At 37.6% G+C, this 127,949-nt stretch overlaps 9 protein-coding genes, 2 long non-coding RNA genes, 1 other non-coding gene and 2 pseudogenes across 26 annotated transcripts; 10 read left to right on the top strand and 4 right to left on the bottom strand.

Moving 5' to 3' along the window:
• The first annotated feature begins 7,867 nt into the window (after positions 1–7,867).
• LOC143906636 (uncharacterized) lies at positions 7,868–12,118 on the top strand. Its single transcript, XR_013259587.1, has 3 exons — positions 7,868–8,377; positions 11,510–11,671; positions 11,895–12,118. It is a non-coding gene; the product is annotated as an uncharacterized LOC143906636 (long non-coding RNA).
• Positions 12,119–14,319: 2,201 nt separating this feature from the next.
• Positions 14,320–30,891, bottom strand: Rad51d (Rad51 recombinase D). 7 transcript variants are annotated; one of them, XM_077422857.1, is made up of 7 exons: positions 29,563–30,545; positions 28,834–28,996; positions 28,246–28,358; positions 27,478–27,688; positions 27,078–27,254; positions 26,092–26,415; positions 14,320–14,518 (listed from the first exon to the last, which is right to left on the bottom strand). In XM_077422857.1, the coding sequence occupies exons 1-6, from the start codon at positions 29,703–29,705 to the stop codon at positions 26,101–26,103; spliced, it is 1,122 nt and encodes a 373-aa protein (XP_077278983.1). In that variant the 5' UTR covers positions 29,706–30,545; the 3' UTR covers positions 14,320–14,518; positions 26,092–26,100. The 7 variants fall into 7 exon arrangements, with proteins under 7 accessions (XP_077278983.1, XP_077278989.1, XP_077278984.1 ...); XM_077422863.1 differs by lacking the exons at positions 14,320–14,518; positions 29,563–30,545 and adding an exon at positions 30,604–30,891 and having other exon boundaries at positions 25,971–26,415; XM_077422858.1 differs by lacking the exon at positions 14,320–14,518 and having other exon boundaries at positions 25,971–26,415; positions 28,861–28,996.
• LOC143906655 (uncharacterized) lies at positions 22,607–25,239 on the top strand. The gene is made up of 3 exons (XM_077422865.1): positions 22,607–23,014; positions 23,852–24,492; positions 24,908–25,239. Exons 1-3 carry the CDS (start codon positions 22,978–22,980, stop codon positions 25,103–25,105), a joined length of 876 nt encoding a protein of 291 aa, XP_077278991.1. The 5' UTR covers positions 22,607–22,977; the 3' UTR covers positions 25,106–25,239.
• On the top strand, positions 30,456–69,267 carry Dom (domino helicase). 7 transcript variants are annotated; one of them, XM_077422856.1, is made up of 34 exons: positions 31,586–32,121; positions 33,630–33,838; positions 34,254–35,205; positions 36,783–36,911; positions 39,964–40,202; positions 40,576–40,902; positions 41,458–41,668; positions 42,125–42,348; positions 42,572–42,709; positions 42,801–42,888; positions 43,326–43,516; positions 43,935–44,036; positions 44,596–44,911; positions 45,244–45,418; positions 45,711–45,897; positions 46,059–46,195; positions 46,322–46,508; positions 46,618–46,939; positions 47,882–47,962; positions 49,175–49,435; positions 49,551–49,867; positions 50,136–50,428; positions 50,698–51,070; positions 52,460–52,656; positions 52,877–52,991; positions 53,312–53,671; positions 53,833–54,054; positions 60,441–60,476; positions 60,907–61,066; positions 61,367–61,857; positions 62,848–63,132; positions 63,339–64,130; positions 64,298–64,660; positions 64,971–69,267. In XM_077422856.1, the coding sequence occupies exons 2-34, from the start codon at positions 33,641–33,643 to the stop codon at positions 65,379–65,381; spliced, it is 8,880 nt and encodes a 2,959-aa protein (XP_077278982.1). In that variant the 5' UTR covers positions 31,586–32,121; positions 33,630–33,640; the 3' UTR covers positions 65,382–69,267. The 7 variants fall into 7 exon arrangements, with proteins under 7 accessions (XP_077278977.1, XP_077278978.1, XP_077278976.1 ...); XM_077422855.1 differs by having other exon boundaries at positions 31,588–32,121; positions 63,312–64,130; XM_077422851.1 differs by lacking the exons at positions 31,586–32,121; positions 60,441–60,476; positions 60,907–61,066; ... (3 more) ...; positions 64,298–64,660; positions 64,971–69,267 and adding an exon at positions 30,456–30,595 and having other exon boundaries at positions 53,833–59,209.
• LOC143906686 (small nucleolar RNA snoR639/H1) lies at positions 41,044–41,181 on the top strand. The gene has a single exon (XR_013259611.1). It is a non-coding gene; the product is annotated as a small nucleolar RNA snoR639/H1 (small nucleolar RNA).
• A 4,405-nt stretch (positions 69,268–73,672) lies between the features above and the next one.
• Positions 73,673–78,246, top strand: LOC143906631 (uncharacterized; annotated as a pseudogene). The gene is made up of 3 exons (XR_013259583.1): positions 73,673–73,839; positions 74,413–76,101; positions 76,167–78,246. The product of XR_013259583.1 is annotated as an uncharacterized LOC143906631 (transcript).
• Positions 78,247–80,614: 2,368 nt separating this feature from the next.
• On the top strand, positions 80,615–90,387 carry LOC143906630 (uncharacterized). The gene is made up of 3 exons (XM_077422828.1): positions 80,615–80,651; positions 87,228–87,691; positions 90,138–90,387. The coding sequence occupies exons 1-3, from the start codon at positions 80,615–80,617 to the stop codon at positions 90,333–90,335; spliced, it is 699 nt and encodes a 232-aa protein (XP_077278954.1). The 3' UTR covers positions 90,336–90,387.
• An 8,108-nt stretch (positions 90,388–98,495) lies between these two features.
• LOC143906632 (uncharacterized) lies at positions 98,496–101,101 on the bottom strand. The gene is made up of 2 exons (XR_013259584.1): positions 100,295–101,101; positions 98,496–99,622 (listed from the first exon to the last, which is right to left on the bottom strand). It is a non-coding gene; the product is annotated as an uncharacterized LOC143906632 (long non-coding RNA).
• Positions 101,102–103,478: 2,377 nt separating this feature from the next.
• On the top strand, positions 103,479–109,071 carry LOC143906642 (uncharacterized). Its single transcript, XM_077422832.1, has 2 exons — positions 103,479–106,219; positions 106,307–109,071. The coding sequence occupies exon 2, from the start codon at positions 107,622–107,624 to the stop codon at positions 108,381–108,383; it is 762 nt and encodes a 253-aa protein (XP_077278958.1). The 5' UTR covers positions 103,479–106,219; positions 106,307–107,621; the 3' UTR covers positions 108,384–109,071.
• LOC143906629 (uncharacterized) lies at positions 105,084–107,580 on the top strand. Its single transcript, XM_077422826.1, has 6 exons — positions 105,084–105,279; positions 105,532–105,853; positions 105,926–106,204; positions 106,307–106,367; positions 106,488–106,978; positions 107,262–107,580. The coding sequence occupies exons 1-6, from the start codon at positions 105,084–105,086 to the stop codon at positions 107,578–107,580; spliced, it is 1,668 nt and encodes a 555-aa protein (XP_077278952.1).
• Positions 109,072–109,158: 87 nt separating the features above from the next.
• On the bottom strand, positions 109,159–109,892 carry LOC143906656 (sentrin-specific protease 2 pseudogene; annotated as a pseudogene). The gene is made up of 2 exons (XR_013259592.1): positions 109,849–109,892; positions 109,159–109,750 (listed from the first exon to the last, which is right to left on the bottom strand). The product of XR_013259592.1 is annotated as a sentrin-specific protease 2 pseudogene (transcript).
• A 575-nt stretch (positions 109,893–110,467) lies between these two features.
• Positions 110,468–111,456, bottom strand: LOC143906628 (THAP domain-containing protein 5-like). The gene is made up of 4 exons (XM_077422825.1): positions 111,374–111,456; positions 111,091–111,281; positions 110,567–110,985; positions 110,468–110,522 (listed from the first exon to the last, which is right to left on the bottom strand). The coding sequence occupies exons 2-4, from the start codon at positions 111,250–111,252 to the stop codon at positions 110,468–110,470; spliced, it is 636 nt and encodes a 211-aa protein (XP_077278951.1). The 5' UTR covers positions 111,253–111,281; positions 111,374–111,456.
• Positions 111,457–115,648: 4,192 nt separating this feature from the next.
• On the top strand, positions 115,649–116,824 carry LOC143906627 (uncharacterized). The gene has a single exon (XM_077422824.1). The coding sequence runs from the start codon at positions 115,649–115,651 to the stop codon at positions 116,822–116,824; it is 1,176 nt and encodes a 391-aa protein (XP_077278950.1).
• Positions 116,825–117,699: 875 nt separating this feature from the next.
• LOC143906626 (uncharacterized) lies at positions 117,700–118,674 on the top strand. The gene is made up of 2 exons (XM_077422823.1): positions 117,700–118,006; positions 118,116–118,674. Exons 1-2 carry the CDS (start codon positions 117,876–117,878, stop codon positions 118,672–118,674), a joined length of 690 nt encoding a protein of 229 aa, XP_077278949.1. The 5' UTR covers positions 117,700–117,875.
• Positions 118,675–127,949: the final 9,275 nt, after the last annotated feature.

Below are 127,949 nucleotides of genomic sequence, written 5' to 3'. Positions count from 1 at the left end.
AAATCGCGAAAACCTAAACGAGACGCAAGACGAAGTGTGGAGGTGCGTGGAATCGGCTAGCTTGACCTAATCACGGGCGGGGTTAATGAAGGGCGGCGCAATACCCGGCGGGGTGACACGTTAATTGCATACTCAGTCAGATAATAAAAAATATAACATTTATTGAGTACTGGTTGTCGGGAAAATAACAACGTTTGTCCATCCGGCTTCGATCAACACAAGATAATTTCGATAAATAAATTGAGAATAGCCGGTGGCGGGGTGTCGAGATTCATTTAACAGAACTAATTTTTCTGCGGACGCGAGACACCCACGGAGTATTAATTGGGTCTCTAATAAACCTGCTGAAGGTTCTATTCTCAAACAATTAATAATATGATATGAATAATATGAATAATAATAAGACGCTTAATATCACTCACGAGAGTGAGGTTCAACACAAAATGTCGCGAAATAAGGGTACGTCACGCTTGGATTGCGTGGAAACCACGTCCGGGACCGTACGAAAACTCTGTCGCAATAATATCTTAACGTAACGCGAGATATTCGGCTCGGGCGCAACGGGGAGGCGCCGAGTCATTTAACCAAGCAAGTCGCGATATCGCTAATAGTGTTGGGCGCCAGGTGTGGAGAAGGCCACACCACCTTTGACTCGAAGTGCGCTTCTAATATCCACGGAACGCTAGGAAGAACTACGCAATTAACATCTAAACGCACGAAGCGTGTGAACGCCGGTAATTTCTTAACGCGAGTATAGGACGCAACGCAAGTAATACCGGACGCAAAGTTTCTCAACGCGAGAGCACAATTATCAACCCGTAATAACGAAATTCGAACACCGATCGATACGCTAACACCGACGCTCGAACACCAGAATTTCCCGACGCGAAGAAACGGTAACGCAATTGACGAACCACCGGCCCGTATGCGGCCGTATACCAAGGTCGCGAGGACAACGCAATATACTCGCGATACCGAACTCACTAACGCCTATCGCGATCTCCAGGGATTCGCCACAACGCTTGTACCACGGTTCCGCGGCCACGATACCATCCCGAGGCCCTTCGCTCTCGTTATCGATCGCGAAATTACACTCAATCTTAACAGACGTTATCCCGAGCGAGAGCGTATACCGGAGGGCGGTGTCGTGGCTTTACATATCGCGATTTACGGGCAACCTCACCGGGAATACGCCTCCTCCTGGGCTCCTCGCCGTCGCCTTCCACCACGATCCTCGATCCTCCAGACGAATATCGAAATACCCGACTCGGGGTGGCTATCGCGTATCTTACAAAACGATTCTCGCCGACGGACGACCAGAGAGTGAAAACGCTAGACCCGCTCGATTGCGGAATCGATACGGTACCCCTTCCTGAGGGGCGCGCGAGCCAATCGGGCGCGAGCTTGCAAGCCCGCGGTGTCCCGGCGCAGTGCTGTCGATACGAGATCCTTCGGGGGCGTGCAGCGGTCCCTCGGCGGCGTGCGACTCCTCAGTTCTGTCCTTAGCAGCGGACGGAATTCGGTTCTCGCCGGTGTGTCTCCGGTTTGACCCTGGGGCGGTGATCAGTCACCCCGTAGGTCGATTTTTGTAGAGATCCTTTGCTGAAGCCGGGTGTTCACCCATGCGCTTGGGGCCCCGCTATCGGCGGCCTCGTCCGTCGCTGCCGTACGTGCCGCCCGCCTGCCGCGCTGCTCTCGCCAGCCCGCGATCTCTGCTGCTTCCGCGTTTGCCACCCCTCCCGGGTCATCGATCGTCCTTGATTTTCCTCGCCACGTACTCCCTCGAAGGTTTGCCGTGGTGTGGGTGAGGTGCCGCGCGTATTACATTGCAAAAAAAAAGGAACGTCATCAGAACGTGGAAACGCAATTAATTACGACCCCTGGAGATCTCGCCGTTGCCTCCCTGGTCCGTCCCTGGGCGCGAAATTCCGCGTCTTGTGACGGCGGCGGGGCGCCGCGACGATGCGGCGAGCCGCAACGTCACAATATATAAACACATGTATACAGAAACTAATATAAGGCTGTCAAAGACTTAAGCTTGGATCGCATGGCTTTTGATTCTAATTGTAAATATTTTTATTTTATAATGTTACCTCTTTAATTCTTTGTGATTAAAATGATTTTTTGTAATATTATAATTTTATCAAAGAGAATTAAAACTACTACCACTTGGGTTGATAGAAAGACCCTCAGGAATACAAAGATACATATCACTTGGGTTAAGTTAGGTAACACAATTTAGTTTTATTTTTTAAGAGTAGTTGCACTACAATTATTTTTCAAAGCAATATATATATTCTTTTTGTAGTTGGCGTAATTTAAAGATTTCATATATTTTTTTGAAATAACAGCACTTAGGTTGAGTTAGGTAACGCAATTTTGTGATATAATTTTGTTAAGGAGAAATAAGGCTACTATATACTACTTAGGTTGGTACGTATCACTTGGATTGAGTTTGGTAACGCAATTTTGTGATATACGTAGATACTTCACGAATTTTTTTTATCCAAAAAGGTCAATGATATATACATTTTCGACAAATTTTACGCGTGTAATACTCACGCTGTGGATAGCGCGGAACGCTGAACGAAAAGTAGCAATGGCCTTTGGCGGACCCGTAGGGGTCGAAATTCTGACGGGGCCAAATAGAGAACTCGTTATCAGGCGTCCGTGCGTCAGACGCACCCCCGTTATCGGATACTCATGCTCGGTGGAATAAGATTTTACTATAGCTCAAAATTGCTCTTTAGATTTAGCATGTTGCATTTCGTCATGCTGTCCCCGACGCAAACCCAATCCCGTCGCATACTCATGCACATGGGGGACCCTGAAATCTGAAATCTACACCAAAAGGTACACCTGCGACATTGTAATCGCGTCTCGTTTCTGTTGTTAAAACTACAGAATAACATTACTGAAATAGACTTCATGGTCCGTCCGGCTTTCTGATCCCAAACGGATATTAAATTGTCTTGTCATGGCTAGTGGACACAATGTATTCTGTGTTTATGGCTATAGCGCAATCGTAGAGTGTCGTGCGAGGTTTCTAGTGCGGGGTGTGTACGCTGTGTACGGATTATTACTACTCGATCTTGAATCGAACACGTATATTGTCCCGTCGACCGAGCCGGTCGCAAAGAGGGCCTGCTCCGGGAACGATGACATACTTCGCAACCCAGCAGATCTGTTGCACATCCTATGAAGATAGACCCGCATTTTTTGAATTTTATATTTTTAGTATTACATTAGATTGTTCTACATTTTTTGCTATTTTGTGGCAAACCTCATCTTGACAGCCAAGCACATATTTTAAATTACATTTAAAAACAAAAACATACAAAAATAAATTTAACCAAAAACAAGTTTAATAAACAATAAACGAAAATTTAATAAAAACTTCTAAAAGTTTAAAATAATAATTAATTATAAAATATTAATACAATTGACACACTATTAGGAAATATTATCTAACAAATATGATTAAAAATACATACAAATACTTGATTACTTACTACAAATTATTATTATTATTATTATTATTATTAGTATTATTATTATTATTATATTAGGCATTATAGACGCGCATTTTATGCGCGCTATTTAGCTTTAATATTATACTATTACTATTATACTATTAACTCTTTCATATACATAACTGTCAAAATATACAATGACAGCCGCTCACGAAGTAAGCGTAGCCAGAGAACCAATCGGCATCGTGGAAAAGCAACAACAATTAATAAATTTCGATATATTCAAATATTGATTTAACATGCCTTTTCAGAAATGAAACTAGAACATTAACGAAAAAGAAGTGAATTAAAGACTTAAATTTTATAATGAAAAATATTCTCTTATTTACGCTATAATTATTAATTGCATATTTTAAAAAAGCAGTCGAGAGACGCCACGCCAAATTTTATACTTAATATTTCAACATATTTTTGCTTCTCTTTTTTTGTACGCAGTTAAACAACTTAAATACAGAATTTTCTTTGACATCTAAAACGTGATTGAGAAACACTTGGCGTGGCGTCTCCCGACTGCTCTTTTAAAATATGCAATTAATAATTATATCTGTAATGCCTAATATAATAATAAGAAGAATAAATTGTAAAGTTATTAGATGAAGAAGGGGGAGGGGAGAAATGGATGATAGAGCTAGAGGAGGAAAGAAGGAGAAGGAAAGGGGAGGTGGAAGAGCTGGAAGAAGGATGAGGCAAGGAGGAAAGAGGAGAGAGGGGAGGAGAGAAGGAGCGGGGAAAGAGAGGAGGATAGAGGAAGGGAGAAGTAAGTAATAGGCTCACACTTTCAGATCCAGGATGGAGCAAGAGGGGAGAGTAATAGCAGAGGCGGTGGAAAGGATGGTGGAGGAGAAGGTAAGAAAGTTGGTGAAGGAAAAGAAGGAGGACGATAGAAAGAAGGACGAGAGGATGGAGGATATGGAGGAGAAATTAAGGAAATTGGAGAGAAAAGTTGAGAGATTGGAGCAAGGTGGAGGCAAAAGGAAGAGGGCGGACAGCGAGGAGAATGAGGAGGGAGAGAAGAAATGGTGGGCGGGGGTGGACGAAGGGAGCGAGGAGGAACTAAGAAGGAAGAACGTCATTATAAGGGTTGAGAAGGACAAGTGGGGAGGGAAGAAATCAAACTGGGACAAGGTGGAGGAGCTCTTCACAGAAGGACTGAAGGTGAAGGTGACGACAAGGGATGTGGTAGTTCTGGGGCAGAGAGGTGCGTGGTTGACGATCTTGGTCAAACTGGGAGACGAGGAGGAGAAGTGGCGGGTGTTGGAGGCGAAGAAAAAGGTGGGTAATAGGGTTGGGGTAAAGATCCACGAAGATAAGTCGGTGGAAAGAAGAGATAGAGAGAGAGTAGAGAGAGAGGAGAGAGTAGAAGGGAAGAGAGATGTGCGTAGGAAAGTAGGAAGGTCGGAGGAGAAAGAAATTTTAAAAGGGATGGAGGAGAAGCTGCTCATGGAATCCGACGAAGAGAAGGAGGGGAGGTACAGAAAATGGACCAAATAGGGAGGAGTAGGACGGGAGGAAGGAAGGCGGAAGGACGAGTCGCAGAAGAAGCGGAAGAAGAAGAAGAGGAAGAGGGGAGAAAGGGAATACGGGGAGGGGAGTAAAAGTGTTGTGAGATCGTAAATGATCAGGAGGGGATAAAATTATGTAAGAGTTTTGGGTACGTTCCTCAGTAAAAACGCCTTGTAAGCCCTGCGGGGAAACACAATAAACACTTACATACATATTTATTAAGTTTTTGTTTTTATATTTTTTTTATTGTTTTTGTTTTTAAATTTTTTTGTATAAATTTTTGTTTTTAAATTTTTTTAAATTTTTATTATAAGTTTTTGTTTTTAAATTTTTTTATAAGTTTTCAATTTTTTTTATTTTTTGTTTTTAATTTTGTTTTTAAATTTTATTTTAAATTTTAGTTATTAAATTTTTTTTTTTTATAAGTTTGTTTTTATTTATTAATTTTTATTCTCTGCATTTAATTTAACCTGGTTAGGCAGCAGTCAAGTCTCTTTTTTTTAAACAATTTTTGTTAATTTGTTTTCTGCCTTTTTATAAAATTTTTAAATTTTTAACTTTTAGTTTTTTAAATCTGTTTTTTACTAATTAATTTTTAAGTTTTTATTTATTTTATATTATTATAATTTTTGTTTAATTATCTTTTTGCTGTTGTTGCGAGATTTTAATTATTTATTTATTTTATACTTTTAAAAGCAATACATATATTTCTATGCTATGCAGAAACATATTTTATAATATACATATAAATAATTGAAAATATAGGTACTAGGCATAATCTAAATCTTATACACAATAGTATGAGATTAATTATGACTTAAGTAATTTTCTCTATTTTTTTAACATTTTTAATGATTTTTTTATTTATATATATAATAAATTTACAATTATATAACCATGTATATATAGGGTATTAGGTAATAATAAGCGGACCACTTCTCGTGGACAGGAAGAGCGATTTAAACTGAATCAAATTAAACGTCTTTTGTCGTACTGTAAGTTTCTCAATAATTAATGAGAAATTAATTAATAAAGATAAGAGAATTAATCAGTGTGCATCCACACGATTTGCCGAGAAGGAGCAGCCCAACGTTTACGCTACTATGTGCATAGCGAAATATTATGAAAGAGGAGTGCTTTATAAACAATAATGACAATGAGTGTCACTTATGTATAGTTAATAATTTGTGTTATAAACATTAGCGTTCCTCCCAATGTCTCGTCGCGGCCTAATAGCAACGTAAACATTTGACTGCTCCTTCTCGTCGAATCGCACAAACGCATCTTGATTCGCGTATCTTTATTAATTATTTTATTATTAATTATTGAAATACTTACAAAACAGTAAGACTTTTTGATTCAGTTTTACCCGCTCTAGCTGCCCATCACGAGCAGTGATCCGCTTAATTATTACTTGACACCCTGTATGTATACACACATATAAGATACCTGATATCACATGGTATTTCCGAGGAAATGATTCAATAAACAAACTTTTATTAGGCAGTGTATTACTGTTTATCACACTATTTATTATATTTTTATTTAATTTTGTAAAGATTAAACCTGTATAAACAAACTTAACCTCTAACTACCGGCCAAATATGACATGTGAGCAATAGAGCAGACCAGCGCGCGCGATAACATCGTGCACGCCGCGCGATATCCAATGAGCGTGCAGCGATGAATAGAAAAGCTATACGTTCTGCCGAAGCCCATAGAGGCAACTAGAATCTCACTAAAATTCCCCATGTGGATACATGTCATTGGTTAATCAATTTCTTCTGTAACTCAGTCGATAGCCAATAAGAGAACATATAAATGTAATATATCGTTTTTTCGCTTCTTTATTAACACAACGATTAATGATAATTATACGCTATAAACCCTGCTTGATCAATAAGAAACTTATATACGGAAGCACATATCAAAGTATGTTGTGTTGTAGTTATCGAGAACTAAGGTAACAAAGATTCGGCCTCCGTGAAACGCATACTCCCTTGTCTTCGCCAACCGAAGGTTGGCAGCAGTCGGGAGAAAAAGTTCCGGGCAATGAAAGACGAAAATAACGGTGCGATAATGACCGAATTCGTCGGGCTTAGAGCAAATACGCCTTGCGAGTGGACGGTAAGAAAGATACGAAAAAGGCTAAAGGTGTTATGAGTAACGTCGTAGTCAGGTTGATAACGTTCGACGATTACACGCGGTGTCTGCGCGACGAAATTGAAATGACGCGACAGCAAACCTGAATAAGATCTAAAAAACACGAGATATACACTGTGTCCGAAACGAAAATAGCTCTAAGTCCGTACGATGATAAGTGATACATTATACCCGGTTCTACCGAAACGCTGTCATGGGGACATTATAAAATACCATTGTAAATATATTGTAAATACCGCTGTAAATATATTGTAATTACATTTAGATATTTAGGAAAATAAATGACTCATATGTAAATATATAAATAAATAAATATATATATATATACATATATATATATATATATATACGTAAATAAATTTCATTATTAACACTTTGTCGAACGCTGTCACGTATGCGTCACATGTGATATGTGCGACTGTCGTTGCAAAGTGTTAACATTATTAATAATGATAAGAAATTATCCCATTATTTTAACACTTACGTTTAATACGATCGGCTGAGTCGCCGTCGGAGCCGTTGCTGTCGTCGACATCGTCGCCGTGGCCATGGGCGCCGTTACGACCGTCGGGGTCGTCGTTGACGTCGCGTCGTGGCTCTAGAGGCACCTCTATTAAGCTGGACCCCTCACCAGCGCAAATCAAGTTTGCACTAAGTCAAAAATTTAGTGCTATTTAGGTGCTAATTAAGTGCCCTAGTCCGAATTTTGGTGCTCGAACCGTGTTTAGATAGTTGTAAGATAAAGCGAGATAGAAGAAGTTAGCAACAGTGTAGCGACAAAGGCCAGGGGAGCGCGGCGAGAAAAGTTAGGCCGATTGTGTTTTGTTGATTCCGGTCCGTGCTTGCGTCGAAGGAAGCGCGCGAGGCTGTTCGTCTCAATATTCGGTAGCGAAAGTATCGTTTCGGGAATCATTGAATTCCTCGGTCTGCATAATCGTGTATTCCCGGTATATAAGGGATAAATTTCGGAACAATTGTACGCGAACTTTATACCATGCGTGCGTGCGTTATATACAGAAGTTAAGAGAAAGACGAATTACATTCCCGAGGAGATAAATCTAAGGAAGCAGCAAGACGTATTCACAGCGAAGGACGAGACGACGTTTTCCCTTGCGAGGATAGTGAGGTCACATCCCGGATTGTCTGCCCGGCGAATTGGCTGCTTACATCAATGCTAAGTACATCTGCTTCTTTCCGATCGCATATTCGGATAAGCGAGTCTTACGCCTCGTTCATGCCTTTCCGACGAGCTTCGGATAAGTCGGTCCTACGACTGCTATACGAATTATTTTTAATAGTGCGAATTATATTATTTGGTCGTGAATAAGTCCACGCGGTGTTCCCGTGTTAATGGCGTGCATTTACGTCATAGTTCTCGATGTATTCTTGTGAGCGGCACGTGTTGAATTTCATTTCATATATCTTTTGCGTTCATCACATATCTTCAGTTATAATCTTTGTCCTTCTGACTTTCGACGTACCAAAAACAGATATGTGAAGTAACCAGATATTCAGATTCGTTGCGTTTACTTTGTCAAGTGATACTTGTTCTTTCAGCGTTATTTACGAAAACATTCACGATATTGCGTTGATAAGAAGTTCTGAAATCCTTCGATTCTCGTGGCGTTTTATACTTTACAATTACTAATCAATAGCGTTCATTATTCGGCTACCTCATATTTTAGATTTACGTGTGTGATATATTACTAAGATATTTCGTGATACTATATATATGTTTGCTTTCAATATCAAGCGATCACGCTCGCTTAAAATGTATTATGCCCATTGCGACTGAACCTGCGGTTTGTTTACTATTCTTTTTATCAAATAACATTAATTTAAGAATATTTAAGCAATTTGTCTACAATTCTATTCGGCTGACGTTTCATCCTGCTGATCTACGTAATTTACTAAGAAATTTTCAGTGAAAAATAAATATTTTTTGTTTGAAGCTATTTACGTTTTTATTGTAATTAATACACATTTACGAAATATGCTTAAAACCGGGATTCGGATTCTTTACGCGAACTAGCATCGGTTGGCTGAAAAGTCATACCATTTCAAACAAACCGTTTAGCAGGAAATCGCGTAAAAAATGGGGGGGTCCAGCTTGCCGTAAAGCTGGACCCCCCATATCAGAAAATGGTCCTACAGAGAAGATAAGTACACTAGAATTTAGTGCTAATTAAGTGCTAATTAAGTGCTCTAAAATTTATTTAAATATACCACTATATATTGAACACAGTACCGTCGCGGTCGACACAATCACTTAAAAAGATTGCTGCATGAATATATTCGTTACTAAAATGATCGAAAACGTATATTTCCTAAATCTGAGTTCATTGCTAACAGTAAAACATTTACAATAATTAACTTAGATCAGCCGTTGGTGCTGAGCACTAAGTTCCGTCATCTGATCGTCTACGAATTATAGTTGCTCGCATGATAGTATTAAAATAATTCTCAGACATTGTACTTTAAAAGAATTGCACGATTTGAATTTAGTGTTAGCTGCTTTGTGTTGAAATTAATTAATTAATCAATGGAGCGCGCGCTTCGCGGATAAACTTATTAATTTCAACGCTATACAACTAGCACTAAATTCGAGTCGTGGTACTTTCTTAAAGTACAATGTCTCAGGATTATTTTAAGACCATAATCACGCGAGCACCTAATTCTTTGACGATTCTGTAACGAACTTTATTAGAGCGTGGCGCGCGCGTTCCATGAGTTAATTAATTGATTTCAACCCTTTGCAGCTAGCACTAAATTCAAATCGTGATATTTTCTTAAAGTACAATGTCTCAGAATTATTTTAAGACCATAATCACGCGAGCACCTAATTCTTTGACGATTCTGTAACGAACTTTAGAGCGCGGCGCGCGCGCTCCATGAACAATTAATTGATTTCAACCCTTTGAAGCTAGCACTAAATTCGAATCGTGATAATTTCTTAAAGTACAATGTATCACGATTATTTTGGCACCATAATCACGCGAGCACCTAATTCTTTGACGATTCTGTAACAAATTTTAGAGCGCGACGTGCACGCTTCGCGGATAAACTAATTAATTTCTACGCTATGCATCGTCAAAGAATTACGTGCTCGTGTGTTTTTGGTCCCAAAATAATCCTGAGACATTGTACTTTAAGAAAATATCACGATTCGAATTTAGTGCTAGCTGCTTAGTTTTGAAATTAATTAATTAATCAATGGAGCGCGCGCTTCGCGGATAAACTAATTAATTTCAACGCTATACAACTAGCACTAAATTTAAATCGTGGTACTTTCTTAAAGTACAATGTCTCAGGATTATTTTAAGACCATTATCACGCGAGCACCTAATTCTTTGACGATTCTGTAACGAACTTTAGAGCGCGGCGTGCACGCTTTGCGGATAAACTAATTAATATATACGCTATGCATCGTCAAAGAATTACGTGCTCGTGTGTTTTTGGTCCCAAAATAATCCTGAGACATTGTACTTTAAGAAAATATCACGATTTGAATTTAGTGCTAGCTGCAAAGGGTTGAAATCAATTAATTAACTCATGGAACGCGCGCGCCACGCTCTAATAAAGTTCGTTACAGAATCGTCAAAGAATTAGGTGCTCGCGTGATTATGGTTTTATAATAATCCTGAGACATTGTACTTTAAGAAAGTACCACGACTCGAATTTAGTGCTAGTTGTATAGCGTTGAAATTAATTATATAGTTTATCCGCGAAGCGCGCGCTCCATTGATTAATTAATTAATTTCAACACAAAGCAGCTAACACTAAATTTGAATCGTGTAATTCTTTTAAAGTACAATGTCTGAGAATTATTTTAATACTATCATGCGAGCAACTAATTCGTAGACGATCAGATGACGGAACTTAGTGCTCAGCACCAACGGCTGGTCTAAGTTAATTATTGTAAATGTTTTACTGTTAGCAATAAACTCAGATTTAGGAAATATACGTTTTCGATCATTTTAGTAACGAATATATTCATGCAGCAATCTTTTTAAGTGATTGTGTCGACACGACGGTACTGTGTTCAATATATAGTGGTATATTTAAATAAATGTTATAATCTGTCAATATTTTATCGTTTTTTTTAGAGCACTTAATTAGCACTTAATTAGCACTAAATTCTAATGTACTTATCTTCTCTGTAGGACCATTTTCTGATATGGGGGGGTCCAGCTTTACGGCAAGCTGAACCCCCCCATTTTTTACGCGATTTCCTGCTAAACGGTTCAAGCACCAAAATTCGGACTAGGGCACTTAATTAGCACCTAAATAGCACTAAATTTTTGACTTAGTGCAAACTTGATTTGCGCTGGTGAGGGGTCCAGCTTAATAAAGGTGCCTCTAGAGCCACGACGTCAACGACGACCCCGGCGGTCGTAACGGCGCCCATGGCCACGGCGACGATGTCGACGACAGCAACGGCTCCGACGGCGACTCAGCCGATCGTATTAAACGTAAGTGTTAAAATAATGGGGTAATTTCTTATCATTATTAATAATGTTAACACTTTGCAACGACAGTCGCACGTACATATCACATGTGACGCATACGTGACAGCGTTCGACAAAGTGTTAATAATGAAATTTATTTACGTATACATATATATATATATATATATATATATATATATATACACGAAAATGTCATTTTACTTAAAATATTTATTTTTTGTTACAGCCTGAAACGTTAAGCTCGTTGGTGCGGGCGGTATATAACGCAATGCGAGGGAGAGGCAGTGGCAGTGGCAGTGGCAGTGGCAGTGGCAGTGGCAGTGGCAGTGGCAGTGGCGAAGCTAGAGAAGAGAAAAAAATCACGGGAATTCAAATTCATTATTATGAGAAATAACTTTTATATCATACGTACTTTTTTTAATTTACTTTGAAATAAAATAACAATATTAATATACCTACATATAGATAATATATTTTATTTATGCGTAGCTGTTCCTCTGACTCCTAAAAATCCTTTCCTTCCTTAATTAATAAAAATATAATATTACGTTAACAAATAATGTTTATGTTAATAAATATTTATTTTGTTTTATTTACAATTTTTATATTTATAAATTATATATACAATATATATATACATACATACATATATATATATAATTTATAAATATTTATAAATGTAACGTAGCGCATCTCGTCGTTTTGCCAACTCGAGATTCGGCACTCGGCGAGACACCGTACGCGATACCCGAAATGCGTGGCAACGTCTCATAGCCGGCGAAGCAGCTACGTCATAGACGGAGACAACCGAGACAGTAAATCGTATGTCTGTCCTTCTCTCCTCGCTCGAAGCTTGCCGAGCGGCGAGCGCCGAGGCCGGCCGAGCGCGGCCGCCGCGGCCGCCGCGGCCGCCGCGGCCGCAGCATATCCCCTCTAACTGGCTAGTTCGGACACGAACCATTAGCACGGACGCAAACCATGTGCGGTTACCGAGCGAAACGACGTAGTTGATGCGCACTTTCTCAGGCGGCGCGTCGGAAAATGCGACACAGAAAAATTGACGAAAAATGCCGGGATGGCCTCTCTCTCTCAGGTTTCTCTCTGACCGAGTCTTGATTATATAAACCTGTTGCAAGTTCAAAGTTTTCAAATCGCCTTGTGAGTTCTTTATATACTTGAAGTATAGCTTGTACTGTTAAAATGAAGCCTTTGAAACATATTTTTGATATTTTGTCCCGCGATGTAGACCATGTTGAGCAACATTTCAGAAAATCTCTTAATAATAATTCAACGTCAGGATTTTTGGGAGACAATGGTCGTTTTCCGCCATGTGTAACTTTTAGACTGTCTGAATAAAGTAATAGATGCTTGCAATTCTTACACGTGTGTGTGTGCCCTGCTTTAACAAAAATCATTAAACAGTTAAATCGTGCAGAATAACCAAGCATCCCGATTCAAGCAGTTAGGTCTCACGCTGGGAGTTTTTTTTAGTTTAATTATGCGTGGGAAGCACACACACACGGGGGTGGGGTGCGAGGGGGGGCCTTCGGCCCCCCTCCCCCGCACCCACCCCACCGGTAGGTAGCGTTGACCTCGCTTTACAACTTAAGTACATGCTAAGTTGTAAAGCGAAATTATAAAACACATGCATGGAGGGGTGCAAGGGGGCTTACATGCGTGAGCGCACGTGAACAGGAAGGCTTTTCTCCCCTGCACCCCCCTCCATGCATGTACTTTATAATTTCGCTTTACAACTTAGCATGTACATACTTTATGTTGTAAAGCGAGGTCGACGCTGCCTACCGGCGGGGTGGGTGCGGGGAAAGGGGGCCGAAGGCCCCCCTTGCACTCCCCCCCCCGTGTGTGTGTGTGTGTGTGCTTCCCATGCATAATTAAACTAAAGAAACTCCCAGCGTGAGCCCCAACTGCTTGAATCGAGATGCTTTGTTATTCTGCACGATTGATTCATTTAAAATTGGCGCAGTTTTACATGCGCGTGCGACCACTGAGCATGCGCATATGGCCGCAGGGCTCGTTCAGTGTTGCTACATGTCGTCGGTATGACAGAAATCATAACCTGATTCCTGTCAACTTTAACGATTAATATCTCGCGTCGCGGGGCAGAGCGACACTTTTTTCTGCCAGATTCTTTCGTTTCGTGCAAAAACACGTCGATTGAGCCTAAGTTCATCAAAATCGGAGGTGAGGGGTGTAAACTGAATAATTACCCTGTTTTCTGTTGCTGAACTGGCCGCGCGCGCTCTCGTGTGATTTCTTTCTTTTCCCGATTGTAACTACGTATCATATATTATTTTTAAATAGCTTTTTGTTATATGTTTGATGAATCTTGATTCAGATTGTTGCGTCGGTGAAACAAATGTAGATCCTTTACCTGTCGGATAGCTTCCTCTTCGTAACGTTTTTTCGATGCTGCTGGAGCACTCGAACTTTTTTTACTTTCTCCACCACGTGTTTACTTTTTTACCGATCTACTTTTCAACGGGTAAACCCGCTAAACCGGCAAGCATTGACGCCAAGTTGAGGACGTGGCTCGCGGCTACCTTGCGCTGATTGTAACCACGTGACCGGCGTAGTTAATTACGCGCTAATGAGTTAAGGGCGGGGTATAGTTAATTCGGCGAAAAAAAGGCATGTTTTTAAGATTTTTTTGGCGTAACGGATAGTGTTCGTTTATTGAAAAATTTACATATAATAAAGTAACATTGGAACAACATTCTCCTAAATTTTCATTGCAAAATATTCAAAATTGAGCAAATGAAAATTAAACCCCGGAGGCGCCTCGAAAAAAAGTTGGTTTGCGGTGTGCACCATAACTCGCAACAGAATCATCTGAAACAAAAAAATCAAAATGCATTTGTTAAAGGAGATGTTTCTCGAGGTAATGTCGGGAGGATTTTTTTTCGATTTTTCGATTTTTCGTAGCACTTGGGAGCCAAAAACCCGATTTTCGCTTTAAAAAATCGGCTAATTTGTTGTTGAAAAATTAGTAGTTATTAAAAAAAACAAAAAAGCTCTCGACAATACCTGGTGAATTATGTGAAAAAGTACTGTGCAAAATTTCAAAGCGATTGGTCCAGTAGATTTTGAGTTATCGTGCACACGGACTTCAAATATGACAAGTCTCAGAAAAACGGTTTGAAAAACGCAGAAGAGTTTGGTCGCTTAGCGCTCATTGCACATAAGTTTGAGAACACTTCTCGACTGCATAAAAATCTGAGGAAATTCATGCATATTAAAGGTACTCAAAAGATTAATTTTGCATAATAATAATTCGAAAATGTTATTAACAAAATGATGAAAAAAAAAATTAGTCAACAAATTTCCCCGCAACCCAATTTTTTTTCGTGATTCGTTCATTTTTCTGAATACGTATGAATTTTTTCAGATTTTTCAATTATCTTTGAATTTTTAGAAATTCAAAATAAAACTCGATAATTTTCTTATACTCACTCTGTATAGGAATTGAGTATCGAATCTTTTATTCGAAGGGAAGGAAAGAACGATGCCTTTATTGTTTATGAAATAATTATATTTTATTTGGCAGAATTTCATAGAATACCAACATTTGTTGCACGGGTAAGGAAAACTGCCAAAAACCTTACCAGTATTCACAAAATAAGAGTACAATGTTTATATCACTTTATAACAAGATCAAGTAAATGCACAATATAATAAAAAGGCATAAACATATGCTAGAAACGTAAATCCTACAAGGATAATGCAGTAAGGATTACATTGAATTGTTGTCATTATTAATTGAAGTTTTGTTAATTCGGTCTTATCAGGTATATTCTCTTTTGGAATGGAATTCTTAGAAAAGATATTGACTCTTTTTTATTTGTCTGATTATTGAGTTGAATTACTATTTCAGCTAAACACATTTACTAAGTATATAATCTCTGAAAAGAAAGATCATGTTATAATAGTATGTCGTACTTCAATCATTATTGACCGAGATAAACTCACAAGTAAATGCTAAACGCACACTGAAAACTATTATTGAGTATACGCAGAAAAAACACGTAAGAAAGCAAGTATTCATAATTACTGATAATTGAATAAAGGGAATATAGTTTCTCGAACAGAGAATTTCGACAGTATTTACTATTCGTATCACTGATAATAATATCTATATTGATTTTAGTCAGGCTTAGTACTCGCTATGTATTATGTTTAGAATACGCAATGTCGTACTAATTTAACACGGTATATCATGCTCAAATCACGCGAAGTTTCACGCCTCAGGTATTACGTTGTCACGCGCCGAACACGCTATGTGTTATACGGATAGAAGCACGAATAGCTTAGTACTATTCGTCTTCTGGAAAGTTCACGAAGGAACTGAGCTTTCGTTTTCTGGAAGGTTCACGAAGTAACTGAGCTCTCGAGAAAAGTTCACGAAGGAACTGAGCTTTCGAGAAAAGTTCACGAAGGAACTGAGCTTTCGAGAAAAAGCCTTTAGATAGTATTAATTTATGCGCACCACAATTGTATTACTTTATGTGCGCCACGAAATGGAATCGTGATAATCTCACGATATTCTCTGTAACCAATATCCTCTGATTAGGCTTAATAGCCCGAATTTATTGTTAACCCAAGAACGGTTTTACCAAATAAAATGATAAGGTTACCTTACAATTAGCCAAAATTAGGCTTGTTCCAGAATAGGATAACTGGAATTCTCTCATCAGAGTGTACTTATTGAGTATAAAGTCGACGTAAGAGATTCTCGTCCTTCCAAACATATATCTCGGGATTAATGGCTGCCCTCGTCTTTACTATCGGAATTCCCTCGTTCTCTCCTTCAGCAATCAGAAAGTCCAGAGACAAGGTTTCGTCTTCGTAAATCGGCACTGTAGCTGTATATAACAGCTCTGCTTCCTCAGAAGCCGGGATAATACGGATTTTACAAGTATAGAAATAGCGTATCTACGCAATATCAAAGCAAACTGATATATGCTCACTCGTTGAGCGTCCGGGAAGAAGTGACGACGAGAACGTCGTTGTTTGCGCGGTAAAGTTCGGGAACGCCTGCGCGTAGGCGTTGTGCACGAATATAGAAAGAAACACGACACATGCATTGAATTAGACGGATGTCTCGCAGCGCGACAACATAAGAATCGCTGCTCGATACATAGCGCGCTTACGGGAGGTCGATAACAAATAGATTAAACTATGGATAGCTCTCTGCTCATTGCTCTGTTTTACCCTAAGCAACTTTGCCCGTCATTACCCTCAATGCAGAAAAATACTAGTTTCTGAACACCGGAAATAAGTTGGCGCTGCAAGTTCATATTTTTTAATTTACTATAGCTCAAACGATTGCTCCCTAATTGCTCCCTCAGAATCGACAATTGCTCCCCTTTTAAGATCATTATTTTTTGAGATATTTAATAAAAACGAAAAATTTCTAATTTTTATTGAAAAACATATTTATAATAACTCTATGCAACTTTATAGGGCATAGAACGATTGCTTCTTCATTGCTCCTTATTGCTCCATCATAATTTTAATGATTTATTGCATTTTTATTAAAAAAATAACAAATTAAACATTTCAGTATCGGCCGCCTATTGTAACTATGGCTTGGCAGCGCATGCGCATGCTACCATAACTATGCGCATGCGCGATGGTATCTGTTAGAGCTTTTACGGATACCATAGCGCATGCGCGTATGGCTTCTGCTTTCTGCTCATGGCTCCTGTAATTTTATGTGCTTCCATCTTAACTATTTCTCGCTTCGCTTTATTGGGATTTTTAATTGCTCCATTCGTATAATTAATTTTGTATGATATTTTAGCAGAGAACTGTTTATTTTCTTGGAAAAATACATTTCTCACAGTCTTCTGCAAGTATATCCAACATAAAACGATTGCTTCTTAATTGCCCACCTGTCAGCATTGTGCATGAGCCCTTATTGACGTTAGGCTTAGTTTCCACGCGTCGCGTCATCTGTCGTTAAAGCCTCTTGCACAATGCCAGGCAACAGGCAATAGGAACAGGGAATAGAAATCAGAAATCATGTATAAATGCAGAATAAACAGTGACACAGGCAATAGACACAGAGTTTCCGTCACGTTGGAAATTCTGTGCCTATTGCCTGTTGCCAACCAATCATAGCATTCGAATTTTTTAGGTTGTAATTAACGATTTTTTGGTTATTTCTTGTTTCTATTGCCTGTTGTCTGGCATTGTGCAAGGGGCTTAACCAATCTAAACATCCCATTACAAATAATGTAATAAAATAAGATGTTTTGATTGGTCGCGTTAGGCCCGGTCTACAATGGATGTCGGAAGTCGGAGTCGTAAGAAATTGATTAATCACAATCTATTATTCTCCTTGCGGTCGAAAAATAATGAATGGTCAATTGATTGGTCAATTTCTTACGACTCCGACTTCCGACATCCATTGTAGACCGGGCCTTATCCGTCGCGACCAATCAAAACATCCCATTTTGATCCCGTCACAAGTAATGTAATAAAATGGGATGTGTTGATTGGTTAACTTGTGATGACGCGACGCGTGACGCGCTCAGTGATAACTCGGCCTTAGTGCCCATCTACAATGACTACAATAGGTGTTTTAAGCCCTAAGGGTGCCTCCCCATGCAAGACGGAATCGCAGAAAACGGAATCTTGGAATCATTCTGATTGGTAAATCCCATAAGGCTATTGGTTAGCCTCCGTAAAAGCTCTAACAGATACCATCACGCATGCGCATAGTTATGGTAGCATGCGCATGCGCTGCCGAGCCATAGTTACAATAGGCGGCCGATACTGAAATGTTTAATTTGTTATTTTTTCAATAAAAATGCAATAAATCATTAAACTTATGATGGAGCAATAAGGAGCAATAAAGAAGCAATCATTCTATGCCCTATAAAGTTGCATAGAGTTATTATAAATATGTTTTTCAATAAAAATTAAAAATTTTTCGTTTTTATTAAATATCTCAAAAAATAATAATCTTAAAAGGGGAGCAATTGTCGATTCTGAGGGAGCAATTAGGGAGCAATCGTTTGAGCTATAGTAAATTAAAAAATATGAACTTGCAGCGCCAACGGAAATACCTGTATAGTACAACACGTCGGGTTGTTTATTCGTGCAAGCACGCAATGGTATGGTCATTGGTCATTCACCACGCATGTAGGCTTTGGCCATGGCGCATTATGCCCGTATCACACTAGGCGATTGGCGATTGCGTTTACGTTTACGTCTACGTATTTTAACCAATCAGAACGTAAATCGCAAATCGCAATCGCCAGCAGCTATTTTCTGATTGGTCAAGAGATAGTCCGAGAGCCCACCGCAAAAATTTGGGTCCATCGCTTTTATGGATAAATTTACTTGCAAAAGGTAGTTTATAAGTAGTATTATCATAAACGATTGTCAGCCAAACTCGTACCCCCTGCGTTATGAGCAATAAAAATTTATTAACAATTGGATTTCTAAGCGATTTGGGTCCATCGCTTTTATGGACGAAACTTGTTTCATTCGAAAGGGCATCAAATTCCCTTTCAGAAAATACCTGGTTGATTTGCCCTGGCCTCTGCAAAACCCAGGCTGATCATGATTTTTGACTCAACGCGCGAGTCAGATCGAGCGTGGCGTTTGAAATGCGCGCCGTAAACAAGAACAGAGCGTCACGCTTTTATTTATACTTTGGATACTATCTAATATTATACATTTTTAAAGATCATTATTGTTGTTATAGTTATTATTTAACGTTTATGATATTATAATATTGTGTAGGGATTATGAATATTTGTGATTTTTTTATCATTTATATTATTATATTTTATATGTTAATTATATACTTTTATCATTTATCATATATTATAGTTAAAAATATCATATTTCCAGATAAAAAGTATGGAACTGTCAGAGAACGTAATGTAAATTGGAATTTTGTCGAATATTTCCAAGTTTTTTACATTTTTTATAATTAATTGAATTTTAACAAAATCATAGCAAATACTACACGGAAAAAAATAAACTGTAAAAAATCGTCAGAAATCTGATGACTATTTACAGTTTATTATGTAACTCGGCCACGGGTAATGATAAACTCGTAATTTTTCAATGAAATAAATGAGATACTACTAACACGTCAAATGAATTTTTGATATGCACATCAATGCTTTTTACAGTGTATAATAATATTAATATTTATTCAAACAGTAAGATTAGGTTCATACATCAATTTGTAATAAAAATTCAGTAAAATGACTAAATTACAGTGCTAAACAGTATCTTTTATTGATAATTTTATTATTTTTTACATATCATTTTTTCCGTGTAGTATTTGCTATGATTTTGTTAAAATTCAATTAATTATAAAACAAGTAGAAACTTGCACATTGTTTCCTTGTAGTTTTTAATTGTGCAAGTAGAAACTTGCACATTGCTTCCTCATAGTTCTTAAGTGTGCAAGTTTTTATTTTATTCGAGGTATAATTATCGGTATTTATTTGTTTTGGCTTCCTCATAGAGGAAGCTTTGTTAGCAAAGGTTCTGATTTCACACTTAACTCTTTTGGGGACTGCGTAAATAATTATATACATTCACTAAAAAATACTAAAAATACTTGTCCACTTAAAAACTAAAACAATACTTTATCGATAAAAAAAATTAGCCCGATATTATAAATACTTGAGATAGCGATTTATTTTTAATTTTATTATATTTTCCAGTCTTTTTTTTTTCTACCCCTATTTCATATATAATTGGTTAAAATTTGGTTGATCAGATCACGTTTTATAAAGCTTCTATGTATGTACGAATTCTTCGAAATTTCAAATGTGTGTAATACGAGATCTGATCAATCATATATATGAAATAGGGGTAGAAAAAAAAAACTGGAAAATATAATAAAATTAAAAATAAATCGCTATCTCAAATATTGAGAAAGCGGCAGCGTAAAACACATTTTTCAAAAAAAGGAAAATCTGCATAAAATCTATACCGGTAGACCGATTTCAATAAAATTTGAGGAGGACATACTTTCTATGATACTCTATTTGTGTGCAAAAATTCAAACTGGTATCTAAAAAATTGTAGAAGTAGATGCGTGTACAAAAATCCGTACACACACACACACACACATACATACATACTTCCGGACATTTTTTACTAATATGATTTTTCGACATTTTAGAACATTCTAAACCTATTTCCATCAAAATCTCGAAAAAAAAAATTTTCACCATTACAAAGCTTCCTCTATGAGGAAGCAAAAATGTAAAAAACTTGGAAATATTCGACAAAATTCCAATTTACATTACGTTCTCTGACAGTTCCATACTTTTTATCTGGAAATATGATATTTTTAACTATGATAAATGATAAAAGTATATAATTAACATATAAAATATAATAATATAAATGATAAAAAAATCAAAAATATTCATAATCCCTACACAATATTATAATATCATAAACGTTAAATAATAACAATAACAACAATTATGATCTTTAAAAATTTATAATATTAGTAGTATCCAAAGTATAAATAAAAGCGTGACGCTCTGTCCTTGTTTACGGCGCGCATTTCAAACGCCACGCTCGATCTGATTCGCGCGTTGAGTCAAAAATCATGATCAGCCTGGGTTTTGCAGGGGCCAGGGCAAATCAGCCGGGTATTTTCTGAAAGGGAATTTGATGCCCTTTCGAATGAAACAAGTTTCGTCCATAAAAGCGATGGACCCAAATCGTTTAGAAATCCAATTGTTAATAAATTTTTATTGCTTATAACGCAGGGGGTACGAGTTTGGCTGACAATAGTTTATGATAATACTACTTATAAACTACTTTTTGCAAGTAAATTTATCCATAAAAGCGATGGACCCAAATTTTTGCGGTGGGCTCTCGCACTAAGACGTAAATGCAAACGTAGACGCAATCGCTAAAGGCCTTCACACATAAAATGCCGTAAGGACGTAAAACGTAAGCGTAAGAAAATCGATCAATCCCAATCGAGTATTTTCCCCTACTGGGATTACGGACGGTACAATACTTGATTGGGATTGGTCGATTTTCTTACGCTTACGTTTTACGTCCTTACGCGATTTTATGTGTGAAGGCCTTAATCGCTAGTGTGATACGGGCATTATATGGAATGAGTGATTTATAATGTGCCGAAGCCTACGCAGATGTGATCATGCGCGTCTGCACGAATGGACAACCCGCCATGCTGATCTGTATGTCGATGCAACTAATGCTGCATCAAAATATAAATTGATTTTTTACTGACCGAGTTGCCTATATATATATTCAGGGGCATATGACCGCGGCGCCTCCAAATAGCTTTTCCGGAATAAATATATGCTAGATAAATATTAATTAATAATAATTATATACATATGTATATTAATTAAATAATCAAACCATAATACACAATTAATTAAGTATTACTTAAAGGTTTTTTTTATTATTACTCGGGATATAATATTTATCTTTTGTAAAATGTTTAGTGATATCATATAATTAAATCTTTTAAGGTGTGAATTCATGGGACGCTCGTTTCAGCGTATCGCGAAATCACGTGATTTCGCGCTGACGCTAGCGTCAAGCAAAGAAAGCTGGATTTTCTCAGCTTTAGCGTCAAAGCCAAAGCAGCGCGAAGACGCCGAAATTTTGACGCTGTTTTCCTTTTCATGAATTTCAATTGACGCCGACGTCACGTGTGGTCATGCGACCTTCTTGCCGCTGAAAATGAGCGTCGAGCGTCAGCATGAAAAGGCACCTTTATGGTATGTACAAAAATATTTCTTCTTATAAGATAAGGTGCGAATTCATGGGACGCTCCGTTCCAGCGTATCGCGAGGTCACGTGATTTCGATCTGACGCTAATTTTGACGCTGTTTTCCTTTTCATGAATTTCAATTGACGCCGGCGTCAATTGTGGTCATGCGACCTTCTTGCCACTGAAAATGAGCGTCGAGCGTCAGCATGAAAAGGCACCAATAGGAATAAGTTTACGCGCCGAGGATTTCAAATGTGCCATGCTTTGGTGGAAAGGGAATGACACGCAGCATTCTTATAAGCTAGATGTAAACATCTTACATCATTGCCAGGATATTGTTTTTGTTATGAAGAAAAGAACCAACGAACGAATCGTATTAAATCGTACATCCATAACGACAAGCGGGTTAGACCGGTTAGACTGACATTCTTTACATGAACGTTAAATGATGAGCATCGATCATATTCTGATATAAAAAAGGAAGAGCTCACAAGAGAAAGAAGAGTTACATAAACGGACGTGTCAAGAAATACATTGTTTCACGATGCTGCTCAATTACACCTTGGTCCCGTTCTTGCTAGGTAAGTTAACAAGTACAGCATGATTCGAATCCAACTTCGCATGTATATTATTAATTATCATATCTATCAGCAACCGCAAGATCCAGTGATCGTTTAACCCAGTCCCGGCGTTTTCCTTGATTTAAATGTTTATCATTTGTTCGGTCGTATTTCACTTATTTATTGTTTTATTATCAGTTTGTGCATAAAATCTCTCAACAAATGCAGCCATTACTTTTATAACATTTAGATTTTAAAAATGAATTAAAGAGATATACATTATAAATCGAATTTAATAAAAGAAATTATCAAGTTCAAATACAGCATTCATTTGTGACTTTTCTCGAAGATTTTACCATTGCATCTTATTACTTCGCAAATATCTTCCTTTTAAGCACACGGATATCTAAACTAAAAGACAATGTTTATAACATATGATGCTATAAATATATAGTATTATATATTTATTATTAAATGTCTAATAATAAATATGTATAATTATCTATATATATATATATATATATATATATATATATATATATATATTGAATATATAATATTAAATATATATATATAATATAATGTATAATATATATATATATATATAATATATGATTATTAGTCGTAGAATTTTTTCTATAAAATATATATTTTATTTAGTAAAAGAAGTTGAAGTTCTACGGATAATTTAAAAGTGAATAAGATATAATCACAATTTTTAAGAAAATAATTACAAAGATTAATTTTTATAACTGTATATAATATTTTATATACTTATACTTATAAAATATATTATATATATAGATGACAATATTCTGATATTATATCTGACTATACGTTTTTTGTTTATTTATTTAGCACTCAAAGTCAACGTCCCAGAAGGAACAAGGGATTTTAATGCGGAATATTTGTTCGATTTTGACAGAACTGCTGTAGTATACAAAGAATACCCCGAAACTACAAAAATAACTGCAGCATTAATATGTCAGCCTTTTCAATTGTGGGGTCTCCGCTGTTTCTTACACGACGTCATGACCTTGAAAACCGTATTAATGTACAAAAATCGAGATACAGAAGAGATCGCGAGAGAGCATATCAAATACGAAAAGTGGTTTATAATTAATTTCAATGAGCATGGTGTACAGGATGTACTCGTGCATACAAAATCTGAGGGCACGATCAGAAAAATTATTGCAGATATTGCTAAACATTTCAACATAAGTGGTGGTCTGATAACTAAAATATTAAATTTTACAACCGGTTTGACCGTCAGGGAAACGACACCATTAGGCAATTGCAGAATCAAGTACAATATGACTGTGCTATATGGAGACTACGAGAAGAACGAGAAACAGGATCCCAAGTTCCAAATTATACCGTTTGCGATGGCAAAGCAATTTGCTGAACTAAGAGATGCACATATACGTATTGAGAAAAACAGACTAAAATGCAAATTACCCTCAGCACGAGTTAGCGTTTTGATGAACAGGATAGAAATGGTACGTACATGTATTTTTTGTGCTTTACACTTTCATCATTCCTGTTTTATTCTTACTAACAAAGAAACAAAAATTAGTTATTGCACGTCGGCTTTGGGGTGACTTTCTGTAATTAATTTTTTAATTGGTTCAACCAATTACTGTCATATTAAATCCTTGACTGCAAATTCTGTATATATGGCTGTAGCTAGGAACGAGAACCTTATATTTACGAAAAGGCACAGCATTGCGCAATGACAGATTCATAAAATATAAATATTTACCATGTTTCAATAGTCTAATAATTCTTTTATTGGAAAATTAGTATATCGTTATATTTACTTCATTATTTCAACTTCTCTGCTCAAAAAAAATAATAAATTAATTTAATTTAATAATAATTTAAAAATAATAATTAATTTAATAAATCTTGTAGGACAAGTATAACTATACAATGGAAATAGTTAATGATAAATTAAATATATCATCTGCAACGCGTATGCTAGATGATCTATGCGAGCTGGATGTTTGTTTTATAATGACGGAAACAGTACTACTTAATCTAACTAACATCAGATCTCCACAAACTGTAGCACAGAACGAGTTTTATAAATGGACCACTTTCAACATTTAATCAAATTTTATAAATATACATTCTGTAATGTCTGTACATAAATTCTTTAGCTATTTTAGCTATTTATGCCAAATCTTTTTTGTATTTACAGAATTTGTTGCTGATAGATATTATTAAATAACATTTGATAAAAATATGACTTGCTTATTCTTGTCCTTGATATAACAACTTATGATATTTCTCATGATATCTCATATAAGTAATAACATTGACTCCTCTTATAAAGTTTGCATCATATATTGAGGATGCATCATATTTGCTCACTTGTAGTGCAGAAGGTAGTGCAATTTGGTGGAGTTGTAGCATTCAGTATTGAAATAATTCTACTAAATGATGATTTATTATAATGACAAAAAAGTTCATTATAATAGCAAATATATAACATCTATTACTTCACTAAAAAAATCTATATATATTTTACGAAGTCCATTTTGCTTTAATGTGATTGATTACAATAGTTATATCATCGTTAAATTAATTACTGTTTATACGTCAATTAATATATATTAAGGAGTAATATTTTGAGTTAATTTTCGAGATTTTATTTGTACTTGAAAACAAAAAGATTAAAAGTTAATAATTTTACGCGACAAATATAAGATATAGTCGGAAAAGTGATACCTATAAATGATAAAATTAATATATATATATATATATATATATATATATATATATATATATCAGACAATTAATATTAAATAAAAAATGACTGTAAACACAATATTCATCTACTATTGCTAGCATATTATACTTCGTCAAGATTATCGTCCAGATGATCAATCACCGACTAACGTTCATCCTGTATATGTATATATATATATATATATATATATATATATATATATGGAAGGAATAGATATATATATAAGATTAAAAAAATATTTATTATAAAAAATAAAATCGAAAGAAACATCGAATATCACAATTTAAGAAATAATGTTTTGTAACTTAATAACAATCAATCATATATGTAAATATTGATTTACTATAGCTTATTATGAAGTGACTCCGATATCGTTTATAGTTACAGTGCAGAACGAGTTCTCGATTAATCTCAGATCCTTCCAAATGTTAATCCTCCGAGTTTCACCATGTCGCCTTGCTATCAGCAATCTCGTGGCTGGTATCCTCGCCCAATATTTTCCTAACGCCGGTGTTATGTTGGCGGGGTCCGTTTGCTCCCATCGAGTAACTGAATTCACAGTAATTACGACTGCCTGGCATTCCTTTGTGAGGAATCGACATACCTCGGCTAAATCGCCGAGCTCATAAGTCGTCTCGAAATCACTTTGTTGTGCGTATCGCGTTACCTTAACAAAGAAATAATCAATTATTAAAAAAAAAACGACCATTCATATAATTTTAATGTCACGAAATTAATATTGACCCTTGGTTATCACATAAGGTCAAAGTGACCCCATTTTTTCAAGTAATATATCTTAAGTGTACTATACAAAATTTTGAGCAAAAAATATTGAAAAATAAGTTATTATTTTTTTTCGCAAAATGTTTTTTTTTTCCGAAACTTACATTTTTTAAGAATTTGTTTGAACATGATGAACCACTCAAAAAGGTAATTTTTTATAATGAGAATATATTCAACTATGTTTAAACTTAATTCTAGAATTTTTTGCGATCAACTTAAACTGTTAATTTTTTAACAAGAGCTGCATAAAAATTGGGGTCAAATTGACCCCATGGAACAAATATGTCCGAAAAAAGAGGTGTAACAGCCAAGGGTTAACACATCATAGTTTTGGGATTTACATTATTTAACTTAATATTACAAGTCACTTATTAACAGATTGACAAAAAATGTTATTTCTTAATAATGTTAATTGTAATATTATTAACGTGACACATTAATAGTGTATATTTTATATTACTAATAGTAATATATAAAATATAATTGACGATACTTGAGAAGAGTTATATTAATGACTAATAATTAGAGATTTATCTATAAAGATACCTTGAAGATAACTGCTGGTAAGGAATCGATTATCACAAGAAGAGCCTTTTTCCCTTCGAAAGACGCACCATTCCGCTCCTGTTTGCAAAGAGTTACCAATTGTTGCAGGGCTCGTATCAATTCACGGGAAGAACGCACTCGACAAATCTTTGTCCTGCGCAATGCGTCTTCTATAATCTGCAAAGAAAACGGGGTCATTTCTCAGAATTCAGCAACATTTTAAAGATAATGAATAATCACATGAAAAGTTTATTTAAGAAATCTTGTTTTTGTTCTTTAATTATTTCTTTCTTTTTTTAAGAGGATACCTTTTGTGATTATACTGATGTGATTGTAATAAAACAACATGCACTAATACTTTTATGAACATCTAATCGTTATTTATAGCTAACATTATCACTTTTTGTGTAAAATTCCTCGCCCTCATGATCTCCTCGTATCGCAACCTGGAGAAATCTTTTTTTGTGTCGATATACCATACAACGACGTCCGACCGGCCAGCGACGTTAGCTGCTACCGTCAAACATAATTGAGTTTTCCCGGAGGATGAGGGTCCGCACAACTCGCACAACTGTCCTGGGTACAGGCCACCCTTCAGCAATTCGTCCAAACTATCCTACCGAGAATAAGACGTTAGATACTAAAAAACCAACAATGTTTTTTCTTCTTCATTTGTGAAAGCAATTGAAGGGTACAGGGTGAAAATAATCAATATCCATACGGAGTAATTTCTAGAAAAACGCAATTTTAAGTTTCAAGACATCAGATAGTTTACGTTATTATAGATTTACGTACATTATAGATTTTCCATACTAGCAGTAAATATCGGAACGCAGCCTTATAGTATTTAATTGTATGTTGGACTTTAATGGCTCATCTTCATAAGCGCGTGGACTATGATCGTTTTCCACAGCATAGTACAATTCTTTCGGCCTTATTTCCAATAAATTGTAACTGTTCTTGATCAAAACAGGTAAGAATACTGAAAGTTCTTTAAAAATGTCACAAGATAGCACGATCAAATCAATTTCGACAAAAAATCAACTTTGATCATTTTCCCCTATACCTTTTAATTGTACACTATATGAAAATTTTCATATCGGATAGTTTTTACTAGTCACGATAGTCAGTTCGATTGGAAGATGACATGTCGCAAACCTCGTCGTACCTCGTTACATTGGTCGGAATTACGTGGCTACGTTCCATCGTGAGGAGGTGCATTGCGTTCCTCTTTGCGCCACCGAACTTCCTCAGTATGTGCTGCTTCATTAGCAATACATCCTACAAATGCTTAATATTGTACTAAATTTGCAAACATTGAACGAGCCACATAACTATCTTCTCTATCAGTCTCTAATTCATTTTATTATCTACATATGTACGTGGGTAGTCTGAAAAGTTTTGAGCTTCAAACATTATTTTTTCGGTAAAATTCGGTCAAATTTTTCAACATAGTCTCCTTTTTAGTCGATGTTAGGCTCAAAACTTTTCAGACTACCCTCGTATATTCCTTCTATTCTTTTCAAAGAGGAAAAGTTAAGTGGATTAATATCGATTAAAAGAAATTAAATTTATAAATCAAATGTCTTATCGGTAGAATTATCATCCAATTTAATTTCAGCGTTCTGAAATTGTTCTAACTCCTGACGTTCAACTCCTAATGTCTAAACAACGGTGCACTTATTCTCGCGCACGACAGGTACGAATTTCAAATGTCTTTACTTCGTTTACCATCCTTCTTTCGCAAGATACACACCGTGTGCGTAAGATTAGTAAAACTCGCCAGTTTAATCGGATCCGTCGAGACGAAATCTACGATTGTGACCACGTTTCTCCGTCGCAAATTTTCCGTCACCATCTCCGACAGATTCGGATGAACATCCGCGTTCAGTTTAACCATCCTTGAACTTCCGTTCAACCTGTAAAATGAATAAACAGAGTATAGAAATTTTTTCTTTAAAAAAGAAACCTAGGAAAAGAGAGAGAGAGAGAGAGAGAGAGAGAAATTTCGAAATAAATTAAATAGATAAATGTAGATAAGCATCTCCTATTACGCTCTCTTTTTCCTTGAAAACTACGCGAAATATCACAGATCTTCCCAATAAACACCGAGCATCAGTTACCTAGCTTATATCTATATTAATATAACTTCTCACTCAACAATGTAAATGCAGTATGTGTGTGCTTGGTGTTTATATACAATTGCAATTCTTCATTAGACGTTACAAAATACATTCACACGGATAAATATTATATTTATGCAGTACACGAATGAACGCTGTATATTATTGCAATTAGTAAATGTATAATAATTGCTTTTGATAAAATCACATTCTATTGGTTTTACAATTTTCTACCGCGAGAATAAAAGCTGACAAATATGTAAACATTCTCGTAAAAATGTGCGTTTTTTTGTGAGATTACATAATTTTGAAACGTTCGGCACTTAGAAAAAGATAAAAAAAGATATTTAAAAATTACGAACATCATTTGTAATAAAAAAAAATAGTTTCTTCGTGGGAAATCGACGGGGCACAATAAGTAAATGGATGCGACGCGACTGGTATGGAAATGAAAGTGGTTATCTTCACAACGCAGAAGCGTATGTAATAGTACAGAAGGCGTCATTAATGCCTTCCACCTTAAGCATAGTACATGTAACGTGCACTATAGAAATCCCAAGAACACAGCTAGGAAGGCATTAATGACGCCTTCTGTACAATATAACAAAGCGGAGTAACGATACATATATGCGATTTATAGTGTTACTCTAATAAATTTAGGCGCTTATCAGGGAAATGTAAGATTTTTTATAGCTGAACTAGCTAGTGTACACTCGCTATACTTAAAATGAAATAATGCCATGCTTTAAAATTTGGCGAAAAGCGAGAGAAGTTCTAGCGTAATCATCAGAGCGCAAAAATTTAAGGAAAAAAAAAACACAAATCTTTATATTCCGACACGCGCAGAAATTCACATCGGATTCCATTCGATTCGACTGTGAACTTTCGTCGCGCATAATTTTTGAAAAGCGTTATCTCGCGCGCGCGCTTTAGCTCTCTTCCGGCGGTATCGAACGGGCCCCGAGCCGAGAGCCGAGCCGCCAATCAAGACCGGAGTACCGGGGCCACAGTGCGCGCACAGTGGTGTCAAGTGTTTCACTTCCATGGCACGTCCCGGCGCCGCGGCGATCGGGATCTGAGATCTGAGTCCGAGTCCACCGTCGCGTGGACCGTTCCGCGGAGAGGACGCGCCCCGAGCCGAGAGGTCGGAGGATCCCCCCGGAATATGGCGATCAAGATTTCCGCGCGAGGAAACGCCGTCCGCCGTCAGCGGCAGCGGCAGCGGCAGCGGCAGCGGCAGCGGCAGCGGCAGCGGCAGCGACAGCGACAGCGGCACGCGTCCGCCCGCGAGGCACGCACGTGCGCGCACGAAGCGACGACGATCGAACGGCGCACCGCCTGCACTCGTCGGTACCGACGACGATGGAGTGACTCGGAAAGAAAATCGATGCACGGGTACGTACCACACACACGACGATACGCCGATCGGAGTACTCGGAGTATCGCAGCGAGAGACGGGAAACGGAGCCGCCGTGCCACGTGGCGTGTACTTCAGGTCGGTGCATGATCTCGCGTCCCTCGCTTCCCTCTGTGACAGTCCGTGATTTCCTTCTTTATTTCGAACCTTTACTGCTTACTTTCTGCACTCTCCTCGCCAGAGACTGCTCTTTTCTCTTTTTTTCTTCTTAAATGAGAACAGTATATCGCTTTGTTTCGAGCGCGGAAAATATAACGGCTGCTCTTCTTGCGTTTTCCGTACTTTCTTTGTTTAAATAAGACAAATTCGAACTTGGAAGAGAAAGGAGGCAGGAGAACGAAGTGTAAAAGGTGTAGCAGAAACAAGATTTTATCCGAATTTCTTTAAAATATTACTTTAAGATAAAGATAAAATGTAGTGAAGCCAGGAGATGGAAGATTAATCACATGAAAGTTAATTTTAATGGAACCAGCACTAGCACTGCGAAGTAAGTTCAGTCAAAGATGTGTCGGAAAAAATTTTACCGTGAATGTGTATATATAACGTACGGATTAAGTATAGAGCTTTTGAAAGCGTGATCAGATTAGCTATCGAATAAATTTTTCAAATTTTTTAATAAATTTTTTTAGGCTCTGAAAAAGAAGAAAACTCAAATCATGCGAAAATCACATTTATAGAGTCGATTGTGTATCTTGAAATAAGATAAAAATCACAAAAGTGAGGTAATTCACTTTTGTTTCCTTTAGTAAATTTCATCTTGTTTCGAAATGCAATGCATTAATCGATCCCCACGTGGCCGTTTGATTTTACTTTTTCAGCCATCCAGTAGATAATAAGATAATTACATGATCGTAGAGACGTAGATAATTGAAATAATAAATAAATTAAAGTAAAATATATAGATGACCGTATAAGTAGAGTATTGTCGAGGATAATTGCGGGGTACGCTTAATTTTCATCGTCAGGCGAGAGAACTCGAAATTGAATGGCCAAATTTATAGCGTTGCGCGTAGCGCGGGGCGTAGAGAGTGGCGATGAGGAAAAAAAAACGAACAGACCCGGGGATGTGAGTTAGCAGAATTCCAGCCGCCGCGCGTACGAACGTATTGTGCGGGTCGACCAATCGCGCGCACCTTCACGTGCCACGTTGCCGCACGCGACGATTGCGACCGGCCAATCGGCGCGCGGCGCGCGGCGCCGGCGCGGCGCGACCGCGCCATCTGCTGCGCGACTGTTGCAAACGCTGACCAAGACTGGGGCCGCTTCTGACCGCCTCTGGTCTGGCCCTGGCCGAAACTCGTCTCGCAGCCGTCGCCATGTTTAGAAGTGTGTACGCGTCCTTGGGCGTGCGGTGTGACGATGCATTGTAAAATATTAGATATAGCTCATGCGCCGTATGTTACGTGAGGTACCCAATTGCGAGTCGACCCACGCGGGACACGGGCGTGACGTTCATTCCCGTGGATGGCGCACCTACGTCGCGGTAATTTGTGATTACATTATGGTAAGTCCTGGCCGTCTCGGAGCCAACGCCAACATGGCGGACGGAAGATTTCCTTTGTATCACGCTGCGCCGCGCCGCGCTGTGTCGCGCGGTCTTTCCCACCCACGTCGGTGGCCGAGCGTCGTCCGCGAGGCCGTTTCCTCGCGTTCCCTACGTCGTCGCGACGCCGACGCGCGACCGGACGTCTCGCTCTCCCGACATGTTTCGTCACCGGCGCTCGCCTCGATATAGTATGTCGCTCCCTTCGACGCACGCATGAACGTACGACGCTCTTGAGTAGCCCCCCGGATCTTCTCGGGCCGTTTCTTCGGCTCGCCGGCTCGGGATCACGCGACAGTCGCGTTGACATATCTCCCTGTCTGGCGCTCCGATCCCCCCTCGCGACATTCCGTCGTCGTGCACATTTCAAATTTCGCGTATATTGTACGTCGCACGGGGTATCTGCTCCCTCCCCCCCTTTTTTAACGCGAATCGACGGAACCGTAAATCGTGCATCGCCTCCTTTGAATTCGCCGCTTTTCCCTCGCTTTCCCTCTTGATTCATGTTTATAAACGATCGATTCTGCTTCCATCGAACTAACGAGCTTGTCTAGCGAGCCATTGTTACTATCACTTTTTTTTTTGTGTCGTCCGAAACATTTCTTTATCTGTCCTCCTTCTGTTGTTTTCCTTCGACAATTTGCAATTAAATTACGCGGCTGTTTAAATCGATATTGAATTTATTTATTAAAATATGTTTATTAAATCTGTCTTAGAATTTCTCCTTTTTAATATGCTTACTCGGTCAGAATATATTATACTGTCAAGATATTTTTACATTTATTTGCATTTTTTTGCCAGTTTATAATTAAATAAGGGGATTGTGTGTATTTTATATATTAAAAATATATCAAAGTTTGTGTGTGTTGAACTGTGAATCTACCAATTGATCGCATAAATTTTCAGTTTTTTACGTTTATTTATGTAGCTTAATAAGCACATTAAGCTCAATATTGTATACATTATATATATCATTTTTTTCTGTGATATTTTATATTCAAATAGGGGATCAGGGAACACTTTATGTATTCTTTAAATGACACTTTACAAATGTCTTATTTTTAAATACTTTGTTTTTTTTATTTTATTTTATTAAAGTAGTAATTGATAATCCTTCAGTTTACTCGATATAATCTTTTTTATTTTTAAACTCTAAATTTCAAAATGCACTTAAACATTTCATATATACAAGAAATTGAAGTATAGGTAGCTTGTTTTTTCATTAAAATTGAAACGTGCTTCTGCATTCACAAATTAAAACCACAATTTTGAAGTATTTATAATATATTTATAAAAAGAATCAAAATATAAAAACGTATTGTATACTGAATTATATTTATTTTCCATTATTAAAGAGTAATCTCTTCAAAGAGTTAATGTTCGCTCTTCGCATGAGAAATAAATTTATTATGTGGTACAAGAGTACATTGTGAGTCACCGTATAATACAGCGCTGCTTTGTCTTTTCAGTGTAACGTGCAATGAGTGATAAACAGGGTGCACCTATTTTACCACCCCTTAATCGGGGTGCAGCTAATAATGGCGGAAATAACGGAAGTTCAGCTCAACAGACTGTCAGTCTGCAGCAGGTTCTTGCTACCGCTCAAGGCCTCAACATGCTTGCTACTACTAGTGGGCAACAGTTTGTTATTACGACTCAGGTTCCTGGTCTCACACAGGTATCTACGTTTGTACAAATAACCAGAATTTGCATATTATGTTTCATGAAACAGATATATGTAACAGTCTTTTAAATAACGAAGAATGATAAATATATTCCTTTCATAAAGTATGATATGTTTTACCTAGCTTCATTATTTGAAATATCTTGATTAGCAATTAATAATTTAATCACAATCGAGTATTTTAATTTTTATTTTTATTATTTGTTGGTCATTATAATAGTGTTCGGTAATTGTGATGGCCGATCGTTAATTTAATTAGCCAATAATCGTACTTGGTAACAATTGCTGAAGATAGTTTTAATCTCTATTATCTTTTTATTCTGTAACTAGCAATTTGCATAAATTTGACGTAATTTTGTAATAAAATTTTCTCCACTTGTGATTAGCACTTACGTGTCTTTACTCGCAGGTCATACCGAACAATGCCACATCTAACGCGAGCGGAACGCAACAAGTTGGTGTCACAAGAATCGTCAACATCGCGGGCACACCACCGCGCAACGTTGTCGGCATTGCCGGCACGTCGCCTCATTCGTCACCGGCGGTGTCGCGGCCACAGAACTCTACCAAGCTTATGCTGACAACGTCGCCGAAACTCGTACGCACCTCCATAAGCAACGTGTTTGTGGCGCCAATGTCGTCATCATCATCGTCGTCGTCGTCGTTGTCGTTGTCGTCGTCGTCGTCGTCGTCGTCGTCGTCGTCGTCGTCGTCGTCGTCGTTGTCGTCGTCGTCGTCGTCGTCGTCGTCGTCGTCGTCGTCGTCGTCGTCGTCGGCGTCGTCGGCGTCGTCGTCGTCGTCACAGGTATCGTCGCCGCAGGTACGGGTGCAATCGCCGCCGCCACCAGCGAGGAAACGACTGAAACTGTCGGAAACGATGGAGAAACCGATTTCATTCGACGCCAGCGGCTGCCGTAGGCGGATAATGGAGCACAAGATGCGGCGGATGCGTAGCGTACGTGAGAAGTATGCCGAGAACGCGTCAGAACTGTTTTTTCTGCACGCCGGTGGCAACATCATGGACTACCATACCTGGCGGAAGCGATCTCCGACACCGCAGTTTGTACACTTTCTGCGTCAGCATCGACTTGATTCGGATGACGATGACGAGGATCTGACCGCGCCATTGTTGTCGATACCGGAATTCTCGCAGCTGTCTGCTGTTACCACTACTATTGCTACTACCACGACAGTTACTAGCGCTATTGTCACCTCTACGACCACTGTCACAACCGTCACGTCTGGCTCCACGGTAGTCCCGAATCAAAGAGCGGAGGTTAAAATCGCTGGGGCGGGCGTCACGCCGGTAGCGGTATCCACCACCCTGCCTGCTGCGGCTCTAGCCCAACTCAGTCATCAAGGTAATTATAAATTGTGGCACAAAGGGTCTAATTTTTTGCCGTTACTTCGAGCAACGATGATCTGATGTTTTCATCTGATGTTTTCGATTCGTAACATGGTCAGAGGGCTTGATATTACATTCTCTTATTATTTTGAACGGAAAATACTATCATTAAAAACGTGTGTAAACATCATATATATTACACTTCCTGAACAAATCGATTTGCTCTCTAATTGAACTCCGATGAATGTTCCGTAAGCATCACACATATTCCTCGAATTTTAATAGCGAAAAATCGTGTTGTTTACTGTTCATTCAGTGCATTTTTAATTTTAAGTGTTTAGTCGAATTTGAATATATAGTCACCTTTCTCTATTTTAAGATGGGCCGAAGAATTTTTTTTCTATCCTAACATTTTTTCTTTAATCTTTTTCAAGTTGCGCAAAATAAGGATGTTGTACGCTCTGTCTTCCAGTCACTTGCTCATTCTCACGTAAAGGAAAACTTAGAATACGAGTTCTTAGAATAGAGAAAATCAACTGAATATTGTCATAGCTTTATTGGATTATGACGTCATAAGCGAAAATAATAATCCTTTTCTCTCCCTATATGTTAAAATAGATTACTCTTTCTCCTGCGTATCACAACTAGTGTACGACAGATGTCATATTTACGATATATGAAGAAATTTTGCAAAATTGTATTTTTATATAATTATATAAAAGAAAGATACAGTTTACAGATATAATTTAAGCAATCGATTTCAAATTTGTTTTAATATGTATTCTTCGTAATTAATGTCTAATATTTCTTGGATTCTCACCATTATTCTATCTATATTTCTATTTGTGTTTTATATATATATATGTTATTTAATCCTCTATTGCCCTCGTGTTAGGTAATCGCTAACATTACATCTTATTTCTTTAATTTTTTTATTTGCATATATATATAGATATAAAAGTTGACTCTGAAACTTTTGACTTTTTATTTACAACTTTTTAGATTATATTTATATAGTTGTTTTCCAAAATTTCGTTAGTACAATTTATTTAGTACAAGTGCTATTTACAAGACTATGCTTGGAGCCACTATTTCAGCATCTGTTAACCTTTAACCAACCGTTGACTTTTCAAAATAACCAACTTTTATTGGACTATTCTGAAAAGTTAACGATCGGTTAGAGTTTAACAGACGTTGGGAAATAGTGGCCCTTGATCTAAGAAAACTATGTGGCAATGCTATATACTATGCTAATACAATGACATACAGGCGTGACATGATGCTAACACTAACATTTGTTTGCTAAACGAGGGAAGTGGAGGGTTAAATATTCTTTTTGTAAATAACAACGATCATCTCGAGTTCTCACCATTATTTTATCAGTATCTATTGTGCAATCAGCAAGAAAAAAATAACGAGAAAGACATTAGATATAGAGCCTTGGATTGGGAGAATTCTCATATCATATAGGAAAATAATTTGTCATTTATTGTTTGCTGAAGATAGGCGGTTTTTCTTATTCGTGTTATATTTTAACTGTCATAATGAATTGAAATTCGGCTTGTATAAATAAATGATCATTTGCGCACTTAGGACAAATACCAGGTAGGCCTCAAGGGGGCCGCCATGGCATGGTGTTTGCCTTCCGAGCGGCAATCCAGTCTTCACCAGTCACCATTCACCCTCCATCCGCTTCTACCGTAACACCTACGCTCATTATAGGTGATTACCGCAGATCGCCTGCCATTCGTCTCTTCGTATCTTTGAGCCGATCCATATTGGTTTCGCTTTTGAGCAGTTAGATGCTGCAAGTCCTTATAAACGATTATTTTCACGCATTATGTACTTTCGTGTTATATATTGTACTCTTGACTTAAACTATTGGAACGATGATCAGGAAATGCTCGCCAAAGAACAGTCTGCTGCTACTAAAACTATAAATTAAAGTTCATGCAAAAATTTGTACTGCCATTTTGAGCTATATAACATCTAATGTTTTCATACTATACGTTCACTATACGTTCAATGTATGCCAACTGTATAGAATAAGTCAGACAAGTGTAGCATGTTGCGTATAAATCTACAATAATACTGTGGTGATTGACCTGATCATTATTAAGTGCAAACGCATGTTTTTATTTGAAGCTTGGTAAGAACATTGTATGTCTCTCGCTACGTCATGCATATGTATGTTATAGTCAAAGCCCGAAACGCGGGCATTCCTAGGATTGACTAGTCAATCCTGGGGCACGACCAAACGTCTTGGTCAAAGCCCGAAATAAGTTTTGCGTTTCGGCTTTTGACTAGTCAATCCTAGGAATAACTAATACGGCTGGTCAAAGTTAGAAACTAAGAAAAATCACTTCGGACTTTGACTAGTCAATTCTAGGTGTGGCTTAAGGAGGTTCGATGGCTACAACAAAATGCAGAGAGTTTCATGAAATTTTAATATGTTGTTCTGGAATGCAAAATAAAATTATGTGAATTTTTTGGGAATTTTTTACCGTCCCGTTTTGAAAAAAATCTACTCCAAAAATTTAAAAAGTACAATTTTTGGATTAGATTTTTTTTAAAACGGACGGTGAAAAATTCCCCAAAAATTCACATAATTCTATTTTGCATTCCAGAACAACATATTAAAATGTCATGAAACTGGGTGCATTTTTAACATAGGTTTTTATGGGAAATGTTATATTGCATATACTTTCAGAATGAAATAAGTGCAAGAAAAAATGCAAATGATAAGGAAAAAAAAATATGCACATGTAACTTAATAATTTAAAAATAAATGAGCGAAAGAAAGGGAAAGGTTACTGCACATTTCGTAGAAAAATTAATTATTAAAGCATAAATTGCTTGATTTTTCGTCTGCTAGACTGCCACGGTCGTGAACGATGTGAACAGCAGCACGCATTATACGCACGCGGCGACCAATCAGAGCAATCCCCTTCATTCCCACTACTTCAAACGCTAGTGCGCTGTTTCCAGAACCCCCGCGTCCCACTACTCCCTCCGATGAAGCCATCGAACCTCCTTAATTCGGACTTTGTGACTGTTAACAAATAAAATCAAGATTTTTTTCACTAAATTAAGTTCTTATTGTTAACATAATGTAGCTTTTTATTTACGTTGGAAAGCGAAATTATAAAGTACATGCATGAAGGAGGGGGAATGCAGGGGAGAAAAGCCTTCCTGTTCACGTGCGCTCACGCATGTAAGCCCCCTTGCACCCCTTCATGCATGTGCTTTATAATTTCGCTTTACAACTTAGCATGTACTTTAAGTTGTAAAGCGAGGTCAACGCTGCCTACCGGCGGGGTGGGTGCAGGGGAAGGGGGGCCAAAGGCTCCCCCCTTGCACCCTCCCCGTGTGTGTGTGTGTGTGTGTGTGTGTGTGTGTGTGTGTGTGTGTGTGTGTGTGTGTGTGTGTGTGTGTGTGTGTGTGTGTCTCTGTGTGTGTGTGTGTGTGTGTGTGTGTGTGTGTGTGTGTGTGTGTGTGTGTGTGTGTGTGTGTGTGTGTGTGTGTGTGTGTGTGTGTGTGTGTGTGTGTGTGTGTGTGTGTGTGTGTGTGTGCGTGTGTGTGTGTGTGTGTGTGTGTGTGTGTGTGTGTGTGTGTGTGTGTGTGTGTGTGTGTGTGTGTGTGTGTGTGTGTGCTTCCCACGCATAATTAAACTAAAGAAACTTCCAGCGTGAGACCTAACTGCTTGAATCGAGATGCTTGGTTATTCTGTACGATTTAAATGTTTAATGATTTTCGTTAAAGCAGGGCATACACACGTGTGTATGTGCCCTGCTTTAACAAAAATCATTAAACAGTTAAATCGTGCAGAATAACCAAGCATCTCGATTCAAGCAGTTAGGGCTCACGCTGGGAGTTTCTTTAGTTTAATTATGCGTAGAAAGCACACGCACACGCACACATACACACACGCACACACACACACGGGGAGGGTGCAAGGGAGGGGGCCTTCGCCCCTCCCCCTCCCCCGTACCCACCCCGCCGGTAGACAGCGTTGACCTCGCTTTACAACTTAAAGTACATGCTAAGTTGTAAAGCGAAATTATAAAGCACATGCATGGAGGAGTGCAAGGGGGCTTACATGCGTGAGCGCACGTGAACAGGAAGGCTTTTCTCTCCTGCATTCCCCCCCCCCTCATGCATGTACTTTATAATTTCGCTTTACAACGTAAATAAAAAGCTACATTATGAACAATAAGAACTTAATTTAGTAAAAAAAAATCTTGATTTTATTTGTTAACAGTCACAAAGTCCGAATTAAGCCACACCTAGGATTGACTAGTCAAAGTCCGAAACGCAAAACTTATTTCGGGCTTTGACCAAGACGTTTGGTCGTTCCCCAGGATTGACTAGTCAATCCTAGGAATGCCCGCGTTTCGGGCTTTGACTATAACATGTATACACATGTATATCGTCTCATGCACAAAAGCGATTTATTTTAATTGACGTATTTGAAAGTGTTTTTGTTTCTCGCGTTTAGTTGTTGTTGTTTTTGACCGTGTGGATGTGTATATTATCTCGTTTCTTGCCTGTCTCCTGTGGAGTTACGCCGTCAAAGTATTATCATTTGCCTATCTATTGAACCGTTATTCGCGTGAAGTATATAATACTTGTCTACGTTTGCTAATTTAATACAGAAGTATCTTTGAATAGCATACGCTGTTATTGCATCTGGCTCTTCGATTTACATTTTGATTTATGTATTATAATACACGTGATTTATTATAGCGATCTGAAGGCGATGTTATCGTTTCAGGTGGAACGTCAATGGTTGCAGACTCGTCGAAACCGACGACCTCGGCCGCGAGTCAGGTGGTGGAAAAATCGTCGCCGTCGATCACCACCGTCGCAACCCCGAAAACGCCTATAACAACAGTTGCGCTCAATAGTCCCCAACCTATCGTTAAGCTCGTTAAGTTGTCTACACCCACTACTATAACTACTTCCTGTGATATCACGAACAATCCGGAGCATATTGCGGAAAAACTGCGGCAGGTAATTGCCATGACTATCTCTTTCAATCTTTGTGCGGTGTAAAAAAACAGTTTACGTGTCTCATTTAAATGTAAGCTCATATCATCTGGATATAATTTCCTAGTTTTTTTGTTTTTATTATTATTATTATTATTATTATTATTATTTTATTTATATATATAAAAACGAGTCAATTATTACTTAATGGATTTTACTTTTTCTTCTATTTTTATCGAACATGTTTTAAAAAAATTTTATTTTATTTAATTATTTTGTTAATATGTATATTAATAATAACTTATATATGTATTGTATGTTTTTTTTTTTGCAAAGATTAAATGCATTTTTTATATATTTAAATTTTATGCTAATGGCTACGATTATTGGGATACAGGAGGCGTACGTAGTGCAGAGGATTAAGGAGTTGCAACGCGAGGGATTATGGTCGGAACGGCGATTGCCCAAGGTGCAAGAACCGACCCGAACCAAGGCCCATTGGGATTACTTGCTGGAGGAAATGGTCTGGTTGGCTGCTGATTTCGCCCAGGAGCGTAAATGGAAAAAGGCGGCAGCGAAAAAATGCGCGCGAATGGTGCAAAAGTACTTTCAGGAAAAGGCGATTCAGGCGCAGAAGGCTGAGAAGTCGCAGGAGCTACGGTTGAAGAAGATCGCCAGCTTGGTCGCCAAGGAGATCAAAACCTTCTGGACAAATGTCGAGAAAGTAAGCAAACAGCTGAAATTTACACATTTAGAAACTTGGATGAATCGAGCAATCAATCTTTTTATCAATTTAGTTCAATAAAACAATTTTTGTTTATATACATTATTTTTTATGAAAACTACATTGATTTAGCTTTATTCTACCCCACACTAATTAAGCCGACCTTCATGATGTATCTTTATCGGAAGCGTGTGCTCGTTGTGGGAACAGCAAAGTCTGCGCATTGTGTATGGTTGTTTTATTTTCCTCTAAATTCAACCAAAGTATTAGCGCAGGACATTCGCATTGAGAATTACACACATATATCAATTAGATAAACCCGAAATATCGTAAATGTCTTTGGATACGAATATATAACATTTCTTATTAACAATTAGTAACAACATTTAAACATAACATAACATTTACACGTTTTAAAAATAAATTTTATAAGTGCGAGATAAATAGGTATTGACAGAATTATTATAATAAAGAAAAACAAAGTAAAACTGTAGCCATGAACAATATTAGCAATTCCTCATTATTATAACTCTCGTAATTGCAATTTGCCAACAGTTGGTGGAGTATAAGCAGCAGACGAGGCTAGAAGAAAAACGAAAGAAGGCGTTGGATCAACATTTAAATTTCATTGTGGGTCAAACGGAGAAATATTCCACGTGGCTGACAGAGGGTCTCAACAAGACCGACGGTCCACAGAGTATTCCAGCTTCCATAAATAGTTCACGTATCTCTTCGCCGGTTCCATTGGGAAAATGTCATTCTGACGGTACGTTTAATTTACATAATAAAATATAATTAACTTTTATTTATGATAAAATAAATGTGCATTGATTAATGCATGTAATTATTAACACACATTAACATGTTCATTCACTTCAATGCCGTTATTATTGAAAATGCAAAATTATTGTGCATGACAAAATTTAAGATCTCTTAAATATATAATTATTGCATAGTTGATAATTACATGACATATAACATTGTCATTTTTAATATGCAATGACTTTAATTATTATAATTTATAATAAAACACATGTGCTTCACAGTTTAAGCAGAACTTCTAAGCTTTACGTAGTGCATAAATTAATACTTGAGGCTTATTGTATACATAGATTGATTTAAATTACATACATTAAATATTATATAAATTAATTAATTAATTTAAATTTACCATTATATTTGTATAAATAATCTAATTTTATTGTATAACATTCTATTACAGAGGAATTCCAGCCAAATCAGAGTTCAGATGACGACGAAGAGACCATAGCTAAGGCCGAAGAGGAAATGAAATTAACGACTAATCACAAGGAGGAAGTGGAGTTGTTAAAAAGAGAATCGGAAATACCTTTGGAAGATCTTCTAAAGGACTTACCATCAAACTATTTGGAAGATCGTAACAGAAGTCTATCGCCGCAAAGCGCGACGAATGAAGAGGAGCAAAATGTATGTTTTTTTCTCCAAAGTAAAATAAATATTTGAATATACGTCATCTTTCTTGTATAATATTTATATATAATATAAATTGATAAAAACTTAACGTATTTTATATATTAAAATTATTATTGAAATTAGAGTGACAATTCCAATTTTAAAGAACTATAAACTTATCGCTTATTTAAAGATTTACCTATTAAAAAATAAAATGAGGTTATGATTTTTGTTACAGGAAAATGAGGAAGCAGTTGATGCAGATGCGGACTTTATCGCGGCATCCGGTGAATCCTCGGACGAAGAAGATACTATCATGGAAGAGGAAAGGCTCGAGGGAGAAATCAATCATAAGCGGGAGCTCGATGAACTTAAGGTACATGATTCTCTATTTTGAGAAATTATCATGTGATTATCGCAAATTGTTCTTGTCAGACTTAAATAAAACTATGCTCGTACTTATTTAGGCTGATAATGAAATGTCTATCGACGAACTCACGGCCAAATATACAAATATGTCGGACATGTTGATGGACGTGGATGAAGAGGCCGAAGGTGAGTTTTTTAATAGATCTTTTAAAGTTTTTTTTTATAAATATCTATTTTTGTATAAAGTTAGATCAAGCACGCTTTTTTTATCTTTTTTATTTTATGCGCTACTTGAATGTCTGAATTGTTTTAGTCTACAAAAACAATATATAAATCAATAGTTTTTGAGTTATAAGCGGCTTAAAGAAAACAACTTTCGTATTATCTTTGATCATTTATATAAATGTTTTTATTATATGGAAATTTTTTTATTTGTATAAATTATTACAGTGATGATACTTTTTACCATCTACTGACAGTATGAGATGTTTGGTATTCATTTATCTCGATTACTATCCGTGCTGTGAAATGAGGCATTTGTCTGAGAAAATTTCGGAGATTATACATTATTGTTAAAGGAATAGAGCTAGTTGATTTAATCAATGTCATTGCCTTTTATTTAGATACGGATAAAGAAAACAAGGAAATAGTACAGGAAATCGAAGACCAAATAACTAGCAGCGAAAGTGAGAGCGAAGAGAGCGATTGCGATAGTGATGAGGAAGAGACTAGGACTCAAAGTGATACCGAGGCAGATGTGGGACTTCAATCTCTTCTCGAAGATCTCTCTACGGAAAAACAATCGGATAGTAGAGTGAGTCTTCTTTTATTTTATATAACAATATAATGAAGACCATTTACTTTAAATTGAATGTTATTATAAACATATAGTTTACTTAATCATCGTTACAAATTAATTTTTCTGTTGAGATCTGATTGGGTTATTTTTTGTTCTTGAATTAATTTTTTTCATTACCATTATGTATATGTACAGATATTTTCAATTTGTAAAAGACGTTTTTATTATATGAAAATTTTTTTATTTATATAAATTATTACAGTGATGATACTTTTACCATCTACTGACAGTATGAGATATTTGGTTTTTATTTATCTCAATTGCTATCCGTGCTGTGAAATGAGGCATTTGTCTGAAAAAATTATTCTCTGTGAAAAATTTTTTTTATGAAAATTATTCTTTGAAAATTATTTTGATTATTCTTTGTTACCAGATCACAGAAAACGATCATTCGGACGCTCATAACGAAATGGATAACGTTGCCGCATTGGCTGAGAGCATACAGCCTAAGGGAAATACATTGCTCACTACTAGTGTAAGTTTACTTGCGTTTTATTTTATTAAATCTTATATAAGTATTATATATATATATATATATATTTTTTTATTTATTTATTTATTTATGTATTTATATGTATGTTATATGTAAAGAAAAACATATAGAAAGAAATACTTTTCTTATCAAGTATTGCTTTTAGTGAAAATTTGTATTTACAAATTTTTGCTTCTTTTAATCATTTCCTTCAGGTATCAAGAAATTCAAATGTTCGGTAAAGAATCCTTTCAATCCAAGGTGATGAAGCAGCAATTTTGCTCACCATCATTTACGAAAGGAAAACTAACAGTGATAAATTTTTCCATGAATAAACATTTATTTTTTATTCTTGAAAATAATCACTACAAATTTATTAATTACAAAATTCATACATTATGCAGAATATTTTACCATTATCAATTTTTATTATGTTTTATTATTGTTTTGAATTACAAATCTTTAAACGAGAAAAATTTTCCGTAAATTATGTTTGTTTAAGACCACTTTTTCTATACCTGTATTTTTTAAATACATTTAATAACATTATATTTATTTTTAGGTTGTCACTAAAATACCTTTTCTTCTGAAACACTCTCTTCGGGAATATCAGCACATAGGATTGGACTGGCTTGTCACGATGTACGACAGAAAGTTAAACGGCATTTTGGCTGATGAGATGGGTCTAGGTAAAACTATACAAACCATTGCGCTGTTGGCGCATTTAGCCTGCGAGAAGGGAAACTGGGGACCGCATCTTATAATCGTGCCGACTTCTGTAATGCTCAATTGGGAAATGGAATGCAAAAAATGGTGTCCCGGCTTTAAAATACTGACATATTACGGCACACAGAAGGAGAGAAAACAAAAGCGAACGGGTAATTTACATACAACTTTTTAAAACATGTATCTCTCTCTCTCTCTCTCTCTCTCTCTCTTTTCCAAGATTTTACTGCGATTATTTAGCTATCTAATTATCTTACTCGCTGCCGACAACGGGCGTTAGTTCGAAATGACAATGTCTGTATTATTAATCAGCGAGATAGTAAAATTCTTTTCTCCATTAAAACTCGCGTGTCAAAAATCGATCATTATCTGACATACGAATCCTGTCTGGAGAAACAATTAATATTTATTGTTTTATTTATTATAATCGTATGGTAATTGTCCAATTGTCATAAAATTTAACATTTTTTTTCTATTTTTGTAGGCTGGACAAAACCAAACGCCTTCCATATATGCATTACGTCTTACAAGTTAGTAATACAGGATCACCAAAGCTTTAGACGGAAAAAATGGAAATATCTTATCTTAGACGAGGCGCAGAATATCAAGAATTTTAAATCTCAGAGATGGCAGTTGCTTTTAAACTTCCAGACACAACGGTAATTAATTTATTACAACATTGTCGCATTGAAATTCCGTTAAATATGACAGTTTAATTCACGCTTTAAAACAAGTTTTAAAGTAAAGAAACATTAAGGCACGTTAAAATATATTAATTTTACGAAATTTCTTGAACTTTTAATCGTAAAAAATATATATTAATTTTTTTTTAAATTTTAAAGGAATGAATTTAGACTATTATACTGATTGTGTTTCATCACTTTAATTAAAATTGATAGAAATTGTTTTATATTGAAACATCACTATATTTTTTCGGTTTATCTGTTGCAGGAGATTACTTCTCACCGGCACACCTCTTCAAAATAATTTGATGGAACTGTGGTCGCTCATGCACTTTCTTATGCCTAACGTTTTCCAGTCTCATCGCGAGTTTAAAGAGTGGTTTAGCAATCCTGTCACAGGCATGATTGAAGGGAACAGCGAATACAATGAGAATATAATCCGTCGTCTGCATAAGGTCTGTACGTAATTTTTTTACCTTCTCATTTTTTTCTTTTTTCCTTATTTAATTTAATTTATAATATTACTGAAGGACTTTGAATTTTATTAGTAGCTTAGATGTACCACATACATTTAATTGTTTTATGTAATATATTTAATAAATTACAATCTCCGTAGGTGTTGCGGCCATTTCTCTTGAGACGATTAAAAACTGAAGTGGAAAAGCAATTGCCGAAGAAATATGAGCACGTGGTTATGTGCCGTTTGTCGAAGCGTCAGAGATTTCTGTATGATGACTTTATGTCGAGAGCCAAGTAAGTGAACTCTTTAATGATAGATTGGAAATTGAAAGCTTTTTACATTTGAATACAAAGTATTCTTCTCTTATTTTTTACGGATATTACCTGCATTTAACACTGATTTATCTTATATTGTTAAAGGACGAAAGAAACGCTCGCCAGCGGGAATCTGTTGAGTGTGATTAATGTATTAATGCAACTACGAAAAGTGTGTAATCATCCGAACTTGTTCGAGGTGCGACCGACTGTATCGCCATTCCAAATGGAAGCAATCGAGTTTGTGACCGCTTCGTTAGTTTGGAGCGCGCTTGATTACGATCCCTTTAAGGTAAAAACAACAGAACGCAAATTCACGGCGTTTCTGATTTATTGACTGCATACTGAAAACTGAAGTAACCAACTTATTTATCTCTGCAAATTGTGATTTGCCTTTGCAGCACATCCAACTGTCTAGCCTGAATCTTTTGCTGTTAAATCTGGAGATGACGCTCAGTGCATTCGGTGCGCACAGAGTGAATCGTCTGCGGACGCCTAGGAAGCTTATCGAGGAGATAGATAGCCAACCAGAACCGGCGCCAAGGTGTCCATCCGGCAGGATCAAGATCAATGTTAGATTATCAAATCAAGCGAAGCCGCAACAGCAACAACAGCAAACGCAGACCAGGCTAAAGAATCTGGCTGGCGTACTACCCACGCCAAGAGTGGGTACGTCCCCCTTGATAAAGTCATTAAATACCAGCCAGAGTGGTCCGGGACAAGGTAGGTCCAGATTATTATATCTTATCGCGTTAGTCGTTAACATTTTTATGGCCAATTTATCATTAGTAATTAAATTACATTTTGCAAGTCTCAAAATAGGTACCGATATTAAAGAATTCAAAGTTAGCGATAATAATTGTACCAGTATTATTTAAAAAATAAAATATATTGATTGTGTATGTACGTAAAACATATGTATGTGTTAGTATTGTTACAAGATAACAAATGCACTGATATAAGTAAAATAATGATAGAATTGCAACATTTTTTAAATTGTGAATTATGTTAAAGTTGTGAGATTTTATACTTTTTTATTTGGAGTTTAGTTGCCAAATCTATGGTAATAAAGAGAGGAAATAACCGAAATGAAATATTTCTATTGGTCATGAAAAGATTAACGCACTCGAGAAAACCTCGCACATGAGAAAACCCTTATCCCGGGCTACGAGGGAAGCATTTTAACAGGATTATCTATGTATAATGCAATACAAATTGTAATTTTATGTTTAGAAGATATTTTTATTAGTTATAATTAAAGAAGAAAGAATCCGTTAAAATTTATGTGAATAATCAAATTAATGAAAGACTAATTAGATGCATTGACATTAGATGCGTATTTATATATTTAATTAAATGTTTTTATATATAATTTATATATTTAAGAAGTGACTCTACATTTACATGATTAATTGTATTGTTCAACTACTTCATATTCACAAAGAACAAAAAAATATTGAATTTATTGAATTGTTGAAAATTTCCTTGTGAATGTGGACATGAGACACCGTTAATGCATCCGATTATATTAAGTAAATTTTTCATTAATTTTAAGTTATTTTGTTTCTTATAATTTTTCAGCGATTTAATTGATATATTTAAAGTCAATGTGTGTACATTCATATTATTACTCAAACACGAAATTCAACAACTTTTTATTCTTAGGTGTTACATTGAGAGTCGCGGGTGGTCAACAATTGCAAGGTTATTCCCTGCAACTGGTGCCGCATCAGGGTAGCGTGAAAGGTAAGCGACTTTTGTTTTGTTTTTAACTCATTTTTTACTAGTACGATATGTTACTTTATAACAAATTTTACAGTCTGTACTCAATCGTTTTTCATTACGTTTTTTTTTTTACTCTTACATAAAAAAATATTCGAATTTCTTTAATTAATACTTTTTATTTAGTTTTCCGTGTAAAACATGTTAAATAAATGTAATGTGAATTAATTCGCGAAAAATTGTTCTCCTTTGATTGCTTGTAACTCATAAAGATAGACTCTTTTGATTGATATAGACTTTTTTTTAACCCACAATAGGCGTAATACATTCTTAATGTTCCTATATCTATATCTATAATTTTGTGATATATCCGAATATATCGTTAATTTAATTTCTTTGTATTATATTTTGGGTGATTATACACATATAAACATAAAATTAATACGAATTTATTATGCATCATAGATCAGTGACTGTCGCTGTGAATTTCTCGCTAGGCAATTACTCTTGCAGTGATGCTAGAATAATTATTCCTTGGGCCAGCTTGTTTATAATCTTACCGTTTATAAGCATTCTAGAACTAAGGACACATTCTTAAAATATTTAATCTTTTTAATAACTAAAAGAACGGTCGGAAGTGTCCCTCACTGATTTTGATGGGCTTTGGATATGTAGACTATAAAGCATAAAAAAATATTAGACCCATATTTTTTTTAGCTACTTATCTCAACGTTTAGGGAGTAAAACACCCCTTAAAAAAAAAAAATTTTTTTATTAAAAAATAAAAATTAAAAAAAATGTTTTGTCATTGTTTTAAGGTACTCTTTAAGCCATTCAATTTCTTTTTGGAAAATTTTTCTATTTTTTATAGTTTCGGGGATAGTCGGTTCGAAAGAGAAAAACCGATTTTTTTTTTAAAGGGATGTTTTACCTTTCAAACGTTGAGCTAAGCAGTTAAAAGAAATATGGATCTAATGTTTTTTGATGCTCTACGATATATCCAAAGTCTATCAAAGTGAATTGCGTAATATATTTGGATATATTTTTTATTATATTTATATTCGTATTATTTACATTTTGCTGAAAATACAATAACGTCTGAATATTTTCGAAAAAATTTAATTATAATTAGTTTTTATATAAGTGATAACAAATCTATTAGCAACAATATATATAATAAAATATATCAAAACTGTATCTAATAAAAAGTATAACATATAAATGTTCATAAAATAGCTATTCCTGTGGCAACATTGGGGCACAATCCGCAAAGTACCACTGTGACGTCGACCACAGCAGCGACGAACGCGCAAAGGATTACAGTAGGAAACGCTAGCATCAGAGATGGCATTCAACGACTAACGACACAGACCGTCACGGTCAAGCAAGGCGATTCCGTCCAAAGAATAGCAGTGCCTAGCGGTTTCGCGCAACTCGTTCAAACTTCTACCGGCAGACACTTCATTCTGACGCCGAGTCAACAGAACACTAACACAGGTTTGTTTCCGCGATTTGCTTACAATTTTCATCATTATTTTCGTAAACTCTGTAAGCTTGTTAGCAGTAACCAACGGATTAAAAAAAAAAGAAGTAACACATTTTGTATCGACAGTTTCGTTTCCAGTCATGACATCGAGCGGACCGCGTTTAACGGTGCTGTCTAAATCGCTGATGGGTTTGTCTACGTCGGGTGCCACGACAGTAAACAAGGTCGTCAGTGGAATAGTGACAACTCCGAGCGGCCGACCCGTCATGAGGGTACCTCCTCTGAACGTAACCGCTTCGCAATCGTCACCAAGCGGAAATAACGGCCAGCAGACAGTCAGCCAGCAACAACCACAGTCGATACGTGGTATTGTCCACAGACAGGCTCAAAAAGAGGTCGCGAAGGCACAGAGTAAAGAACAGCCGAAATCCGAGTTTTATTTGGTAATTAAACATAGATATTAATAATTTAATCTTTTCTAAGAATAATTGAGGAATTTGATAGCATAGTTAACTCTCAAAGAACTCGCGTTAAGGCTCGTGGGTACTCGCCGCTTCTATCATGTTCTTCTTTATAGTTTATTCTTTCTTTTTATTTTTAACAAAAAAATAAACAAAATTACAATTTTATCTAATGGATTTTACATCTAAATGTTAATTATTTTATTAGGTGCACTCAATTAACAGAAAATTTTAATTTATTATTTTGTAGCCGCAATTGGAAGAGGATAGGAGGCAGAGGAGACAGGCTAAATTGCATCTCTTGGCAAATATCAACGAACGAAGATGCGCGGCTTGTCCGCTTTACGGTGAAGATCTGTTTATGGCTTTGAGAATCGGCAAACCCACGACAGCATGTCGTTGGCACAATGGTTGGGTACATTGCGCGACAAGTAAGGAGAAGATTCGTACTCGGAAAGAGTTCTTTTCGCACACGGAAGCGCTCGCGGAAGCTATCAAAAGTACGGAGCAGATTGTTGAAGAACTTAAAGAGGTTTTTGAAAGGTTAATATCTGACATAATTTATAAGTGTAATCAATATCCAGAATAATTTCACACTAAGCCTTCTTTGTTAACAAACATTTAATTAGATATTATTTTTCCTTAATTTTCAATATTAAATATTCTGGTATTTAAACTTCAAAAATTACAATTCTATCAAAGTAGTGTTTATTTGAAATTAAGCTTTTGAAGATTCTGCAGTCTTTGCCATTTAGATCGCTATCTTTTCTGGAATTGAATAAAGTTTTCCTTGTTTTTCGATATACTTGCAGATATGTAGTCTACGTGCCAGCTGTACGCGCGCCAGTACCTCGGTTCCATGTGTCTCATCCACCGCCGCACAAGCTGTGGGGCGAGCAGCGTCTGTGGACCGAATTGCAGCGGCAACTGTCGCCGAAATTATCTTTATTCCATCCGATTTCGGGCCTTATGCTCACACAGTTTCCTGATCCCAGACTGATCCAGTATGATTGCGGCAAACTTCAGTCGCTGGATCGTCTGTTGAGGAAGCTAAAATCTGGAAATCATCGGGTCCTCATATTCACACAGATGACCAGAATGTTGGACGTATTAGAAGCCTTTTTGAATTTCCATGGACACATATATCTGAGATTGGACGGCACCACTAGGGTGGATCAACGTCAGGTAGTTTGATGTGCCATTAACAAAATACTATAATATTGCAGTTTATTGCACGAACATTTAAACTCTTAAGGGCCGTCTACAATAGCCGTAAGAGTATTGGGATTGGCGGTCGTGACGTCATAAGGCAAAATGGCCGGAGAGAGTACGTCACTTGTCACTCTACAATATGACGTATCGTATATGCTTATTCCCTAAACCAAATTTTTACCAAAAGTATATGAAATAGGGGTAAAATTTTCCGGGGAGTGCCACTATGTGTATAGTTTTTTGTTACCGATTTTCTGGAAACCGGTTTTTCCAATTTTTTTAATTGAAAAATTGGAAAAATTAAAAAAATCGGCTTTCAGAAAATTGGTAACAAAAAACTATACACATAGTGGCACTCCCCAGAAAATTCTACCCTTATTTCATATACTTTTGATAAAAATTCGATTCAGGGGTTTGGGCTGGGCGTTGATGAGTCAGTCAGTCAGTCAGGACATTTTTCTATATATATATATATATATATATATATATATATATATATATATATATATAGCGTTCAGTACGTAAAATGAGACTGCCCATAAGTGAAATATGCACGTTTACCACGTCGGCGCCTTCATGCCGCACGTCGATTTATTTATGTGGCAGCCGGCGACCTACTCTTCTATACTATTATATAAAATTTTTACAGGTGGTGTATGTTCGGCCGTTTTTAACTTAAAAACTACTGGACCGAATTTTTATCAAAAGTATATAAAATAGGGGTAGAATTTTCCAGAAAGTGTTATAGAGTGTGTAATTTTTTGTTACCGATGTTCTGGAAACCGATTTTTTTAATTTTTCTAATTCTTACGAGTAAAAAACGTAAAAAACGCGGTTTCCAGAAACAAGCGAACGAAAAACTATACCGTCTGTAGTACTCCCCGGAAACGTCTACCCCTATTTTATATGGTTTTAATACAAGTTTGGTCCAATAGTTTTTAAGTCGATTTATTTATGTGGCAGCCGGCGACCTACTCTTTTTAGTTCTGTTTTCGCCACCAGATAGCGTATCGCAGTTTAACCATTCCCAATGCGGTAAGACATAAGCAGTAAGCTATTGACCAACAATAGTCGATTATTCTTGAATTGTAAAAATCCCATTAGTCAAATAGCTTACTGCTTACGTCTTACTTTTACGGCTATTGTAGACGGTCCTTTAAACTGTTGATCTTGTTTGAAATTTTAATAATTATTGAGAGCATATTAATATTTTGCTGAAGTTTTGGAAAAGTATACATATAACGATTAATTTTTTGAGCGTAACAAGAAATACAGAAAATTTTATACCTGCAAGACACATTTTTATTGCAAAATTAAATGGAAGATATTAATGGGTTCAATAGATCACGATTCTATGTGCAGGTTTTGATGGAAAGGTTCAACGGCGATAAACGAATATTTTGTTTTATCCTATCGACGAGATCTGGTGGTGTCGGCGTGAATCTGACGGGGGCGGACACAGTAATATTTTATGACAGCGATTGGAATCCCACAATGGATGCCCAAGCGCAAGATAGATGCCACAGAATAGGACAAACGCGGGATGTACATATCTACAGGTACACAGCGTGAATTAATAATATAAATGATAGAAAAAATTAACTTAATAATTTTTAAAACGTAGGATAGTTTATTGATAAAAAAATATCTAATTGTATTTATATTAAAAATAAATATTTAGAATAATTTCTGTTACATGTTGTAAAAATAGGCAGTTTGAATTAGTGTATGTAACGACAAGAGGATAATAATGAAGGACTATAATGATTTACATTTCAGATTAGTTAGTGAGAAGACTGTTGAAGAGAACATTTTGAAAAAGGCTAATCAGAAACGATTGCTAGGAGACCTCGCTATTGAAGGCGGCAATTTCACCACTGCGTACTTCAAAAGTGTAAGTGCTCGATAAGAATTTGACCTAAACGAATTATATTACTGTTTATTTTTATTTATTAGCCAGAAATAATTATCTTTTGTCACTTTCACAAGAAATATGAAAGTTTTTAAGGAAAGTTCTTTTATTTGTTTTATAATTAGTTTAAAATATTTTTTTAATTACGATACTACTTTAAGCTTAACAAAATTTATGGTATTTACTGAAAAATAATGTTTTGATTTGCGAAGTATTGTTATCAGTGTCTTTGGCAATATATTAAGTTTCTTGAAAACGAGATATTTAGTTTACTTTTTGTGTAACAATGAGGTTATTTACAGTCCACCATTCAAGACTTGTTTAACATCGATCAAACGGAGAACGATGCATCAGCGCGTATGGCTGAAGTGCTCGAGCAAAATCGTGATCGAGAGAAGGCCTGGAGCAAGGACGTGGCAGGAGGAACGTTTCAGAGTAGTCTTTCAGGACAGCATACGGAGGAAAAGGCAGCGATGGGCGCTCTTGAGAGCGCTCTCGCCGCTGCTGAGGAAGATCTTGATGTTCAGGCTGCGAAGACCGCGAAAGCAGAAGCTGTCGCTGATCTTGCCGAGTTTGATGAGAACATTCCGCTGGAAGAAGCTGATAAAGACGATACGCAGGTCAGCAAGGCGGAACAGGAAGTTCAGAATCTGATTTCTCAGGTAGGTTAAACGTTTTTCGAAATCTCGTCGATTCGCTGGGCCAGTTACATTGCCTTCGTTTTCCGTTTTACTTTGTCTATTGTATTATTTATCTCTCATGCCGTTTGTCACGTAATATTTAATGTTAACTTTGATTGATGGTTCTATAATCTTCTATCTAGCTGACTCCGATCGAACGGTACGCCATGAGGTTTGTCGAGGAGTCCGAAGGTGCGTTCTCCGCAGCACAATTGGCCGCAGCCGAACGGGAGCTCGAGGAGCAGAAAAAGGAGTGGGAGCTGGACCGGTTGCGGGCACTGCGCGAGGAGGAGGAGCGACGCATGCGGCTTGCTGACGACGACGAGAAGCCGCTGACATTTGGCCGCGAGGATGCGCAGAATCAGGTTAATAGCACTGCCGCTAAAGGCGGTTCTAAGCGATTAGTTAGTAAGAGGCTAATGGTACCGAGTAGAAGAAGTTTGCGTAGACGTGGCAGTAGTAGAAAGAGACGCGCGCGCGAATTGTCGTCGGAGAGCGAAAACGAAACTACTAGTACTGAATCGGACTCGGATTCGGAGTCACAGGAGGAAGACGTGGTCGAGGATAGTCTTGATGAAGAATCGAGTCACACGGAGAGTCAGAGTCAAGGAGATGAGGGCGAGGAGGAGGAAGGAGAGGGTGACGAAGGAGGAGACGGAGAAAGAGAAGAGAGCGATGAGGAGGAGGAGGCCGACGAAGGGAACGAGGACAGGAGAGCGAACAATCGCGACGATTCCGAACGAGGAGGAGGTTTCTCGAGACGGAAATGCCGCTTGGCGGGTTCTGGGTCGTGCAGCCGGAATCATTTCGATCTAAACAGTCCACGCACTAGATCTCGTGGGAATGTTCAGATCAATCTCTGGACTCTGGATGTAAGCCCGATCCTGCCCGGAGTAAAGCCGAATTTTCGACGGCAGCGCAAGAAATTTCATCGCGCAAAGTCCGAGGAAACCTTCTCCTCGTCAGTTGACTTGTGTCGTAAGAGAAGCGTTCGGGTCAACGCGAATGCTAAGGTATCCACCAATTCCGACCAGAATCCCAAAACCGAGATCACCGAGACGAGAGCGACGGAGACTGACAAAAATTCGTCGAAGGACAAGAAAGATCCAAAGAAGGACGACCGCAATCTCGTGTCCTCGATCGATTCGAACGGAGTGGAGCAACATGTTACTGATTCTGACGCAGAGCAATCTGTCGATGATCAGGTAGATTCAACAACACCAGTTGCCAAAACGCAATTAAATCAAACGAAAACAGCGGAATCAACCTCTGATAATGTAATGGACGGTCAAAATGTTCAAAAAGAGAAAGAAAAAAATGACGAGAAGATCACGAACGGTACTAATTTAATCACAGTATGCTCCGTTCAGGTGACGCGGTGTTCACATAAAATACTATCTACGACCTACAAGAAGCTTGAGCCTGACGTAAATCGTAATGAGGACGCGGAGAATCTCGACGTGAATGTCAGTGCGAGGGATTCTCGGTCTCCTCCGAGCACGGTACAGCCGGATGCATCCTTGAAGTGTCCGAAAGAGACGATGGTCAAGTCTAAGTCGGAATTCGGTGCGTCAGCCAATTCTTTGTGTAACAACGTGCGAGGGAAATTGACCGCTGCCGCGCCAAAAGAGTCAGACAGGAGCGTCGAATCACTCTCGAGTCGTTCGGTTCCTCTTTTGCGTTCTAAATCGTTGCGAAACGATAGTCCTGATGCGGTTGACGCGGCTTCTAAACCGGTTGCGATATCCCGCGTTTCTACTGTGCAGAAAAATTCTAAGACTAGTGTAAATACTGACGATGCTCATAGTAACGCGGTCGATAATAAAGACAAGAACAATTGCGATGAAGCTAATGACGACGCCGAATCAGCGATAGACTCGGTGCAAAAGTCTGATCAGAGACTCAATTCGAAAAACGAAAATTTAAACGCTTTACCGCAAGTAGCGGAAAAAGAAACAAGTGACATAGCATCGAATGCGCTCGACTTTTTAATGCCTTTGGCAAAAAACGAATATTTAAACGAACCCAATAAATGCAAGATACGAAAAGTAGATAGCACGGTTCAGCGAGGTGTAACGACTCGCAGCTCAAAAATTCCCTCAACTGTCAATCATTTAGAAGAAAGTAACGCGCGATTGATGAACGACAACATCGATTTAGTATCGGAAAATAAAAATAGTTCGCAGACGAAAACGGGCCAGGGAACGCGAAGAACCGACAACTCGCAGCATCCAGTTGCAGAACAGAGCAGGATCACGCGATCGGCAAGTCACTCGTGGACGCAGCCTTTACTTCCAGTTAGCGGTGACGAGACGACGACGCAAAGTTCATCGAAATTAACCCCGAGACGACGACCGGATACTCCTCTTCCGCGACCGATGACGAGGTCCGTAGCGACCGTGAATTTTTCTGCGAGAGCCGACGCGGTATTGCCTGGTCGAGTCGAGAAGTGCGCGACCCGGAACTCAAAGCAGTGCCAGGACAACGGCCTGCTGGGTCCTCCGATGCTATTCAGACGTAGTAGATCGATACCGCCGATGAAACCACCGGATTCGAAGGAGGGTCCGGCGAGACGCCGTCCGGACACACCCCGACCTAGCATATCGATCAGTCACAGCAATGAACAAGTATCCAGGGTAACGCGCTCGGGATTGCTCTTGAATTCCGCCCTTTCGGTGAAGTCAGTATCGTCATCATTGTCCTCTCCCGTTTCCGGGAACGGACTTAAAACGAGCGCTAAGCACATGCGGACCCCGTCGACGAGTAGCGAAAGCGAGAACACTGCGAACACATCGCTGTCCAACGAGAAGCCTCAAAGAACGGCCAAGGTCGTGGCCATTCTCAGTCTAGACACGAGGAATAACAGCAATAAAGCCTCATCGGGTCAGTCGAAATCCAACGTCAATTGCGAGACGAAGATCCAGGATAAAGAGCTTTCCACTCGATTGTCAGACTCGCTGAAAGAACAGGAGGCCGATCACGAGGGTTGCGACTCGTCCGACGTCAAGTCCAGGAGGCTGCGTAGGGAAGCAAAGCGCGCCAGAACTGTACTGAACTCGCTGGAAGACGAGGACGGCTCTAACGATGTTAGCGATGAGGATTCGTCGCAGAAGAGACCTCGCTCTTCGCAGATCTCCTCTTCGTCCTCCTCCTCCTCCTCTATCGCAACGACACGGTCCGAAAAGCTGAAGAGCATCACGATATCTTGAGCCACGTTGAAGTATCATTGTGGTAATCGACGACGCGAGTTATTCTATCGGGAATGCAATTGCTATTTGACCAGTCAGTCAAACATTACTGCTCTACTACTGCGTCTGCTATTCGCCTACTATACGCGTGATGCCGGGTTTATGCTTAGCATTTGTCGCGTGATACTCTTATCTCGATGTTTCTTTCATTAATATTCTTTCAGTATGAGATAAATAAAAGTGCGCACATTTTTTAATATTTGTGCATTATTTGCATAATAACATCGAGAAGGAAAAAAGTACAGAATTGAAAAGTAAAGAATTTATTTTTTTGTATATAGATCTAGATCGAGCCCGGTCAACTTGAAGCTCCGAAGTCACGACACTTTTACTTTTTCATTCACGGAGAATGGGGGAAAGGGGTTCCATTGTTGGATGAAGTTAGTCATGCCTGGTAAACTTTATCCAGCGAAGAAACCCCTTTCCCCCACTCTCCGTGGATGGAAAAGGAGAAGCATCGTGGAGCTCGAAGTTGTCCAGGCCTGATTGAGATGCATCTTAAATAAATTTCGTTTCTTGTATAAAGAAAAAAACTGATTATAATGTATTGTAGAAAATATAAAAAATTTTTGGAATAAGTAAAAATAAAATTAAAAAGTTAATTTAAAAAAAAGAAAATTATTCAGCAATTAATGAGAACTGCAAGAACAAAATATCCTGTTTTTCTTTTTCTTTTTTGTCTGAAAATTTATGATAGAACTGTAAAAGTTCCTCGCATATTTTAATTTAGATCAATTTACTGATTTTTTGTTATTATTTAGATTTTTTATTTAATTATTTATTAGCTTATTTCTCATAGAGAAATTGAAAGTAAATAAAAAGTAAGCGTGAGAAATTGTTATTTAATAATTAAGTTAATAATAAATGTTGAGAGAATTCTAATGAGGGATATATGAAATAAGAAGCTTCATGAGATGAGGACTAATCTATAAACCTGGTTTTTAGAAACGCCTGTAATTAATCGCGCGTTTGATAACGCGTCTTTTGCCCGTACTTATCTTACGTTTATCGCTCAGTGGCTATTTGATTCTCCTTTCAGAATAATCGTGTACAATTTCTATGGGAGGGAAATTTTATAAGAAACATATATGAGAAAAGTTTCAGATGAACTCTAGCATTACACGTGAGAAAAATTCCTTATGAAGAAAGTTACATTACAAATTTTAAATGTGACAGAAGGAAATTTTTGGAGGATAGTTTACGTGAAAACAATTAAAAGCGAAAAAAACGATGCTTTCCGCATGAGAAAAATGAGACAGAATAAAATAGACACGCTCGGCGTTAATGTGGGACACGAGTACGCATCCTCTTGTACATAATCAAGATATAATTACGATAATGTATTTCCTCCGGGTTATACCGGATAATACACGTGTAATATTTGTAGCGTTGTAAATTGTACTCTGGCTCGCTACCCCCTCATCTCATTTTTATTCGTTGTAAAGATATCAAGTGGATCCGTTTCTCTTGGCTGCACCTTCCACGATCTTGAATCTACCTTGTTCCCTTATTTTCTTATGCGAATATGTTTCGTTTAAATATTTAAAATGCATGGGAAGGTGCAGGCAGCAAGAGGCAGATTTTCAGTCACATATGCCTAGCGATTTATATAAACGGCGTGATGAGCGAAATGGACGAGTGTATTATATTAGAAATGAGAACCGAACTGATGTTGGTCAAGTGCGATTCTCTAGTGCGCCACACTAAATTATTCATACACATATATATCGACAGGAATTAAGAGCAAGAAACGTGATAAGAATAATATAAAGAGTATAGAACGAAGCGCATAGTTCGATCCCATTCTATTTTTCGCAATTTGAATTTTACTTGAGTCTGGAAAAGATTTGCTCTGATAATAATTTATTTGAAATAATGGACAGTTGCATGATTCAGTTAGTACTCGAAAAAGGTATCGAGGCAGCCAAAATGAGAAAAGGTTTTTAATCGTGCCGCTTCTTGAGCTACGTAATTCGCAGAACAATGACTTGATTGTTATATTATATATACATATTATAATTATGTATATATAATATATATTATATATATGTGTGTGTATATATAATATATATTATGCATATATATATTATATTAATATTATTGTGTATGCATAAGGATGTCCTCCCTTCGCCTTTTTCACTTGCCTCCTCCCGCCACATACACACACACACATACACACAGTAATAATTAAGTTGCGTGCCTGTATTTTGTATGATCGAGCGAGAGTTCGAAGAAAAAAAAAATAAACGAGATATTCCTTGCTATGTCGAAATGTGTACCCTTATTTCTTGATGCGTTTCCAAGTCTGTGTCGATCAAAGGTTCAGTTCCGTTTTGGTGTCAAATCATTCTCAGCTCAATGTGCTTGTTTATATTTAATCGCGATTTAACGTGAAGAAACGACTTTTTTCTTTCGATGTCAGTTTGGTGTGGCAAGGCTATCATGACCGCACATTTTTCGAGAAGATACATGTACCTTATAGTACGCGTAAAAAAAGAAAAGAGAGAAAAAGAGCTCCAATAAGATTGTTCCATTAAAATGGCACCAAAACACTGCCTTTGCCATTCCAAACTTGGAGTCCGCAACAAGATATGAGCAGGCACATGAGTGAGATATGTTATACGTTACTGCGTCTATTTGTGGCATTTATATGCGTTTTCTATGTGTATCTCTCATTCCGTATATGTACATAGCATACGTAAAAGTAAATGACGCAGTAATAGATGTAAAGGAATATATCGTGAAGAACTCTTTCTCAGGATATTATTTTTAGAATGAGAGGAACGAGAACCTTTGAGCGTCTACGGATGCCCTATCCTTTATTTTTATGATAAATCTTTTGGCAAATTTTACGTTTTTTTAGAATTTTGAGATTACCACAGCTTTTTAAGATTTAACATCAAATATATCCTAAAGATTAAAACTCGATTCAATCAATAATCTCAAAAAGTTAGATTATTTTGAGTAAATATATTTGAATTTATTTCGAAACAAAATTTATAATTTAAAATCTATTATAATTGAATAACGCGAAAAATTTCGTGTCTCGATATTATACAACTAAAAGTTTTTTGAATTTATATATTTCTCTATTATATATTTCTCCTATTATATATTTTTCTAATCTCTTTAGAAATGAACGAAAATACAGGAGAGATTAATATTGCCCTCCTTTCTCTCTTTCTTTATTTTTATTATTTGTTGGAAGCTTATTTGTCGAGTCCGTCTTTCTGTAGTCTCGAAATTATTTATTATTATATTTTTGTTATATATATCAATATTATCGTCATATTATTAATTAATGAAATTCAGTTTTTAATCTTATTCATGATTTAAAGGTAAAATTTTCAAGGTGTTGGTTACACGAAAGTTAAAGCTACTGTGTAAAAACGTGTCGATAGCACATCTTAAATTTAGCGAATACAGAGACGGACTTCATGATGGGATCAAGAATTCTCTCGTGAATTGCATGATATCTCACGTATAACTTTAACATCTTGCAGATTTGGTTGTCGGAACACACGATGGAGCAAATGCCAGTAAGTACAAAATAATACGATTTTTATCCTTTAAGTACTAAACAAATTTACGAAAAATGAAAAGTGTATATTGTGTTACTCATTTATTTTTTATTAATTACATTCTATAATTTGCGTTATAATAATTGATATATTTTATTGATCTTTTGCTTTATTATTTATGCCGTAAAAGAATAAAAAGCAATAATTTCATATGATTTTGTGACAGAGGAGGTCAGTTATTCGTTATAGAAGTGCTAAATAGATGCAGCATACATTTGAGATTGAAAAAGTATATATATATATATATATATATATATATATATATAATACTTCTGGAGATAGATAAAAATGCATCTTTTCAATTAATAATGAAATGTAGCAGAGTAGTAGAGAATTAAATTGTTGATCTTGTCCTCTGAAGAGTATGATTAATCAAACCTTCTTCCAGATGTGGTGCCCGCCGACTCCTCCTACAACGGATAATGATGTGTATATCGATTACTCTCTCGGATTTCTGTATGAGAATATCCCTATGACAGAGGCTCAGCTGCCACCGATTTACGTAAAGAAGGAACGAAACAGGAGCAGGATCGAAATCACTGATGATGGTGAGTCAGTTTGTAGATGATATAAATTATTTTTTTCTTTAATAAATTAATGGCGATCGATACACATATATTTTAAAGCCAACTAATTGTAAGTCAAAGTTGCTATCTTATAACTTGTTATGATAGTGATAATTGTGTAATTGTAATAAATATGAAGAAAATAAATCTTTAGGCAACCGAATTAGCTTATATTTTCAACGCTTTAATTGTAGTAATGACCAAATATTAACAACTTTTCGCTACGTATGTTTGTCTTCTTTGGCTCGAACTTCTTTAGCTTAAACGTTGCTCTTGTCGCAGGTTGTCGACCAGCGAAGATGATGCGGCACAAAGAGGAGTCCGTGTACGCACCAAGATCGCTCTTCGATCGTCCGTCACCAGCATTGATGAAGATGCGCCGTGACATGAAGCTGTACAAGTATCGCGCAATCGTGCGTCCACCGATGCCGGTCTTGAAGACTTCGTCACACGTCGTCAAGACCTCACCAGAACCGGATCAAGCGATGGACTGGTCAGTCCACGAGGAATGGGGTCTGTTGCATTCCATCCAGAATTACCAGAGCTTACCGCTGAACACGATGATCCTCTCGCCCGGTCACACACCCAATTGGGACATGGTTGCCGATACCATCAATAACGGCGCGCGTTTATTCAGATCACCCAAGCATTGCAGGGGAAGATACGAGTCTGTAATAATGCCTAGGGAGGAGGGCAAGCTTCTGTACGACACCACGCCGAAGAAGCAGAAGAAACAGAAGGGAAGTGTTTACAAAACGCTGCCGGTCTCCGAGGTATGTAGTTCTGGTATCGACGAGCACGCTAGCACTGAAATATCGGCAATATCGCATATACATTCATAATTTTTTGCAAAAATTACCTATACTGTATACTATACTACTACTATACTAAATTATCTTGTTCTGAACATTACTTGTTTATCTGTTGTAACAAAAAAAGAGTATTAAGGTAGTTGTATCGCGACAGTATTAGTCAAAAATAATGGTCACACTGCAATACGATAATGTACGGAAAACTCTACTTATCTGAGTAAAACTTTTGACTGAGCTTGTACTGTTTTTACTGTTTTCACTCGCGTCAGTAATGTCAGTATATACCATCGAGATTAACTCGCGACACTTGCGTTAGTATGTGCTATCGAGGTTATTTTGAATAAATAGAAGAAATAGAAGCGAAAATATGCGGCAATGTCTGAACTATATATATATATATATATCTAATCTTCATATGCACAGTGTTGCGAGATTTTTACAGGTTAGCTGTCGTATGCGTCCACCGCTATGAGAAATTGTGTACTTTGTGTAACAATTGCTTCAAAACTAAATAGATAAGGGTCTTGTACTTTTGTAAGAATATTTTTACAAGTCTCTTTTATCATCTCTTTGTTTTTCATTAAAATCCTATGAGTAGTTTGATCGCTACAATTACAAACGTGATATAAGAAGCCGTTTTCGTCCTACGATACATGTAAAAAGTGCTAAGTTTGATTTCCATTATTTCAACTTTGGTATAGTCAAGCTTTTTCTACTTGCACGTGTGTGTAGAGCGTGTTTACATTAATATGCTGTTCAAATTTTAAAAGATTCCTATGAAAATGGGTTTTGTGACACAACTACCTTAAGTAAACCCGTAATTTGTCATGGGTAGCAACTGTTGCGCGTCCCTAGCAGCCCCGAACAGAACCCTTCAAGTCGTGTATAAACACAGTCGCTACCCATGACGAATATGAACGTGTGATATTATCTTTGTTTTACTTTTTTCAGCAACAAAGTAAGAGCAGCAGATCGATGAGAACATCGCAATTACACAATCAGGACAGAAACGGCTCTTTTACGGCGATGGGCAGTCAGAGGTATGAAATCATGAAGTCTATATCCAACAAGCGAACGCCCACCGTGAAACCGCTTATCATGAATCCAGCGATGAAAAATCCCACGAACGTCGCTGTCCTAGCCGAATACAAAGTACAGATCGACAATGCAATAACGTCGATTGAAGTTGCTACACGACGCGCCGATAGAATCGCTAAGGAGAAGCTCAATAAGGCAGTTAGTATAAGAGACAAAATTAAAATTTATTTTTGTCTATTAGATCAAAATAAATTTGATAGAAAATAATTATATTTAACACAATATTTAATTTACATTGAATCTGACATTCGCATTCAAGAATATTTCACAGAATCAAAATTATAACCGTATTTATTCGTTGCTTTAATACATTCTAGGAGATGTTCGCTAACCGAGACTTACAGTCACAGGTTTTAACCCCGGAACAGCAACAACAGGTAGCGGCACGACTCCTGCAGCATCAGCAGCAGCAACAAGCCGCCCAACAGCAGCAACAGCTGAAGCTACATCAGCAACAGACTCAGCAACAAGCTGGACAGCAAGCGAGCGCAAATTCCGTTGCGTCCCAAATTCATCAGTTGTCCCAAGCGATGCCAACGGTAACCAACGCGAAAGTCGCTGCGACTAGCGTGAGTTTGAGCAACGTAGCAGCTACAACAGTAACAGCCACTACGGTGGTCAAGGCTCGACCTGGAGTTGGGCAAGTGGCAATGCAGGACGTGAGAACGACGTCGGCGAATATACAGCAGACCGCTCAACGAATCGCGACGGGCAGTTTGGTGTCCGCGGGTCAAACTTCCGTTAGCGCGGCAGGTGGCCAAAAGGGAAGCCTGGTAGGCGTCACGATGGCCACGACAACGTCGGGAAGCAAGACCCCAGCGGCAGTGCAGATGTACCTCAGGCAGCAGCACTTACTGCGGCAACAGCAGCTTAAAGCACTGCAGGCTCAAGCTGCCGGCGGTCAAAAAGTGTCTGTTGCGGTGTCGGCCACGGCGGCGGTGCAGCAGCGAGCAGCAGCGACTACCTTGATGAAGCAAGGTATCGGTGCCGTAGGCACTGCGGGCGCGGTGACAGGGCAGACCGCTGTGGGCAAACCGACAATGACTAGGACAATGTCCGACACTGAAATGACTGCGTTGCTGAAGCGGCAGACGTTACATCAGCAAACAAAGGCTGCTGCTGCTGGAGTCGCGCAGGTGAGTGTTTTAATAAGGAGGCAAGATTAAAGAAAATAATACAAATATTCACAGGTACGGAAATCTAAAATGATCAAGTTTATATCACTCATCCTATATGTAAAAAGAGAGAAAATTAAACACAATTTTATATCGCAAGAGTAATCGGCTGGGTGACTCTGCTGCAGGTACCTACGCCAACGGGACTCGCAACGGCGCAGTTGTTTGCTCCGGCCGGTTTGCAGGTACAGCAGGCAGGCACTTCCGCGAGTGGTACTCCGGTGGCGACGCTCGTGAAGACAGCTAACGTGGCGGGTGTTCGCACAGCGTCTCAGCAGATACGTCAGCTCGCGCTTCATCCGCAGATCATTACACAGAGAAAACTGTCTGCGCAGAAGGTCGCGCAACTGGCTCAAGTCACAAACAAGGCTGGCGTGCAAACGCAACTCATCGTGCAACCCACAAAATCGCTACCTACAACCATGACGGTACAGCAAATTCATCAAGTAATGAAACACGTGCAACCCTCGGCAATGCAGCAATTTACCCACGTACGTAAAGGAATAAAAAGAGATTCTGTTTCAAGTTTTGCGTATCGGTCGTTACGTTAAAAAATTTCTACGAAGTTGGTTCTATTAGATTCCTCAGGCATCTATTGTGGAATTACTCGCGGACTATAACGCAATTATTATTAAAATCTGAAAAAATCAATTAAACATTTTTAGAGCTAAATTTATATTTTATAAAAAATCAGGACATCCACGAGAACATCCACAAGAAAGATGACTGAACGAAATTAATTAATACGCAACTAATAAATGCTTAACTGTAGAGCTTATCGATGTTACTTTATAATTGCAGGTTTCTACGGGACAATCGGTATCTCAGGCTAGCCAAGTCGTACTGGCTAAGTCACCGTTGCAGACTCGTGTGATACCAGTAGCGCCCGCAGCTTTGAAGCAAACCATTCAAGTGGTGACCGCCAGTAATTCTCAATTACGACAGACCACGCCTATCCAAGGGAAACCGGTTGCTGGTGCGGTGAGACAAAATCCTGGTTCAGGTCCTAGCCCCGGTTCGGGCCCAAGCCCGGGTACCGCAGTTTCCGGTTCCACCGCTACTGCAAGTACCAGTCCTAATGTGGGTGTCACTTCCGCCTCGAATCTGGTCTCCTCATCTGTCCTTAGTCAAGTGAGATTGCAAACCTTAACGCAGCAACAGCAGACACAGCAGCAGCAGCAACAGACCCAACAGGATGCTCAACCGAAATAGCTCTTTGTCACAATTGAATGGCGATCGTTGAAATTGTATTGGAAAATTCAGAAACCAGATTGGTTTTGCGGGTTAAAAAGCGAAAATCTTGTAGATATTACCATGTATACGGATATCTGAAGCATAGGGACTTCCCTTGGGGTTGAAGCTTGGAAGAGGAAAGGAGATTAAAAGTCTATTGTAACTGATGTGATCAACCATTTGACACGATGATGGCATGATATGAGCGGTTAATGACACGGAGTACGCTCTCGTTCCTATTCTGACTGAATCTTATTTTTTCAACTTTAAGTTCTTTTGTTTTTACAGTTTTTCGCACAACAATTCGGCATATTATAGAATAAAAGTTTTATTTTATTCTAGGCACTATTTTTAATTACGGAATAACCTCAAGTCGCAGTAATGCCTCAGTTAAAACGCCACGAAATATGAAAAAAAATATGGGGATCTATTACGGTTTTTGAGGTAAAAATTACAAAAGTGAGGAAATTCACTAGAGTATCTATGATTCCATCGGTCGAAATTTAGCAAATCTGTTTACTTTTGTAATTTTCACCTCGTTTCAAGAACCGTAATCAACCTCCCGAGTTTACATATATTGTGTGTTTTATACTGCTAAATCTGATCAACCAAGTGGCGATGGACTTTTTTCCTTACTCCTCAGGCTTCACTTCCTTCGTCCAAGGGAGTTCCTTAGTGCTGGTTTACAACCTTGCTTTAGAGGGTATTTAAGCTCTAAGCCGTAAGAAATTGACCAATCACAGTCGAATATTTTCCTCATATTCTACTGTGATTGGTCAATTTCTTACGGCTTAGAGCTTAAATACTCTTTAAAGCAAGGTTGTAGACCTACACTTACGCTCTGTCTGCAGATATTCATACATCCATGGATATTACAATGTAAAGAATTGGAATCAGTTTAGAATATATTTTCTTTTATAATATACATAGAAAAAAATAAGTATGCAATATCAATCGCGATATGTGGTTATTGATAACAAGAATTGATTTAAGTAAAGTATTGATTCGAGTATTTTCGATCAACTATAACGATAAGAAAAGAAATATAGATTCAAATGTCTTGGATCGATAATTAATAAAGTAGAAAATATTAGTTCACTAAAAATAAAATATTTAAGTGTTTTGAGTCGATTGCCAAACAAACAAAAATATTAATTTCCCAATAATGAAATGTTTGATTGTCAATAAGGTCTTCTATGATGAAAATAATTTATTTTCTATAAACATTTAGAATATCTCAGTTTCTGATTTTCCCAATTCAGCTTCAATTCGACATTGCGACTATTCGAATTTCAGTTTTTCTCTTTTAACATTATAATCCTAGTAAGTGAAAATAAAGTTTGACATAATGATAGCGTAACACACATTAAAGCATTCCAAGCTTTGCTGCGAGTAGCCGTAAATTTGATGGTATGATTTGTATAACGTAACGCAGCAAATGGCGTTTATTTATAACAAATGGACGAATCGGTTTCAGCGTGCTAATATCGCTAAAAAAAAAATCGCTATTTTATTTTTGTCTGCACAAAGAACTAATAGTTATATTTTGACAATTATGTATAAAAACAATGACAAAACAAATACCGAAGATTTTTAACGGAAAGCATAAGAAAATTAAAGTAAAAAAAAACAATTTTTTAAATTATTACAAAAACATACTGTAAATTGCAAAAATGTAGGACATATTATTTCAATTAAATTTATAAGAAGAATATTGTTAATTTAAAAATAACTTATGAAACACATATTTATGTTGCGAAGATAACAGGTTTTTTTTAAATTATCAAATGCTATTACTGCGTTCGGTAATACAAATCTGAGGCGTCTGAGTGCTCTTTTACCTCGCAAATCGTTCGGTATTGCCTGAGGCCGACGCCTCAGATTTGTATTGTCGAACGCAGTATATATACGTTTTTTAAAAAAGAATCCCGCGCGAATATTATATCTACGACTGATCATTTAAATAATCTTGTATAGAAACTATGAGTGGTTATCTAACTTTTTTTCATGTGGAGTTTGTTTTTATGAATGAAAATTGTTAGTTAAGATTTCAATGTCGTTTATCCGGATTTAATAAATTAAAATATCAAATACTTTTACTTCGCCAGTGAGTAGTGAAATTACAAAAATCCTTTGTTTAATAAATTAAATTCATTGTGATGATGCTTATGTCAATCATGTAGTGGGATCATTCAATTTTAATGAATATAATAGCTTTTCGTTCTTAAAGGCTGTCGGATTAGGCGATTCTCTCCGCATTAAGTATAAATATTACGATGTTAAATGTTAGAACTTGTTACAATATTTTTTTTTGCGAGGGCGTACCCCAATGCGATGCTTGGCGCACTGTACAGATGTATTCTTTCGTTTTCTTTTTTTTTTTTTTATGAGGAAAGGAAACGGACTGTTAGCCTCAAGAAATACGCTTAACTCGTCGACAAAACTATACAAAATAACTAATTCAAGTAACGCAAATGTTCAGAAGATGTTTAAAAGGCTGCCTGAGAATAATAGTAAATTAGGATACCTCTCACATGTCTAGGAGAAGCTTATCGTTTAAAAATAAGATTTATTTAAGTTTAAGTTTAAAGACTTATAACCATTTCTACCAATGTAGATTAACTTTAATCTCGGTTTAACTTACTTTTTATCTTTTTCTACCTAATTTTCAAAACCAGAAAAGATAAATAAAGCTTCTTCTATGAGGAAACAAAAGTAAGTTAAGCCGAGATTAAAGTTAATCTGCATTGATAGAAGTGGACATTAGAACGTCTTTTATACAGGTGGCCCCCTACAGTTCATGCGTACGGAATGAAATTTTTAGAGGGACAGTAAAATAACGTACACATTCAGCGAGTAAGTCGTATATAACTTAGCATTCATTCGTTAGATTTGAATTGTCTTTATTTAAAAACTACTGCTCGAATGTGTGTGTGTGTGTGTGCGCGCGTGTGTGTGCGTGTGCGTGCGTGCGTGCGTGCGTGCGTGTGTGTGTGTGTGTGTGTGTGTGTGTGTGTGTGTGTGTGTGTGTGTGTGTGTGTGTGTGTGTGTGTGTGTGTGTGTGTGTGTGTGTGTGTGTGTGTGTGTGTGTGTGTGTGTGTGTGTGTGTGTGTGTGTGTGTGTGTGTGTGTGTGTGTATTTTGCCGAAGAAAAAGATTATTTCTTCTGACACAGAATCGCGCTATGCATTCCGCGTGCACAAATCCCCGGTCTAGGACACCTGGGTAACGATGAAAACAACAAGATGTTTTTTAAGCGTTTAACAAATCTAAAGTGCTTCTTCGACGTCTGAAAGAGACCTGGAAATATGATTAGGCATTTCGTCATTTAGACGTCTTTTGAAGAGTTATGGGATTGCATCGCCGTATGGATCTCTATTTATGGTTGACCGTAGAATATAGTAAAATTACTCGGACCTCGGACGATTACGCGACGTTTACACTAGGCTCGTTATAAAGTCACATGCGATACAATACAGGGTTTTCATTCCGTTTACGTACAAGGCGAGCCGTTTGAATGTGAACCTCTGAATATATCTCTTCGATTAAATAAGCGTAGCGATGCGAGAGAGAAGGGAAAAAGCGGCATTTCCTTTCACATAAGCGAGGGATACTACGATCAATCGAGCGAACGCTCACCCTGTACGCTTGGTGTCGATTAAGAGAACGTCTTACGTATATCAAACAAATTTGTAGAATCGATTTTGAATGCGTTACATGAAAAATTTACCGTTTTTTTTTAATAACATTTTTTCGATTTTCTGCGACACCCTCTGTATGTACGTATGTACGATATATATGTATATATGTATGTATAATTTGTGTATCATAAGTGCTAAAATAAATCTCGTAAAGCGATGAAACAACCGATAAGGATTTATTTCTCTTTTAAGCAAAATTATAAATATCAACTTATTAATTAAAATGTCTAGTCTTATTAAATTTCAGATATACGTGATTTCAGCTATAGCATTTAAAATGTTGCTGTAATGAATAATTTGTCATAAATTTTTTATCATGAATATTTTTGTTTATTTTAAGGCTCCTGTAGAGAACATTCGTGTTGTCGGATCGTTTTGGATCGCTTTTCTAAGTTCACAATTTTGCCAAATGTGACGCAGTGTATATACTGTCAACGCGGAAATCAATTTGGTAATCGAACCAGCAGAAAACTTGACACGTGTTTTAAAAGAAATATTTCCTGCGCTTCGTTGCACTTTACGAATATGTCACTGCCAATAAAGACAGTAATTCTAATGAATAGAAAGAATTAACAAAAAAAAAAGATTCGACTTTCGATAATGAAATCAACAAAGTGGAGTTATTGAAAGTACAATGCGGTTGTTGGTATGTGAGTTAATTAAATACTATTATCGGAATAACAGTTATTCCGATAACACAGTATTTAATTATAATGTACAATACATAATTTATGATTCGGACGTTTCAGTTTTCGCTTTGAGTTTGTTAAAATTGAAAAAAGATAATTTTACATCCAAGTCTCTGATTTTTAATTATTAAATTCTTATGCTTCTTATTTACAATACGTATATGTTCTGTCTGGCTCAGAAAAATTGATGTAAAAAAAAAATTATTCTTTTTCAATTTTAACAAACTCGGAAGATTTATTAAAACACAAGGACATTCTCCCATATTTTCTAGGCAATATTTTTCTTTAAGTGTATTGAGAGAATGTCCTTGTGTGCTTTTAATAAAGTGATATTATTTTCTACACTGAGAGCCGAAAAACAGTAATAGTCTCTGAATTTTCGTTTATTCTCAACTTTTAATCTCAATACACAAATGCTTACTTAAAAAAAAGTAATGTTTACTGAAAAACGCAGAAAGATTAAGATCGTAAGCGATACTGTCTGAAAAGTCCAAGAGCCGGCTGCACAAAACCCTCCCTCATCGCGAACATACGGCTGAATTTTATTCGAATCGACATCTTTTTTAGTGGTTAAAAGTCAAGGGTCATATAGTGCGAGAGCCCACCGCAAAAATTTGGGTCCATCGCTTTTATGGATAAATTTACTTGCAAAAGGTAGTTTATATAAGTAGTATTATCATAAACGATTGTCAGCCAAACTCGTACCCCTTGCGTTATGAGCAATAAAAATTTATTAACAATTGGATTTCTAAGCGATTTGGGTCCATCGCTTTTATGGACGAAACTTATTTCATTCGAAAGTGCATCAAATTCCCTTTCAGAAAATACCCGGCTGATTTGCCCTGGCCCCTGCAAAACCCAGGCTGATCATGATTTTTGACTCAACGCGCGAGTCAGATCGAGCGTGGCGTTTGAAATGCGCGCCGTAAACAAGGACAGAGCGTCACGCTTTTATTTATACTTTGGATACTATCTAATATCATAAATTTTTAAAGATCATAATTGTTGTTATTGTTATTATTTAACGTTTATGATATTATAATATTGTGTAGGGATTAAGAATATTTTTGATTTTCTTTATCATTCATATTATTATATTTTATATGTTAATTATATACTTTTATCATTTAGCATAGTTAAAAATATCATATTTCCAGATAAAAAGTATGGAACTGTCAGAGAACGTAATGTAAATTGGAATTTTGTCGAATATTTTCAAGTTTTTTACATTTTTTTATAATTAATTGAATTTTAACAAAATCATAGCAAATACTACACGGAAAAAATAATATGTAAAAAATAATAAAATTATCAATAAAAGATACTGTTTAGCACTGTAATTTAGTCATTTTACTGAATTTTTATTATAAATTGATGTATGAACCTAATCTTACTGTTTGAATATATGTATATTAATATTATTATACACTGTAAAAAGCATTGATGTGCATATCAAAAATTCATTCGACGTGTTAGTAGTATCTCATTTATTTTATTGAAAAATTACGAGTTTATCATTACCCGTGGCCGAGTTACATAATAAACTGTAAATAGTCATCAGATTTCTGACGATTTTTTACAGTTTATTTTTTTCCGTGTAATATTTGCTATGATTTTGTTAAAATTTAATTAATTATAAAAAAATGTAAAAAACTTGGAAATATTCGACAAAATTCCAATTTACATTACGTTCTCTGACAGTTCCATACTTTTTATCTGGAAATATGATATTTTTAACTATGATAAATGATAAAAGTATATAATTAACATATAAAATATAATAATATGAATGATAAAGAAAATCAAAAATATTCTTAATCCCTACACAATATTATATAATATCATAAACGTTAAATAATAAAAATAACAACAATTATGATCTTTAACAATTTATGATATAGATAGTATCCAAAGTATAAATAAAAGCGTGACGCTCTGTCCTTGTTTACGGCGCGCATTTCAAACGCCACGCTCGATCTGACTCGCGCGTTGAGTTAAAAATCATGATCAGCCTGGGTTTTGCAGGGGCCAGGGCAAATCAACCGGGTATTTTCTGAAAGGGAATTTGATGCCCTTTCGAATGAAACAAGTTTCGTCCATAAAAGCGATGGACCCAAATCGCTTAGAAATCTAATTGTTAATAAATTTTTATTGCTCATAACGCAGGGGGTACGAGTTTGGCTGACAATCGTTTATGATAATACGACTTATAAACTACCTTTTGCAAGTAAATTTATCCATAAAAGCGATGGACCCAAATTTTTGCGGTGGGCTCTCGGACTATAGGGGAGACCAGGGCGAAGTCGTTACCGGAGCGGAGTCGTCACTACAATTATCTCAAAATCTGTATGTTGTGTGAACTCGCCATTAATATTGTAAACGCTACTTATGATGCCCATGTAACCAACGGAATTTAGTGAGATTATATGCCATGTTGTGATTTTTATTAAGGAGGCTCTTACCCGGCTGCTCTAATTAATGTAGCAACCAAAAAATTATCATTAATAATTGGTTATAAAATTATCGAAAAATTAAATAAAAAAAATAAATAATGATTTTTACATATACTACGTTTACGCGAGCGTTACTTCTGTAGTAACTTACGATAATTCCTTGGCGTAAACGGGATTTTCCTTCGCGTAAACGGGATTTTGTAGTAACTTACGATAATTTACCTCGCGTAAACGAGTGATATATCGTAAGTTACTACAGAAGTAACGCTCGCGTAAACGTAGTAAATATCTTTTATAACTCATCGTCAACACCAAGTTTTCTTCTTATCATATTAGAAAGATTATTATTTTAACTACAATTCCTTAGTTTTTTGTTTACCTGGCTCGCAAACTTGCCAAGAAAATACATCACTTCCGGTAAAAATTTTAGTGTTTACCATATGTCCTGTGTTAAAAATGCGAATTTCAATACTGATATTTTTAAAATTTTTATCGTCAACCTATGCTAAAGTTTTGGGCATCGGTTTGTTGTGGTTCACTTTACAACATAATTTAATTTCATAAAGATCTGTTGTTTTATGATCGAGGTAAGAACGCAATCGTGTTTTCTCTGCATAAAATGTCGGATTGAAAAGAATGAAAAAGTATTAAATTTTTGAATACTTCTGAATTCTGCTTTCTGATGCGAAGAAAGGGATTGAAAAGTATTGGTTCGCATAAAACTTTACCGCGCTGAATTACTACGTTTACGCGAGCGTTACTTCTGTAGTAACTTACGATAATTTACCCGTTTACGCGGCGTAAATTATCGTAAGTTACTACAAAATCCTCTTTACGCGAAGGAAAATCCCGTTTACGCGAAGGAATTATCGTAAGTTACTACAGAAGTAAAGCTCGCGTAAACGTAGTAAATGTGAGACAGCAGTGGTAGATGCTTCGCATTGAAAAGTATTGAATCGCATTAAATTCACCCTAAAGAAAATATTCTGTCATTTATATTCACCCGGCATAAAAAATTTTTTTTTCGAAATTTTATTACTATTTTATAAATAAATTTGTTTCTTAAGATAAAGTCTAAGATTATAAATATTTTCTCGTAAGGTAAACGTACCAATGGTCGCACACGTCCCAGTCGCCGCACACGACTTTAATGTTTTAAATTTATTAAGCATTTCATGAACAATATTGCAAATCTAAAAATTGTGTAGGGATCTACAATACGTTATTGTACATAATAACAAACAAAGAAGTATGATTCTGCACGGATTACCATTTATTTTAAATTGTTTATTCGGTCTCGCACGTCACGGCGGTAGTTTCAACGCATTCCTTATCGAATATGCTAAAGATTGCTGAAAGCTTCTTAAGGTTTATCGTTCCACCTTTTCGTATTTTGGAGGTAAATTATAGCTCATTTTATTCAGGAGAATGTATTCTTACCTATGCGGCGGTTTAATTGCTTATAAAACAAAATTTAATAGTAAAATCTTCCTGTTCCGTTACTGGAACAAGCAAATCATATGCTGTACCCCTATCGAGACGCTGTTCGGATACTGGTACAACTCTGCGAAGTTCGCTAGTCCCAGTAACCGCACGTAATCGCGTAGCACACTGTCTCTCGATCGATGCAGTTTTTAATTCTGGTGTTTCGATTTAAAAAAAAAAAAATTATCGTGTGTAAAACCGATTGATAAGTAAGTACTCATTGTTAATAATATATCTGCAATAAATCTAATGTGCGTGCTGAATCTGTACAACCATTATCAGGAAAATTGTTTGCTGTTTACATGGAGAGGTTATGTTACGGCTGAATATATTTTTGTCTAATAATCGATAATTTTATAATAAAATATATAAATTATAGTGAATATATTGAATGTAATGAGATCTCCATGCAAAGAAGGACTATATTTCATTGCAGAAATCCGGCATCATGCCGAAAGCATTTAGTGTGTCACATTGTTTTGAGCCTTTCGACTCACGAGACTCCTAGAGATATCATTGCCACCTTTGACTAGAGAGGATACGGCCTTAGAGGCGTTCAGGCATAATCCCACGGATGGTAGCTTCGCACCACCGGCCGCTCGACCGAGTGCGTGAACCAAATGTCCGAACCTGCGGTTCCTCTCGTACTGAGCAGGATTACTATCGCAATGACTGGTCATCAGTAATGTAAAACTAACCTGTCTCACGACGGTCTAATCGAAAAAAAACTATTACCAATCTTCGGTTGACAGTGCTCTAGATGCTGTGGCCTGTGGATCAACGATAAGAGCAGCGAGTGCACAGTATGGAGTGCCATCGAGCACATTATTTAGCAAACTTAAAAACAAAGCTCGAGTAAAAACGTCGATGGGACCTAGCTCGATTCTCACAGCAACCGAAAAACAACATCTCGTCGATTGAATTTTTCACGTCAGTGAAAAAGGATTTTCCATCACTAAAGAGCAACTCATCAATGCTGTTCAGAAGTTAGTACAAAGCATTTTGTCATCGGCATAAGGAACTTGCTCAACGTATTGCTCAAAACTTAACGTACAGTCGTGCATCGGCGACGGAAGAAAAATTGAGGGGTTGGTTCCAGGAAGTTTCTCAGTACTTGGAGGGCAAAGGCCTGCTGAACATCGACCCTTCGCGAGTCTATAATTGTGATAAAAGTGGGTTCTTTTTATACCCAAAGGCTGATCATGTCATCGTTCAAAAAAGGGCGAAGAGAGTCTACAACGTCGTCAATGCCGACGAAAAAGAGAATCTCACGACTCTTTTTATGGTAAACGCAGCAGGGATGTTAGTTCCTCCGATGGTGATGTTTTGGTATCAGCGTGTACCGAAATCTGTAACCGAAAATGTTCCGTCGGGTTGGAGCATCGGTACTTCCGATAGAGGCTGGATGACTGCCGAGACGTTTTTCGAGTATGTAACGAACGTCTTCTACCCTTGGCTGCAGCAAAACAACGTCGAGTTCCCAGTCGTTCTCTACGTTGACGGACGTTCATCTCATTGCACTCTACCGCTGAGCAATTTTTGCAGAGAAAAGAACACTCATCGCGTTGTATCCCAACGCTACACATATTTTACAGCCGTTGGATGTCGCCGTTTTTCATCCGTTGAAAAGTATGTGGGAAAAAACCGTGAATCAGTGGAGATTCAAGAACCGCGGAGATCGTTTAAAAAAAGAACAATTTGCACTTTTATTGAAGGTCGCACTTGATTCTTTGGATTTAACAGCAACGATAAGAAACGGATTTCGATCGTGCGGGCTCGCCCCTTTCTCAGCGGATGCAGTTGATTTCAATGTTCTTCGAAAAGGAATGTCATCGAGCGGTGATACTTATCATAACGATCCGAGCACGCTTCAAGCTGAGACGAAATTTGTCGAACATTTACGGTTGATAGAACAGCAAATACTGGCTAACGTGATCAGCGCTTTCGAGGAATCGCATCGTTCTGGGGTTTGGAGTGGTGAAAGCACGAATGAAGGACTATATCAGTATTGGCTAAAAATTAAGAGACTCGCTTGTATATTAGACATGAAATGAAGTGTTCTGGACCATTTTTATATAAAGACTTTTTCGTTTCGCAATACGGTTAATTTCGGCATTTAAAATTGATTAATTAATTATTGTTTCGATCTGTTTTAATATATTTAGCTAATAATGGGCAGAACGACATTCAGCTGGAGGCACTAGAAGAAGACGGGACTAGAGCCAACGACATCCTTCATTTCGCTGCTGATTTGGAAATTGGATTCAGATCGGAGACCGAATCCACTTTTCAACAAGGAGACTCTATCATTTTGACCTTGAATGGTGATGATATCATCGATGCGGAAAGCTCAGAACCTGTAGGAGTTGAAGGTTCGTATTTAAAATAGCGCCGTGATTATCATGCTCTGTATAATTAACAATTATCATATTGACAGTAATCGACGAAAGTTGCATCACAATTCTCACGGAGGGATGCGTTAACAGCATTGCGGAGGACAGCAGTGAAAAAATCGAGGGAATCGTCGAAGAATGTGACAAGAATATCGTGAAAATCGTCGAGAAAACTATTGGTACAGGCGTTCAAAGCGTCGTGCAAACAACTGGGGTAAAACAAAACAGCTTAAACACAGAGGAATACGCCGCGAAAGCTGTTGGCGAGATGCGAAGAAGTCCGCTGAACGTTCTGAATAGTGTAAATGTACAAATTTCGATAATACTCCGAAAAGTGCTGCTACAACAATTGAAGAGATTCCATCAGTTTTTAAAAATACGCTCTTCTGGCCGAAAGACAGAAAGAAAGTTACAAAAAAGAAGACGACCGAGAAACTTCCTTCTGTCGCTACCAGCGATCAATGGCTATTATTAGCTTCGCAGAAAGAGGAAGAGAAGCTGAAGATGTAGCAAGAAAAAGAAGAAAGACGAATGAAAAGAGAAAAAATACAAGAACAAAAAAAAGTCACACAGTTGGAAAAGCAAAAATTACAAGAAGAGAAAAAAAAGCAGCAAGAAGAAAAGAAGAAAGAGCAAGAAGAGATCAAAAACAGCAGCAAGAAGAGAAGATGAAACAGCAAGAAGAGAAGAAAAAACGGCAAGAAGAGAAAAAGAAACAACAGCAAGAAGAGAAGAGAAAACAGCAAAAAAAGAAGAAAAAACAGCAAAAAGAGAACGAGAAACAGCAAAAGAACGAGAAACTGGAGAAGGAAATAGAAGGAAAAACAAACAAAGTTGTTGTAATTGTTATGTGACATATTTTTCAATAAATGTTTATCGTTCAACGTTATATCAGCCATTGTCATAATTTTAAATTGATTAAATCTTTTGCTGTTCTTTTTCTTCCCTTCTTTCAGGTTTTTAAGTACATATTTTTTGGCATCTCTACCTTCATCTACACTTCTTAGCCTCAGTTGGATATTTTTTAATTCTTAATACTAAAATCGATATGTCAAGATATCAGCGATGGATTCAGCAAATAAATAAATAATTTCACAATTGCAAACTGTAGAAGCAAAACGCTTTCGTGTAAATCTGATGTGATGTGGTCTTTGAGGGTTTACTGTATTATAAAAATACAGTTGTCAAGTATAGTATGAAGTTACATTATTCAATTGTCGGTGCTTTGTTTGAAAAAAAAAATCATTTCTATCTAATTTGATTGAGATCCATCGGTGCTCACTCTTCTAGAGTTTAAATATCGTATTGTGCGGACCGAGTAATAAAGGTTATGCGGACACTGGGTCTTTCTGTGTCCGGCACTGGGACATACCGAGTAAAGGCTGTGCGGACACTGGTACATTTGACCTTTTTATCATTTTCGCGGCATAAATAATAAATGACTAAATATTAAAATAAACATTGCATGTGTTTTAGAAACTAGAAACCCTAAGCTTCAAGATGGTTTAAGTCATTTGTACCAAGCATGCGTCTAAATGGGCTAAATTTGTATCACAATCTGAACTGTGGCTTAAGTGTGCGACCACTGGTACGTTTACCTTATTTGAAAAATAACACACCTTGGTGGGATTCGAACTCGGGACCTCTGGATTGTGAGCTAACTGCCTTACGTGGTAGACTACTTCTTAATTTGATGTGTTATATATAGTCTACATATGTCATAACCAGCGCAAATATATTATTTTTCAAAAATTATCTTAAGAAACAAATTTAGTTTAAAAAGAGTAATAAAATTTTGAATTGGATATATGATATAATATTTCCTAATGTCGGGTGAATGTCACAGAAATCAGTGCCGGTTTATTATGAAATTTTGTGTTCGTAAATATATTTATGAAAAAAATATATTTATAAAGTTAAAACATTCTTATCAAATCCTTACAAGGGCTTCATTAGACAAAAATAAGAAAACCTTTCTTATGGCATCCCTAATAAATAATGATCGGGACCTTATCCGGGATTGGACGGGATAATGAATACATATAGCACGAGCACAAAGCATGCCGATCCAGCCGATCTTGCGTTTCAGCACTGCTGCTACTGCTGCTAGGCGTGTGATGGGGGTAGCGCACACAAGAAAAAAGTCGTGTACGTGTGCGCATGTACAGTGTGCACTGTGCACGGCTCTTTCCTTGTGTGCGCTATCCCCATCACGCGCCTGGCTGCAGTGTTAAAACGCAAAATTTTAACAAATACGAGCTTACGCATTAAAAAAAAATCACTTAGCTTAAAATATATTCCTTGCATTCAATCGCAATCGATAACCTTCAAACGAATGCTAACTTTCTCATTAAAAAGAATTCACTTTTGGCTCAAAATACCTCTCGCATTCAATCGCAATAGATAACATTTAAACGAATGCGAACCCTCGCATTGAAAAAGATTCACTTCTTCTGCTAATTGTTTTTGGATTCAGAGGCATACAAGATTTTCACGTTCTATTCCCGCAGTATCGCACTGAAAAGTATTGACCCGTGATCCAATCCGAAATTGTTGCAAAGCAGAATTCATGACAAAATCTCGTGAATGCAAAACAATATTTTTGAATAAGACGTTTTATGCAGGGTTCAAAGGTCAAAAGTGAAATTCTTTGCGCGTCGAAAATTTTAAATATTATTTTCTCTCCGAATCTCGAGATACGGTTTTATAGTCCATTTCGCGCCGACCAAAATAGTCAGACTTACGACACACCCGTGAAGTAATAAAATCCTGTCTCTTTTTGTTATAAATTCTTCACAGTCATTTTGATGCTTTAACCAAGGTTAAATCGAATCCATTTCATTAGAGGGGAGAAAGAGGATATTTTACTACTACGGTGTCCGGTCTTTTTGGGACACGCTGTACATACCAAGAAATAATATTAGACTACTAATTGTAAGATCCAAGCTCGGACTGTATAAGTTCCGTCATCTGATCGTCTACGAATTAGTTGCTCGCATGATAGTATTAAAATAATTCTCGGACATTGTACTTTAAAAGAATTACACGATTCGAATTTAGTGTTAGCTGCTTAGTGTTGAAATTAATTAATTAATCAATGGAGCGCGCGCCTCGCGGATAAACTAATTAATTTCAACGCTATACAACTAGCACTAAATTCGAGTCGTGGTACTTTCTTAAAGTACAGTGTCTCAGGATTATTTTAAGACCATAATCACGCGAGCATCTAATTCTTTGACGATTCTGTAACGAACTTTAGAGCGCGGCGCGCGCGCTCCATGAGTTAATTAATTGATTTCAAACCTTTGCAGCTAGCACTAAATTCGAATCGTGATATTTTCTTAAATCGTCAAAGAATTAGGTGCTCGCGTGATTATGGTCTTAAAATAATCCTGAGACATTGTACTTTAAGAAAGTACCACGACTTGAATTTAGTGCTAGTTGTATAGCGTTGAAATTAATTAGTTTATCCGCGAAGCGCGCGCTCCATAGATTAATTAATTAATTTCAACACAAAGCAGCTAACACTAAATTCGAATCGTGTAATTCTTTTAAAGTACAATGTCTGAGAATTATTTTAATACTATCATGCGAGCAACTAATTCGTAGACGATCAGATGACGGAACTTAGTGCTCAGCACCAACGGCTGGTCTAAGTTAATTATTGTAAATGTTTTACTGTTAGCAATAAACTCAGATTTAGGAAATATACGTTTTCGATCATTTTAGTAACGAATATATTCATGCAGCAATCTTTTTAAGTGATTGTGTCGACCGCGACGGTACTGTGTTCAATATATAGTGGTATATTTAAATAAATGTTATAATCTGTCAATATTTTATCGTTTTTTTAGAGCACTTAATTAGCACTTAATTAGCACTAAATTTTAGTGTACTTATCTTCTCTGTAGGACCATTTTCTGATATGGGGGGGTCCAGCTTTACGGCAAGCTGAACCCCCCCATTTTTTACGCGATTTCCTGCTAAACGGTTCAAGCACCAAAATTCGGACTAGGGCACTTAATTAGCACCTAAATAGCACTAAATTTTTGACTTAGTGCGAACTTGATTTGCGCTGGTGAGGGGTCCAGCTTAATAAAGGTGCCTCTAGAGCCACGACGTCAACGACGACCCCGGCGGTCGTAACGGCGCCCATGGCCACGGCGACGATGTCGACGACAGCAACGGCTCCGACGGCGACTCAGCCGATCGTATTAAACGTAAGTGTTAAAATAATGGGATAATTTCTTATCATTATTAATAATGTTAACACGGACTTGGTTAGATGGCGGCGCGTGTGTGAATGGTAGCGGTGAAAGTGCGTTGTGCGATTTTAACTTTGTTTCTGGGTTTAAAGATTAGTATGTGGCAAGTAGGGATAATGGAAAGATAGGGTGTAAGTAGGAGATGCGATGAGAATGAAGGGAGGTAGTAGGATGCAAGTAGAGAAAAGTAGTATAAAAGTGTTTATAGAACGTGGTAGGATGAGGTTATGGTGACGAGTCAGTTAGGCGGCAAAGGCGGTAAAGGTAATGTAGGTAAAGTAGGGAAGGTTTCGATCGATGATTGTAAAGAAGATTGTATGATAAGTGCATGATTAGCTAAGGAGCCTTTGGTCGTAAATTAAGTATAGGTTAAGAAGATAGTTAAAGGGATGACAGGTTGAACTCAGAACACAGGTAAATTTTAGATTGGGAAATATAGAATCAAGAATAAGAAGAGGAAGAAGAGGAAGAAGAGGAAAAGGAAAGAAAACAGGAGAGGACAAGAGGTAGGTGAAAGAAGCGCTGTTATAGAAGAGGTTATACGAAACAAGAAAGGATTAAATGTGAAGAAAAAAAAAGAAGAAAAGTAGTTGTAAAAACTCTCGAGTTCCGGGTTAATGGAAATCCGCACAAAATTACCTTTTTTAAAAAAAGGTAAAAAAAGGCGCCAAGTACACGTATAGTAGTGTATATGTTGTTACCTAAAAAAATGAAAGTGGTATATTATACCTCGAAAAAACCTAAGTAACAAGTGGTAGATTTTTATATCTCGAAAAATCTCGAAAAAATCTAAGCAGTAGTATCTTTATTTCCGAAAAATTATAACCCAAGTGATACACGTCACAAAATTATGTTACCTTATCAAAAAGAAGAGTCGCGCTTCAAGTGATCTATTACAATTACAAAAAAGAAATGATATCTCTTTAAATTAGAGCGCCAATTACAGAAAGAACATGTATATTGCCTCAAAAAATAATTGTTGCACTACTTTGAAAAACCTTTACATTGTGTCAATTAGAAAAGAATGTATAATAACAATTTTATAAGTTTAAAAAATTTTATTTAAATTTAACAAGGGAATACAAGATATTTAAATACAAAGTTTACATGTGTATTTTTTAATGGTCACAAAGAATTACAGAGGTAACAGTACAAAATACAAATATTTTATTAAAATATTTAATCCAACGAGGGAATACAATTTGTATTTAAATATAAAATTTATATATGTATTTTTCAATAGAATAAAATATTTAATCACAAAGAATTACAAAGGTAACAGTACAAAATAAAAATATTTTATTAAAATACATAAATTTTTCTTGTAAAAAAACTTGGCGCTGTTAGACCTCGAAATTTTAAATAAATAAGGACAACAGTAAATAAAAATAATTCAGAGAAAAATGCGATGGGAGTAATATTAAATGATTATCAGCGTGGATGTGGGAGTGAATGATATGGGTGTGCGTGACGACGCGGACGGCGGATAATGCGGCTTATAATTAAGTATAGAATAAATTTATTTATTTATTTAAAATTTCGAGGTCTAACAGCGCCAAGTTTTTTTACAAGAAAAATTTATGTATTTTAATAAAATATTTTTATTTTGTACTGTTACCTTTGTAATTCTTTGTGATTAAATATTTTATTCTATTGAAAAATACATATATAAATTTTATATTTAAATACAAATTGTATTCCCTCGTTGGATTAAATATTTTAATAAAATATTTGTATTTTGTACTGTTACCTCTGTAATTCTTTGTGACCATTAAAAAATACACATGTAAACTTTGTATTTAAATATCTTGTATTCCCTTGTTAAATTTAAATAAAATTTTTTAAACTTATAAAATTGTTATTATACATTCTTTTCTAATTGACACAATGTAAAGGTTTTTCAAAGTAGTGCAACAATTATTTTTTGAGGCAATATACATGTTCTTTCTGTAATTGGCGCTCTAATTTAAAGAGATATCATTTCTTTTTTGTAATTGTAATAGATCACTTGAAGCGCGACTCTTCTTTTTGATAAGGTAACATAATTTTGTGACGTGTATCACTTGGGTTATAATTTTTCGGAAATAAAGATACTACTGCTTAGATTTTTTCGAGATTTTTCGAGATATAAAAATCTACCACTTGTTACTTAGGTTTTTTCGAGGTATAATATACCACTTTCATTTTTTTTAGGTAACAACATATACACTACTATACGTGTACTTGGCGCCTTTTTTTACCTTTTTTTAAAAAAGGTAATTTTGTGCGGATATCACGCCTTTTTGTAGTATATTACGCATTTTATAAACAGCATGTACAGGATAAAACTATTTGGAGGTATAAAACTACCACTTTGTTTTTTTCGAGGTAACAACATAACAGGGTAACAACATAATACATATACACTACTATGCGTGTACTTGGCGCTCTTTTTTACCTTTTTTTTAAAAAGGTAATTTTGTACGGATATCACGCCTTTTTGTAGTGTTACGCATCTTAATCTTATAAACAATATATATTATAATCTTATAAACAGTATATAATACAAGGTATGAAGCTAAAATTGTTACGGATTATTATTTCTAAAGAAAACAACAATTTAATATTTTGCTTAGTTTTTTTTTAATAATAATCTGTAACCCTTTTAGTTGTACACCTTGTATATATTTTTCAATTTCAACATAAAACATAATCGCAATAAAGCATGATTAATGTTAATAAGTCGTTAACTGTAAAATTCTTTATTTATTTTTATTTGCGTGTCTTACTGAATGTTGTTCGCAACTGTATATGTACCGATATCTTCAGGTATCGATATTTTTGATAATTATTTTTACGTCAGACATAATTTTAATTCATCCAATTTTTATTATGTCTAGACATAATTTTTGTCCAATTTTTATTATGTCTAAACAATTTTAATTTAGCGATTTTTATTATGTCATGACATAATTTTAATTCTGCCGCTAGGGAAATTTTAAGTCGATTTTTATGAATCAAGCTTGAATTCAATGTCTAGGTGTCCCAGGTTGCCGATGACGAGGTCCACATAGTGCGCTCTATAGTTTTCGGTGTCTACATGTATTAATACCTCAAATTCGATATCTACGTGTCCTACATTGGGTGCGTTTAGCCGATACTCCGCTAGCCTAGCAATCGTGAGCAGACGCTCGTTTTTGCTCGTTTCCTCTCTTTTGACCTAATGGATTAAAAGAAGAGGAAACGAGCGAAAACGAGCGACTGCTCACAATTGCTAGGCTAGCGGAGTATTGGCTGAACGCACCCATTCAGATTTAAAATTATTAATACACCTAGACACCAAAAACTATGAAGCGCATTATGTGGACCTCGTCATCGGCAACCTGGAACACGTAGACATCGAATTCGAGGTATTATTACACCTAGACACCAAAAACTACCGAGCGCGCTATCTGGACCTCGTCATCAGCAACCTGGGACACCTAAACATCGAATTCAAGGTATTAATACACGTAGACACCGAAAACTACGGAGCTCACTATCTAGACATTGTCATCGGCAACCTGGAACCTGGAACACTTAGACATCGCATTCAACGTATTATTACACCTGGACACCGAAAACTACGAAGCGCACTATGTGGACCTCGTCATCGGCAACCTGAGACACGTAGACATCGAATTCAACGTATTCTTACACCTGGACACCGAAAACTATGAAGCGCACTATGTGGACTTTGTCATCTTCAACCTGGAACACTTAGACATCGCATTCAACGTATTCCCAAGCAGCATTTTGACGTCCGCCCGACGTTAAGATAAACACACTTAACGTTGGTATCCAACGTTTTTGCTACGTCGTTTCAACCTTCTTTTGCACTAATTTGGGGAATCAAATTTAGGTTGTACCAACGTTGGAATCCGACTTATATAAGTTAAATTGAGGTTACATTTTTTCCACCAGTTTTAACGTTGGTATGTAAACTTTGATTTTGTACACTCTGCTAGACCTGAGGTTATTTTTTCACAACGTACATTTTAGGTGTAGTTTTCGTGCTTCCATTCAAACCATATGACGGCATTGGTGTAATAAATGTATCATAATACGTACTTATCAATTTGGCACAAATAAAATGGCTTTATAGGAAAAATATAGTTTGCGCAGTCTTTGATACTATTGTAATTTTGCCATAAATACACGAACCCAGCACTGAAATTGTATAACAAAACCCACTTTATTGATAAATGTGGAAATGATAGGTCGAAATTAGACGAATCCTTTCTAAAATATTCCAATTTACTAAATATTCCAATAAATAACTAAAATTTTCCAAAGTGTAGATTTTAATTTTTTTTCATCAAAATTACTTTTAAGATAAATATGTTGTCAAAACTTTAACAACAGATATTACATAAATGCTTTAAATTGTTAATAAAGTGCGTTAAAAAATTTAAATCTAAATATACTGGAAAATGGCGGATTATTTGCCTTCCTCTTCGAGGAATGAAAATGGCGAAGTCAGCGTTCCACACTAGATCAAACTTTACGTAGTAAAAGGTGCGATAAATTCTACTAAAATTTGTCTTTTCGTATAAAATAATTAACTTTTTCCGACTTTTCCAAACTAAGTAGTATATCACTGTAGGCAAAATTGTACCTATATTGACTAAAAGTCTTAACAAGGTCGCCAAACTGACTTAACATGTCGATAAAGTATTAATTAGTTGAAAATTCTATACTAGATTTGCGAATGAGTCGTATATCTTAACCAAATCCGACCTATGCAATACCATCTATATGGTGATCTAGAGCATGGTTATGGCAGCCGTGCAGCCGAGCGAACGCGCTCTCGAGCTGTGAACCGCGCGGCGCGCGCGCGTTGTTTCCCGACGACGCGACGATAACCGCGTGAGATGAAATGGACCGGTTCGGCCGTGGATCGTCAACATTCGTCGCATAGTCCTCATAGCTCACGCACGACGCCGCGAATTGCCGTCGACGATGCCCGCTTGACGCAGCAGTAATCTGCTCTACATTTTTTTAGGCAGAATTTGTTACCATTTCTCGCGATTTCTTAACGTCAGTCAGAAATGACCACAGGCGACGTTTCACAACGTTAGCGTTTTACAACGTTTGATAACAAAACGTTGGTTTACGTTGGGAATTACGTATTGAAGTCGCTCGAAAAGTGTAGTGCAGAGTATAACGTCAGGCGAACGTTAAATATCTTAACGTCGGGTAATAGGACTTAAACTGTTTCGAATTTGACGTTGGGAAAGTGATAAAAAAAGCACGTCGTAATTTTAACGTTTAGACAACGTCCAAAAAACGTTAGTAATTATAAGTTACATTTTATAACTTTCTTGAACCGCTTACAACGTTGTGATTAGTAGAAAAGTAGTCCTTAGTCGGAAAGTTAACCGAAAAATGCTGCTTGGGTTATTACACCTGGACACCGAAAACTACAAAGCGCACTATGTGGACCTCGTCATTGGCAACCTGGGACACCTATACATCGAATTCAACGCACGATTACACCTGGACACCGAAAACTATGAAGCGCACTATCTGGATCCCGTCATCGGCAACCTGGGACACGTGGACATCGAATCCAAGGTATTAATACACGTAGACACCGAAAACTACGGAGCGCACTATGTGGACCTTGTCATCGGCAACCTGGGACACCTATACATCGAATTCAACGTACGATTACACCTGGACCCCGAAAAATATGAAGCGCACTATCTGGATCTTGTCATCGGCAACCTGGGACACGTAAACATCGAATTCGAAGTATTATTACACCTAGAACCGAAAACTACGGAGCGCGATATCTGGACCTCGTCATCAACAACCTGGGACACCTAAACATAGAATTCAAGGTATAAATACACGTAGACACCTAAAACTACGGAACTCACTATCTAAATTTCATCATCGGCAACCTGGAACACCTAGACATCGCATTCAACGTATTATTACACCTGGACACCGAAAACTATGAAGCGCACTATGTGGACTTTGTCATCTTCAACCTGGAACACTTAGACATCGCATTCAACGTATTATTACACCTGGACACCGAAAACTACAAAGCGCACTATGTGGACCTCGTCATTGGCAACCTGGGACACCTATACATCGAATTCAACGCACGATTACACCTGGACACCGAAAACTATGAAGCGCACTATCTGGATCCCGTCATCGGCAACCTGGGACACGTGGACATCGAATCCAAGGTATTAATACACGTAGACACCGAAAACTACGGAGCGCACTATGTGGACCTTGTCATCGGCAACCTGGGACACCTATACATCGAATTCAACGTACGATTACACCTGGACCCCGAAAACTATGAAGCGCACTATCTGGATCTCGTCATCGGCAACCTGGGACACGTAAACATCGAATTCGAAGTATTATTACACCTAGACACCGAAAACTACGGAGCGCGATATCTGGACCTCGTCATCAGCAACCTGGGACACCTAAACATAGAATTCAAGGTATAAATACACGTAGACACCTAAAACTACGGAACTCACTATCTAAATTTCATCATCGGCAACCTGGAACACCTAGACATCGCATTCAACGTATTATTACACCTGGACACCGAAAACTACGAAGCGCACTATGTGGACCTTGTCATCGGCAACCTGGGACACCTAGACATCGAATTCAACGTACGATTACACCTGGACACCGAAAACTATGAAGCGCACTATCTGGGTCCCGTCATCGGCAACCTGGGACACGTGGACATCGAATTCAAGATATTAATTCACGTAGACACCGAAAACTACGGAGCGCACTATGTGGACCTTGTCATCGGCAACCTGGGACACCTAGACATCGAATTCAACGTACGATTACACCTGGACACCAAAAACTATGAAGCGCACTATTTGGATCCCGTCATCGGCAACCTGGAACACGTGGACATCGAATTCAAGATATTAATACTCGTAGACACCGAAAACTACGGAGCGCACTATGTGGACCTCGTCATCGGCAACCTGGGACACCTAGACATCGAATTCAACGTACGATTACACATGGACACCGAAAACTCTGAAGCGCACTATCTGGATCCCGTCATCAGCAACCTGGGACACGTGGACATCGAATTCAAGATATTAATACTCGTAGACACCGAAAACTACGGAGCGCACTATGTGGACCTCGTCATCGGCAACCTGGGACACCTAGACATCGAATTCAACGTACGATTACACATGGACACCGAAAACTCTGAAGCGCACTATCTGGATCCCGTCATCAGCAACCTGGGACACGTGGACATCGAATTCAAGGTATTAATACACGTAGACACCGAAAACTACGGAAAACATCGAATTCAAGCTTAATTCATAAGAATCGACTTAAAAATTCTCTAGCGGCATTTTCTGCCAAGCGTAGAGAAACTTCTTTTCCATTAACTCAATATATATTATTTATATATACTAGACACTATACAGACGCGCGCTTCGCGCGCGCTATTTAGCTTTAACATTATGCTATTACTATTAACCCTTGATACACACAACTGTCAAAATATACAATGACAGCTGCAAATGAAGTAAGCGCAGCAAGAGAACCAATCGGCATCGCGGAAAAATGACAACAATACCTACGACATGCTCTTTTTAGAAGAGGATACCTAATTTACCTAAATAGAAATATTCCTTCTGACCGATAAGTCTATCGACCTAATTTCAAAATACGCGCGCGATATCGAAACTGGCGATACCTGCGCCGCCAGCGTCGAAAAAGTGAAAGTAACGTTTCTGATTATGACGTCATCATATCAGACGTCGGCGTTAGAAGTATACGTATCTTAAAAATAAATTTTCACATTTGGACTTTGCGTCGCAATATCTCCGCTCGTAGGGCACGTAGCGGAATATTATGAGAGAAACCCCCCCCTAATTGGACCCCAAGCTATCGATCAAGCCTACTTAGAACTTGATCCGTTCACTCGTTATCGAGATCTCAACATCTCGGGTACTCGCAACTCGTCGCGTCGCGTAAAAGAGTCACGGTCGGTCTCGCTCCGCGTGTACTTGGCGCGAGACACTACCGTGTCTCTTGATGAAAAGAAGAAAGGTGAAATAAAGCTAGGACACAAGGATTGGCAGGTTCAGAGGTGTTCTAGGAAAGGGAAGTAAAAGAAGATAAGTAACTGAGGAAGGGTAATAAGCCATTGATGAAGAAGAGAGAAGATGAACAGAAGAAAGGTGAAGGAAAGCGATTGGCGTAATCCTGGAATAAGGATTGGCGAAACTTATCTGCGTTGAAGAAAAGGAAAGGTAAAAGAAGATGGAAATAGGAAAGGGAGTAAACGAGGACACAAGGCGTGGTGAGAAGAGGAGAGGAAGAAAAGGAAGGAAATGTGGAAGGAGGAAAAATAAGAGGTATGAACGTTACAGTTTAAGAAAGGACGCAGCAGTTTTCTGGAAATATTAGAATCTTTGGATGGCACGGATGTGCGAATACAGGTATATTGGTTATGCAACGGCAGATAGGAGGTACGGGAAGATAACCAGAAAACGCGCGCGCGCGCGGAGGAAATAAATGTTGCTTCGGAGGGAACGAGAGAAGAAGGGCTGGGAGACAATGTAGTAGGAGAGGAGAGGAGCAGTGCTAAGGAATTTGGCAAATAAGGAAGAGGAAAGGAGCGATTCGAGGGCACAGAAGTTTTTTGAGTTAAATTAGGAATGAACTTAAAAAGATCAGGAAGATTAAGATTAGGAAGATAATATATTAAAAGAGAAAAGAAAAGAAGAGGCAGGAGGGGCATACAGGGAGGTGTGATGAGTTAGATAGGGGGACATAGGAAAGTATTAGTTAAGAAGCAGGAGATTTGTTATTAGTCGAGTTTATTATATGTAGGTGTATGTAAATATTTGAGTGTAAGGGTTTTACAGTTAAATTGAGTATTGTAAGATGAGAGAGTTGCGTTAATATTTTAAGGTAAAGGTAAAGAATTATTAATATGTCAATATGTAGTTGAAAAATAGGAAAATGGTTGTAATATTAAGGTAGAGGTAGGGATAAAGAAAAAGAGAGAGAATTATGTTTTGTAGTTTTAAGATTAGGCTTTGAGTTTTGCACGCAGATGTTATGGAGGATATGAGTTTAAGATATATGATAGGTTCTGGAGTATAAGGTTTATAGAGAGAATGCATTAGAATTCAAGTTTTATAAGTTTTAGGATGGTTCTTCCTGGATTAAAGGAGATTTGAGAAAAATTTAGAAATATATGGAATATTAATATTAGTTGTTGCGCGATGTTGTATGAAGGTATGTGTGTGTGTGTATAGGTGAATAATGTCCGTTTCTTGGCCTACTGCTGAAGCGGACTAGGTTTAAATATTTTTTTTAGTTTAGGTTGTGAAGTTTAACGTGCAAATAATGGATTAAGTCGTTTAGGGTTTAAGGAATGGTTTTTCTAAAAGAAATTTAAGAAAGTACGGAATAATGAATTAATAGTTGCACGCGTTAAGTTAAAAAAGTTGGTATGAGTGTGTATAAGGTATATTGTAAACCAAGTCCATTTATAGGCTTTTTGTAGCTGAAATTAAATAAATCTATCTAATATGTTAACACTTTGCAACGACAGTCGCACATATCACATGTGACGCATACGTGACAGCGTTCGACAAAGTGTTAATAATGAAATTTATTTACGTGTATACATATATACATATATATACGCGAAAATGTCATTTTACTTAAAATATTTATTTTTTGTTACAGCCTGAAACGTTAAGCTCGTTGGTGCGGGCGGTATATAACGCGATGCGAGGGAGAGGCAGAGGCAGAGGCAGTGGCAGTGGCAGTGGCAGTGGCAGTGGCAGAGGAAAAGGTGGAGGTAGAGGAAAAGGCAGAGGCAGAAGCGAAACTGGAGAAGAGAAAAAAATCACGGAAATTCAAATTCATTATTATGAGAAATAACTTTTATATCATACGTACTTCTTTTAATTTACTTTGAAATAAAATAACAATATTAATATACATATATAGGTAATATATTTTATTTATGCGTAGTTGTTCCTCTGACTCCTAAAAATCCTTTCCTTTCTTAATTAATAAAAATAGTATTACGTTAACAAATAATTTTTATGTTAAGGGGGTCATCCCGTGTGATGACCGTTTTTTTTAAGGTTTTTTCGCATTTTTTTGCGGCGAAATGAAAAAATACAGAGCTTCTAAATTTTTACTATATATTTATTACATCTAAAACTATATGTGTAAATTTTTTTATTTGAAAATATAGCGTCGATGGCGAGTTACATCACTGGAATGGCACCCATGTAAAAAAAAAGCAGACAAACGGTGTCCACGATTCCGGCAGACTGGTTTATCTAAAATAAAAAAGCCAAATTGCATTTTAATCTATAGATAAATGGCTATCGCGGGAACTAGGATTATTTGAAAATATTAAAAATTCAATTTTTTGCATGCTTTTAAAAATTATAACTCAAAATAACATGATTTTTTGCGACTATTTTTTTATGCGGACAGAAAACGGTTCAATATTTTTTAAAAATTCTAGTTCCCGCGATAGCCACACATGTGCTGAATCTACCATTCAAATTTTATTTAAATCCATTGAACCGTTTTCGAGAAATCATGGACACCAGTTTAAAAAATACAGTTTTGAGAAAAACGCGTTTGAAAGCGCCGAGCGCTCAACTGCGTGCTTAAACACTTTACCTTCTCACTGCTGTAACTTTTCAATGACTTCAAATTTCGGAAAATTACTTTTCCAGTATATTCTATGCATGCTCTAGATTAGATTTATGCAAAAAAAAAAAATCGATTTTTTGAAGCCGTCACACGGGATGACCCCCTTAATAAATATTTATTTTGTTTTATTTACAATTTTTATATTTATAAATTATATATATACAATATATATATATATATATATATACATATGTACATTTGACAAAAACAAAATTGTTATTTAGTTATATAATAATAATTAGTTAAAAACTTAAACTTTTTAAAAATAATATTCTTTTTTTTAGATTGTCCAGCTAGAGCAAGGTTTTTGAAAAAAACTAGTGTACCATCTGTTAATTTGCCACTTTCCAGCGTAGAGACTACTAATGTTTCAAATAATAAAATTACTGAAAGGCAAATTTGACTGGAAAATCGTCAGAAAAATATTAAATTAAATGCGAAGGAAAAAGACACCGAGTGCAATTGTTTCTGACTGAAAAGGATAATATTGCTGTTCAGAATGATACATTCCATGTTGAAGAAGTTAATATAGAAGAAAAATCCAGCGATGTCCTCAGAAAAAAATTTTAATTGATGTTGAAATGCAAGTAAAAAGTGGAGATTTAATTGAAAATTGCTTTTTACATTTTTTAAAGACTGATGAAGAATTGAGCCCTGCCACCGGGATTCAAAATTTTGAATTGTTTGATAGTATCGTAGCTGCTGTTAAAATAGCTGCACTACACTTAAACACTGGTGTATTAAGTATTCGTGAAAGAGTTTTAATGACTTTTATGAAACTGAAACAGAATTTAAGTTATTCGTTTCTATCTATTTTATTCCCAACGATTAGTGTAAGATATTGTTCAGAAATTATTTGTAACATGTTGGATATTTTAAGTGAAATTTTAGAGCCATGTATTCACTTTCAATCAGGAGATGAAATCTTAAGGAATATGCCATTGTGTTTTGCTAATTACCCTGATACTCGCATAATATTAGACTGCACCGAAATAGAAATACAAAGGCCAAAAAACTTATGTTGTCAAATAACAACTTACTCGACTTACAAAGGGAGATATACTATAAAATTTATGACTGAAGTAACACCAGGTGGTATAATATCTTTTGTCAGTAAAGCTTACGGAGGTAGAGCATCGGATAAAGCAAATATTTGAACAGAGTCTTTTGTTGCAACGACTAGAGAAAGGTGTGTCGGTTATGGTAGACAAAGGTTTTCTGATAAATGAATTGTGTTGTGATTATGATGTGAAACTAATTGGACCGCCATTCCTTAAAGATAAGGTTCAATTTTCTGAAAATGACGCTGTAGAAAATGCAGATATTGCAAGTGCAAGAGTGCATGTTGAAAGACTCAACCAAAGACTAAAAGTATTTGAAATACTGGGCAGTAAAATGTCCTCATGCCTTGTACCAAAGAGCGAGAAGATCATAACTATTCTATGTGCAGTAGTAAATCTAAGTAGTCCCATTTTCAAGGATAAAAAATTTCACTCTTAATTTTTCTTAATAAGACTTTTTACTATTTGTAAAAATAAATTATTGGTTTTTGTATTCAAAAAAAAGTTTATTTTATTTTAATCAATCAATTTATTCCGCAGAACCCCCTCCTTAATACAAACGTGATGCAACATTACATTGTAGTAAACATTTTTTAAAGATGTTAACATATTATTTGTAAATTCGTGATCAAATTCAACTGTTAGAATACGAAAACTATTGTCGATAGATGCATATATAATAAAGTCGGTTATTTCTACATTCAAGATTGCCATTCCAAGCTGAATCTGTGCAAAATAGTTGCTTTTTTCTTTTAATGTTAAATTTTTATTTAAATAATTAAGAGATTGAACCACATCTGATATAGTTTTCGTTTTGCCAGCGAATGGACACTTAATTTCGATTAATTTGTTAGGTTTTCCATTCTCATCTAAAGTCACACCGTCTGGACTATTGGACTATATCCTAGCCAAGGATTTATTTCTGGTACAACTAGGCCTATTTCTTTAACTTTAACGCCAGTGTAATCTTTATAGGCAGTTCTTGCTGATGATTAATATTTAATGCCGTGCTTCATGGCCGCTATTTTTTTAAACGCCTTTGGATAAAAATATTGCTGTGATTTTTGCTCCCAATTTGCTGTCTTATTTTTTGTATACGTGTAGAGGGTATAACATCTTGAACCTGTTACTCGAAACTGTCTTTTCTTCTTCCATAATACTTTACTTTTAAAAGTTTTTTCACAAACTGACTTAGTGTTTATTTTTAATGAATTTAACAATCTTGCCCAACACTCTTTTTCTGGTTGATTTGGAAAAATTTTTGACAAATTCAACATTGAATTTGACGGTTGAACACTTAAGATAGCTTCTAGTTCACTATTATTTAATTCTAAATTATTATTATTCTTTTCTAAGATTGTAGGTTTATGTCTTCCAGATCTAATAAAATCATTAAAAAATAATACATAATAATTGTATATAACAATAAATTTTAAAAATCTTGAAATTTTATGTACAAATTATTTGTAAAAATGTAATAAAGTGTATAAAAATCAATTGTAAATAATATTAACAATTGTATATAATATTTAAAAATTAATTGTAAAAATTATGTTCACAATATCAAAGTTTTAGAAGCAAAAAAATCAATACTTATCGATTAATTCTTTAAGTAATAATTCACTTGGATAAATTTGTTTTAATTTGATTGATTAAAAGTTACTTTAAAAAAGATTTGATCAAAATTATCCATACATATGCTTGTACAAAGCTGAGTTCTGGTTGTTAGTAATAAGAAGCTCATTTATTTCTTTTCTTTGTTCTCCCGTTAACGTAGCAATGATTCTTTCTTAAATTTTTTATTTAAACATTTGTGTTCACATAATGGGCTTGGCATATATTTTTCCATAGATTTTGCATGTGGCATTTTCCACAAGCATTTAGTATCAGTACAAGATACTAAATCCAAATCATTAACATCCATTCTGAAAAAAAATTATCTTTGGAATGGGCAAAAATAATTGCAAAGAATTGGTTAAATAATGTCAATACTGTCATGCTACTTCAATTTTAAAACAGATACTGTAAACAAAAATATTTTTTACATCTAATATCTTTTACATATAACTTAAAATTAATTTAATATTTTTTTAAATTTACAATAAAGAAGCATAATTTATATCATAAATTAATTAATAAGGCTATCAAGAAGAAAGCAGTAATAATAAACTAACCTATTCAGGTATAGAAAAACAGCCACACTATATGTTTGCATTTCCTACTTAATCCGGCTTTGCAGGAACATTTTATGTCTAAGATCTTCCCAACGGAAGAAATTGATCCAGTAATCTCGTGAGGATTACTTTTTAAACTCGAAGTTTGCAAGCAAAATGCAATGAAACGTGTGCAATCGACATCAACACTTGTTTTACCACAAAATATTACATGATTTGCATTCAATACCCTTTCACCTTCAACAAAATTGCGGCATGAAGGCGTCGAATTGGTGAAACTGCATATCTCACTAATGGGCAGTCTTATCAAGAGACACGGTAGTGTCTCGCGCCAAGTATACGCGGAGCGAGACCGACCGTGACTCTTTTACGCGACGCGACGGGTTGCAAGTACCCGAGATGTTGAGATCTCGATAACGAGTGAACGGATCAAGTTCTAAGTAGGCTTGATCGATAGCTTGGGGTTCAATTAGGGGGGGGGGTTTCTCTTATAATATTCTGCTACGTGCCCTACGAGCGGAGATATTGCGACGCAAAGTCCAAATGTGAAAATTTTTTATTAAGATACGTCGTCATCGTCGTCTACGTCGACCGCTCTTCTTTATAACATACATGTAACAAACAGAGAACGTCACTTTCACTTTTTCGACACTGGCGGCTAGCGGCGTTAGTGTCGCAGTGCAGTGCAGTGCAGACAGTGCGTTTGTTTAGAGCGCTATCCTGTCACAGTGTGATCCTGTCAGTCAGTTCATCATCTGATCAGTTAACCAGAGAGAAGAATATGAGAGGCACCTCGATATACTTAGCAGACAAATTTGATATTTCTTATTATTGATTATTTTAATAGTTTGGGAATCGTTTGGGCAAGTTTAGGAATATAGTTTCATAGTTTAGGAAATAATAGTTTATTTATAATTAATAAAAATTAATTGAATGTATAGTTAGCAGACATAATTTTAAAAACAATTTTTTTCTTTTTAAATCAACGTGAAATCATTTGGGAAACACGTCTGTAATGTTTTAAACATTTGGGAAATAATGATTTTATCTGAAAATCAAGTTACATGTCACATGTGCGATAGCTGGACAGTTTTACCATGGTTTGTAAGTCATCCAATCACAGCTGAGAATGTGGAAAGTGCTACTAAAGCATAAAAGAAACGTTCACTTTTCTAAAATGGATTCATTATTAGCGCTAATTGTTGCGTTTTCTTGGTATGTATAGGTAAAGTTAATTATATTATTTTAGAACTCCACAAAAGAAATATGTAATGCGAAATGTATCATTACGCATAACATATTTGTAATTTGAAATGTATAATTTTTGTATCATTTTCTGTTTAGGTTATTATCCCTGGTAAACATATCCGATAGAAAACGATTAAAAACGGCTATATCTGTATCGTTTTTAATCGTATCTTATCGGTTCTATCGTTGCATATTTAGAAGACAGATAAAACATTAATCAAATCGAATCGGTTTCTATCGTTTTAGGTCCAAATAAGAAAATAACTATACAAATTTTATAGTTATGAATCGTTTTCTATATGTACAATTATTGCCCATCTGAATCAATCGTATATACACGATATAATATGTATCGTTATTTATGGTAATAATTTTACCGTATGCATTAATACGGATATATAAGAATAAAATGATAGACATCTTATCGATATTTATATGACTTAACCGAACCGATACATCTATCGTTTCTTATCAGGATTTTCTGACATACAACTTATCATCTTCTTTATGGCAGCAAATCGGTTCGTTTTCTATCGTATATTAATGATATAAATTGAATCGTTTGAAAACCTTCTACTTTGTATATGTTTGTATAAAGTTAAAACGATAGACATCTCGTCGATATTTATACGATTTAACCGAACCGATACATCTATCGTTTCTTATCAGGATTTTCCGACATACAACTTATCATTTTCTGTACGGCAGCAAATCGGTTTGTTTTCTATCGTATATTAATGATATAAATTGAATCGTTTGAAAACCTTCTACTTTGCATATGTTTTTATAAGGTTAAAACGATAGACATCTCGTCGATATTTATACGACTTAACCGAACCGACACATCTATCGTTTCTTATCAGGATTTTCCGACATACAACTTATCATCTTCTGTACGGCAGCAAATCGGTTCCTTTTTTATCGTATATTAATGATATAAATTGAATCGTTTGAAAACCTTCCACTTTGCATATGTTTTTATAAGGTTAAAACGATAGACATCTCGTCGATATTTATACGACTTAACCGAACCGACACATCTATCGTTTCTTATCAGGATTTTCCGACATACAACTTATCATCTTCGAAAACAAAGTTCGTCGAAGTATTTTTATGTGTGTGTGTGTGTGTGTGTGATTTGTTATTAAGATTAAAATAATAAAATATTTTATTTGTATTTTAGTGCAATTTTAAATAAGACGTTTCTAATGTAAATGTTGTTTTTATTTCTCTAATAACCGTGAAAATTTTGGCCCTTGGCTTCTTGGTGCTGTTGTCGCAAAGGTGGAAGCTTAATTATTTCAAAAAAAAAATGCAGTTCTTTTTTTATCATAGAAAGATCTCTGATACGGTTTATTTTTCTTTTACACGGTTATAATCCGGTGGCATGCAGAGTAGCAAACATCTAAAGATGTTCTGACTGATATATAGCTGAGAAATTTCAAATTTTTCCAATTTTTTTCTGACAGGGCATCGTAAATAAACGGTTCACTATTAACCATATTAAAAAGACAATTATAGCTACTTTAATACCATTAAAAATTATAGAAACCGATGCACCACTAATAAGAAATTTAGGATGCAAGCCCATGTGTATTGTATCGAGAATTTTTTATAGAGTATCGTGAATAAACGAAACTTCAATTATGTTAAAAACTGATTGAGACCGATATAAAGGTAATAAGAAATTTCCGATAGAATCCCAAGTATTTTGCAACGTGAGTTTCTGATAAAATACCGTAAATAAATGATTCACTAATTATATTAAAAACAATAGAAACTGATATATAGCTGATAAGATATTTACGATAGGATTCCAAGTATTTTGTAACGTGAGTTTCTGATAGAGTACCGTAAATAAACGATTCACTAACCATATTAAAAATGATAGAAACTGATGTGCAGCTGAGAAGACATTTACGATAAGATTCCTAGTATTTTGTAACGTGAGTTTCTGATAGAATACCGTAAATAAACGATTCACTAACCATATTAAAAACGATAGAAACTGATGTATAGCTGATAAGACATTTACGATAGGATCCCAAGTATTTTGTAACGTGAGTTTCTGATAGAGTACCGTAAATAAATGATTCACTAACCGTATTAAAAACGATAAGAAATTTTTTTATCGTTTTCTATCGGAGATGGTTACCAGGGCGGTTTTTATTTTTCGGAATTCATACAGTCACTTGAACGAATTGCCAAAGAGTTTCCTATATGGACTGCAGCAGCCCTCCCTGGCAAACAAACGCATGCGTCGACAGCTTCGCAGAAAGGATATTTTGCTGAAGTAAGGCAAAGAATCTTTGAAGGTATCCCTTTGCCGTGTTCTGCAAATCGATTTTTGAAAGAGCACATTGATGACTTGCATTCTGGCACTAATGAGGTAGCAGCAAAATTAAAACATTTTAATCACAATCACAGGCAGCCGGTACCATCTCCACATACACCAGAGAAAGAATCAGCCTCGCAAAAACCTCGATTCCTTTTCTTAATGACAAAATTTTACTTTCTTGAAGAAAATTACTTCTTAGGCGGCTCCTACCAAGGGAATATTTTTTTAAACCAAATAAATATGTTTTTAAATTATGTTTTTTATTTAAGTAAATATTTATTTAATTTAAATAAAAATGTACGATATCAGAATCAAAATAACAATTTTTTTAGTTGAAATTTATATGCTCTTTGACACTTAATATCTTGTTATAAGTAAACATTTATTCTTTAACAAGAAAATAATTTTTTTCTATGTAGTAACATTTTTTTTAAGAAAGACTGTAATATTTAAAATCTATACGCCAAGAAAATAAATATTTAAATCCAATGAAATAATTTCTTAAGAGCCATGTAATAAATCATTTTCTTGAATAAAGTATGACTTTTGTGGGTTATAACGTTTTTTTTTTCTTAATGACAAAATTTTACTTTCTTGAAGAAAATTACTTCTTAGATGGTTTCTATCAAGGAAATATTCTTTTAAACCAATTTGGCGGTACGCGCCACCAGTGATACACGCCCTCGCGGAAAATGGGTAGTTCGCATCAACGCCGCTTGGCGTCGCATCGCCCGCACATTCTCTCGAGTTCAAAATTCCGCACCGACCGGTATATAGGGAGACTCCCTACGGGACCGAATAAGATATTTTTGGATATTTTCAGGCGCTAGTCGCCTAAGGCAAGAGTTCCCAATCTCTAAGCCCACACGGCGCCAGTCGTCCGACTACAAAAATAAACGTTTATCTAAGAGCATTGATCCTGTCCTATTTTCATAAAATTGTGTGTGTGTGGTCATTTCAGGAGAAATTTAAAACAATTTCCTAAACCATCGAATGCCATGCAATTCCATAACCTTTACGGATTCCATAAGATTGAATGGAATTGAAAATTTTTTTTTAGATTCCATGGGATTGGACTATCTCATTTCGAATCCCATTTAATTTCATCTAATTCTGCCAAAAAAGGGATTCAAAGGTATTAAAAAATTTTAATATCTTTTAATCCTTTTTCGTTTGCTGGGGTTATAACCCACAAAAGTCATACTTTATTCAAGAAAATGATTTATTACATGGCTCAAGAAATTATTTTATTGGATTTAAATACTTATTTTCTTGGCGTATATATTTTAAATATTACACTCTTTCTTAAAAAAATGTTACTACATAGAAAAAAATTATTTTTTTGTTTAATGTTTACTTATAACAAGATATTAAGTGTCAAAAAGCATATAAATTTTAACTAAAAAAATTGTCATTTTAATTCTAGAAAACATTTTCTAAGATGTAATTTTTGAAGTGAAAAAAGTTAGATTTCTCATCTTGAAATAACAGTTTACTTTGTTTAATAAATAATATTCTGTATTTCATGAAATCTTTACTTAAATGTAGAAAATGTAATGACTTAAAATAATTTATTTAATACAATACACATATTTTTACTTGGAATTAGATATTTTTATTTAAATAAAATGAAAAGTAGATTAGAATACAATTCTCCTCATCGAGCTCACGCTGAAAAACAAAAAATAATATAATTTATTTTTTTGTCAACTTAATTGTATATATATTTGCAATAATAATTGTCTAATATGATTTTTGTAAATAAAACGTTTTATTTTAATGTAACAATACCGACTGTTGAATATTTAAAAAATTTAATGTTTTACATTAGTCTGTTTATCCCAAAGTTACCTAAAATTAAACTAATACGGAACTTTTAAAATTACAATTAATTTATAAGAATGACTTTCAATTTTGTAAGTGATAGGGAATGACATATTCAATATATATTATAGACTCAAATAACGATGGGATAAAACAAGGAATTTAACGTATTATACTCGTTTTTTAATCTTAATTTGGAATAAAATGGAATTTGTTCTGTTGTAAATATCGTCAAAATTCAATGGAATTCGATATATACATATTGATTTCCAAATTTGGGATTCAATGGTATTTATTTCATTGTCGGAATAGTCGGAATTCAATGGAGTTCAACACGGACACTTTTCAATCCCTATCCTGGCATTCAATGGTATTCATTTTATTGTCAGAATAGACGGAATTCAATGGAATTCAATACGGAAATTTTTAATTCCTAGTTTGGCATTCAATGGTATTCATTTCGTTAACGAAATCAATGGTATTCAATGGAATTCATGACGAAACTTTTCAATTCCTAACCTGACATTCAGTGGTATAATATTTTTGTGTCGGAATTGGATGGGATTCAAAAAAGACAAATTCTTTCCAAAATAAGAAATTCCATGATATTGAAACTATTTCAATCCCTTTTTTGGACACAATGGAATTCGGAAAGTCCTTAATTGAATTCCTGGTAATCCCGTTTTAATTCTTTTCAATCTTTTTTCGTTTGCTGGGCGAATAGCTAAGATGGCCGCTTCGTTCCGTTTTACCGAGGCCACGTCGCAATGGCTAAGTTCGTCCTTCTTTCCATCGAATCGAGCGAGGTACTTTCAATGACCTCTGAGCAAGGCAGCAAAGCCTTCTCTGATATTCCGGAGACGTCCTCGTTCTTTCTGTCTCAGACTCAATAGTCTGGCGGATTATAATCGCGTAGCAATTATACGTATATATGACGCCGAAGTAATGATAAATGAACGCCACTGTACGCCTTGCTAGCCGGAAGACAAATACCTTTCTAGCGGGCTTCACGTTCATCCCGACACGTTCACGCTTGCGCAGTATCGTCGGTCCGTGCCTTTTTTCAGCGCTGGAGCGCAACGTCGTCGTCGCAGCGCTCGCGAAACACTTAACGCTAAAGATAACTAGGGAACTGTAACACCGATGTTATCTATAAGCATTCTATCGAATCGCCACTTATAAATCCACTATGCTCACAGATGTCTACACCTACACAATCTCTTCACGCTTTTTATTGCCCGTTTCCAACACCATCTATCGAGCTAATTGACCTTCCAAATCTCTGAAAGATAAAAGCCATCGTAACAAAACATGATCTGTTCGGATTAAAAATTTTTGTCCCAAAAGATAATGACGAAAAAACTTTATAGCATCTACTATCGCTAAAAGTTCCCGACGAGTAACACAATAGTTTCGTTCGGCTTTATTAAGCACACGACTAATATAAGTATCCAATAAAAATTCTCCCTTTTCTCTCGGAAAAGAAAGAATTGGAGAAGAACATAATAAAAATTTTAACTTTTCAAAAGCTTTCTGACATTCATCTCCCCACACGTATTTAGTTTGACCCTCTGTTAACATGTAAAGGGGCTTAGCTAAAGAAGAAAATCCTCGAACAAATTTACGATAATAAGAACAAAATCCTAGAAAACTTCGTAATTGTTTTTTTGTGTGAGGTATTGGCCAATCTTTGACAACGGAAATCTTATCGGGATCCGTAACAACACCCTCCGCAGAAATCACATAACCCAAATATTTTACTCTTTTACTAAATAACACACATTTCTTCGGGTTTATTTTTAAATTCGCTTCTCTTAATCGTAAAAATACTGTTCTGAGATTGTTTATCATTTCAATAAAACTTTTCCCAAAAATTATCACATCATCCAAATATACAAAGCAAATCTTTGATAATAAATTTTGTAAAACCTTTTTCATAAGGCGTTCAAATGTTGCAGGGGCGTTACACAAACCAAAGGGCATAGTTGTAAATTGCCAAAGTCCTTTACCGATTGAAAAAGCCGTTTTCTCTTTGTCTTCGGGACGGATCTTAATTTGCCAATACCCACTTTTAAGATCAAGTGTGGAAAACCAAGAATTACCTGAGAGCTGGTCAAGAATATCATCAATTCGGGGAAGGGGATAAGAATCCTTAATAGTCACACCTCGTTTAATTTTCTATAATCAACACAGAACCTTATAGAACCATCCTTCTTTTTAACCATGACAGCAGGAGAAACCCATGGACTATGTGACTCCTCAATTACTCCACGTGAACTCATATCTTCCAAAATCTTATCGACTTCTTCCCTCATTTGAATCGGAATCCTACGAGGAACCTGTTTTATAGGAGGAGAATCTCGAACATTCACAATATGTTCTACAACATTACAATTTCCTGCAATAATGTTTTCAGAAAATAAATCATCAAATTCATCAAGAAAATCAACAAAACTTTCTTTTTCTACTTCAGTTAAATATTGAGAATTTATTTCATAGAGTTTTTTCAAGGGGATTGGAACTTTTTTAAAAGAATCTTCAATTCTAGCTATTTTTTTTTCAAATATTGGACTTTCAAAAGCCGATTCAAAGACTTTTTCTATATTAACCATTTTTAGAAAATCTATTCCCAAAAGACATTCACCATTTATGTCTGCAATAAACATTGGAATTTCTAACGAGTATTTCCCTGGTTTAACTTTAATTTCTGCCCAAAATTCTACACAAGTAGTGTATATAAGGGAGTTCCACCCCGGGGGCTCCGAGGGGGGGTAAGGGAGGGGGGTATCGGATTACGCGGGGGGTGAGAGGGTGAGGGAGGGGGGTATTAGATTACGCGGGGGGGTAAAGGGGTGAGGGAGGGGGGTATCGGATTACGAGGGGAGGTGAGGGAGGGGGGGTATCGAATTTCGCGGGGGTAAGGGGGAGGGGGGTGTCGGGTTACACAGGGGTATCGAATTTCGCGGAGGGTGAGGGGGAGGGGGGGTATCGGGTTACATAGAGAAATTGGATTACGAGAGGAAGGGGTGACCTTGGCATACCACCGGGATGACTCACCGGGATGACTCACCCACGCCGCTGGTCCGCGCCGCTGGTCCGCGTTCGCGTTCGCGGTCGCGCCGCGGGTCCGCGTGGGGGTCTGCGGGGGTCCGCGGGGGCGGGCCGCGTAAAGGTCCGCGGTTGCGCACTAAACTTATACTCCTTAGTAGTAGACGTTTTTATCTCTACAAACTCGCTACGCGGTTCGCGTAGGCAATCAGCGCCTCGTCCATGAGGGGAAATCGACCCCTCGTCAGGCGGAACAGGTCCTCCCGCGCGCGGCCGGGCGCGGATATTGTGCCCCCAAACGGAAGCCGGGTCGCGGGAGGAGCGCCTCTTTCTTCAAACACCTCTACAGCGTCTTCAAACTGGGGAGCGTCGGGCCCCCCAAAATTTCACTGTCTTCTATGTCTTTAGGCACATAAGGTTCGCGCGGAGACATTACAAGAAACTTAGTTTAATCACCCGAACACAAAACACGTTCGTACACAAGAAACTCGTAAAAAATATATACGTGTAACACTTTGCGCGGACTCGACGAGACTGAATTCAATGACGGTTGCAGAAGTCGCCAGAGAAAAAAATATAATGGCGGTGTATAAAACTGATAGTCGCGATACGTCTCGCATTACACCTGCGAGCGCCGATGTCCGCCAGAACATCGGTGCCTCGCTTCTATGTAATGATATGCGATATTTGATTGCAAATTTAAGCAGCCGGAGTTTTGGCGGACGTCGCATATACGGCTCGAATAGAAATGCGCGCGAAGAAAATATAGTATGATTTATACTTAAAAAAACAATCTATCGACGCAGTACGTTAAAGACAAAGGAAGAAATGACGTCATTGGGACGATGATCGACCCGATAACGCATCGAACCTGGTGGAACATGTTCGTTGTAAATAACATTTTCGAGGAAAAGGGGGGGTGTTATCGCGTAGACTAAACAATTTCACGCTATTTTTTTACGACGCAGTACGCGAAACAAAGGAAAAGATCTTTCAAAAAATCAGTTGGAGCGAGAGAGAGCAAAGGGTATATAACGAGGGATGAAGCGCATCGAGCCGCAGTAGTCAGATTTGAGAGTGATACATCGATCGAAAAGTATCGAGGTTTCTTCGTTATTGTATGGTTGAACATTATCACGTGCAAGTGCTCTGGAAAAGAGATTCTTTTATCGCTCAATCGCAAAGATGTTCGTCCTGCTATCGAGACCTTCGGACATTTACGATTTTAGCGCCGAACAGCTGCAATTTGTGCCGAAAACCGTTCTGTTGCAAATGTGCGGCGATCACATTTACTACGTGTGGGACAAGCTTCCGGAGCATATAAAGGCGGATTCGGAGGTTCAGACCTATCGTCGCTGTGACGAACATTACAACCAACCGTGGCAGCGAACGCACATCGACGGTCCCGCTCCGATGATTAAGGATTGCAGCGAATGTCAACGAAACAAACATTAGCTTTCGCGACGTAAACATTTTTTTATTTTTTCATAACAGTGAGCAAGAAGAAATGACGCTTGACAATAATCGCTCGGTGTTACCGGACTATGAAAGTGATGAAAGCGATGACTTTCCATACTATTGCAACCGTTTTTACTGTGGTGACCATTTAATAGATGATATCGCCAATGCTTTGCGTGATGAAGATCGAGGACAAAAATCGACGGATGTGCAACGAATATCACTGGTGCAGTTTGTTCGCGATCGCGAACTCGGGATACGCGGAACCGATAAACGCATCGTTAGACAAGGAATTGTTATCAATACCGATAAGCATCCTTATGACTGGAAGTCTAACATAAGACGAAAAATATACATACAGGTGCGGAACGAGGTAAAAGAATGTGAAACTCGTCTAGTTCGTGATAATCTTTTACACATTAAACTGTTTAAACATGACTTTAAGTCGCAGTATGAGGAGTATCGCTATTGTGCGTTGAAGTGGTGGCGGGGTACAATGTGCGTCTGCAAAACTATTACCGTTTCGTCAACAATAAGATGCAAAGAACTCTTGAACGTGAACTTATCGATTGTGATAATTGGCACTGTGATGTCCCTTTCTTCAGTCTTTATAAATTTATGTTGGAACACTATAACATTCAGTATACCTATCGACATTGTCCAGCGTGTCATCGATGCGTGTGCAAGTGCCCCTTCGAAGAGTGTGGCGTAATCGACGAGTCTACATTATGGAATGTGCGTCGAATTCGTGGTGATGAACAACCTGAATCTGATGAACAACCTGAATCTGAATAGATAAAACATGGAGCAAACCGAGCGCGATCTGTTGGAGCTGTCCGACCAAGTAACTACCTTGGGTGAATATTTCACATGGACGCTGCAATGCGCGGAATTCGTCGAGCAGCTTGAGACACGAGCTCGAAACTTTCGCAGTAGTGCCAAACGACCGCCGATCGGGCAGAGGCAATCGTTGGTTGTCAGAATAGCGCGACTCGAAGGTGTGAAGTCGCGATTGGAAAGACAATTTTTATCCATAGCGGTGGTGGTTATGCGAACGCCGGTAACAGTGGCGACACGCGCGCGGCAGAACTCGTATGGCAAGAAATCAATGCCGCGTTCAAAACGCGAAGAATGACCGGTGCGGTAATTAATATAGACCATATAGAGCCGCGACAATTTTTAGAAGACGCCTGCAGCGTAGTGTGCAAGCGAGTGCGAGACATTATAAAAAAAACATAACTGTGTCAAAGTGAACACTGCGTTCAACGGGGAGTTTGTGGCGGGTGATAAACGTGACAATAAGAGTATATGTACAAATAACATAGAACTCTGTCGTACATCGCACTTGCGCGATTGGTACGAGCGGCACGTTACCGAGCCCACATTAGCGAAATTCGAGGAGTTCCAGGAACGCGACAGTGGGTGGGCTTTGACTCGAATCCTCAATTTGACGGTGAACGTCAACAAGTACAATCCTTTGCGCGTGGGGTGTCACTTGGAATTGTCTAAAGACATTAAAGTAAAGAACGCGGTGATCAATGTGCTGTCAATGGACAATGCATGTTTTGCATGGTCAGTGGTCGCCGCCTTACATCCAGCCGAAAGACATTCAGAACGGGAATCATCATACCCGCATTATTCAAGGGTACTGGATTTACGAGACATTGAGTTCCCAATGACGTTGAGTCAAATTAAACAGTTCGAACGACTCAACAATATATCCGTCAACGTCTATTATACCATCGAGGGACAGAAGACGTCAAACGTTCTTCCAATACGGCTTACCGACCGCACGAGTGTTAAAAAACATGTGAATCTGCTGTACGTGCAGGATCCGCGAGACAACAATGTTGGACATTTCGCGTGGATTAAAAATCTTTCCCGTCTCGTGAGCTCACAATTGAGCAAGCATCATGGTCAGAAGTACATTTGTGATTGGTAAGTACTTATATTTTTTAATAATATATATATCATTTTTATATTTTGTGTATAAAAAATTTATATTTATGATTCTTTTTTTTGCAGATGTCTTCACTACTTTAGTTCGAGCGACAAGTTGCAGTCTCACACTGTGGACTGCCGAAAGGTAAACGACTGCGCTATCAAACTACCGAGTGAAGACAACAAGTAGCTGTGCTTCAAGAACCACAGCAGGAAAGAGCGACTTCCCTTTGTGGTATACGCCGATCTGGAGTGTGTGCTGCAGAAGACACAACCGGAGACGGAACACGCGTCATACGCCTATCAACATCATCGAGTATGTAGTATAGCATACTACGTACAGTGCTCGTACGATGAAACGTTATCAGCGTATCGATTTCGTCACGATAATGACTGCGTCGCGTGGTTCGTCGAGGAACTCAAAGGATTGGCGCATCGCGTAAAGAACATATTGTCCGACATTGTATGCATGGTAGACCTAACGCGAGACGAGTGGGAGACATTTCACAGCGCGGCGCAATGTCACATATGTGAAAAACCGTTCGCGCCAAATGATAATCGTGTACGCGATCATTGCCACCTAACTGGGCGTTACAGAGGTCCAGCACACTCGACGTGCAATCTGAATTATAAGGATTCTCACTTTATCCCAGTAATATTCCACAATCTGTCAGGCTATGACGCGCATTTCATTATCAAGGAGATAGCTGCCGCGTTCGAAGGCAAGATTGATGTACTGCCTATAACAAAGGAAAAGTACATCTCATTTACTAAACACGTAAAAGACACCACGGAAAGATTCGCGAAACGATATAAAATTAAGATTCATCGACTCGTACAAATTTCTGAGCGCGAGTCTCGCAAAATTGGCATCCTTCCTAGATAATGATAAATTAAAAATTATACGTTCAAAATTTTCCGCGTTATCCGATGACAATTTCAAATTATTGACGCGAAAAGGTGTCTTTTCATACGAATACGTGGACAGCGTCGAAAAGCTGGAGGATACGTGTTTACCACCGCGCGATTCATTTTACAGTTCCTTGACCGGTGACACCATATCCGAGAGCGATTACGCGCATGCCGCGAACGTATGGCAGCGATTCTCCGTTCGAACCCTGGGCGAATACAGCGATCTATACCTGAAAACCGATGTCTTGCTATTGGCCGACATGTTTGAAAATTTCCGCAACAGCTGCGTCGCGAGTTACGGGCTTGATCCCGCGTACTACTACATTTTACCAGGCTTTACGTGGGACGCCATGTTGAAACATACGTGTGTCAATTTCGAACTGCTGACCGACATTGACATGGTTATGTTTATCGAACGTGGTATTCGCGGTGGTCTGAGAGTCTGAGTCAATGTTCCGGCAGATACGCGCAGGCCAACAACAAGTACATGCAGTCGTACGATTCATCGAAACCGTCGTCGTACCTAATGTACTTCGATGTCAACAACTTGTACGGCTGGGCGATGTGTAAACCACTGCTCTACGCGGAGTTTCGATGGGTCGAAGACGTTTCAAATTTTGACTTTAGCGCGATCGCTTTGGATTCGCCTACGGGCTATATTCTCGAGGTCGATCTCGAGTATCCGCAGGATAAACACGACGCGCACACTGACCTACCGTTCTGTCTGACGCGCCATAAACCGCCTGGCAAACGGCAGGACAAACTTCTCGCCACGCTGCACGATAAGAAGCGTTATGTTATTCATTATCGCAATCTGCAGCAGTGCACGGGCCATGGCCTTCACGTCACTAAAATACATCGCGTATTGCAATTCGCTCAATCTGAGTGGCTCAGCGCTTACATCGAACTCAATACAAAATTTAGAACATTAGCAAAAAATGAGTTTGAAAAAAATTTATATAAATTAATGAATAACGCAGTTTTCGGGAAAACGATGGAAAATGTTCGCAACCACGTCGATGTAAAATTATTGACAAAGTGGGACGGACGATACGACGCGGAGGCAATGATCGCGCGACCGAATTTCCACAGCAGGAGCGTGTTTTCAGAAAATCTGATAGCTGTCGAACTGCGCAAACTCGAGGTGAAATTTGACAAACCGATCTACGTCGGCATGTGCATCCTCGACTTGTCGAAGATACGAATTTCACCACGAGTACATGTCTCCCCTGTACCGCGACTCGTGTAGAATTATGTATACCGACACGGACAGTTTGATTTATCATATCAAGTGCGACGATGCGTATAAGAACATGAAACATGATATAGTCAGGTTCGACACGAGTGATAACGCGGTAGATAACGCTTACAGTATGCCTCTCGTCAACAAAAAAGTGCCGGGCCTGATGAAGGACGAAAACAACGGGGCCATTATGACCGAATTCGTTGGACTTAAGGCAAAAATGTACGCTTTGCGAGTCGATGGCAAAAAAGACTGTAAAAAGGTGAAAGGTGTTAAAAGCAACGTCATCGCGCGTACCATCGCGTTCGACGACTACACGCGGTGTCTGAACGATGAGATCGAAATGATTCGACCGCAGTCGTGCATACGATCGAAAATGCACGAAGTGTACACTATTTGCGAGACGAAAATCGCTCTGAGTCCGTACGATAAGCGATATATCGTGCCGGATTTGACCGATACGTTGCCGTGGGGACATTATCGCATACCTTTATCATAGTAGTTATCATAATAAGGAACAGTGAAGATTCATGTATGTAATATAATGTATGTATGCATGTATGTATGTAATGTATGCAATACATGTAATAAAATGTATGTACGTATGTACATATGATAAATATATATGTATGTAATGTATGTATGTATGAATGTATGTATATATGTACGTATATGTATAATGGAAGGAATATTAATCAACCATATATTTTTATATTTTATATTATAAACATTTATTCAATAAAAAAATTTTATACAATATTTCCATTTATTACTTCCCTAAACATTTTGTTCCTAAAGTACGGCATGTCGTTCTGAGTAAACGTAATTTTTGTATTTGCACAGACATACTCGGCGAACATGCAAGAGAATATATCACAATCGCTGCCGTTCGTCTGTTGCGGAATGTTCATGGCGGAATAAAATTTCCAATCACTCATATCATAAGATTGTTTCTTTTTATCAAGACTCTCATCTTGTAAATATAGTTTTAGCGTAGCCAGACATTGCGAATTATCACCGCCCATACTGTCGTAATAAACAATCGTTTTATCGCGGAAATCTACTATTGACACACACCAGTGAACGTTCAGATGTATAGGGATAATAATAAGATCCTGCGCAAATATGTCCACCTTCCTGGTCTATCGCTTCAGAGACGAGTGACCGCTCGACAGAAGTTTCGGGTAAAAGAACGTGTTCATCGCGTGAACTTTCGGATACTTGTTCGAAGATGTACCTCTGGCGATCAGCAAATTCATATAAAAATTAATAACTTCGTCGTTGAGCCAATTTAAGTCGACCATCGTGTGAAGATCCTTTCGCGTGAGCTTCAGCCCGAAATCTTCCACAACCACCGCCATGCTGTGGAAACCCTTGGCAAAAAAGTATGGTGTTATAAAATTATGGTGTCACAAAAAGTATGTCACATCACATTTCAATAATTTCAAATAATAATAATTTGCACATTTACCAGATGAATTGCTGCACAGATGAATCGCTGCACACAGATTTTAATGTCTCAATCAATGCACAGATGTATCACCGAGGTGTTTAAGCTCTCAAACCATACTACTGTGGCTTGATGCATCCCTCATTATATACCCTTTGCTTTCTCTCTCGCTCCAACTGAATCTTGATCATTATTTTTTTTATCTGTTCTGCATTTCTTCCTTTGTCTCACGTACTGCGTCGTAAAAAAATAGTATGAAATAGATACGTCTACGCAATAACACCCCCCTTCTTCAAGAAAAAAATGTGTTTATGGCACCACGATGAACACGAAACTCACAATAGTAGATAACGTATTATATTAGAAAGGATATTAATAAAGATATCGTATATATTTCAAACATTTTATATGTTGCATACGTCTTACATATTTTTATACATTGGATATTTTGTTTTTAATATTTTTTAAAAATACAATCTGCACGAATTAAATAACATTGTTCTTGTGTATCCAAGAGTTGTGCAATCCATCGAATCCCAGCCATTTCACGTAAACCTCGTCGCCCCTTCTGCGCAGTACTTTTTCCACGAGATACACGTCAGGATTAGAGTTCTATGAGAGAAGCGACATCGAACCCCCACTACAGACTTCGCATCCCCACCATCACCTCCAGCATCGCCATATTGGGACCGCTCCTTGTCATCAAACATCAAACTCCATTTAATATATATAAACATACTCCGTCAGCGTGAGGTTAAAATGTTCGATACACATGTTTAATACATGTTGCAGTTTTATTCTCTTCATGTTTTTAATTGAATAAATGTGGTGATTGAGTGATAATTGATGGTGAAAATTGAAAATGTCATGCAAAGAGGTAAATGACGTATTGTATATTATCTTTGATGAAGCAGATGTTGAACAATTTAAATAATCTGAATCATGTAAAACAGCTGATTTCTTCGCTTCTAAAAAATTGGTTACATCTGATAAACAAACTCTAGTTTCAGAAGTTTGAAATCTTTCCGGTAATGACTTTAAATGCTCTGCATTTTCAATGTTTTCTAATGACTCTTCTTGCAAACTGGGTATAGCTGTATTTTTCAATATTTTCTTCCCATCCTGTCGCTTTTCGTAACAATTTGGAGCAAAGTGCAACTGAAAATAAATATACAAAATAATAGAAATGTTACATTATTCAAAACGTAAAATCATATCACAGCAGAATGTCATATGGTGACATAAAGATAATTAGGTAATTACCTCACATATGCGGCTATTCGTTTTAGGGCTCCATCCAGGTCGGTTGACTCTTATCCAAGATTGCCAAAGTAAACGTCGCTTTTCACATTTTGGAAAATAAAATAATCGTAACCCTTTACCTTGCCTAACAGGGCAGCCAGAAACTTCGCACCTTTTTACCATATTTATTTATCATTGATTAATATTTAAAACTGTAAGAAAGATAAGAACCGATATAAATCAAATGGGTTATATATATGACCGTCTATTTACAACAATAATTATTTTAATATTATAATCTAACCAGTCCTTTTTCTCTTTCGGCCTCTTGGATTTCACCTAACCTAACTATGTCAGTTGTATGTACATACATACGTATGTAAGATCGTGGTCAGCTCCGGTTCCAATATGGCTGCTAACTTAGGAGGGGATATCCAATCAGAATACGAATCAGATTACCAATCAGAAGTTCGGACATCAATGTCGCTTCTCTCTTTATATAGAACTCTAGTCAGGATAAGTCGCGCGATGCAACTCGTACTCGTAGAACGCTCCAGCGACGGATTTTCCACGATAGTCCTCGAGTAGATAGGTTACGGAATTGGTACGTTGCACTTTAACGATCTTAAACACCTCGGTGGTCCAATTCGGCGTGTAACCCTTCTCGAAAATTGTTTTGTATTTGCTGACGCGTACCGAGTCGCCCGTTTTGAACTTTGCCGAGCCCGCGATCTTTATCGCGCTGTACACCGTAGCCAAGAGTCTTTCGGCGATTGCGGGGGTAACGTCGACGGGTCGCATGCCGATCGTTCGATGCTTGCTCGCGTTGTAATCCGACACGAGTCGCTCGACAACCGATGCCTTCATCACCGAATACGTGGAATAATGATTGATGTCGTGTTTTCTCACGAGACGTTGCACGTCGGTGTTGTAAAATTCCTTCCCCATGTCGGTTTGTAGATTACTAGGACACCTCTCGCTATCTCGAATTATCTCAGCGATAACGTCAGCTGTCTCGCTGCCACCTTTACCCTTGAGCGGCACGGCCCACGCATACTTGCTCAACACATCGATGACGGTAAGTATGTAATGGTAGCCTCCGTTGAAACGTGAGTACGGACGCATCTCAACGATATCAGCTTGCCACAGATCGTCGTACCCTCGCACTATGACGTGTCTGCGGGGAAAATTTCTTCTCGCCAATGCGTGCAATTCGTCCACCAACCGTCGCTTTTCGATATTTTTATCCACATCGGTCGATTTTAACGGTCTCATGTTTCGTTGTCGCCGTTTCTGCTTCTAGTGCATCGTTCATAGCAGTTTCTGAACAGTTCGTAACCGCATCTGAACCATTCGTGAATCGTTCGACAGCCGGTCGACAATCGTTCCTGAATCGTTCGTTGTCGTTCGTCGTCGTCAGTTAACTGCTTCTTACCACTCATCGTCGTCGTCGTCGACGTTCTTTAGCCGTTTGTAGCCTTTCCTGTCTCCGCGTAGTTCGCAGCTGTTTCTAAACCGCTCGTAATCGTTTTTGAGCTGTTTTTGAACAACCGTTTCGACAACCGTCCGACAATCGTTCTTGAACCATTAGACAGTCGTCCGACAACCGTTCTCGAGTCGTTCGTTGCTGTTCGTCGCCGTCGTTAATTAACCGTTGCCTCTCTTCACTCGTCGCCTTTCGATAGTCGTTTCTGCTAAACCATTTGTCCATTGTTGTTCGTTGTCGCGTCTGATTCAACGATATTTGCACGTCAAAGCTTGTTCACCGCAGCCTGTAACGCTCGCACGCCTTTCTCGAACGCGGTAAGCTTCTCGTCTGACTCTTTCCCTTGATCTGTCAAACTTTTAACGCACTAATCCACGTATAGTTTGTTAACCGCGTCACCGTCAGTCTCAGGTTGCGCTACGCGATGAATCTTGCACGAGTCAAAGTCCGTGGCAGTGCGACACAGAGCGTTGTCGCGCACAAAATTTCTCACTAATCCGCTCCACCGATAATGATAGGAAATGGCATTCGTCGCGTTTTCGCGCTGCTCAAACAATCCAAATTTATTGATCGGCATTTTGACATCAATTGAACGGATCGCTGTCGCGCCGTTTAATTTATAATAAGCCTAGCCTCGCGAAGTTCTTCGATGATCGACGTGATCTCGTTGTCGTGGGCATTGTTGCCAGCTTGACGCGAAGCGCCTATCCGCGTTGCCCTCCATCGACCGTGATCTGTCGTCGCAATTTGTCACGCGAATCGCTAACGGTTGTTGCACAAATCTCATTTTTCCCTCACACTTTATACAACTAAATCGAACTTTATCGTTCGAACGTCTATTTATAGGCGAGCGGAATCGCGAATCGCTCAGTCGCACAGAGACCTTCGGACATTTGCGATTTTAGCGCCGAATGTGGCAAATGTCAACGAAAATGAAAAAAACAAGTAGAGGTCTGTTTAATCGCGCGATAGGTACACTTCCGTTCGAACTGCACATTCCCGGCTATCAGTTTTGCGGTCCGGGTACTCGTTTGCAAGAACGATTGGCTAGAGGTGATCCGGGTGTAAATCCATTGGACGTGGCGTGTCGCGAGCACGACATAAACTATTCGCGTAACAAAGGCCTCACCGAGAGACACGCGGCGGACAAGATACTCGCCGAAAGAGCGCTAGAACGCGTCATCGCGAGAGATTCGGTTCTCGGAGAGAGGGCAGCCGCTACAGCCGTCTGGGCTGCCATGAAGGCTAAGACGAAGCTTAGAATGGGCTTGAAATCACGGAAAACACGAACGAGGAAAAGGTCGACGAAGAAACGGATACTTCCAACAGCGAAACGAGGCGGCGTGTTGCCAATTCTACCGTTGTTGGGAGTTCTCGGTTCTCTGGCCGGCGGAGCGGCCGGAATTATAACGGCGATGAACGCTAGCAAAGCCGCGCGGCGTCAGCTGGAAGAGACGCAACGTCACAATCGCGCCATGGAAGGTCGCGGACTTTATTTCGCTCCGTTCAAATATGGACAAGGACTGTATCTCGGCCCGCACAAACGCGGGCGAGGAGTAGCGTTGAGGATTTAAAAAAACGTCAAAAAGACGTTAAATATGCTCACGGGTATTACGACTAACATACTATTGAGTCGACTGGCAAGGCGAATGCGCGTACCGTTCTTCAGATGTGTTTTCATGCGTGATTCGTTACCGATCGTCGATGGCATACGTCGAAACGAGAGCGGTATCGTGAATTTGGACGATGCAGCAGGCCCCGGTGCTCATTAGGTAGCGTACGCCAAGAGGGGAGATGGAGTCGTATATTTCGACAGTTTCGGCAATCTTCGACCACCGAAAGAACTGGTGCGATATTTCGGACGGAGCGTGATGAAAATTGAATACAATCGCACGTCTCATCAGCGATACGATCAGAGCATCTGTGGACAATTATGTTTGCAATTTCTCCGAACGATCGACGACGATCGGCGCTAATTTAAAACCTGACGACGCGCCGTGTGGAGACTCAGTGTTCGTCGAACAGCTTCCGCCGACATGTCAATAACGTTCACGCTGACGGGGAAGAGCAGCATCCTCGCGGAGCACTATTTTCCCGCCGTGGATCTGAGCGACGGTGACTACGAGCTCGGGCTAACGTGTTTCGAGACTTATCACACGATTCCGAACGTGAATTCTTCGAATAATAAATTTTATTTCGACGAGGATGACACGGAAATTACGATTCCCGAGGGATCGTACGAGATACGGGCCATACACGAGTTTTTGAAACGTGAAATTTTGCGTAAACGTCCGCGACGCGTGGTTCGTTTCAACGACGATCGTCGTACGTCGATCGCGGATATCGCGCGAGAGGAAATCGTTCGCGCGAATGGCTACGAAGACAAGGTCGCGGAATACCCGATAGTGCTCCGCGCAAATTACAATACGATGAAGAGCGAGATCAAGTGCGCTTTTAGAGTGAACTTTAACAAACCGAACAACGTCGGATCGCTGCTGGGATTCTCGTCGACGCGTATATTGCAGCCGGGACAGTGGCACGAATCGGACGAACCGATTAATATTATCAATGTAAACATTATCCGCGTGGAGTGTAACGTGACCGCGGGTGCGTACAGCAACGTCAAACGCGTTCATACGATACACGAATTTTCACCGAGCGTACCACCGGGATATAGGATATCGGAAACGCCGGCGCAGATCATGTACCTGCCGATCATTGCGCGGAGCGTTACGAATCTAACGATACGCGTCGCTGATCAAGACGGACGATTGCTCGATTTTCGCGGAGAAGAGATCACCGTCAGATTGCACGTACGACAGCGAGTGTGATAACGCGCCAGTGTGTGCGTGAGCGTAAGTGTACGCGTCAGTGTGTGCGTGAGCGTGAGTGTACGCGCGACACATGAGATGCTAGTGTTGAACGACTCGGAGCACGCGACAGATAACAATAATATCTTTACGGCTGCGTCGATCGACGATATCGTCAAGTCGACATTCGGCGGCTTTAAACAAGCGACGAAAAAGAAACTCAACGCGTCGAACGTTAAGTTTTTACAATCTCTGGGATTCGCGGTGCGAAACATCTGAAACGATGACTGAAATTCTCAACATTGGAGGCGAGCCGGTCTTTGATGATCGCATCGTCAAGATCGAAACTCACACGTACAACCCGTACGCCAACACAACGTTTGACTATAGCGACGAGATACAAATACCCATACAACAGCAGGATCTGTATACGTTGCCGTGCGAAAGTTTTCTCTACATCGAAAGAACATTGACGGTGACCAGAGCAGCCGGTCAAGCCGATAACGTGGTATTGGGTACTAATTGCGTCGCGTTCATGTTTGACGAGATTCGATACGAGCTCGACGGTATGGAGATTGATCGTTGCAGAAACGTAGGAATAACCAGCACGCTCAAAAACTACGTTGCGGTATCGTCCGACAGAAGTGTGATCCTGCGAAACGCGGGCTGGGAACCACATAATAACCCGAACGGATATTTCAATTTCTGCGTACCGCTCAACTTGTTACTGGGATTTCGCGAAGATTACAAACGCGTGGTGATCAACGCTCGTCACGAATTGATCTTGATACGAGCGCGCAACGACAACAATTCCCTGGTGGGAAGTCTCCCGTTGGAGCCAACTATCAAAATACTCAAGATACAATGGCGAATGCCTCACGTGGTATTGAACGAGATCAACAAGCTGTCGATGCTGCGCACCTTGAAAGACGGACGATATCTAAGTATGGGTTTCCGTTCGTGGGATCTGTACGAGTATCCCGTGTTGCAGAACACGACCAAGCATTCGTGGGCCATTAAGACCGCGACCCAGCTCGAGAAACAGCGATACGTCGTCTTCGCTCTGCAGACAAGTCGGAAGAACGTCATGTCCGCCGACACAAGCCAATTCGACGACTGCAACTTGACCAACGTAAAACTCTATCTAAACTCGGAAGTTTATCCGTACGACGACCTGAATTTGGACTTTGGTAAACACAGATGGGCGATTCTGTACAATATGTACGCACGTTTCTGCAAGGGATACTACGGATACGAATATCTCGAGCCGAGTCTCACCGTTTCGACTTTTCTACGTAACAGTCCGTTTGTGATCATCGATTGCTCTCGCCAAAACAAATCCGTCAAAAACGCCACCGTGGATGTTAGACTAGAATTCGACTGCATGGAGAACGTACCGCCGAATACCTCCACGTACTGTCTCATCATACACGACCGCGTGATGAGTACAACCCGTTGACGAACGTGGTGCGCAAAATAGTCTAAATGTTCGCGGCAACGTCGACGTAAATATTTTCTTTCTCTTTCCATCAATCTCCGATACAATTATTGAGAGGGGTAAGGGAGGGGGGGGAAGTATAAATCAGAGTGTCGCGAGACGGTTTGCAGAGTTGAGCGTCATTCCTCTCGATTGACGCATCGACGAGCGAGAGAAAGATAAAGAAATCTCGTCATGTCCGTACCAACGTTCGTGGACCTGCAAGGATTCCTCGTCGGGATGAAATTTGTCGTGAAGGAGGTGGCGGTGCTGAGAAAAGGCTGCGTTCTGACGCATCACATCTTTAATTACCCCATGCCGTGGAATCTCCTCACAAAATTCGACAAATCGTGCGCTACCTGGTTGATTCGCAATCACCATGGATTACGATGGGAAGACGGAAACGTGCCGTACAGTATGGTAAAACGCCTGATTACATCGGCCGTGCTTGGTATAGAAGAAGACAAAAAAGAAGACAAAGAAGACGATGACGACGAGATGCCGACTCTTGTGTACGTCAAGGGATGCCAAAAACGAGAATGGCTGGTCGATCTGCTGGAGAATTATGCGCGAAAAAACCTAATCGTCGAGACTCTGGATGCGCATTACGAAGATATCGAATCTTTGAATAAACTAGATGACACCAATACTATGCGATGCGGAAAACATAAAAAGAATTGCGCGTTACAAAATGTAATAAAACTATTAATTTAACTGGTGGTCGCGCGCGACGCCATAAAGATTTGCGATCTTTTTTTAATAAATAAATTATATATATTATTAACTTTTTATAATGTTTTATTTCTTACTCCCCTTCCCCTCTCCAATCATCACCGTTAGAGTAGGCTTTACTTCCTCCTCTCCTAAAAAAAAATCCACTGCGCAGTTCTATAAACATTATTTCCCCCTCTCCCTTTCCCCCACCACATCATTACTTTGGGAATTGTCGCGTATACTCGATTAATTTTATATGATCAGTCTTGTCGCGATCGTTTGTACTGACGGTCAACTTCTCAGAGCCTAGAAAGCGAAAATGTTCTCCTTTGAAGGATGCAATAGCAGCAGCAGCAGCAGCAACAACGGTGCAAAACGCATGAATACCATGAATTATTACGTGCCGATTCACGACGTTGAAACTCAAACGTATGAGAAGAAATGTAATAGGTAAGTTTCGTTTAGGATAAAAAAACATATAGAGCCTACCCCAGTTTTTATATCTTAGCAAATTGTAATACTTACGATAAATAAAACTAATTTCATTTATTTTATACAGCATTTCGTTGGATCGTCGCGCGGTTCGTATACTCAGCAGACGATACGCGCTGACAGCTACGGAATACAAATTCCTCGAAATTGGTATCAACGTGGGTCCACCGAGCTACGTGGAGATCGCCGTTGGAGATCCTCGCCGAGGAAAGGAACTGCTGTTGTCTCTCGAAACGTGGAAGGCACTATACGAGCAACGGCAAAATATTCAGAATTTCTTTCGCAATGACTTCAAAGATATCCATAGTTTTATAAACGTTGGACCGCTAACGGTGAGAGTTTGTACGGTTAATAACATCAAACTCATACGTCTCGAATCTGCAAACGTATGCTTGAGAATGACCGAATCGACGATGCATCGTATGTTCGATCTCGATCGGTGCATCGATGCGAGATTCGATCGTTTGATCAGAATACTTGCGACGGTCGATGCAAAGTTTGCGCAGTTCTCCGATATCGCGTCCACTGTGAAGGATCCCAAGGAAGCGTCGAATGTAATATACGCTAGCAATGCATTCAATACGAATCAGATCGTCGATTGTGAGCTCGCAGCTTTAGTGTTTTAGTATGTAATATATATTATGTAAAAAAAAGAGTTAAATAAACAGGCTTTTTTTTACAACTAAATGAACGATGTAATTTCTTTGCGTGCATGTCCATCCCTACCTATATTTTATCAAATGTTGTTTACGACGAACATGTTCCAACAGGTTCGATGCGTTATCGGGTCGATCATCGTCCCGATGACGTCATTTTCTTCCTTTGTTTTTTTACGTACTGCGTCGTAAAAAATAGCGCGAAATTGTTTAGTTTACGCGATAACACCTCCCCCTTTTCCTCGAAAATGTTGTTTACGACGAACATGTTCCAACAGGTTCGATGCGTTATCGGGTCGATCATCGTTCCGATGACGTCATTTCTTTCTTTGTTTTTTTACGTACTGCGGTCGTAAAAAATAGCGCGAAATTGTTTAGTCTACGAGATAACACCCCCTTTTTCCTAGAAAAATGTTGTTTACGACGAACATGTCCCGACAGGTTCGATGCGTCATCGACAAAACACGCTCCCTACGCAGTGCGCTATCGAGTTAGTCTTACCCATTGTACGCCGCCTGGCGGCGTCGTTGCGAACGAGGCCCCTGCGACCCGACGGACCCCGCGGCGCAACCGCGGACCTCCACGCGGCCCCCGCGGACCCCCGCGGACCCCCACGCGGACCCGCGGCGCGACAGCGAACGCGAACGCGGACCCCCTCCCCCCGCGCGGACCAGCGGCGCGGGTGAGTCATCCCGGTGAGTCATCCAGGTGAGTCATCCCGGTGGTACGCCAAGGTCACCCCTTCCCCTCGTAATCCGATTCCTCTGTGTAACCCGATACCCCCCTTCCCCCTCACCCCCCCGCGAAATTTGATACCCCTGTATAACCCGACACCCCCCCTCCCCTTCACTCCCGCGAAATTCGATACCCCTGTGTAACCCGACACCCCCCCTCCCCCTCACCCCCGCGAAATCCAATACCTCCCCTTCCTCACCTCCCCTCGTAATCCGATACCCCCCTCCCTCACCCCCCCCCCCCCCCCCGCGTAATCCGATACCCCCCTTTCCCTCACCCCCCCCCCTCGAAGCCCCCGGGGTGGAACTTCCTTATATACACTACTTACACAAACTTTTTCTCCGGTGGGATATCTTAAATTAACAAAATTCTTACAAATCTTTCTTTTCTCTTTATCAACAAATTTGCTATTTATTATGGAAACATCGGAGCCCGTGTCGACCTTGAAAGAACACACTTTATTATCAACTTTTCCACTGTAAATGAAATAATCGTTATTCTTAATCCTATTAACATTTAAAACAATTTCCGAGGAATTTTTCACGGAAACCAAACTCTCCCCGGCAAGCTCGGCTAAACCAAGTTTTTCTTTTCCGTAGGACATTTGTACCGGAAATGTCCAATTTTCCCACACATCCAACATTCCCTTCGGCCGGTGCTAAATTTGCTGCCTGGCCAATTTTCTTTTCCGTTATTTTTTATCTTATCTTTTTCATCCCGTTCGCTTTCTAATTTATTATTCTGCGCGCTCTTTTTTCCTATATTCGAAAAATTTTTATCAAAATTAACATTTCCTCTCTTTTTCTCGTAACCCTCCCCTTGAATTATTTTTATTGCTTTTGCCCTTTCAATTGCCAAACTCAAAGAGGTTATATTTTCCAATTGTAAAGTTCGTTTGACAAAACTATTATATATCGCCGAAATGAATTGCGCGCAGGCGATTTTATCTCGAATTTTGTGTGGGCACTCGGGATACGCAAAGCGAACCAATCTATCAAGTTCTGAACCTAATGTTGCCAAATCTTCCCCAAACTTTTGTTTCCAATTTGTAAACTGTACGTAATAATTTTGTGATAAGTGTCCTTCTCCAAAACGTAATTCAAGCTTTGATTTTAATTTATTAAATTCTAAATTGGACACGTCTTCTACCGTCTCTAATACCGAACGCGCTTTTCCTCTCAAACTCGAAGCAAGTGCGACAGTCTTTGTCGCATCATTCCAACTATTTGCCCGTGCAATTAAATTAAACTGCGAGAAAAATTCACGAAGAGATACTGTCCCGTCATAAGTATCAGGTTCTAATTTGAATCCTAATATCGCGCGAAAACCATTCTCTCCCACATTTAATTGCGCACCCAAATTTCCACACGTTCTATTAATAGAAGGACTTAGCTGTAGATTTTGTGGTCGGGAATGAATCTTCTTTAAGGTTTGAAGTTCCTCGTCGTGACGACGCAGCATCGCCGCGATTTCATCCTCTCGGCGTACCTGCTCCTGTCGCATCTCCCGCATTTCAAAAAGGAGAGTCCGAAGAGCTGTGGATTCCGTTACCGCCGGTTCTCCTGCGACTTCCGGTAACAAGCCCGTTTGCTCTCTCGACTCCTCGCTGCCAGTCGTTCGAGACGGAGCTTGTGAACGAGTAATCCTCGGGGAATGCATCATTTTCGATGTTCCGTTCCGCTGCGGTGATATGTTCCTTCGATCCCGGACGAGCCCCCAAAATGTTACGTCCTCCGGACGTTCTCTCACGAATCACTCGCACACTCTCACACTCCCGGAACGCGCCCGAAAAGAATAAAAGCTCTTAAGGTGGTACTGAGTTTTAATATGATAATCCAGTACAAAAGAACAATGCAATATAATATGTAATATCCGCAAATGCTCATTGGCCTCGAAAGCGTCTGCACGATGCGTCAGCCAGACCAAATCTGTCATGGAGCCCAAAAACAACGACAGGCCCCCCAGTAAAACAGGTACGTCGCATCTGCGTCGAATCTACGTAATACGTGGATGGAGGGAGATTCATCCGCGAGTTATCCACGTAGATTCAACGTTTCTTTTTTATCGTCAAAATCGAAGAACCTTATTCGCGTGGATTCAACGTTTCTTTTCTATCGCTAAAATCGAAGTACCTTATCCACGTAGATTCAACGTTTCTTTTCCATCGTCAAAATCAAAGTACCTTATCCGCGTGGATTCAACATTTCTTTTCCATCGCCAAAATTGAAGTACCTTATCCGCGTAGATTCAACGTTTCTTTTCCATCGCCAAAATCGAAGTACCTTATCCGCGTGGATTCAACATTTCTTTTCCATCGATAAAATCAAAGTATCTCATCCGCGTAATATCAATGTAGATTTTGCGTAGATATTTCCACTGTTTTACTGACAGATAATTTATCAATCTCAGGAGACATTGATGTTGTCAATCGCAATTAATATAGCTAAATGGAACGTTTTAATGAATAATTTATAATTAATCAAGCTGATCCATCAACTATATGTTTTGCAACTATATATGGTTAAAGGTTAAAGGATAGACAAGGTTTTCTTATTTGTATCTAATGAGGCCCTTGTAAGGATTTGATAAGAATGTTTTAACTTTATAAATATACTTTTTTCATAAATATATTTACGAACACAAAATTTCATAATGAGCCGGCACTGGTTTCGGATATTCACCCGACATTAAGAAATATTATTATATCATATATCTAATTAAAAATTTTATTACTCTTTTTAAACTGAATTTGTTTCTTAAGATGATTATTGAAAAATTATATATTTGCGCTGGTTATGACATATGTAGACTATATATAACACTTACATCAAATTAAGAAGTAGTCTACCATGTAAGGCAGTTAGCTCACGATCCAGAGGTCCCGAGTTCGAATCCCACCAAGGTAAGTGTGTTTTTCTGAGTTTTTCAAATACGAGAAAGTAGGTAAGGTAGGCCGGTTCCACTCTGGGGATCTGAGGGGGGGTGAGGGGCGGGGGGGACCGCGGACGGGGGGGGACCGCGGGGGAGGGGGAACCGCGTGTTTCGGCGCCGCGGGGGAGGGGGAGGGGGGACCCGCATGTTTCGGCGTCGCGGGGAAAGGGGAGGGGGGAACCGCGTTTTTCAGGCGTCGCGGGGGAGGGGAAGGGGGAACCGCGTTTTCGCCGCGTCATGTTTTCCGGCGCCGCGGGGCGACCGCGTTTCCGCCGCGCCGCGGGGCGACCGCGTTTCCGCCGCGCCGCGGGGCGAGGGGGGATCCGCGTTTTCGCCGCGCCGCGGAGCGTTCGCGTTTTCGGGCGACGCGGGGCGAGGGGGGATCCGCGTTTTCGCCGCGCCGCGGAGCGTTCGCGTTTTTGGGCGCCGCGGGGCGAGGGGACCCGCGTTCGCGTTTCGCCGCGCCGCGGAGTCCGCGTGACGTTACACGGCACGCTCGCGTTATCTCCCCCTCGAAGATGTTTCTTTCCCGTCCCCCCATTCGTCTTCTCGCTCGCGCGGTGTTCCCCCCCCCCCCCGTTTGCGCGAGTCTTCTCGTTCGCGCGGTCTCTTTCCCTCGCGCGTTCTCGCTCGCGATCGCGTATCTTTTCTTCGCCAACGATATTTAATCGTTCAGATCTTCGCAATATTTAATTTTTAATATTACATTTAAGTTTCATACATATTTCTAAAAAAATTATGGATCTTTTATTGCGTATAAAAATGGATCTAATTAACCAAATCTTAGAAATAGGGATAGAAAAAACTGAAGAATATAATAGAATTAAAAATAGATCAATATCTCAAATATTGAGAAAGCTACAACGTAAAACACACTTTTCTAAAAAATAAAAATCTCCTTAAAATCTATACCGATCGACGGATTTTAAGAAAATTAGAGGAGAACGTATTTTCTATGATACTCTATTTGTGTGCAAAATTTTAACCCGATATCTAGAAAATTGTAGAAGTAGGTGCGTGTACAAAAAAATCCGTTCACACACATACATCCATACATATTTCGGAACACACACACAAACATACATACTTTCGGACATTTTCTACCAATATGATTTCTCGACATTTTGAAATTTTCTAAATCTATTTCCATCAAAATCTCAAAAATTTTTTTCTCTTACCATCACAAAGCTTTTTCTATAATGGTGCGTCTCCACCTGAGAGTAAGAACTCTCGAGAGCAAAAAGAAAGAGAGAGAGAGAGATACTCTCGAGAGTATCTCTCTCTCTCTCTCTCTCTCTCTCTTTCTTTTTGCTCTCGAGAGTTCTTACTCGCAGGTGGACACGCACCTTTAGAAAGCAAAATAAATTTAGTTATCTTTAATAGATTTTGAGTTGAGAGACAGGCTGTTGTATTTTATAAATTATTACCAATTTATTAGTGTTAACTACATCTATAATTTATTAATTATACATATTACAGCCTTCACCCGACGCAGCCAGGTCCGTAGCCGTCGGGGCTCTAAGTTACAAAAGAAATATTTACAGAGCGCCAGCCAATTTTTACAAAATTAGCAAAAGGGTACACAACAAAACTCAGGGAGTGGATGGTCGGAGGGACCCTCAGATATGACTGAATTAGATTTTCGTTTATTATTAATTCACATATTTAACGTTATGTGGTTAAATTATATAATTATGACTCAGGCAAGAGAATACAGATTTATTACAATACTCACAGTTGCCGACAGGAACTTCTCGACAAATTCTTATCGTTATATATAAAATGATGAATATATTGCAGTGACGAAGTACGACGTTTAGTTTCGCACAATTCAATAAAGAGCAGTGGTCCGACTACTCGGGGGAACGACTCCCGAAATTACAAATGTGGTGACGCTAGCACGGCTTTCCGGAGAGTGAGCTTTCCGGCAATCCGGTGCTCCGGCAAAGGCCCAGCTTAGGCCGCTTTGATAGCTGGCGCGTGCGCGTCTCGTTAGTTTTGCCGGTGGGCCTAATAGTCCAGTCGGCAAGTACATTTAAAAATCGACTAATTAGGACAAAGCTGCAAAAAATTTTAATCACTTTTTTTCTCCCGACTGCTGCCAACCTTCGGTTGGCGAAGACAAGGGAGTATGCGTTTCACGGAGGCCGAATCTTTGTTACCTTAGTTCTCGATAACTACAACATACTTTGATATGTGCTTTCTTATTGATCAAGCAGGGTTTATAGCGTATAATTATCATTAATCGTTGAGTTAATAAAAAAGCGAAAAAACGATATATTACATTTATATGTTCTCTTATTGGCTATCGACTGAGTTACAGAGGAAATTGATTAACCAATGACATGCATCCACATGGGGAATTTTAGTGAGATTTTAGTTGCCTCTATGGGCTTCGGCAGAACGTATAGCTTTTCTATTCATCGCTGCACGCTCATTGGATATCGCGCGGCGTGCACGATGGCCACGTTGTTATCGCGCGCGCTGGCTGCTTTATTGCTCACATGTCATATTTGGCCGGTAGTTAGAGGTTAGGTTTGTTTATACAAGTTTAAAATCTTCACAAAATTAAATAAAAATATAATAAATAGTGTGATAAACAGTAATACACTGCCTAATACAAGTTTGTTTATTGAATCATTTCCTCGGAAATATCATGTGGTATCAGGTATCTTATATGTGTGTATACATACAGGGTGTCAAGTAATAATTAAGCGGATCACTGCTCGTGATGGGCAGCTAGAGCGGGTAAAACTGAATCGAAGTCTTACTGTTTTGTAAGTATTTCAATAATTAATAATAAAATAATTATTAAAGACACGCGAATCAAGATGCGTTTGTGCGATTCGACGAGAAGGAGCAGTCAAATGTTTACGTTGCTATTAGGCCGCGACGAGACATTGGGAGGAACGCTAATGTTTATAACAAAAATTATTAACTATACATAAGTGATACTCATTGTCATTATTGTTTATAAAGCACTTCTCTCTCATAATATTTCGCTATGCACATAGTAACGTAAACGTTGGGCTGCTCCTTCTCGGCAAATCGTGTGGATGCACACTGATTAATTCTCTTATCTTTATTAATTAATTTCTCATTAATTATTGAGAAACTTACAGTACGACAAAAGACGTTTAATTTGATTCAGTTTAAATTGCTTTTCCTGTCCACGAGAAGTGGTCCGCTTGTTATTACCTAATACCCTATATATATATGGTTATATATAATTATAAATTTATTATATATATAAATAAAAATCATTAAAAATGTTAAAAAGATAGAGAAAATTACTTAAGTCATAATTAATCTCATACTATTGTGTATAAGATTTAGATTATGCCTATAGTACCTATATTTTCAACTATTTATATGTATATTATAAAATATATGTTTCTGCATAGCATAGAAATATATGTATTGCTTTTAAAAGTATAAAATAAATAAATAATTAAAATTTCGCAACAGCAGCAAAAAGATGAGTAAACAAAAATTATAATAATATAAAATAAATAAAAACCTAAAAATTAATTAGTAAAAAACAGATTTAAAAAACTAAAAATTAAAAACTTAAAAAATTTAATAAAAAGATAGAAAACAAATTAACAAACAAATTGTTAAAAAAAAAGACTCGACTGCTGCCTAACCAGGTTAAATTAAAAATGCAGAAAATAAAAATTAATAAATAAAAACACTTATAAAAAAAATAAATATAATAACTAAAATTTAAAATAAAATTTAAAAACAAAATTAAAAACAAAAACTTATATAAAAATTTAAAAACAAAAAATTATACAAAAACAAATTTAACCAAAAACAAAAACAAAAAATAAAAAAAAATTTAAAAATTTAGAAAAAAAATTAAAAACAAAAACTTATAATAAAAATTTAAAAAAATTTAAAAACAAAAATTTATAAAAAAATTTAAAAACAAAAACTTATAATAAATAAATTTAATTTAAAAAATTAAAAAATTGCATATTTTAAAAGAGCAGTTGGGAGACGCCACGCCAAGTGTTTCTCAATCACGTTTTAGATGTCAAAGAAAATTCTGTATTTAAGTTGTTTAACTGCGTACAAAAAAAGAGAAACAAAAATATATGTTGAAATAATTAGTATAAAATTTGGCGTGGCGTCTCCCGACTGCTCTTTTAAATATGCAATTAATAATTATATCTGTAATGCCTAATATAATAATAAGAAGAATAAATTGTAGTAGGTAATCAAGTATTTATATATATTTTCAATCATATTTGTTATTAGATAATATTTCCTAATAGTGTGTCAATTGTATTAATAATATGGTAATTATTATATAAATATATAATATATAAATATTTTATAATTAATATTATTTTAAATTTTCAGAAGTTTTTAATTTTGTATTTTATACTTATTATTATATGTGTATTATATATATATACATTTTTATTACCAAATAAACCTGTTTTTGGTTAAATTTTTGTATAAGTTATTGTTTTTAAATTTTTTTATATAAGTTCTTGTTTTTAACAATTTTAAATTTTGTTTTTACCTTTTTTAAATTGCAGTTATTAAATTTTTTTAATTTTTATTTTCTGCATTTAATTTAACCTAGTTAGGCAGCAGTCGGAAGTTTTTTTTTAAACAATTTTTTTATTGTTTAACTTTTTGTTTCTAATTTTTATTTAAATTATTTATAAAGAATCCCATTTTTCACAATCAAAGAATCCCAATACGACCAATATATTAGAGTTGAAATATCTTCTCCGACTATTTCTGAGCGTGGGGGACGAATGGCCGTCTCCTTGGCACAAGGAATAAATGAAATGCTAGGATCCTGTCGTTGCATTTTACGCCAATTTTCCAAATTTTCACCTTCAAACACGATACGAGAAATTATTTGTTCCTTCTCTTCCGAATTTTTCCTCTCCACTTTTGCACAATATTGACGATTGTTTGATTCACAAAGTCTTCTAGAAAATTCGTCAGCATTATTGTGAGAAATCCCTTTACGATAGATAATTTCAAACTCGTATTGCTGTAATCTTTCCATCCATCGAGCTAATTGACCTTCCAAATCTCTGAAAGATAAAAGCCACCGCAACGAAACATGATCTGTTCAGATTAAAAATTTTTGTCCCAAAAGATAATGACGAAAAAACTTTATAGCATCTACTATCGCTAAAAGTTCCCGACGAGTAACACAATAGTTTCGTTCGGCTTTATTAAGCACACGACTAAAATAAGCAATTACTTTCTCTTCTCCATCTTGCTTCTGAGACAACACTGCACCGATTTCTATATTTGACGCGTCAGTATCCAATAAAGATTCTCCCTTTTCTCTCGGAAAAGAAAGAATTGGAGAAGAACATAATAAAAACTTTAACTTTTCAAAAGCTTTCTGACATTCATCTCCCCACACGTATTTAGTTTGACCCTCTGTTAACATGTAAAGGGGCTTAGCTAAAGAAAAAAATCCTCGAACAAATTTACGATAATAAGAACAATATCCTAGAAAACTTCGTAATTGTTTTTTTGTGTGAGGTATTGGCCAATCTTTGACAACGGAAATCTTATCGGGATCCGTAACAACACCC

Source organism: Temnothorax americanus, unplaced genomic scaffold (genome assembly GCF_048541705.1).
Source record: "Temnothorax americanus isolate GAGA-0224 unplaced genomic scaffold, ASM4854170v1 Scaffold74, whole genome shotgun sequence".
Taxonomy (NCBI): domain Eukaryota; kingdom Metazoa; phylum Arthropoda; class Insecta; order Hymenoptera; family Formicidae; genus Temnothorax; species Temnothorax americanus.
The sequence above is the reverse complement of the archived record's forward strand: the minus strand, read 5'-3'. Positions and strand labels throughout refer to the sequence as shown.

Bases quoted from the DNA above. Each gene is read 5' to 3' on its own strand.
- Rad51d (XM_077422857.1), bottom strand. From the start codon at position 29,705: ATGACGCCTTCTGTACTATTACATACGCTTCTGCGTTGTGAAGATAAC. The intron at 28,359-28,833 runs GTGTGTATCTTG...AAGCATTTGTAG, and splicing joins TTACTAATCTTACGCACACG to GATGTATTGCTAATGAAGCA. The intron at 27,255-27,477 runs GTGATAATGTTA...TTTTCTTTGCAG, and splicing joins CGAGGAATTTTACACAAAAA to ATTATAGAAGACGCATTGCG.
- LOC143906627 (XM_077422824.1), top strand. From the start codon at position 115,649: ATGACTGAAATTCTCAACATTGGAGGCGAGCCGGTCTTTGATGATCGC.
- LOC143906655 (XM_077422865.1), top strand. From the start codon at position 22,978: ATGCTGCTCAATTACACCTTGGTCCCGTTCTTGCTAG. The intron at 23,015-23,851 runs GTAAGTTAACAA...TTATTTATTTAG, and splicing joins CTTGGTCCCGTTCTTGCTAG to CACTCAAAGTCAACGTCCCA. The intron at 24,493-24,907 runs GTACGTACATGT...TAAATCTTGTAG, and splicing joins TGATGAACAGGATAGAAATG to GACAAGTATAACTATACAAT.
- Dom (XM_077422851.1), top strand. From the start codon at position 33,641: ATGAGTGATAAACAGGGTGCACCTATTTTACCACCCCTTAATCGGGGT. The intron at 46,509-46,617 runs GTAAAAACAACA...TTGCCTTTGCAG, and splicing joins TTGATTACGATCCCTTTAAG to CACATCCAACTGTCTAGCCT. The intron at 46,940-47,881 runs GTAGGTCCAGAT...TTTTATTCTTAG, and splicing joins CCAGAGTGGTCCGGGACAAG to GTGTTACATTGAGAGTCGCG.
- LOC143906629 (XM_077422826.1), top strand. From the start codon at position 105,084: ATGGAGCAAACCGAGCGCGATCTGTTGGAGCTGTCCGACCAAGTAACT. The intron at 105,854-105,925 runs GTCAGTGGTCGC...GCATTATTCAAG, and splicing joins GACAATGCATGTTTTGCATG to GGTACTGGATTTACGAGACA. The intron at 106,205-106,306 runs GTACATTTGTGA...TTTTTTTTGCAG, and splicing joins AGCAAGCATCATGGTCAGAA to ATGTCTTCACTACTTTAGTT.
- LOC143906630 (XM_077422828.1), top strand. From the start codon at position 80,615: ATGGTGACGAGTCAGTTAGGCGGCAAAGGCGGTAAAG. The intron at 80,652-87,227 runs GTAATGTAGGTA...TGGGACACCTAG, and splicing joins AGGCGGCAAAGGCGGTAAAG to ACATCGAATTCAACGTACGA. The intron at 87,692-90,137 runs GTATTAATACAC...TTTTTGTTACAG, and splicing joins ACGTGGACATCGAATTCAAG to CCTGAAACGTTAAGCTCGTT.
- LOC143906628 (XM_077422825.1), bottom strand. From the start codon at position 111,252: ATGGTAAAAAGGTGCGAAGTTTCTGGCTGCCCTGTTAGGCAAGGTAAA. The intron at 110,986-111,090 runs GTAATTACCTAA...ATTTATTTTCAG, and splicing joins CGAATAGCCGCATATGTGAG to TTGCACTTTGCTCCAAATTG. The intron at 110,523-110,566 runs GTATGTTTATAT...TTTGATGACAAG, and splicing joins TTTAACCTCACGCTGACGGA to GAGCGGTCCCAATATGGCGA.
- LOC143906642 (XM_077422832.1), top strand. From the start codon at position 107,622: ATGCAGTCGTACGATTCATCGAAACCGTCGTCGTACCTAATGTACTTC.
- LOC143906626 (XM_077422823.1), top strand. From the start codon at position 117,876: ATGTTCTCCTTTGAAGGATGCAATAGCAGCAGCAGCAGCAGCAACAAC. The intron at 118,007-118,115 runs GTAAGTTTCGTT...TATTTTATACAG, and splicing joins TATGAGAAGAAATGTAATAG to CATTTCGTTGGATCGTCGCG.